Source organism: Balaenoptera ricei, chromosome 8 (genome assembly GCF_028023285.1).
Source record: "Balaenoptera ricei isolate mBalRic1 chromosome 8, mBalRic1.hap2, whole genome shotgun sequence".
Taxonomy (NCBI): Eukaryota; Metazoa; Chordata; class Mammalia; order Artiodactyla; family Balaenopteridae; genus Balaenoptera; species Balaenoptera ricei.
The window spans coordinates 100,740,554-100,850,722 of NC_082646.1; the positions used below are offsets into that span (position 1 = coordinate 100,740,554).

The window sequence follows — 110,169 nt, forward strand, 5'->3', positions numbered from 1 at the left end:
TCCAGATGTGATTGCTATGACAAGTTTCTTCTTTTTTTAAAACAAATTTATTTATTTTATTTATTTATTTTTGGCTGTGTTGGGTCTTCGTTGCTGTGTGCGGGCTTTCTCTAGTTGTGGTGAGCGGGGGCTACTCTTGCTGTGGTGCGCGGGCTTCTCATTGCGGTGGCTTCTCTTGTTGCAGAGCATGGGCTCTAGGCGTGCGGGCTCAGTAGTTGTGGCTCGCGGGCTCTAGAGCACAGGCTCAGTAGTTGTGGTGCACGGGCTTAGTTGCTCCGCGGCATGTGGGATCTTCCCGGACCAGGGCTCGAACCTGTGTCCCCTGCATTGGCAGGCAGATTCTTAACCACTGTGCCACCAGGGAAGCCCTATGACAAGTTTCTTAACATCCCTAAAACTTGTTTCTGCAACTGTAAAATGTTAGTGACAGTATCCATAGAGTTGTTGTGAAGTTTAAATTACATCATAGTTTTCAGCTCTTTGCAATGCAGCCAGGAACAAAATAAGCAATTATTCTATAGTAGCTATTATTACTACTAATGAGCATTTTGTTTACATGAAAGTCCAGATCCTATTATAAAACTGGCTGTAAACAAGTTGAGATTATGAGCTAAACCACAATGCATAGAAATGTGAAAGGCTGTTTTCCTTGGGGGAAATTTACATTTCTGGAGGTAGCTGTTAATGTTTGTAGCCAGGGTTCTCGACCCTGGCTGTTTAGAGAACCATCTGGAGGGAATTAAAGCAATATAAGAATCTGAATCAGGGGTGAGAGTGCAGGGCTCATATCAATTTTATTTTAAAAAGCTCTTTATTTTTAATGCTTAGCCAGGGTTGAGAACCACTGGCTTTAGAGACATGTTTTGCTGTTTTTGGCCTCAGAGAAGGTATTAGGATCTGAACCAAGAATGGACAAATCATGGCTAAATTACGCCTGCTTTTTATTTATTTACTAAAAAAAAATTTTTTTTTGGCTGTGCTGCATGGCATGTGGGATCTTACTTCCCCCACTTCCCCCAACCAGGGATTGAACCCACGCCCCCTGTAGTGGAAGCATGGCGTCTTAACCACTGGACCGCTGGGGAAATCCCAGGCCTACCTTTTAAAAGGTTGAACAAACAAAACAAAACAAAAAAGAATGTGTGACAGAGGACTGCCCTGGTGGCGCAGTGGTTAAGAATCCATCTGCCAATGCAGGGGACACGGGTTCAAGCCCTGGTCCGGGAAGATCCCACATGCCGTGGAGCAACTAAGCCCGTGTGCCACGGCTACTGAGCCCACATGCTGCAACTACTGAAGCCCGTGTGCTCTGGGGACGGCGTGCTGCAACTACTGAGCCCGTGTGCTGCAACTACTGAAGTCCTTGCACCTAGAGCCTGTACTCCGTAACAAGAGAAGCCACTGCCAATGAGAAGGCTGCGCACTGCAACGAAGATCCAACACAGCCAAAGAAAAAAAAAACCCTGTGATAAACCATGATGGTAAAGAATATAAAAAAAGAATGTGTATATGTATATATGTATATATGTATATATATATATATGTATAACTGAATCACTTTGCTGTGTAGCGGTAATTAACACAACACTGTAAATCAACTATACTTCAATAAATAAATTAATCAATTAAGAAAAAAGAATATGTGACAGAGACCTGTGTAGACTACAAAACCTAAACTACTTATTATCTGGCGTTTTACAGGAAAGTTTGACTATGTCTCCACACAGAGTGAGTAAACATGGTCAGTCACTCCCTTTAAAGAAAAATTAGGCCTGCTCTTTGATTGCCAGGGACCTAAACAGCTCTGGAATTACTGAGGATGTTTTGGTTGTGGTGATAATGTTGCTTTAGTAAAATCAAATGATCAGAGCTTACATTTGACAAGTGAAACCTGGGAAGAACAATCATTTAAATAAACATGCATTTTCAAATATATTTAGTTATAATCACAACTGGTGGGCGATGTCTTTACTCTGTATTTGATGTTGATTTCAAAAGCCAACCTTCCTAATCCATATTAAAGCTCTGGCTTTTGGAACTTCAACATGAGGTATGCTGCAGAGGAAGACTGTCCACAGAAGTCCCAGCTTCAGCAGTGTAGAATGAAGTTTTATGGTTGTGTGTGTTAATTCATCTAAATTTTATCATGTAAAAAATTAATAAACAGGAACCTCAGACTTCCCTGGTGGCACAGTGGTTAAGAATCCACCTGCCAGGGCTTCCCTGGTGGCGCAGTGGTTCAGAATCTGCCTGCCAATGCAGGGGACACGGGTTCGAGCCCTGGTCTGGGAAGATCCCACATGCCACGGAGCAACTGGGCCCGTGAGCCACAACTACTGAGCCTGCGCGTCTGGAGCCTGTGCTCCGCAACAAGAGAGGCCTCGATAGAGGCGCGGCGCGCGCACCACGATGAAGAGTGGCCCCCGCTTGCCACAACTAGAGAAAGCCCTCGCACAAAAACGAAGACCCAACACAGCCATAAATAAATAAATAAATAAAAATTAAAAAAAAAAAAAAAAAAAGAATCCACCTGCCAATGCAGGGGACACGGGTTCGAGCCCTGGACCGGGAAGATCCCACATGCCGCGGAGCAACTAAGCCCATGCGCCACAACTACTGAGCCTGCGCTCTAGAGCCCGCGAGCCACAACTACTGAGCCTGCGTGCCACAACTACTGAAGCCCGTGCGCCTAGAGCCCGTGCTCTGCAACGAGAGAAGCCACCGCAATGAGAAGCTGGCGCACCGCAACGAAGAGTAGCCCCCGCTCGCCGCAACTAGAGAAAGCCGGTGTGCAGCAACGAAAACCCAACGCAGCCAAAAATAAATAAATCAAAAAAAAAAGAAACCTCAGTTAAATAGTCTTGGGAGACTAGGACTGGGAGCTCTCATGCCCTGGGATGATAGCAGAGCTCAATAGGAAGAAAACTCTTCTTTCCTGTCAAGGACTCAGCCAATGAAAAGCCATGTGCTTTGTTTACTATAGCTCTCCCAACTTCCCCGGCTCCTTCCCTTGCCCTGGGGGGCCTTGCATATGGCATGCCATGGTTGCAAGACCCTGGATTGCAATTGTCTGATGATTCCGAATAAATCTATCTTTGCTGGAGAAATAACTGGCAGTATATTTTTTTTAGGTCAACAGTCATTTATTGTCTCACTGCCAACTGGGTGTACTTTGATCAATTCAATTCTGAGGATAACCCCCAGGAGTTAACATCAGGTTTAAGGGCTCAGTCCCACACAGGACTGCCCTTACTAGAGAAGCCAGCTCCACATGAGGTCCCCATGCCACTCACACTTTTTTCTGGCTGTAATATCAGGGGTTCCCATGACCTCCTCACATTTTTTAATTCTCTAGAAGCATTCACAGAACTCAGGAAAGCACTATACTTCTGATTCCAGTTTTATTATAAAGGACACAAGGTGAGGGACTTCCCTGGTGGTCCAGTGGTTGGGACTCTGCGTTCCCAATGCAGGGGGCGCAGGTTCAATCCCGGTCAGGGAGCTGGATCCCACATGCTGCAACTAAAAGGTCCTGAACGCAGCAATGAGGATCCCACACGCCACAACTAAGACCTGGTGCAGCCAAATAAATATTTATTAAAAAAAAAAAAAGAGGGCTTCCCTGGTGGCGCAGTGGTTGAGAATCTGCCTGCCAATGCAGGGGACATGGGTTCGAGCCCTGGTCTGGGAAGATCCCACATGCCGCGGAGCAACTAAGCCCATGCGCCACAACTACTGAGCCTGTGCATCTGGAGCCTGTGCCCCGCAACAAGAGAGGCTGCGATAGTGAAAGGCCTGCGCACCGCGATGAAGAATGGCCCCCGCTCGCCGCAACTGGAGAAAGCCCTCGCACAGAAACGAAGACCCAACACAGCCAAAAATAAATAAATAAATAAATTTATTAAAAAAAAAAGATACAAGGTGAGGTGTGGGAGGGAGCACAGAGCTCCCATGCTGTCTCTCTGTGGAGTCATCATGTCACCCTCCCAACACATTAATGTGTTCTCCAACCAGGAAGCTCTATTCAGCCTTGGTGTCCAGTTCTTACTGGGACTTGATTACATAGGCATGGTTGATTGACTCACTGGCCACTGTGACTGTGACTGAACTCAATCTCAAGCCCCCTGCCCTGTCCTTCTGGCCCAAAGTTCTAACCCTATATTCACCATCACAGAGTGGGTCTTCCTAGGGACTAGCCCTATCCTGAAGCTATCTAAGGGCCCCCCTGCCAAGAGTCACCTTATTAGCATAACAAAGACTTCTTTCACTCAGGAAACTACAAGGGTTCTGTAATCTCTATGCCAGGAATAGGGGGAAGAAGACCAGATATATTCTTTATTACACCACATTATTTGACCTTCTGTGTTTCATGGAAGTTCATTTAAACCATGAAGCCTCATTTACTGGAAGAAATACCTACTTTTAGTCTCTAGAAACTGGCATAGGTCATTTGAACAATAAATGTCTTTTGATGTTGGAGTTCTGTGCAGACACAGAAAGGTATATTCTTGTGGCTTAGGGTTAATGATGAGCTGATTATATTAAAAAATAATGCAGGACTATCTTTGTTTTTAGGTACAAAATTGGAAAGAGCTGTGAAGATTCAAAGAAATATTAGAATTTTCTATAATATATACTGTGTTCTAGTAGAAAAAAAAAGTATTATCAGGTTGAGGTAAATTAGGTTAATTCTTTTACCTAGAATGTGTTCACTGATGGGCGGCTCTGTAGAACAAATGAGCTTTCTTAGATCACAAAAATCATAGCAATAAACTTGGTAAGAATGGTCAGTATGAAACTCTGTGTGCCATAAATTCTATTATTAACAGAAATGGTACCTACTTTTACTGTCACAGGCTGGAAAGGTGTAACCTTACTAGTTACATTATGCTAAATTATTTAAGAACTATGAAGTTTCCCTCCAAGAGTCACACCTTTATTTAATGGTAGTTAAGCCCTAAAAAAGAAGGGACCCCTTTTAATAACAATTTGTAATCAGAAAATTGCCAGAGTTGGAAAAACACGAGGAAAGACGATGCTATTAATACATCACATGGTCCAGAAAACAAAACTGCGGACTCAAAGTGATGAGAAAAGTGAAGTGAAAGAATGTGGGCACCTTCTTTCTGTTCTGGTTGGATTTCAAAGTGAGGAAGGTAGAAGAAAATTGACAGAAGAGCTGGGCTGGCTCCAGCATGAGTTCTAGGTCTTGAACCAAAACAGTGAGGACAGGAAAAGCTGGTCAGTGTCTTATGAACTGCCACCATGGAAACCACTGCTTTGAGCAACAATGCAAATGAACAGCTTTCTGCAACAGGGCCAGTCTTGAGCTACTTCTTATCTTTCAGAAATGGCTACAACAGGGTTTGAAATTTTTCAGGTTGTAGGTTATCATCCATTAGTCACTCATGAAAATATATCAAGTGAGGATACATATTTTGTGAAAGCTTTCTCTTGGTTATATATGTGTATACAGGTCAAAATATATTTCTTGCTACAGTTGGAAGCCACAAGTTTATGAAGCTGGAAAGGCAAGACCTCTTGCAGCCCCTAATTGCATCAAACACTTCGCATTAATCATGGCAGAGATAATGTGAAAAAAGAGTCGCATACCGCAATATCTACCAATAACAGTACCACAGGGAAACTCACATTGTTATTTAAAATATATAATGTAAATATGGTATTGACATAAAAATTAAATGCTTATGAAAAACTCAAGAAAGATCAAAGGGCATACAAGCAAGTACTATACAGATGGTTTCCTTAAAAGATAAATTTTAATATACAGAATAAAATTCAAGAGTTTGTTTTTTCACGTCCCCCCCCAAATTTGTAGCCATGAATGCCTCTGAATCTGACCAGGAAAGTTTATATTTTGGTCCAATACATTATTAGACTGCCTGTATGATCAAGTCCGGCTTGATTATCATAAATCATAGAGGTTAATGGAATTTACTTTGAAAATCTATTACTTTTACAGATGATAAATTTTCAATTTTTTCTTAGCTAAGAGTTTATTCCACTTTAGCCTCAGAACCAGATTCAAGATATCTTCCTTTAAAAAAAAAAAAAAAGATATCTTCCTTAACAGCTGGTCATCACGTTAGGCTTAATCTAGGCAAATTACTTAATACTTTATTGAAGATCATAAAAAAACTCCACGATAAATAATGAAAAGGGTATGCAAAATCATTAGCCTCTGTTTGCAATACAGAAAATACATGTCAGTTCTGGACCAAAATAATTCCACTGAAATACAAAAAGTGATAGGGAAGAATGAAAGGATTTGCAGTGACTGCTTTTGGTGGTCAGCTACAACGAACCAACAACCATCAGCTGTTTTGGAAAGTGTAGGTGGGTTTTAATTTGCAGATAAAGAATGTCTTCGGTAGTTTAAGAAAATATAAACTCTAAAAAAGCTTGTGAATCATATACAAAAGCAGCTGTCTGAGACCAAGGTTGAAAACCAGAAACTGTGTTAGCACCACCAGCAAGCACAAGTCCTGTGACTCATCTGCCCTTCTTTCTTGTGCAGAATGCAGACTTGGCTGTTGTACACATCATTTACAGGTATAAAAACCGGCCTGGAGTACAGGTTTCCTGTTGGGTAAAGTCTTAAGCCCTAAGAGGCACCAAGCAGTTACAAAGGCTGGGCAACCATCCAGATCACAAGTTTCGACGATATAATAAATCCCGTGTTGCCTTATCAACTTTTTGCTGGTAGTCCTCCAATTTGTCAAGTATTTTCTGGGACAGCTGTAGGAGAAAAGAAGGGAATCATTGGAGAATAGGTCAAGGACTGAAAAAGCCTAAAGTTATCAATCACTTTGACTTCAGCAACCAGATTTCCCCTAATAAAGATGTTAGCCATTGTGCTTCATTTAACCACCATTCAGTATAGGAGTCTGCTCTGTGACTCCACTGATATAACTGGACTTTACTGCTATATACAATACTCCAACCCTGTTTTCCTAACGAATTTCTAAATATGCAAATCACACCAGTATTTTTAATAAAAGCTTTATTAGCTCTCTTCCCAGAACCAGAGAGGTTATATCTGATTTAACTAATCATCTCATAAAGGGATTGGGCAGCATGTGAAGGGCAATAAATGGCTTCCACCCTCTCCTTAATCCTTGAGAACCAGAAAAGCAAGCTTTAAGGTGTAACTGCTAGTGCAAGGGCTTATATAAAATGCCTCAGGAGAGGATTTACTCACTGCAATGTTGTGACTGTTGGCACTGTTCTCTCCCAGAGCCTGGAGAAGCTGATCAATGGAAGAGTATGGGAGCCACACCATTGGAGCTGTTGCAGACAGTGGAAACTGAAAAGAAAAATATCTATTATTTGAAGAAAATCTGAAAAGTGGACCATTTCTTCTGGGTAGCTACTTCCACAGGATTTGATAACATGAAATGCTTTACTTTTTTTAACAAGAAATTGTGTGTGTATGCATACATGTGTGCACACACACGTGTGCACACAGTACATGACTGGAACCCCCCATCTCTTTTCAACTGGGAAACTGGTCCTTTTCTTAGTTAAATCAAATGTATTTTTAAATTCATATCATCTTTTATCTTAAAGTAGGGCTAAGGCTGATTAAGGATAAACACATTGAACAAAACTCTTCTCTAAATTGTCAATGAACGATACTATTTCCAGTCTGAAATTTAGATGTAAATTATCTGAAAAAACTTTGGAAAAGGAAAGTGTGATAATACAGAATTAAAAGGAAATGTGGGGACTTCCCCGGTGGCGCAGTGGTTGAGAGTCTGCCTGCCAAAGCAGGGGACATGGGTTCGAGCCCTGGTCTGGGAAGATCCCACATGCTGCGGAGCAACTAGGCCCGTGAGCCACAACTACTGAGCCTGCGCGTCTGGAGCTTGTGCTCCGCAAAAAGAGAGGCCGCGATAGTGAGAGGCCCGCGCACCACGATGAAGAGTGGCCCCCCACTTGCCGCAACTAGAGAAAGCCCTCGCACAGAAACAAAGACCCAACACAGCCATAAATTAAATAAATAAATAAATAAATAAATAAAAATAAAGGAATTTCTTAAAAAAAAAAAAAAAAAAAGAGTTTAAAAAGGAAATGTGGATACAAGCCTACCTCAATTCCAAAGTACTGATGTCCTTTTCCCAATACAGCATCCACATATTCTGAAACCAAATCCACAGCTTCTTCTAAAAGGTCATAGTTTAAGTAGAGACGGAGCAACGCAGCAGCATCAACCTTCTGCAAAAAGTTAGTAATTAAGAACATTTACCAACATCCATCTTACCTGGGCATGGACGAAAGGATGTTGAGTGTCTGATTCCCTGGCATTTATACTTTTCATTATAAATAAACGAACACCTTGGTTTACTTATCTTGGGATGAGGGTCGGATTCCCAAGAGCCCAGTTACCTCTGGGCACCTTGTGAGGCCCTTTCTGTTAAGTGGCCTTCCTCACCTTTTCTGTGATCTAAGACACATTTTAATTCTTTCCTACTTCGTTTCCACAGTAGTAAAAGTCAACAAACCTTCTCAGAAATGCTGAGTACCAGAGATAACATAGTCACATTAATTCTCAGAAACATATGAATGACAAATGAGAAAGAAGTTAAAAAGAATCACCAACTTTAAATGCTTGAATTACATTTGTATTTAACTCAGGGTGAGAGAAAAGTGATACAGCCTCAGTTTGGAAGGGCTCTCCTAATTATGTCAGTTACGCTTTCTATATTCTGATTTGATCACAATCTTAACTTTTACCATCTTAGCTGCCTTCTCTACTTTCTTTTTTAATTAATTAATTAATTAATTAATTATTTTTGGCTGCATTGGGTCTTTGTTGCTGCGCACGGGCTTTCTCTAGTTGCGGCAAGCGGGGGCTACTCTTCGTTTTGGTGAGCGGCCTTCTCATTGCGGTGGCTTCTCTTGTTGCGGAGCACGGGCTCTAGGTGAGCAGGCTCAGTAGTTGTGGCGCACGGGCTTAGTTGCTCCGCGGCATGTGGGATCTTCCCGGACTGGGGCTCGAACCCATGTCCCCTGCCTTGGCAGGCAGATTCTTAACCTCTGTGCCACCAGGGAAGTCCCTCTACTTTCTAACTTAAAAATAAACAGGTTAACTTTCTTGATCTTAAGCTTTATATTCTCTTCTCCTATTGTGCCCAATGTATTGCAGGTACAGTAGTTCTCAAACTTAGCATGCATCAAATCAAATCATGACCTTGTTAAAATATAGATCCTGGATCCCAACTCCAAGGTAATTTGATTCTGTAAGTCTGGATGGAGCCCAGGAATCTATATTTTGAAGAAGCCCACCATCAAAATAATTTAATGCAGGTGGCCCAAGGACCCAATTTTGACAGAAACTGAAAGAAACACTGTTGCAGAATTTGAAAAGAATTCCACTCACTCCTGTGAATTTTTTGAGTAATGAATAGTGAATGCTGTGTCCCATATATACTCATTGTTCTAAATACATACTCATTGTTCAGTGAGCACACAAGCATGCATTAACTTAATCACCAACACGGAGAACTTTAAATCTAAACACCCAGTACTTCACAGGACTGAAGTAAACTGTTCTTAATGTTTTTAGCTAAGACTGAGAAACTATAAGTATATAAGTTGGTATATTTCCATAAATTGTCACTCTATCTTTTCCTTTTTAATCATCTCATGAAGGTATTCAGGACGATAAAGACCAGGTTCTTACTCTCTACAAGTTAAGATACCACTTACCTTATAACTGTTTATAAGCCAGTTAGGCAGAGGCACTCCATGAGACAAGAGCTTGTTGATTACACAGTGGTGATATAAGTTATTCTGGACTTTGTACTTTTCCAGGTAAGTTGATAATAGCCTCCATGCTTCATCTGTAGCACTTGATAAAAGGAGAAAGGACTTATGAGTTCCAGATTCTTAATAGATAATTATAGTACCATTCAAAACATGTATTTACAAGGAAAAAATCTTTATACACTCACAACAGAATTGATAATACAGCTAAATGACAACTAACATTATTAGGGCCAATGTGACTTAGGGGTGGTACTAGAAACTAGATGACTTGGATTCTTGTATTTCCCAATAACCGCATATTAACTCAACTAAACAATTCACTTTTACTTGTTTGTTCCAGATTTCTAAAACAAGGAAATTGGCTCAGACCACTATTTCCAAACCTGATCAAGCATTAGAATCATGCAGTAGTTCTGATTTAGAAGATTAGGGTGATATCTTGTAATCTGTATTTTGATAGTAATTCTGGTGTTAATTTAGGGTTAGAAAAATAATGTCAGAGGACTTCAAGACTGTAAAATGCTATAATTCTAAAGTGCTAAGCTGCATAATACAAATTATAAATGCAATTCAGGAAAGGGAAGTTTACTGAGGGTTAGGGTTGTTAGAGAAGGATTCTGAAGACACTGAAGTACATTCAGGTAGACACTGGGGAAGGACATGGAGGGTAAGCCCTTGCAGGGTTGGATGAAGACTAGGGCTGTACCTAGACTCCTTAGTGGTGATGACTGATGAGAGCTGATTGGCTGCTAGCCAGGCCCAGGCTTCTGCTTGGGCTGCCTCTCCTCCAAACTGCAATTTGATGCACCTGCAATGAAAATGGTTCCACAAAGAGTAAATTAATTTGCTGAAAAGCACCACATTATTTTGCTACTGAAATTGGAGACGAGATGACAACTTTAGCTCTAGTCTATTACTAAATTCACCCTGGGGTACTGGCTCTTCCCTCTCCTCACAGCCACACAACTGGATGACCCACAAGGCCATCAATAAGTGTTGAGATTATTTACTTACGAGAGAAAATTGATGATGAAAAATTCTGATGGAGGGCTTCCCTGGTGGCGCAGTGGTTAAGAATCTGCCTGCCAATGCAGGGGACATGGGTTCAAGCCCTGGTCAGGGAAGATCCCACATGTCGTGGAGCAACTAAGCCCGTGCGCCACAACTACTGAGCCTGCGATCTAGAGCCTGGAAGCCACAACTACTGAGCCCACGTGCCACAACTACTGAAGCCCATGCGCCTAGAGCCCATGCTCTGCAACAAGAGAAGCTACCGCAATGAGAAGCCCGCTCACTGCAATGAAGAGTAGCCCCCGCTCGCTGCAACTAGAGAAAGCCCGCGTGCAGCAAAGAAAACCCAACGCAGCCAAAAATAAATTAAAAAAAAAACAAAAAACTGATGGTTTATTTCTAACTCACAAACAACTTGACTAATATTTAGGTATAATGTAACTTCAGTAAGAAGTACTTTTTAACAATGTTTGCAGGGGCCACTAGATGTCCTAAAGGATTGAAGAGAACATATGCCTTATCTAAATGGACACCACTATTTAACCCAGGTTATCTACTGTCATGTGGCCATGTGGGCTCAGGAATGCCAGATCTGATTTCTCAAAAGAAGCTATAAATCAAGATTCAAAAAAAAAAAAAAAAAAAAAAATCATTGTGCGGATTACACAGAAACTGTTCTTTAAAGCAGGCTTGTAGGATACCGGCTCGTGTGACTACTGCTTCACACTAAGCAACAGTGGAGTATTTTTGCATTAGAAAATTAAGATTACAGAAAGACAATTTCATACATACTTGAAAGCAAGTCCCTCAAAGACTGGCATTAAGGAAAGCTTAAAAGTCTGGCAGAGTGATATGGCAGTGTCAAAGAGGCCAGCCTGAACCAACAGAGTGACCATCTCCTCTGCTGACGAACTTCCTGTGGAAATGGAAAAGAGCTATTTAGTGCACCCAGCGGCATATGGAAATGAACTGAACCCAAAGACTGCTTCCTTGATGAATACCTGTGAATAACAATGACACGCTTTAATACCCATCTAGTATACTATGTCCACTGCTCGGCCCTAAAATGTGCTGTTGGTGCTGCATGCCTACCTGCAACTGCGACTGCTGAGGGATCATGCTGGGCTAGAGTGAGGCGAATGCGAGCCAAGGAACACTCTTTCTCCAGATCTTCTAGTTCCAGGATTTCAATTTGTCTATTTGCTATAAGCCAAAGAAAAACATTTTCAATTCCCAAAGTACAAAGAAGTGCCTATTAGACTAACTCAACCTGTCAATTTCCACTAAAAATTAAGTAACATTCAGTTTTAATTTCATGAAGGTGGGGAGAAAACAAGGGGTTCAATAAAAGCTAACTTGAAAAATAAAGCAACATCCCTGTCTCACACTACAGCTGAGTCAAATCAAAGGACTCTAATGACAACAGCTGCAGATGAGGAGGCGCTTGCAAGGCCTTTCACAAATAATTTCAATTAACTCTGACAACTGTGGAACACTGCTCTCTCTATCAGTAAGAAAGGAGCGTGCCCAAAGTGAGAGGCAGAATTAAAACCAACTGTGCCTGACTCTAGAGCCCAGGCTCTTTAAGGAAGGAAATCATGCCTCCACGGTGATACCAAAGGAGCCTGATAAAAAAACGTTTGGTACTAAGCTGATTTAAACACAACAAACAACAAATGCGCACACACACACACACACACACACACACACACACACACTCTTTTTTAAGCATTTTCATTTCCCATACAGGCATACAAAGTTTTCAAAGAGCTACCAGACAACTTTTAGCAGAATACTGAAAATAAACTACCAAGAAGGAACTTTACAATATTTTAATAATATAACTACCATACATATACAATATACTACAATATAATTATACATAGTATTACAACTACTATACAAAAAATAAATATAAATAATACTACTATAATATAACAATATAATTGCTCTTCAGCAAAGAATCAGCATGAGATCCCTGACTCACTTGGGGCAGCTGTGCATTCTCCATCATGATTCCTCTTAGGAGATGCTCCAGGGCGATCATACTGAAAAGACAAAACAAGTGATATAACTGTGAAAAATTAGGGTTTTTAAAAAAATTAATTTTATTTTTTGGCTGCATGGTGTGGCATGTGGGATCTTAATTCCCTGACCAGGGATTGAACTCATGCCCCTGTGGTGGAAGCACGGAGTCTTAACCACTGGATCGCTGGGGAAGTCCCTGAAAAAATCAGTATTTTACTTTCATATCATTTTTGTGTGTGTGTGGGAACTTTTATTTTTTTTTCTATTTTATTTTTTTCATTTTTAATATATACCCTTTTTTTCCCCCATTAACTATGATCCAGAGCTTTCAGGCTCAAATCTCTCAACGTAAATTATGTTTATTTCAACTAGCACAGCTCTTCTCACAAAAGTACTGTAACTACTAGACAAAGAAATGGAGTTGTTTGCCAACTTGGCTCACTTAGCTAAAATATGTTACTGAGTCCAAGGACACAGATGTGATCTTCCATATAAACCACTTGACTTTCCTTGGTTTCAGACTTACATTCTCTACCCATAACCCTGGGAAAAAGCATAGTACATTCAGGAACTATACAATACAAGTAGCTGGGAATATATGACCCCGTCAGCATGCCAAAAAAAAAAAAAAACAACTCATGGTTCGCCTCCCCTAAAATAGTAACAATAGATTAAATTAACAAAAATGAATGAAATAAAAGCAGCTGCCATTTACTGAGCACTTTCTGCAGGCCAGGCACTGTCACTGTTCTAAGCGCTCTACATGAATTATCTCATTTAATACCCAAACAATCCTATAAGGTAGACATTATTATTATCATCATCCCTATTTTATGCAAGAGGCTAACTGGACAGTAAAAGACTAAGTAATTTGCCTGAAGTTAGGTTGTCTAACTCCAAAACCACTCTGTTATACTTATTCCTACAATAATTCCGAACTTGGAAACTAAAGGGGTAGTAACATATAACAAATGAATTGCTACAAAAATATATTAAGTCCACAAATATCCCAGTGGAAATTTTAAATGAAATGAAGCAAAATGAGGTAATAGTTTTCAAAGGACCAAACCAAATAAATTAAATGATCCCCAAATTCCAGGATGGAAAGTTTTCATACCACTGCACCAGATACTGGCTGAACAATCCATGCGTATTCTGGGCGAATAAGGCGTAAACAATTAATAGCAGCCAGATAACAGTTGCCTTGCTTCTCAAGTCCCCGGAGAGTTCGAACCTCTCTGCCAAGACGCATTCCGTACTCAAACATCACTGTGCCAGCTATGAGGCAATAATAGATATTACAATTTCAAAAATGTATCTCTTTAGAGATACACAGAGAGTTTGTTACACTTATCAAACATTAAAATTTAAAACAAAATTGAATTTAACTTAAAACCACAAAAAATCATGTGCTGGTGAGAATGTGGAAAAATTGGAACCCTTGTGTAGTGCTGCAGGGAATGTAAACTGGTATAGCCACTATGGAAAACAGTACGGCAGTTCTTCAAAAAATTAAAAATAGAATTACCTTATAATTCATCAATTCCACTTTTGGGTATATACCACCCCCCCCCAAAAAAAAATGAAAGCAGAGTCTTGAAGAATTATTTGTACATCCTTGTTCCTAGCAGTATTATTCACAACAGGCAAAAGATGGAAACATCCAAGTTTCCAGAAAAATGTGATATATCCATACAGTGGAATATTATAAATTCTGACACTTGCTACAACATGGATGAACCTTAAAGACTTTATGCTAAGTGAAGTAAGTCTGTCACAAAAGTCAAATACTATATGATTCTGGTAGCCAAATTTATAGACAGAGAATAGAATGGTGGCTGCCAGGGGATGGGGGAGGAGGGAATGGGAAGTTGTTGTTTAAGGAGTATAGTTTCCATTTTGCAAGATGAAAAGAGTTCTGGAGATTGGTTATGCAGTAATGTGAAGGTACTTAGCACTACTAAATGCTTAAAAATGGTTAAGATAGTAAAGTTTATGTATATGTACTTCACCACCACCACCACCAAAAAAAAAAAAAATTCCCCAAACATCTAAAATGTTACTTTTGATGTTTAGATACTACATTCCCAGACAGTACAGAGGACTAGTCTCAGCCATATTGTCACCTATTCCCCACCCAGGATTTGGGTGCTCTGTCCAAATCATAAACTCTTTTTTTTTTTTTTGGCTGCGCCATGTGGCATGTGGAATCTTAGTTCTCTGACCGGGGACTGAACCTGCACCCACTGCATTGGAAGTGTGGAGTCTTAACCACTGGACCACCAGGGAAGTCCCCCAAGATCATACACTCTTATTTTTATGATGCTTTAGTTACATAGGTTGAATGAAATATTGAAAAAACATTGTTCTGAGACAGCATGGGACTCCAGAAACTAAACAGATTTTAAAATTCCCTTTCAGTTTCCAAATCAAATCAAACTATTTTTCATCCCAACAAATATTTTTGAGTGCCTGCAATATGTAAGACATTTTGTCAGAAAAACAGCCTTGCTCCAGAAAGACCTGAAGGTTAATCTAGCTAAACTGGTCTTAATCAGGTTGATGTAATGGATGTTGTCATTGTGAAAGCAGTAATAGATCTTGAATCATCTATTTTTCCTTTCTTGTATTATTCAAAGAATACGCAGGACTTCCCTGGTGGTGCAGTGGTTAAGAATCTGCCTGCCAATGCAGGGCACACATGTTTGAGCCCTGTCCAGGAAGATCCACATGCCACAGAGCAACTTATTCCATTAGCCACAACTACTGAAGCCCATGAGCCTAGAGCCCGTACTCCGCAATAAGAGAAGCCACTGCAATGAGAAGCCCACGTACTGCGATGAAGAGTAGCCCCTGCTCACCGAAACTAGAGAAAGCCTGCGCAGCAATGAAGACCCAATGCAGCCAAAAATAAATAAATAAATACATAAATTTATTTTTTAAAAAAAGAAAAAGAATATGCAAATATATTTTACCATTAGGAATATTAAGAACATGCCTATGAATTACTTCCATCCATTCTTTCCAATGAAAATGAGTAAGAAACCTAATAAAAAATTCTGAGTGAAAATGGTATAAAAATGTTAGAGGTTCCAAAGGGTAACCACAGTGGTCATCTTGTAAAATATGATCTTAAAACAGATATGCAATCCCTTTATTTTAGCTGACCTGATAACGACTTCATTGTCATCATACAAATCCAAATTTAGAAACATTCTACAAAAATGACTGGTCTTTCTTCTTCAAATATATCAGTGTCATCAAAGGCAAAGGCTAAAAGAATGCTCCAGATTAAAGGAGACTAAACAGAACAATTAAAGGCCAGATGTGATCCTAGATCAGGGGGTGAGGACAGTATGGGAGAAATGTACTATTAAAAAAAATCATTGGTCTTCCCTGATGGTGCAGTGGTTAAGAATCCGCCTGCCAATGCAGGGGATACGGGGTCGGGCCCTGCCCCGGGAAGGTCCCATATGCCGTGGAGCAACTAAGCCCATGCGCCACAACTACTGAGCCTGCACTCTGAAGCCTGTGGGCCACAACTACTGAGCCCCGCACACCTAGAGTCCATGCTCTGCAGCAAGAGAAGCCACCACAATGAGAGGCCCCTGCTCGTCACAACTAAAAAAAGCCCACACACAGCAACGAGGACCCAACGCAGCCAAAAATAAATAAATTAAAAAAAAAAACCCATTATGTTTGGCAATATTTAAATATGAATAGCACATCAGATAAGAGCACCACATTTACATTTAATTCACAAGATTAGTTACATGTTCTCAATTTGATAATTGTATTGAGGTTATATGAGGAAATGTCCTTGAGATGCAAGTATTTATGTACTGAGACATGATGTCCACAACTTACTCTCAAAAGGATCAGCAAAAATAAGAGAAAAGAAAGGCCAATAGCAAAATGGTACAGGAAATTAAAACCAGCCACAAGAAGTCAAGGGGCCTTTAGTGAAATAACATTTCTTTTAAAATTAGATGGAATGGACTTCCCTGGTGGCCCAGTGGTTAAGAATCCGCCTGCCAATGCAGGGGACACGGGTTCGAGCCCTGGTCCGGGAAGATCCCACATGCCATGGAGCAACTAAGCCAGTGCGCCACAACTACTGAGCCTGCACTCTAGAGCCTTCGAACCACAACTACTGAGCCCGTGCGCCACAACTACTGAAGCCTGCACGCCTAGAGCCCATGCTCTGCAACAAGAGAAGCCACCACAATGAGAAGCCCGCACACCACAATGAAGAGCAGCCCCTGCTCGCCGCAACTAGAGAAAGCCCGTGTGCAGCAATGAAGACCCAATGCAGCCAAAAAAAAAAAAAAAAATTATAAAAAAATAATAATAAAAAATAAAATTAGATGGAAGATACACACAGAATGCCATCTAACTAGAAATGCCTCAAGAATGTTCTAGAATGGGAGAAGTGCCTTTTTCTTTTGGCCATGCTGAGTGGCTTATGGGGATCTTAGTTCCCTGACCAGGGACTGAAACTGCGCCCTCGGCAGTGAAAGCGGGGAGTCCTAACCAGTGGACCACCAGGGAATTCACGAGAAGTGCCTATCTTTAGGGCTAACAGGTAGTCCACAAAAAGGTGAAGCTAACCTTGAAATTAAACATAAGTTCCCCAAATGCCTGTAGAGAACACCTGTCCAATGGTAAAAATAAGGTAAAAATTACATAAGTCAAACAGATAATATTTTTTGTAAAACACGATAACAACTGATAAGGTTGCCTCCACAAAGACCGTATGCTTCGACTGCTTACCCTTCCGGTAATTGTGACGATAGATGTGAAAGGCATACAGAAGCTCATAGTAATTGTGAGTCATAAGGTCCACAGCTCTCGCACGTGATTCAATTATTCCCACAACCTAAAGGAGGCAATCAGATATCAAAGTTAGTAGCCAGCATGACAACCACCACAGCTGTGTCCAGTCATCAGTGGATTAAATAAAATTACCTCATTATGCAGATTCACATAGGGAAACTCCACAAGATCCTGTAGCTGTGAGCGTTCACAAAGAACTACCACCAGCTGCCGTAAACAATCTAACTGTCTAGAAGGAAAGAAAGGGATAGGAGGGTAAATTTTCCTAGTGGATTACACAGGGCTGGTAAATTGCCTCCTCTAAATAAGACTGTGAGATTGATTACCTGCTGGAATCAGGAATTTGGGTTAAGGCTTCATATGCTTGGCTATTGTGACCTAAATCCAAATGATGTTTGAAAATGCATGTCCTTAAAGTAGCCTAAGTATCAAACATAGGGGAAAAAAGAACAATAGAAATTAAAACACCACATCCATGATAAACCTCAAGGGCAGTAACTAGATTACAGTTAGTCCTTACCTGACTTTTCCAGTCATCACCTGCTTCAGTTATTGCTGATGTAGCCAACTGAATAACCAGTTCAGGCAAACCAACGACATCGAGCAGACGCAAAACCTAAGGGGAAATAGAAGAAGAAATTTCCATTAATATTAACATGGTACAGTGCACTTCAAACTGGAATACGATTTAAAATCAATTAGAAAGATAAGTAGGTAAGATAAAGATTAAATCAAAGGTGCTGACAACAAGGTGGACAAGATTATTTGGTTAATATTTAAGATTTCCCTTTAGATTCTACTGTTAAATAAGACACCTGTTGTAAAACCCTTTATTGGTCTTTTCTGTGCACAGCTCTATCCTCAGTGTTTAGTACATAATAGGTTCTCAGTAAATGTTTGTTGAATGAACAAATATAATTTCACTACTAACTTTTCCTACTAACTGTTTAAGTCATAGATGAATTTAAAGCCTAGTAAATTAGCACCATAGCCTTATAAAAACCCTAAAGGGAACACATTAATGTTTGACATAACCCATTTCTAATACAACATAGGATAGTGCTCTTTAAACTTTTTTGATTGTCCACCCTATTAAGAATGTCTGAGTACACTCCCCAGACATTTACTTATACTATATACACACATTTCTAAAAAATATGTATAATAACACTTTCAAAATATAAATTTCTTAAGGATGAAGATAAAGGTAGTTTAAAAATTATTATTTTTATTTATTAGTACTTACTGATTATTTGGTTTTTCGGTCTTATTAGCAGTATAAAAACATCTTTTTCTTCTGGATGCTTACAGTTTTTTTTTTTTTAATTTTTATTTATTATTTATTTATTATGTTTATTTTTGGCTGTGTTGGGTCTTCGTTTCCGTGCGAGGGCCCTCTCCAGCTGCGGCGAGTGGGGGCCACTCCTCATCGCGGTGCGTGGGCCTGTCACCATCGCGGCCTCTCTCGTTGCGGAGCAGAGGCTCCAGACGCTCAGGCTCAGCAGTTGTGGCTCACGGGCCCAGCCGCTCCGCGGCACGTGGGATCCTCCCAGACCAGGGCTCGAACCCGTGTCCCCTGCATCGGCAGGCAGACTCTCAACCACTGTGCCACCAGGGAAGCCCTTTTTTTTTTTTTTAAGGTTATACTTCTTAATGAAGTATAACATAGTTAGAAATGTACACAAATCCTGAGTACATAGCTGGTTGAATGTTCACAAAGTAAACATACCCACGTTCCCAGCAGCCAAGTTAAGAATTATAATATACCAATACTCCAAAGCCCCTGCGTGACTCCTTCCAGCCACCACTGACTTTTATTAGTTTTGTTTTTAATTTCATGGAAATAGGATCTATAGTATTCTTTTGTGTGTGTCTGCCTTTTTATTTTTTTTAAAATAAATTTATTTATTGATTTATTTTTGGCTGCGTTGGGTCTTCGCTGCTGCACGTGGGCTTTCTCTACTTGCGGAGCAGGGGCTACTCTTCATTGTGGTGCACGGGCTTCTCACTGCAGTGGCTTCTCTTGTTGCACAGCAGGGGCACTAGGGCGTGCGGGCTTCAGTAGTTGTGGTGCACGGGCTTAGTTGCTCCACAGCACGTGGGATCTTCCCAGACCAGGGCTTGAACCTGTGTCTCCTGCATTGGCAGATGGATTCTTAACCACTGTGCCACCAGGGAAGCCCTGTCTGCCTGCTTTTCCTTAACATGTTTGTAAGACTGATCTATGTTATTTCGTTCAGCAATTCATTTCATTGCTGTGTTGTAGTCCATTGAAAGAATATACTATAATCCATTGATCCATTCTGTTAATGGACACTTGGATTGTTTCTAGTACCTGACTTTTATGACACGCTGCTTGGAACATACATACATATCTCTTCTGGTAAACATGTATATCTTTCCGTATATATTTAAAATTGTAATTACTGGGTCAGAGGGCATGTCAAAGATTGGAGCCAGTAGGTAAAAAGTTTTCCAAAGTGGCTGTAACCAATTTATACTCCACCATAGGTGATCGGGATGCCTTGATTATTTGCATGGCTTCCTACTATCTTGAATTGACATTTTAATTCAAGGTACACTTAGTTAGATTTTAAAGTGGCATTCTTGAAAAGCTCAATTGTTTCTGGCTGATTCTCAGACCTGATTATAGACCGTCATTGTTTTTACCTTGCAACGTGGTTGATGAAGAGCCTATATCAAACGTAGGAGTGCCAGCCCTATCTTATCCTCATTTGTTCGTATGTACTTTGTTAATATTATATTCAATCTGGCTGCTTCACAGGAATTTTTTTTTTTTTTTTTTTTTGGCCACACCACGCACGGGATGTGGGATCTTAGTTCCCCAACCAGGGATCGAACCCGCGCCCCCTGCATTGGCAGTGTGTAGTCATAACCACTGGACCACCAGGGAAGTCCCTTCACAGGAATTTTTAAAAGCCAAGTCCATACTGTGAAGGTGATTTTCATTATTTTAAAATTTTATTTATTTATTTATTTAATTGAAGGATAGTTGATTTACAATGTGTTAATTACTGCCGTACAGCAAAGTGATTCAGTTATACATATATACACATTCTTTTTTTTTTTCCGGTCATTTTCATTACAATTAAGCAATATAATGTGTAAATCAGCTTAACCATGCCAACATACTGAAATCAAGTGGATGAGCGAGAGTGCCACTCTGCAACCCCGCCCCTCGCTGTGACTCACTCTTCCCTCAGACGCCGACCTCAAGACTAAGTGACAAATGACCACCTGGTGAAAGGACCAAATAAGGGCACCAGAGTCAATCCTGATAGTAAACATTAGCACATCTTAATTTATTTCTTCTGTGAGTGAGTCCACTGGAGCAGTGCTTTTTTTATGTTTTTTTTTTTTCAGTGATGAAAACTATGGAGCGTCTCCACAGAAAAAAATACAAAACGCTTTGCACGTATTTTCAGGGGATGTATTGATAGCTCAAACCTATCTGGCCTCAGATTAAAAATCTTTACTTAAAATTCAAAATAATTTTCTCATTAGTAGAATGGCAGAGGGTTATTAAGTGTTACAAATCTACTTCTGTAAAAATTCATTTATCTCTTTAACAAGCAATGAACAAACTGTGAAGCCTGCTCTTGTTGCATTTACTTTTTGGTAGGAAATCCAGATAAACAAATAACATAGAATCTAGGGGCGGAGTCAAGATGGCGGACTAGGAGGACGCGGAATTCGTGTCTCCGCACAACTAGGGCACCTACAGGAACCGGTGGGGGACCACGGACATCTAAGGGAATGGGAGGAACCCCCAGCGACCGGGTAGGATGTGGGAAGTGGGGGGTATTGAGGGGGGAGGAGAAGTGGAGGCGGGACAGGACTGGCGCCCCTGAGGGGCGCCTGGGGAAGGGGGAGGGATCCCACACCCGAAGGGGGAAATTGGTGAACCATTAGGAGGGCAGAGGATCAAAAGGGAGAGTGGCCAGGTTTCCCTGCCCACCTGGGCCCCCGGGAGCCTGCTGAGATCTGGGCCTGATCTTCTGCCCACCTAGGCCCCCTCCAGCCGCGTGGGTCCTGAGGGAGTGGGAGGGAGGGAAGTGGGAGCAAAAGTAAAGGCTGGATCTATGGGACTGGCACCCCTGGGGGGCGGCTGGGGGAGGGGAGGAGTTCCTACACCCAGTGGGACCTACCCACGGTTAGGGGTCCAGCAGTGATGGGGGAGACCCTGGGGGAGCCCGTGGGGGGAGAGGGGGGCACAGAGGAATGGAAGGGAACACGGCCAGCACTTTCCCTGTCCACTTAGGCACCGGAGAGCCTGTTGGGCTCTGGGGCCCAATCCTCTTCCCGGGGAGCCTCCCTCCTGCAGCACAGAGCCCAAGCCCCACCCCTACACCCCACCCAGAGCCCCACCTCTACACTCGGAGACCCCATCTGAGACCCCCTCCAACACGCCGGGCCTAAACCCCACCCACACACCCTCACCCAAGGCCTTACTCCAAACTCCTGAACCCCACACTCCAGAGGCCCTCCTGGGGAGGTGCTGCCACTCCCCTTCCACGCATGTCCTAAGCAGAGGCCCTGCCCCACAACTGAACGTCACCCTGGCTAGGCCTCACCCCCAAGGCCTTTTCCAGCCGCGTGGGTCCTAAGCCTATGCCCTGCCCCATGCTCAGATGTCACCCCCCCACCTGCCTAGGTCCTGCCCCACCCTAAACCCCGCCGCTGCCTAAGTTCCATCCCCACCTAAACTCTTCCCCCATAGACAAGGCTTTTTTTTTTTCTTTTCTTCTTTTCTCCTCTTTTAGATTGGGGTTCTGTTTTACCTTATTGATTCATTTATATTTTTACTTTTTCTAATAAATCTGCTATTTTTCTAATTTTATTTTATTCTTTATACTTTGTTATTGTTCTGCTCCTTTTGGCTTGTTCCCCCCCCCCCACCTTTTTTTCTTTTTTCTGTTATGGTTTTATTTTACCTTGTTGCAATTGTTTCAATTATATTTCTATTTTTCCTAATATATTTTTATCTTTCTAATTTTATTTTGTTTTTTATTCTTTGTTATTGTATTGCTCCTTTTTATTTTTTTATTTTTTTTGGCCATGCCACACGGCTTGTGGGATCTAGGTTCCCAGGCTGGAGGTCGGGCCCAAGCTCCTGTGGTGGGAGCTCTGAGTCCAAACCACTGGACTAACAGAGAACCTCAGACCCCAGGGAATACGAATCGGAGTGAGGCCTCCCGGAGGTCTCATCTAGGCACCAAGACCTGGCTCCACCCGACTGCCTGCAAACTCCAGTGCTGAATGCCTCAGGCCAAACAACCAGTAAGACAGGAATACAGCCCCACCCATCAAAAAACAAAACAAAAAAAAGAAATGACAAAAAAATATGTTACAGACAAAGGAGCAAGGTAAAAACCTACAAGACCAAATAAATGAAGACGAAATAGGCAACCTACCTGAAAAAGAATTCAGAGTAATGATAGTAAAGATGATCCAAAATCTCAGAAACAGAATGGAGAAAATACAAGAAACATTCAACAAGGATCTAGAAGAACTAAAAAGCAAACAAACCGTGATGAACAACACAATAACTGAAATTAAAAATACTCTAGAAGGAATCAATAGCAGAATAACTGAGGCAGAAGAACAGATAAGTGAGCTGGAAGATAAAATGGTGGAAATAACTGCCAGGGAGCAGAAGAAAAAAGAATGAAAAGAACTAAGGACAGTCTCGGAGACCTCTGGGACAACATTAAACACACCACCATTCGAATTATAGGGGTCCCAGAAGAAGAAGAGGAAAAGAAAGGGTCTGAGAAAATATCTGAAGAGATTATAGTTGAAAACTTCCCTAACATGGGAAGGGAAATAGTCAATCAACACCAGGAAGCGCAGAGAGTCCTATACAGGATAAACCCAAAGAGAAACACTCCGAGACACATATTAATCAAACTATCAAAAATTAATTACAAAGAAAAATGTTAAAAGCAGCAAGGGAAAAGCAACAAATAACATACAAGGGAATCCCCATAAGGTTAACAGCTGATCTTTCAGCAGAAACTCTGCAAGCCAGAAGGGAGTGGCAGGACATATTTAAAGTGATGAAAGGGAAAAACCTACAAGATTACCCTACCCAGCAAGGATCTCATTCAGATTTGATGGAGAAATCAAAAGCTTTACAGACAAGCAAAAGCTAAGAGGATTCAGCACCACCAAACCAGCTTTACAACAAATGCTAAAGGAACTTTTCTAAGCGGGAAACACAAGAGAAGAAAAAGACGCACAAAAACAAACCCAAATCAATTAAGAAAATGGTAATAGGAACATACATATCGATAATCACCTTGAATGTAAATGGATTAAATGCTCCAACCAAAAGACACAGACTGGCTGAATGAATACAAAAACAAGACGCTTATATATGCTGTCTACAAGAGACACACTTCAGACCTAGGGACACGTACAGACTGAAAGTGAGGGGATGGAAAAAGATATTCCATGCAAATGAAATCAAAAGAAAGCTGGAGTAGCAATACTCACATCAGATAAAATAGACTTTAAAATAAAGACTGTTATAAGAGATAAGGAGGGACACTACATAATTATCAAGGGATTGATCCAAGAAGAAAACATAACAATTATAAATATTTATGCACCCAACATAGGAGCACCTCAATACATAAGGCAACTACTAACAGCTATAAAAGGGGAAATCGACAGTAACACAATAAGTGGGGGACTTTAACACCCCACTTACACCAATAGAAAGATCATCCAGACAGAAAATAAATAAGGAAACACAAGCTTTAAGTGACACAACAGACAAGCTAGACTTAACTGATACTTTTAGGACATTCCACCTGAAAGCAGAAGAATACACTTTCTTATCAAGTGCACATGGAACGTTCTCCAGGATAGATCACATTTTGGGTCACAAATCAAACCTTGGAAAATTTAAGAAAACTGATATTGTATCAAGCATCTTTTCTGACCACAATGCTATGAGATTAGAAATCAATTACAGGAAAAAACAGTAAAAAACACAAACACATGGAGGCTAAACAGTGCGCTGCTAAATAACCAAGAGACCACTGAAGAAATAAAAGAGGAAATCAAAAAATACCTAGAAACAAATGACAACGAAAACACAACAATCCAAAACCTATGGGACGCAGCAAAAGCAGTTCTAAGAGGGAAGTTCATAGCAATTCAAGCTCACCTCATGAAACAAGAAAAATCTCAAATAAACATCTAACCTTACACCTAAAGCAACCAGAAAAAGAAGAACAAAGAAAACCCAAAATTAGTAGAAGGAAAGAAATTATAAAGATCAGAGCAGAAATAAATGAAATAGAAACAAAACAATACCAGAGATCAATAAAACTAAAAGCTGGTTCTTTGAGAAGATAAACAAAATTGATAAACCTTTAGCCAGACTCATCAAGAAAAAAAGGGAGAGGACGCAAATCAATAAAATTAGAAATGAAAAAGGAGAGGTTAGGACTGATACCACAGAAATACAAAAGATCATAAGAGACTACTACAAGCAACTATAAGCCAATAAAATGGATAACCTGAAAGAAATGGACAAATTCTTGGAAGAGTACAACCTTCCAAGATAGAACCAGGAAGAACTAGAAAATATAAACAGACCAATCACAGGTAGTGAAATTGAAACTGTAATTAAAAATCTTCCAACAAACAAAAGTCCAGGACAGATGGCTTCACAGGTGAATTCTATCAAACATTTAGAGAAGAATTAACACCTATCCTTCTCAAACTCTTCCAAAAAATTGTGGAGGGAGGAACACTCCCAAACTCGTTCTACGAGGCCACCATCACCCTGATACCAAAACCGGACAAAGATATCACAAAAAAAGAAAATTATAGACCAATATCACTGATGAACACAGATGCAAAAATCCTCAACAGAATACTAGCAAACAGAATCCAGCAACAGATTAAAAGGATCACACACCATGATCAAGTGGGATTTTTCCCAGGGATGCAAGGATTCTTCAATATATGTAAAACAATCAATGTGATACACCATATTAACAAATTGAAGAATACAAACCATATGATCATCTTAATAGACGCAGAAAAAGCTTTTGACAAAATTCAACACCCATTTATGATGAAAACTCTCCAGAAAGTGGGCACAGAGGGAACCTATCTCAACATAATAAAAGCCACATATGAGAAACCCACAGCAAACATCATTCTCAATGGTGAAAAACTGAAAGCATTTCCTCTAAGATCAGGAACAAGACAAGGATGTCCACTCTCGCCACTATTATTCAACATTGTATTGGACGTCATAGCCACAGCAATCAGAGAGGAAAAAGAAATAAAAGGAATACAAATTGGAAAAGAAGAAGTAAAACTGTCACTGTTTGCAGATGACATGATACTATACATAGAGAATCCTAAAAATGCCACCAGAAAACTACTAGAACTAATCAATGAATTTGGTAAGGCTGCAGGATACAAAATTAATGCACAGAAATCTCTTGCATTCCTGTACACTAACAACGAAAGATCAGAAAGAGAAATTAAGGAAACAATCCCATTTACCATCACAACAAAAAGAATAAAATACCTAGGAATAAACCTACCTAAGGAGGCAAAAGACCTGTACTCAGAAAACTATAAAACACTGATGAAAGAAATCAAAGATAACATAAACAGATGGAGAGATACACCATGCTCCTGGATTGGAAGAATCAACATTGTGAAAATGACTATACTACTCAAAGCAATCTACAGGTTCAATGCAATCCCTATCAAATTACCAATGGCATTTTTCACAGAACTAGAACAAGAAATTTTACAATTTGTATGGAAACACAAAAGATCCTAAATAGCCAAAGCAATCTTTGAGAAAGAAAAACAGAGCTGGAGGAATCAGGTTCCCTGACTTCAGACTATACTACAAAGCTACAGTAATCAAGACAGTATGGTACTGGCACAAATACAGAAATATAGATCAATGCAACACGACAGAAAGCCCACACACATATGGTCACCTTATCTTTGATAAAGGAGGCAAGAATAGAAAATGGAGAAAAAGACAGCCTCTTCAATAAGTGGTGCTGGGAAAACTGGACAGCTACATGTAAAAGAATGAAATTAGAACACTCCTGGACTTCCCTGGTGGCGCAGTGGTTAAGAATCCGCCTGCCAGTGCAGGGGACATGGGTTCAATCCCTGGTCTGGGAAGATCCCACATGCCATGGAGCAACTAAGCCCGTATGCCACAACTACTGAGCCTGTGCTCTAGAGCCCACGAGCCACAACTACTGAGCCCGTGTGCCACAACTACTGAAGCCCGCGTGCCTAGAGCCCGTGCTCTGCAAGAGAAGCCACCGTAATGAGAAGCCCTCACACTACAAGGAAGAGTAGCCTCCGCTCACCGCAACTAGAGAAAGCCCGTGTGCAGCAACGAAGACCCAATGCAGCCAAAAAAAAAAAAAAAGAAAAAAAAGAACACTCACTAACACCATACACAAAAATAAATTCAAAATGGATTAAAGACCTAAATGTAAGGTCAGACACTATAAAACTCTTAGAGGAAAACATAGTAAGAACGCTCTATGACGTAAATCACAGCAAGATCCTTTTTGACCCACCTCCTAGAGTGATGGAAATAAAAACAAAAATAAACAAACGGGACCTAATGAAACTTAAAAGCTTTTGCAGAGCAAAGGAAACCATAAACAAGACAAAAAGACAACCCTCAGAATGGGAGAAATTATTTGCAAACGAAGCAACGGACAAAGGATTAATCTCCAAGATATACAAGCAGCTCATGCAGTTCAATATGAAAAAAACAAACAACCCAGTCCAAAAATGGGCGGAAGACCTAAATAGACATTTCTCCAAAGAAGACATACAGATGGCCAACAAACACATGAAGAGATGTTCAACATCACTAATCATTAGAGAAATGCAAATCAAAACTACAATGAGGTATCACCTCACACTGGTCAGAATGGCCATCATCAAAAAATCTACAAACAATAAATGCTGGAGAGGGTGTGGAGAAAAGGGAACCCTCCTCCACTGTTGGTGGGAATGTAAATTGATACAACCACTATGGAGAACAGTATGGAGGTTCTTTAAAAAACTAAAAATAGAACTACCATATGACCCAGCAATCCCACTACTGGGCATATACCCTGAGAAAACCATAATTCAAAAAGAGACACATACCACAATGTTCATTGCAGCACTATTTACAATAGCCAGGATATGGAAACAACCTAAATGTCCATCAACAGATGATTGCATAAAGAAGATGTGGCACATGTATACAATGGAATATTACTCAGCCATAAAAAGGAACGAAATTGAGTTATTTGTAGTGAGGTGGATGGACCAACAATCTGTCATACAGAGTGAAGTAACTCAGAAAGAGAAAAACAAATACCGTATGCTAATGCATATATATAGAATTTTAAAAAGCGGTACTGATGAACCTAGCGGCAGGGCAGGAATACAGACACAGACGTAGAGAACATACTTGAGGGCACCGGTGGCGGGGGGGGAAGCTGGGATGAAGTGAGAGAGTAGCATTGACGTATATACAGTACCAAAAGTGAAATGGATGGCTCTTGGGAAGCTGCATAGCACAGGGAGATCAGCTCAGTGCTTTGTGACGACCTAGAGGACAGGATAGGGAGGGTGGGAGGGAGGCTCAAGAGGGAGGGGATATGGGGATATATGTATACATACAGTTGATTCACTTTGTACAGCAGAAACTAACACAACACTGTAAAGCATTTATATTCCAATAAAGATGTGAAAAAAAAAATAACAGAATCTAAAATATAACATCAAGCATGGCTAAATGTCAGAAAGAAAAATAAAGCGGGGCAAGGAGAGAGACTGCCCACAGCGCCTCACTGTGCACTAAGGGAGAGAAGGAGCAGGTGTGCAGGAGAGCACGTGCATGACAGCTACTCTGCTTCTTCGCAGGCAAGGCAGGGAGGAACTCTCAGGAGGTGACACAGCAGCAGAGACCTGAATGAAATGAGGGCATTAGAAACCTGAGTACCTGGAGGAAGAGCATTCTAGGATGAGGAACAGCAGGGAGAAAGGTCCTGAAGGGAATAGAGTATGTGGTTGGCTTCTATGAGACAGTAAGAAGGCCACTACTGTTATAGCTGAGTGAGTGACCAGAGGAAAGAGTAGAAGGAAAAAAAGGTCAGGAGGGGTACCCAGGGCTAAATCACAAACTAAGGCTAAATACAGCATTACAAGTTAATTCTTTGAGATATCAGCAAGATGAATACTAAGTAATAAAGTTCTAATGATGACAGAGCTAACAAAATGATATCATGATGGGAATTTCATTTAAGTTAAAAACATTTATCAGGGACTTCCTCGGTGGAGCAGTGGTTAAGACTCCGTGCTCCCAATGCAGGAGGCCACGGTTCAATCCCTGGTCAGGGAACTAGATCCCACATGCATGCCGCAAGTAAGGAGCCCTCCTGCTGCAACTAAGACCCAGTGCAACCAAATAAAAAAAAAAAGAAAAACCAAAAAAAAATATATCAAATTTAAAAATATATGTTTCTTCAATTTCTCTAGGCAAATTCATTTTTCTCTTCACTTGGAGATTCAGGGAGTGATTAAATTTTTATGTTATTTTTCTCCCCAAATACCAAACTAATGTATTTCAGATATATTTTTTTAAACTGAAGTATAGTTAATTTACAATGTTGTATTAGTTTCAAGTGTATAGCAAAGTGATTCAGTTATACATATTTATCTATATCTATATATTCATATTCTTTCTCAGATTCTTTTCCATTATAGGTTATTACAAGATATTGAGTATAGTTCTTGTGCTATACAGTAGGTCCTTGTTGTTTATCTATTTTATATATAGTAGTGTGTATATGTTAATACCAAACTCCTAATTTATCTGCCACCCCTGCCCTGTTACATTTGTACACAGGGTGGTGTAAGAAGGACCAAACCATGACAGAATATACCTTATCATAATACTGCAGCCTGGGGGTGGACACAATCTCCCCATCCTCTGAACGGATCAAGCGATCTAAGAATTCCTCTTTGCCCACTTCAGATGCTGCCTGGCAGAAACATTCCAGAGCCTGGAAAAATAGAAGAATACAAAATGACTTATGATAGACTGTTCCACTTCTAGGTGCTATAAGTCAAGGGTTCTTGTACCAAGGAAAACCAAAAAAGAAATAAAATTATTTAAGATCATTGACTGCGTTTGCAGTTTCTGTCATATCTAAATTCTCTCTGATGCATTATTTAATATTTCCTTTATCTAACTTTTTAACTTAAATGCTGTTAGTTAAAAAGTAAACTTTAATAAGAAAATTGACGGATAAATGTGATACACCAACTGTAGCAACATGTTAACAATTGTAGAATTTGAGTGGGGGGTATATGATTGTTTAGTATGAAAGTCTTTGAACTTTTCTTTATGTTTGAAAAGCTCCATAACAGGATGTCAAGAAAAAATTAGAAATGTAAACTACCATAATGGGAAGAAAACCAGCATAAAAAAAAGATATAGGACTTCCCAGGTGGTGCAGTGGTTAAGAATCCGCCTGCCAATGCGGGGGACACAGGTTCGAGCCCTGGTCCGGGAAGATCCCACATGCCGCAGAGCAACTAAGCCCGTGCGCCACAACTACTGAGCCTGCGCTCTAGAGCCTGCGAGCCACAACTACTGAGCTTAGAGCCCTTGCTCTGCAACAGGAGAAGCCACTGCAATGAGAAGCCCTTGCACCGCAACGAAGAGCAGCCCCCGCTCGCCACCACTAGAGAAAGCCCACGCAGCAACGAAGACCAAACGCAGCCAAAAATAAATTAAAAAAAAAAAAAAAAAGATATAATAAAAAGTGTAATTGAGAAATAAATTTTATTTGCAAAAACGCATCCCTAAAAATACCTGCACAGGGGCAGGAGGGTTTTAATGTTTTCTTCTTCATATTTTCCTGTGTCCTAAGTAATCTGCAAAGTACATGAAGCTAAATGGTCCCCACAGGTATATCATGCCCCTTGTTGGCACTATTAGTCTTCTGTATCTTTATCTGGAGGATTCTGTGCCTCCCATTCCCTCACTTAGATAGAAGCTAAGTGCTCTCCTTGCACTAAGGTTTGCTCATCTTTCAAATGCAGTTTACCTTCTGTCCCTCTCCTGTAACCAGGTAGCACCGTCCCAGCATAAATCGACAGGAACCAACATTGACTTGACACCAGGGATGTAGCAGTTGAATATAATCCTTAAAGGCATAAAAGATGTTTTCTGATTAGAGAATAAATATTCCTTAAGGACATACTCATTTCCAAGTTCTTCACAGAGGGAGAGAAGATAGTGGTCAATCAACACAAAAAAGTCGTATTTCCAGAAATCATCTGGAGATTAAAACCGAATCCTGTTAATCCATTCTTATACTAGGTTATTAGACACTCTAAGAAAGCAAACAGGACTGCAGTAACACTAACACATGTAAACAAACATGCACTTTCCATCTTAGCAATTTTCCAACTTCTGGTATTTACTGGTTCAACTGACTACATTCCAGTGAAGGATTTATATGAAGACAATGGTATGTTTTCTTACTATAAAGAGATGCAATAAAGAGAACTAACAAAGAAATACTCTATAAAAAATTGTTAGGAATGATACTGCCAAGAGGGAAGTAAAGAAAATCTCTCTGGGGTATGTTTCAGTGTAAATGAGTGTACATTATTGTGGTTCTTACTATCAGCCCAATTAAAATGCAGGAAACATTTACAAAGAAGAAGTCCCAGAAATCCCATTCTTTACAAGAATGACTGTCCTGAAATGTTCAACAGTACTCACCTGCAATTGTACATACTGACAATTTCCCATCAAACATTCTAGAAAGAGGCAACCAGGATTGCTAGGCCATCTAGTCATTGGTTAAGGAGATTATTTACTGTTTTGGCAAAACTTAAATATATCAATACATGTTAGGCATCAAACTCCATGAAATGGCTTAATTTTTAAAAAGAAGGTAAAGAGGGGCTTCTCTGGTGGCGCAGTGGTTAAGAATCCGCCTGCCAGCGCAGGGGACACGGGTTCGAGCCCTGTTCTGGGAAGATCCCACATACCACGGAGCAACTAAGCCCCTGCACCACAACTACTGAGCCTGCGCTCTAGAGCCCGCGAGCTACAACTACTGAGCCCGCGAGCCACAGCTACTGAAGCCTGCGTGCCTAGAGCCCATGCTCTGCAACAAGAGAAGCCACCGCAATGAGAAGCCCGCGCACCGCAACAAAGAGTAGCCCCCGCTTGCCGCAAGTACAGAAAGCCCGCGCACAGCAATGAAGACCCACTGCAACCAGAAATAAAAATTTTTTAAAAATTAATTAATTTGTTAAAAAAAAGGTAAAGGGAAGGTGGCATGGCACACGTCCTTTCTACGTAATTATGTAACTTTAATGTTAGACAAGCATAGTGGAAAGGTTAGATACTAGGAACCTAGTCACCTAGATTGGAGCTCAATTAACAATGGAGTAAAGCATGTATTTCATCCCGGGGTGGTCACTTCTAATTCTAGCTAGTATATTGCACAAGCATACTATGCCAGTGGATACACAGTACCTAACACAGCGCCTGGCATACAGAGCCATTCAATAAATATTTGATGAATGTATGTTTTAAAAGAGATCTAGGGCTTCCCTGGTGGTGCAGTGGTTAAGAATCTGCCTGCCAATGCAGCGGACACGGGTTCAAGCCCTGGCCCGGAAGATCCCACATGCTGCGGAGCAACTAAGCCCGTGTGCCACAACTACCGAGCCTGCACTCTGGAGCCCGTGAGCCACAACTACTGAAGCCTGCACACCCTAGAGCCCATGCTCCACAACAGGAGAAGCCACTGTGATGAGAAGCCCGCGCACCGCAACGAAAAGTAGCCCCCGCTCACCGCAACGAGAGAAAGCCCGCGTTCAGCAACAAAGACCCAACGAAGAGTAGCAACGAAGAGTAGCCCCCGCTCACCGCAACGAGAGAAAGCCCGCGTTCAGCAACAAAGACCCAACGCAGCCAAAAATTAAAAAATAAAATAATAAATAAATTATAAAAAAAAAAAAAGAGAGATCTAGGTATCAAATGTGTGTGCACCAATAAAATCTGGCTCAACTCCTGAGCAAAAAAACAAATTAAAAGAAAATAAAAATTGAGATATCTGAAAATAAATATCATCTCTTGTTGGGAGGATAAGCACCCAACCTCATTAAAAATCTTCATTACACAGGCAGAATATTACTGAATCTTAGACTATTTGGATAAAAGAAACCATTCAACTGGCTTTTAAATGAAAGGATACAAAAGCTGCAATAAATAATTGGTAATTGCAGTAATCATCTCAGGCCAGTTCAACCCAGTCTGGCTTAGAGGTGCCTTTGGTTGAGAGAACAGATGAGATATAATGTGTTTTCTTGCAATTTCTTGGAAGAATAACTCCACAATTGTCTGAGGGCTAGATACTTAAAAATAAAAAGTTTTAACAGTCACCAACTTGTGATAGTAGTATCAATTTTCAGTTAAGACAGTCTACCGATTCATTTTATGCCTGTAACAAAGAACATTTTTTATTTCAAATATAAAATGCATCACTGGTGTAATCAATGCCAATATAAATAAAAGCAATCTGTAAACTATGAAGTACTATATAAATGCAATAAAAAAACCACTTAACATTGTAGTCATTCCTTTTCTCTAGAAAGTGTTTCCAGTAGGTACAGTCCTAAGATTCTAAGTTTTATACCAAAACAATAGAAAATAAATTCTCCAGAATGGTTCTCAAGCATGAGAGAGGGCTCCTTTTGAATATTTGCTGATGAAGACAAGATTACAAAAGCTATATGAACTTCGCAAATTAAAAAAAAGATTTTGTTGAATTAATCACTGGAGTGTCAATATTCAATGGAAAAGCAGCAGTGCATATAAACACATGCGATACCCTTCATTTATGTCTGATCTAGGGTTACACCTGCACAAACCTCTTGTCACAACCAGAGGTCTCAGGACACAGCTTGCTTGTACCCTCTCAAAGTGAAAGCACAGCCTAACTGACCTTTCCAAAGCAAAGGTGGCAAAAGACCACTTTAATGAATATGCAATAAATGCCAAACTTGAAATCAAATGCTTACCAAACTTATTTGCCATTAAAGCACCAGAGTCAGTTAGTTCCAGTACTGATAAATGTTGAAGATTAGACTCCCTGTGAGGAAAAGGAAAACAAAAAAACAACAGCTCAATAAATTCTCCTATGCTAAACATTACTTCAACAAGTTAGCCTATCAAGAACACTGTCAATTTTATTAACAAATTACACATGAAAGCTCCACTGAAAGCACAAAAAAATCTGGAAAATGACCCATGGTTTAGATTGTTGCCCATCGTATCATTCAGTGATCCTTCAATGAGAAGCCAGAGCAGAAATTTCTTAAGACCTCCATGCCATGAAAATCTTTCCCTTGCCAGAAAAAACAAAATGGCTTATCTAATTGAAATGTGAGTCTTGTAGGTACATATTGAATTTTCTTTCTTCTTTTGGCTATAAAGAATCTCAGCCTACCCTTAATAACTAGCACATTTTTATGTGTGGTCTAACCTTCCCCATGACCTCATCTTATTATTCTGCCTTCAACAGGATTTGTCTTTGCATTATACATACACATATATAATAATAAATATATATTTATTATTTTCATCTTAGAAGTTGCCTTTAACCTTTATAAAATGAAGTATCTGAAAGCTCTGAATTTTAAAGGCATATCACTGCTATAGCATAACTTTAAAATTTTTTTTCTTTCAGACAATGGAAAAAATAATTAAGCTCACAATTTATTTCTAAAATAATTAGAACAATGAAACTTACAGTGTGTCAACTGGAACATCAGTTGCCAAGCACTGACTTCCCCACTTAATGAGGTAATAAGATAAGAGTAGGGGAGCTGTTCGATGTAGTAGGTCTTGCTGAGCTTGAAAGAGCTGACCAGCTCCCAAAATCACCTATACAGGGTGGGTGGGTGAGACAGTAAATAGCAATTAGTAATGATAACTCTTAGGTTCAGGTGGAGGTAAAATAAAATAACAAACACAGTTACAAAGGGCATACATAAAAGCAACACACACACATACATAAAAGCAACACACGTATTACATTTTGGGGTAGCAGGCGGCAAAAATATCTACCCATTTAACAGTACAAAATAATAAAAAATAGCTCACCATGTCATGGGAGCTGATGGTGAAAAAGAAAACAACAACAAACAGCTTAACTTTCATTAAATCTGTAGGTTCAGGACTCAAGAAGAGTAACAGGGAAATCTAAGTCCTTTCTTAAGCTTCTGGTCTTGGGTAAAAATAGGTATGACCATTAGAGGAAAATTTTACAAGAATACCAAAAGTTTTAAAAATGTGCATAACTTTGGGACTTCTCTGGCGGTCCAGTGGTTAAGACTCCGCGCTTCCACTGTGGGGTGCACAGGTTCATCGATCCCTGGTCGGGGAACTAAGATCCGTATGCCACGCGGCGTGGCCGAAAAGAAAAAAAAAATGTGCGTTAACTTATGACCAATCAATTCTAGTTCTTAGAATTCATCCTGGAGATATAGTCAAAGGGGTACAGAAAGTTCTATCTATAAGGAGAAAACTGGCAACAACCTGGATGGCCACAGGATTGGTTGAATAAATTAAAATTATAGTAGGTAACTATTAAAAATAATGTTGTATAAAAATACTTAGTAACATGTGAACATGCTGGTGAGATTTGTAAAGAGGAAGAATAAAAACAACCAGATTCCAAAAAATAATATATAGCATATACTAATTTTCTAATAAAATTTAAAAACTATTTGCAGAGAAAAAAAATGGGTGTATAACAAAATGTAAATAGCGGGACTTCCCTGGTCCAGTGGGTAAGACTCCACGCTTCCAATGTAGGGGGCCTGGCTTTGATCCCTGGTTGGGGAACTAGATCCCGCAGGCATGCTGCAACTAAGAGTCCGCATGCAGCAACTAAAAGATCCCGCATGCCTCAACGAAGGCCCAGAGCAGCAAAATAAATAAATAAATAAATATTTTTAAAAAAAATGTAATAGTGGTTATCATTGGGTAGAAGATTACAGATGAATTCCCTGGTGGTCCAGTGGTTAGAACTCAGGCTTTCACTGCCAGAGTCTGGGTTCAATCCCTGGTTGGGGAACTAAGATCCTGCAAGCCATGCGGCAAACAAACAAAAATACCCCCCAAAACTTGAAGAAATGGAAGAATCTACAAAGATTAAAAAGAACTTTGTTAGTAAGGGCTGCCCGAAGTGACAGACTCTCAGGAAAAGTTCCTGTTTCTCCTTGGTGGTCCTAAACAAATCATCTTCCTAAATGTTTTTTCCTTATTTTTACCTGAAATTCTGCCATTAGCAATGTATTTGAGTTAATAAATTCTGATTTAAAAAGTATAAATATCCCTGGGAGCCCCAAGGGCCTTTCAGTTATTTATACATTAACATGAATTAGTTTAATTAGATTGCTTCCTTGTCAGGTTTAGATGAGTGAGATAAATGGGACTTCTGACAGTGGGCAGAAAGGTAATTTTTGAACATAAAACATTCAGTAGCAGGGGAGAAGAGGGCAGTAGTATGGCAACAAGAGTCTGGTGGCCTAAGGGGAATACAATGGAAAAGGATGCAGAGGATGGAGTTAGGAGGACCCTCAAAACAAACTCTATAATCTTAAAACTGCTTAGGGTAAATCCTGTACTGCAGAAAAAGAGAAGTTCTTTTTCTTCTTCTTCCCCTCTCCTCCACACTAAATGGTACCCTGCTATCACATCCAAAGTTGTACTAATAATACTACATTTTGGGAGAGCCACCCTAGGAAATTATCCCACCATTATATATACAAAGGTTAAGAGTAAAACAACCTGCTTCATATATGTTCTTAATCTGTAATTTTAGGTTATCATGTTTACTCATTCTTAATTCAACATGTATTTATAGAGTACCTACTAAGGGCCAAGCATGGGGGATAGAGCAGTGAACAAAGACAGAAGTCTCTGTGCTCTCAGAGCTGACATTCTGCTATGTGCCTGTAGGTCAAGAAGAGGTTTCACATGTTACAAGCTTTCCCTCAAGTAGTACTTACTGCATCTCCTAGCCTCATTAGTAGCTGCTGTAAGATCAAGAGGTCCCGGCAGATGAGGAAGCGAGTACTGGCAATTTTACACACACTTCTGCACACAATACGCCCTGCTGTGCTACTACCATAGAGCTGGGAAAGATTCATTCGAATATTCAAAGGCTGAGCTGTAATTAAAAAAAAAAACAAAACAGTTAAATGTATCACTGTTTTCTCTAAATCAGAGAGGTACATTTGTTGTTTTGTCATTTACCTGGATTGAATCCCTTTTCCATTTCCACTTCTGTTTCATAATCCATTTCCCGTATAAGAAGTCCAATGGCATGGGTTGGGTTCCTAATCTCTTGTAGTTTACTACAAATATCCTCCATCACATTGTCTCTATAAGGAAATTAGAAAACTCCTATTACTACCGAGAATATATAAGATAGACTCTATATGCCATATAAGCTAAATGCTCTATGAAACAGGAAAACCAGCCATACAATAAAGGAGTAGAGATAATCACTCTGGTGTACAAGATATTTATACTCCATGTAGCAAATTTTCCCGCATTTTTTTTTTGGAAATGACAGACAAAATGAATGTGAGAAAAATACTTTTACATTTTAGAATTTATAGCTCAGTTAATAGCCAGACCATAATTCATGAATCTGTTTCCAAACCTGAATTCATGTATTAGATTTTCTGTTTAAAAGCTGAAATACCTACTTAGAATCATGGCAACTCACTTTAACTTTAAGCCTCTACTTTGTACACACTTCAGTGTACATTAAAAACCTGATTTTGGGGGCTTCCCTGGTGGCGCAGTGGTTAAGAATTCGCCTGCCAATGCAGGGGACACGGGTTCGAGCCCTGGTCCGGGAAGATTCCACATGCCGCGGAGCAACTAAGCCCGTGAGCCACAACTACTGAGCCCACGCGCTGCATCTACTGAAGCCTGCGTGCTCTAGAGCCTGTGCTCCGCAACAAGCCGCCACAATGAGAAGCCCGCGCACCGCAACGAAGACCTAATGCAGCCAATAAATAAATAAATAAATAAATAAATAAAATTGTTAAAAAAAAAAAAACACACAAAAAAACCCTGATTTTGGCACTAAGAACTGCTAAATTTCCATTAGGAAATGGACTTTACCCTAAATTCTCCTTACACATCAATAGTGATCAAATCTTCCAGAATCTGTTCTGCTGCCTTTTCTGGAGACTGTAGGTTGTAACAACTCATTTCCATCATTATTGACATATCCATAGTTACTGACTCTCCAATCAGCCGAAGGCATTTTATGAGACATACGACATCCCGAGCAACATCCACATCTATAAGCAAGAGAAAGTTGACATTCATGTCTCAAGCCAATGAAGAGCTGCTAGCTAATATTATATTAAATTAAAATATTAATAATTAAATGCCAGGTATCTATCTGAGGTCTTAAAGATGTTTAGGCCTCTTCAGTTTCCCCTAAAATATCTACAGTGTGGTAAATTGGCCAGGAAAGATCACAGTGGAAATCAATGTTTTCTGCATTCATTTGAAAGAAAGCATAGGGTTCATGGCGGAAAGGGCTTAAATACGGACATAACAATTACTATTACCATCAGATATGGTTGTCTCATCCTCTGTCAAAAGATTCTCATCAGGTAGGAGATATAAATGATCCACTAAGGAGGAAGGCACAAGGAAAGACAGGTACCCCTGGAAATACAAATCTTCCAGTTACATTTTTTTTTCAGTGAATGTTTAAAGATAAAAAATAGTTGAGACCTGAATCTTATCATGAGCTAACCCCAGACAAATTCAAATTAAGGGACACTCTACCAAACAACAGGCGTAGTCTTCAAAAAAAATGTCAATGTCATGAAAGACAAAGAAAGGCTGACAACAGCTGGAGATTAAGCTAAAGAAACCTGACAACTAAATATATGCAAGATCTTGGATTAGATCCCAGATCAAGAATAAAAATTGTAAGCACAACTGGTAAAATCTGAATATAAACTGTATAATATTATATCAATATCAAACTGCCTGATCTTTAAATTGCGCTGTGGTTATATAAGAATACCCTTGTGCTTAGATACATTTACACTAAAATGTGTAAGGATTAAGGGGAATGATGTTTACAACTAACTCTCAAGTGGCTCAGGAAGAAAAAAACATATCTATAGAAAGAAAAAAAGCAATGGAAGTTAATGAACAGTGAATCTGGTTGAAGAGTATACAGAAGTTCTCTGCATTACTCTTGTAACTTTTAAATTAGAAATCACTTCAATAAAAAACAAGATGCAAAAAAGTATAAATAATGCAGAAGAATATTTAAACAAAAATGAACTATAATTTTAGGACCCCCGCCCAACAAAATACCCACCAAAATCCTAAAAGCTAACTACAATATACAATAGACACTACATTCTGGAAGACCCACTGAACAGTCTAAAGGAGTTCTTCTGTTATGTTTCTGCTCTCTTACTTTTTTCAGCAGGCACACCATGTTTGTGTGTGGATTCAAATGTAGGGCAAGAGGATGAGAAAGGGCTTCTTGATACTGAAGACAACAAGCATAGAACTTGCACCAGAATTCCTGTTGTAAATTTCGGAACTCTTCCTGGGAAAATTCATACTCTGTTACACTTCCTTGGAGCTGCCAACGAAAAAAAAAAAAGAAACTCTTGATACCATTTGGGATCTTTCTCCCCCCAAAACATAATTGTTTAATATCATTTTACTAAGCTATAGGCAAATGAATATCCCTTATGCATTACATGCCATAGACTAATTAAAAGGTTTAGACATTTATATTTCTTACTAACAAGGTCCAATGAACAATTTGAACAGTTTCTCAGTACCAATCTGCTCCATAGGGAGATGAGAGAAATTATCATTCTTTCTTTACCCAAACCTTACCTCACTTTCAACAGCTAAAGTAACTTCTTTCTTTAGTTCATTCCAGGAGAGATCTAAATTCCTGTCAGTTCCTCGACAGAAAATCTAAAAATAAAACAGGCACAAAGAGACACTTTAGAGTATCACATAATACTAAAAACTGAATGAAAAATACTCCAGGTCAGAAGATACTGAGGTAATATACTATACAATAGAGACTGGACATGCCTGAAACACACATTTACTCTTAACATTGTGCAAATAATTTCTTTTTATAAATTGATTGATTGATTGATTGATTGATTGCCTGCATTGGGTCTTCGTTGCTGCCCGTGGGCTTTCTCTGGTTGTGGTGAGTGGGGCTACTCTTTTTTGGGGTGCTCGGGCTTCTCATTGTGGTAGCTTCTCCTGTTGTGGAGCATGGGCTCTAGGCACATGGGCTTCAGTAGTTGTGGCTTGCGGGCTCTAGAGCGCAGGCTCAGTAGTTGTGGCGCACGGGCTTAGTTGCTCCACAGCCATGTGGGATCTTCCCGGACCAGGGCTTGAACCTGTGTCCCCTGCATTGGCAGGCGGATTCTTACCCACTGCGCCACCAGGGAAGTCCTGTACAAATAACTTCTAATTGTGAAATCATAGCAACTTTGAAATAGTTTCTATAGTCCAGAATAAACTGTAGAAGCTCATGAATCTGTAAGAATTATAATTGGGTACATCTGGATCATTACAAAAAGCAAAAGGAAACATAATGGCTATTGCTTAGCTGGAGGAAGATATAAGATGTTGCCAAATATATACATCCTGACTGGCACAAAGGTGAGCTAGAGTAGTGGTGGGGTAGGTCACTCTAATGGGAATGATTCTCCTAAGGCAAAGCTTATGAGCAACGCCTTACTGATTATTCAATATCTCCGTGTGCAAGAGATACCATGAGAAATCATACATGTGATTACTGTTAATAAGGGCTGGGGCTTCCCTGGTGGTGCAGTGGTTAAGAATCCGCCTGCCAATGCAGGGGACACAGGTTCAAGCCCTGGCCCGGGAAGATCCCACATGCCACGGAGCAACTAAGCCCGTGCGCCACAACTACTGAGCCTGCACTCTAGAGCCTGTGAGCCACAACTACTGAGCCGGCGTGCCACAACTACTGAGCCCGCGTGCCTAGAGCCCGTGCTCTGCAACGAGAGAAGCCACTGCAATGAGAAGCCCGCGCACCGCAACGAAGGGTAGCCCCTGCTCACCGCAACTAGAGAAAGCCCACGCACAGCAACGGAGACCCAACACAGCCAAAAATGAAAATAAAAAATAAATAAATTAAAGAAAAAAGAAGGGCTGATGAGATGAAAGAAATAATACCTTAGAAGAAAATGACCATGTCATCCTGGAGTTTTATTAGAGAGAAAACAGAAAACATAGAATAGCCAGATATTTAAGAATGTACCTAGAAGAAAAGTCAAGGATCTGGAAACCATATCACCTGAGAGAAAGTTAAGGAACTGGGTATATTTTTAGCCTGCAGAAAGATAACATGGAAGGATTCTTAAAATATTTGAAGGGTTGCTTTATAGAAGAGATATGTTCTATGAAGCTCCCAAAGAAAGATGCCATCTAAACGATGGGGGGTTAAATTTGATCTAATATTGGGATGAACTTTTTTTTTTTTTGGTCGTACTGCACGGCTTGTGGGATCTTAGTTCCCCAACCAGGGATTGAACTTGGGCCCGGGCAGTGAAAGTGCCACGTCCTAACCACAGGACTGCCAGGGAATTCCCAGGGTTGAATTTTTAAGTGGCACAGTTTTGAACAGTAAGTCACAAAAGAGCTGGTGAGAGACTTGTCACTGGAGGCAGACACAACTAGAAGCTGAACAGTCTGTCAGAGAAGCCTCAGAAGGTATTTCTGCTTTGTGTGGGAGGTCAGATCAGGAGATTCTAAGGAACTTTTCAATTCTACGAGTGATTATTCCATTTTAAATTCATGAAGCTAAGTAGCAATTTACGGAAGCCTAAGTGACTTTAAAGTAAAGAATTCTTTTGGAAAACGTTAAGCATCTCTTAAACCATGTAACTTTGAAGCTCAGATTATTTTCTTGAACCTGAACCAAGTCAGACCTTCACTGTACTAACAAAAGGGTAAAAACAGTACCATCAAACCTACCCAAGAAAACTTCTTTCAAGTATAGAGAGTATATGCAGTGTAGTATGGTATATCTTTTTATAATAGTGTAGGTACAAGTTTCTCTTTTTACTACGGGCATGCTTCACTAGTCATTGGGAAGGTGCCCTTAATCCTATCTCCCCGCCTGGACTCTTGCTATTTTTATGGGAAGAACATTTAAAAAAATTACAATAGCATTTATAAACACATGTATATACAATTGCAAAACTATGTTTGGTGTTAGTATATGCAAAACAACAAAAATTAATAGTAATCATTAATTATATAATAATAGCAATAAAATAAGAGAGTCTTAAATGAACACTAAATATTTTCTCACTGACCTGTAAAGCTTTACATAAAGCTGCATTAATGAATCGCCCTGGTGTAAAAAGACTCTGCAAATACATCTCCTGTTAGAACATTGAAACAAGAATTAGTATCATTCTAAAAAAGATAAAATTTGGAAAAATCTGAATGAACAATTCAACACATTAAAACCAAAGGCTGCATTCCTATTACATGAATGTGGAAATTCTGCCCTTCAGCATTTGAGCAGTAACAAGCGGCAGAGCAGTCATATATTTTCACACTGTGAAGCCTGCAGTGTCTTTGAGTCAACTAGATGTACTACACTGAGAATGCCGTATTCCTCATGGTGCACTTCAATGGGTTCCACTGGAAAACACAGCTTGTCAAATGCCAATCTTAAATGCAAGAGTTGTATCTAGTTTATTAGTGATAAACACTGGTAAGAGAATAATTAAACTAAGCTGGTTTCTACACCATCCACAAAAGAACTCATATTATGGTTTACATATAAAAGAAAAGGAATTGATAGTAATAGGTATTATATGTAACAAACAAACAAAAAAAACTGCAATAAGCTCTCACAAGTGGGGAAATGAAGTAGAGAGAACAAAATGGAAAGTCTCATACTGCCTATGGTCTCATTTTGACCAAATTTTATAAACCAGATTTGCCAATAAGTAGCAAACCTGGATGACCTTCATTCAAATTTCCTTCCTTCTACTGGGAAGATATTTATAAGATGACCAAAATGGAGAAAAACAAGAATTTTAATAATTAGCATGTGATTTTGGCTTTTAGACAGAAGTTAAGTGCCAATAAACTCTTGGGATTAAAAATTTTGCAATATTCAATTTCAGATATTCAAAATGGGTTTTCCAATCCTACAAAGAGTCATTGTTTCAGACCCAGAGCCCATAATCTTTAACTCATTTTAATATTAATGCATCAACTGAAAGTTTTTCTTCCATTTATCTTGAGGATGTCCTTGAAAAACAGGGAAATTGGCCTGTTTTGCTATTGCATTACCTTTTAAAGTTATGTTCATCATAGCTTATACCTCTTACGTCTAGTTTTTATGCATATATTCACATGGTTAGTATAGTGGACGCCTACTGTCTGTGCCTGCCTAGAATTCATTTCCCCTTCTTTTACTAACAAATCCCTTACCTTTCTCTGAAGAACCATTCCTCCCGTACCCATAGCCAACTGACTTCACCCTCCACAACAGCAAGGCCCATGCTGGACATGCTTCTCATGCCAAGCCAGAATATTCTATTCCTTCTGATCAGAGTGACTATGCCAGGAATTAGCACATGACTAAAGCCAGGCCAGTGTCAACTCCAGGACCTGGAACAGAAGTGCTCTCTTTCCCCTGGGGTTGCTAAGTTCACAGAAGGCAAGCTTGCTCAGAAAGCCTGCCGGACAATAAACCCAACAAGGAGGAAAGCAGAATTGAGACAAAGGAGAGATCAAGCCCTGAAGGCATTGTTCCAGCCATGGCTGAAACCAGGTAACTCTGAACTTCCCAGCAGCACAAGCCAATACATGCAGCTTAAGTCAGTTTGAGGTGGGTTTCTTTCATCTGCAGCTGAAAGAGTTCTGCTAATACAACCGGTTCTTCTCAAACTAATGATCAGGGTGAATCATCTCCTTACATAAGATTTTAGCATTGCTTACTCTGGGGTCTTGATCATCTCTGATAATGATTTCTTCCTCTGGCAGAGGCTGCATAAAAACTGGATTCCACTGACCTGCAACATTACTACAGAGAGAAAAAGTACATCAGTCTACATAAAGATGATGAATAAAAATGAAGCTTATGTTGTTGGCAGTATTTGAGCAGGGAGGGTCCCATCACTGAACCTCTGCAACTACTGCTTGATCAATTCTATTAAAAAAGTTTCCAAAAAAAGAAACATATTCATAGCAGAGTCTGGACTATAGAAGTGCTCTTACTTGTTCTAATAGGCACCTTCCCGAAATTAAAACTCTAAACACAAATCTACAAATAATAGGTAACTTTCATTCTGCATTTACCATATGCTACACATTATACTAGGTGCAATTCTAGATACTATTCATGTATACCTTATGATAACTCTTTGAAGGATACATTGCCCTCATTTTTAAGATGTCAAAAGTGAGGTTTAGGGTATCTCACAGCTAGTAAGTTGTACAACCAGGATTCAAACTCTCACCTGACCGCAGATTCTTTGCTTGAATGCCATCTATAAGGAGTACTCTCTATCTTCTGAGGTGTGGTTCAGGGTCAATCTGGGGGCAACCACTCTTAGAATTCTATTCTAGAATATAGGGTCATGAGAGACCCCCTTGAGCTCAATTAGTTTACAGTTGACTCTTGAACGACATGGGGGGGTTACAGGTGTCGACCCTCTGTGCAGTCAAAAATCCATGTATAACTTAATCAAGCAACTGCAGATCAAACAGTACTGCAGTATTTACTACTGAAAACAATCTGTGTATTAAGTGGACCCCCCACAGTTCAAATCCATGTTGTTCGAGGGTCAACTGCAGTTCCAGGGACGTCAAGCTATGTCCCAGGGAATCCTCCACAGGTGTTTCAGGGACTACACAAGTGTTTGATTCAAAATTTGTTTTTAAATGTATTTTGTAACTATTAAAAATGTTAAAATGAATATCAAGTACATTAAAAATATCAGATGTTCCAAATATACCTAATATTAGAGTTATCAACATGTTAAACTGTGTTATAATTTTATATTCATAAAATACTGGTTTTGTTATATATTGGAGTTCATTATCTTTTGAAAAAAAAGGGATTCCTGCTTTAAAAAAAAGTTTGAGAGGCACTGTATTTGTCCAATCTACTTCTCATCTCATGAGGAAACTGAGACCCCAAAGGGGCTGCAGTGTCTTTTGGAAGTTGTGGGTATCAGAAATAGTCTTTGCATAGAAACAAAGAAAATGCACAGATTAGAAGCATTTGGGGCCTTTCTCGCTCCCTGGCCATCTTGGCAGCTGCTCTCGGTTGGGGGTGTCCTGCACCTCAGGCAGGAACATGGTGCCCGCGAGGAAGACAAAAAAGCCGCTGGAGTCGATCAACTCTAGGCTCCAACTTGTTATGAAAAGTGGAAAGTATGTGCTTGGATACAAGAAGACTTTGAAAACGATCAGACAAGGCAAAGTGAAACTGGTCATCCTTGCCAACAACTGCCCAGCCTTGGGGAAATCTGAAATAGAGTATTATGCCATGTATCCATCACTACAGTGGCAATAATATTGAACTGGGCACAGCGTGTGGAAAATACTATAGTGTATGCACACTGGCTATCACTGATGCAGGTGATTCTGATATCATTAGAAGCATGCCAGAACAGACTGGTGAGAAGTAAATCATGCACAACTTTTCTTTAATAAAACCAGCCAGAGCTTGTTTAAAAAAAAAAAAGAAGAAGTATTCTGGTTATGTGCTATCTCTCCCAAAAAAGATGGTATTTTCTTCACCTCTTTCCAACTCTAAGAATCCTTATTTTGTCCTAAAATCATAGGTAAGAAATAACAAAAAATGAAAAAGAAGGTATGTCAGAAAATAGGCAAACCCGGGTCTGAATCCTTTAACTGCGAACATTTGACTTTTGTTCTACATAAAAAGCTCTCCTTCTTTTCTCAGTATGAATTTGCTCGGGTAAAGCAGAATGACAGAGGGGAGGGACCCGTACTGTTCAAAGTTGATATATTTCACAACTGTCTGGTTCTCAGCACCATGCCACAAGGCCCAGATATCCGTAGAGGTTAAGGCAAAGTCAATCAGTGTCTCCTAGAAGGAAATGTAGGGGGAAAACAAATAAACAAAACCTCTTGTTAAAACAAGAAAGAAAAGGTACTAAGTTATGGTGACTTAAACTTGTATTAGTAGGAGAGGTAAAAGCATGAAAACAAAAGACAGTACCACGTGAACTTGGTAAAATCCAAATGAAATTTTTTTGCATGAAGTTTCATTAAATATTCCATTTTAAGGTTTCAATCCCATTACAACATAGTTAAGTTAGCCAATGTTTCTTTCCTGTACTTCCATGATATTCAAAGGACGACTCAACCTACCTGAGATGTGAATAGTGAGGAAATGTGATCTAGGCTATAGCGGTTATTCTCAGTGCTCACCAACTGGAAAATGCAGAACTGTTAAAACACAAGTGGATAATTCAGTACTTGAAATAACCAACATGCTATTTTTCTATGCAAGACTTACTAGCATTCAGAAGCTAATTTTTTAAAAAAAAGTATGGTAAAATACATGTAGCATTTACCATCTTAACTATTTTTAAGTGTACAGATTAGTAGTATTAAGTATATTCACATTGTTGTGCAACTGAACCCCAAAACTTTTTTTCATTTTTTCAGAACAGAAACCCTGTACTCATTAAATAACTCCCTATTTCTCCTCCCCCCAGCCCCTGGCAACCAGCATTGTACTATGACCTTGACTGCTACATAATGGAATCTTAACAGTATTTGTCTTTTTGGGACTATATTTTTACTTAGCATAACATCCTCAAGGCTCATCCATGTTGCAGCACGTGTCAGAATTTCCTTCCTTCCTTTCTTTTTTCGGCTGCATGGCATGTGGGATGTGGGATCTTAGTTCCCCGACCAGGGATTGAACCTGCGCCTCCTGCATTGGAAGTGCAGTGTCTTAACCACTGGACCACCAGGGAAGTCCCAGAATTTCCTTCCTTTTTAAAGTTGAAGAATATTCCATTTTATGTATATACCACATCTTGTTTATCCATTCTTTCATCGATGAAGACTTAGGTTGCTTCCACTTTTTTGGCTACTGGGAATATTGTTGCTATGAACATGGGTGTACAAACATCTCTTAAAGACCCTACTTTAATTCTTTTGGGTATATACCCAAAAGTGGAATTGCTCGACCTTATGGAAATTCTGTGACTAATTTTTTGGGGAACTGCCATGCTGTTTCCCATAGTGGCTGCAGCATTTTATATTCCCACCAGTAATGCACAAGGGTTCCAATGTCTCCACATCCTCTCCAACACTTGGTATTTCTGTTTTTTCCCCCCATAGTAGCTATCCTTTTGGGTATGAGGTGGTATCTCACTATGGTGAGAAACCTATTTTTAAGTTTATATTTTTACCAAAGTACCAAAAATAATTTAAAACATACACACAATACAAATCAACTCTAGTCAATCTTCATTAAAAATAAAACCTTATAAACAGCTGGGCAAGATGGCGGAAGAGTAAGACGTGGAGATCACCTTCCTTCCCACAGATACAGTAGAAATACATCTACACGTGGAACTGCTCCTACAGAACACCCACTGAACGCTGGCAGAAGACGTCAGACCTCCCAAAAGGCAAGAAACTCCCCACGGACTTGGGTAGGGCAAAAGAAAAAAGAAATAACAGAGACAAAAGAATAGGGACGGGACCTGCACCAGGGGGAGGGAGCTGTGAAGGAGGAAAGGTTTCCACACACTAGGAAGCCCCTTCGCGGGCAGAGACTGCGGGTGGCAGAGAGGGGAAGCTTCAGAGCCACGGAGGAGAGCGCAGCCACAGGGGTGCGGAGGGCAAAGCGGAGAGATTCCCGCACGGAGGATCGGTGCCGACCAGCACTCACCAGCGCGAGAGGCTTGTCTGCTCAGCCGCCAGGGCGGGCGGGGGCTGGGAGCTGAGGCTCAGGCTGCGGTCGGATCGCAGGGACAGGACTGGGGTTGGCGGTGTGAACACAGCCTGAAGGGGCTAGTGCGCCACAGCTAGCCGAGAGGGAGTCCGGGAAAAAGTCTGCAGCTGCCAAAGAGGCAAGAGACTTTTTCTTGCCTCTTTGTTTCACGGTGCGCAAGGAGAGGGGATTCAGAGCGCCGCCTAAACGAGCTCCACAGACGGGCGCGAGCCGCGGCTATCAGTGCAGACCCCAGAGATGGGCAGGAGACGCTAAGGCTGCTGCTGCCGCCACCAAGAAGCCTGTGTGCGAGCACAGGTCACTCTCCACACCGCCCCTCCCGGGAGCCGGTGCAGCCCGCCACTGCCAGGCTCCTGTGATCCGGGGACAACTTCCCTTGGAGAACGCACGGCGCACCTCAGGCTGCTGCAACGTCACGGCTCGCCCGGCACTCCGTGCCCCTCCCTCCCACCGTCCTGAGTGAGCCAGAGCCCCCGAAGCAGCTGCTCCTTTAACCCCGTTCTGTCTGGGCATGGAACAGATGCCCTCAGGCGACCTACATGCAGAGGCGGGTCCAAATCCAAAGCTGAACCCTGGGAGCTGTATGAACAAAGAAGAGAAAGGGAAATCTCTCCCAGCAGCCTCAGAAGCAGCGGATTAAAGCTCCACAAACAACTTGATGTGCCTGCATCTGTTGAATACCTGAATAGACAACGAATCATCCCAAATTCAGGAGGTGGACTTTGGGAGCAGGATATATTAATTTTTCCCCTCTTCCTTTTTTTGTGAGTGTATATATGTATGCTTCTGGGTGAGATTTTGTATGCATAGCTTTCCTTTCACCATTAGTCCTAGGGTTAGGTCTGTCGGTTTGTTTTTTTTTTTCTATTTTTACTTAAAAAAATTTTTTTCCTAATAAATGTTTTCTTAATAATTTTTTCCTTATTTTCTATTTTTAGAAATTAAAAAAAATTTTTAAATAAGTTTTTTCATATTTTTTATTTTAAAAAATTAAAATTTTTTTCTTAATATATTTTTTCTTATTTTTTATTATAAAAAATTAATAAATCTATTTTTTAAAATTAAAAATATTTTTTCTTAATAAATTTATTCTTAATAATTTTCTTTCTTATTTTTTATTATAATAGCTTTATTTTATTTTATTTTATTCTCTTTCTTTCTTTCTATTTTTTTCTCCCTTTTATTCTGAGCCGTGTGGATGAAAGGCTCTTGGTGCTCCAGCCAGGCATCAGGGCTGTGCCTCTGAGGTGGGAGAGCCAACTTCAGGACACTGGTCCACAAGAGACCACCCAGCTCCACGTAATACCAAACGGCGAAAATCTCTCAGAGATCTCCATCTCAACATCAAGACCCAGCTTCATTGAACGACCAGCAAGCTACAGTGCTGGACACCCTATGCCAAACAACTAGCAAGACAGGAACACAGCCCCATCCATTAGCAGAGAGGCTGCCTAAAATCATAATAAGGTCACAGACACCCCAAAATACACCACCAGACATGGACGTGCCCACCAGAAAGACAAGATACAGCCTCATCCACCAGAACACAGGCACTAGTCCCCTCCACCAGGAAGCCTACACAACCCACTGAACGAACCTTAGCCTGGGGACAGATACCAAAAACAACGGGAACTACGAACCTGCAGCCTGTGAAAAGGAGACCCCAAACACAGTAAGATAAGCAAAATGAGAAGACAAAAAAACACACAGCAGGTGAAGGAGCAGGGTCAAAACACACCAGACCTAACAAATGAAGAGGAAATAGGCAGTCTACTTGAAAAAGAATTCAGAATAATGATAGTAAAGATGATCCAAAATCTTGGAAATAGAATAGACAAAATGCAAGAAACATTTAACAAGGACGTAGAAGAACTAAAGAGGAACCAAGCAACGATGAAAAACACAATAAATGAAATTAAAAATACTCTAGACGGGATCAATAGCAGAATAACTGAGGCAGAAGAACGGATAAGTGACGTGGAAGATAAAATAGTGGAAATAACTACTGCAGAGCAGAATAAAGAAAAAAGAATGAAAAGAACTGAGGAGAGTCTCAGAGACCTCTGGGACAACATTAAACGCACCAACATTCGAATTATAGGGGTCCCAGAAGAAGAGAAAAAGAAAGGGACTGAGAAAATATTTGAAGAGATTATAGTTGAAAACTTCCCTAATATGGGAAAGGAAATAGTTAATCAAGTCCTGGAAGCACAGAGAGTCCCATACAGGATAAATCCAAGAAGAAACACGCCAAGACACGTATTAATCAAACTATCAAAAATTAAATATAAAGAAAACATATTAAAAGCAGCAAGGGAAAAACAACAAATAACACACAAGGGAATCCCCATAAGGTTAACAGCTGACCTTTCAGCAGAAACTCTGCAAGCCAGAAGGGAGTGGCAGGATATACTTAAAGTGATGAAGGAGAAAAACCTACAACCAAGGTTACTCTACCCAGCAAGGATCTCATTCAGATTTGATGGAGAAATTAAAACCTTTACAGACAAGCAAAAGCTGAGAGAGTTCAGCACCACCAAACCAGCTTTACAACAAATGCTAAAGGAACTTCTCTAGGCAAGAAACACAAGAGAAGGAAAACACCTACAATAACAAACCCAAAATATTTAAGAAAATGGGAATAGGAACATACATATTGATAATTACCTTAAATGTAAACGGATTAAATGCTCCCACCAAAAGACACAGACTGGCTGAATGGATACAAAAACAAGACCCATATATATGCTGTCTACAAGAGACCCACTTCAGACCTAGAGACACATACAGACTGAAAGTGAGGGGATGGAAAAAGATAGTCCATGCAAATGGAAATTAAAAGAAAGCTGGAGTAGCAATTTTCATACCAGACAAAACAGACTTTAAAATAAGGACTATTACAAGAGACAAAGAAGGACACTATATAATGATCAAGGGATCGATCCAAGAGGAAGGTATAACAATTGTAAATATTTATGCACCCAACATAGGAGCACCTCAATACATAAGGCAAATACTAACAGCCATAAAAGGGGAAATCGACAGTAACACAATCATAGTAGGGGACTTTAACACCCCACTTTCACCAATGGACAGATCATCCAAAGTGAAAATAAATAAGGAAACACAAGCTTTAAATGATACATTAAACAAGATGGACTTAATTGATATTTATAGGACATTCCACCCAAAAACAACAGAATACACATTTTTCTCAAGTGCTCATGGAACATTCTCCAGGATAGATCATATCTTGGGTCACAAATCAAGCCTTGGTAAATTTAAGAAAAATGAAATTGTTTCAAGTATCTTTTCCGACCACAACGCTATGAGACCAGATATCAATTACAGGAAAAGATCTGTAAAAAATACAAACACATGGAGGCTACACAATACACTACTTAATAACGAAGTGATCACTGAAGAAATCAAAGGGGAAATCAAAAAATACTTAGAAACAAATGACAATGGAGACATGACGACCCAAAACCTATGGGATGCAGCAAAAGCAGTGCTAAGAGGGAAGTTTATAGCAATACAAGCCTACATCAAGAAACAGGAAACATCTCGAATAAACAACCTAACCTTGCATCTAAAGCAATTAGAGAAAGAAGAGCAAAAAAACCCCAAAGCTAGCAGAAGGAAAGAAATCATAAAGATCAGATCAGAAATAAATGAAGGAAACAATAGCAAAAATCAATGAAACTAAAAGCTGGTTCTTCGAGAAGATAAACAAAATTGATAAACCATTAGCCAGACTCATCAAGAGAAAAAGGGAGAAGACTCAAATCAACAGAATTAGAAATGAAAAACGAGAAGTAACCACTGACACTGCAGAAATACAAACGATCATGAGAGATTACTACAAGCAACTCTATGCCAATAAAATGGACAACCTGGAAGAAATGGACAGATTCTTAGAAATGCACAAACTGCCGAGACTGAACCAGGATGAAATAGAAAATATGAACAGACCAATCACAAGCACTGAAATTGAAACTGTGATTAAAAATCTTCCAACAAACAAAAGCCCAGGACCAGATGGCTTCACAGGCGAATTCTATCAAACATTTAGAGAAGAGCTAACACCTATCCTTCTCAAACTCTTCCAAAATATTGCAGAGGGAGGAACACTCCCCAACTCATTCTACGAGGCCACCATCACCCTGATACCAAAACCAGAAAAAGATGTCACAAAGAAAGAAAACTACAGGCCAATATCACTGATGAACTTAGATGCAAAAATCCTCAACAAAATACTAGCAAACAGAATCCAACAGCACATTAAAAGGATTATACACCATGATCAAGTGGGGTTTATTCCAGGAATGCAAGGATTCTTCAATATACGCAAATCAATCAACGTGATACATCATATTAACAAATTGAAGGAGAAAAACCATATGATCATCTCAATAGATGCAGAGAAAGCTTTTGACAAAATTCAACACCCATTTATGATAAAAGCCCTGCAGAAAGTAGGCATAGAGGGAACTTTCCTCAACATAATAAAGGCCATATATGACAAACCCACAGCCAACATTGTCCTCAATGGTGAAAAACTGAAACCATTTCCACTAAGATCAGGAACAAGACAAGGTTGCCCACTCTCACCACTATTATTCAACATAGTTTTGGAAGTGTTAGCCACAGCAATCAGAGAAGAAAAAGAAATAAAAGGAATCCAAATCGGAAAAGAAGAAGTAAAGCTGTCACTGTTTGCAGATGACATGATACTATACATAGAGAATCCTAAAGATGCTACCAGAAAACTATTAGAACTAATCAGTGAATTTGGTAAAGTAGCAGGATACAAAATTAATGCACAGAAATCTCTTGCATTCCTATATACTAATGATGAAAAATCTGAAAGTGAAATTAAGAAAACACTCCCGTTTACCATTGCAACAAAAAGAATAAAATATCTAGGAATAAACCTACCTAAGGAGACAAAAGACCTGTATGCAGAAAATTATAGGACACTGATGAAAGAAATTAAAGATGATACAAATAGATGGAGAGATATACCATGTTCTTGGATTGGAAGAATCAACACTGTGAAAATGACTCTACTACCCAAAGCAATCTACAGATTCAATGCAATCCCTATCAAACTACCACTGGCATTTTTCACAGAACTAGAACAAAAAATTTCACAATTTGTATGGAGACACAAAAGACCCCGAATAGCCAAAGCAATCTTGAGAACGAAAAATGGAGCTGGAGGAATCAGGCTCCCTGACTTCAGACTATATTACAAAGCTACAGTAATCAAGACAGTTTGGTACTGGCACAAAAACAGAAATATAGATCAATGGAACAAGATAGAAAGCCCAGAGATAAACCCACGCACATATGGTCACCTTATCTTCGATAAAGGAGGCAAGAATATACAGTGGAGAAAAGACAGCCTCTTCAATAAGTGGTGCTGGGAAAATTGGACAGGTACATGTAAAAGTATGAAATTAGAACACTCCCTGACACCATACACAAAAATAAACTCAAAATGGATTAAAGACCTAAGTGTAAGGCCAAACACTATCAAACTCTTAGAGGAAAACATAGGCAGAACACTCTATGACATAAATCACAGCAAGATCCTTTTTGACCCAGCCCCTAGAGAAATGGAAATCAAAACACAAATAAACATATGGGACCTAATGAAACTTAAAAGCTTTTGCACAGCAAAGGAAATCATAAACAAGACCAAAAGACAACCCTCAGAATGGGAGAAAATATTTGCAAATGAAGCAACTGACAAAGGATTAATCTCCAAGATTTACAAGCAGCTCATGCAGCTCAATAACAAAAAAACAAACAACCCAATCCAAAAATGGGCAGAAGACCTAAATAGACATTTCTCCAAAGAAGATATACAGATGGCCAACAGACACATGAAAGAATGCTCAACATCATTAATCGTTAGAGAAATGCAAATCAAAACTACAATGAGGTATCATCTCACACCGGTCAGAATGGCCATCATCAAAAAATCTAGAAACAATAAATGCTGGAGAGGGTGTGGAGAAAAGGGAACACTCTTGCACTGTTGGTGGGAATGTAAATTGATACAGCCACTATGGAGAACAGTATGGAGGTTCCTTAAAAAACTAAAAAGAGAACTACCATACGACCCAGCAATCCCACTACTGGGCATATACCCTGAGAAAACCATAATTCAAAAAGAGTCATGTACCAAAATGTTCATTGCAGCTCTATTTACAATAGCCAGGACATGGCAACAACCAAAGTGTCCATCATCGGATGAATGGATAAAGAAGATGTGGCACATATATACAATGGAATATTACTCAGCCATAAAAAGAAATGAAATGGAGGTATTTGTAATGAGGTGGATGGAGTTAGAGTCTGTCATACAGAGTGAAGTAAGTCAGAAAGAGAAAAACAAATACAGTATGCTAACACATATATATGGAATCAAAGGAAAAAAAAAAAAAAAGGCCATGAAGAATAAAGACACAGGCCTACTAGAGAATGGACTTGAGGATATGGGGAGGGGGAGGGGTGAGATGTGACAGGGTGAGAGAGTGTCATGGACATAGATACACTAACAAATGTAAAATAGATAGCTAGTGGGAAGCAGCCGCATAGCACAGGGAGATCAGCTCGGTGCTTTGTGATCACCTAGAGCGGTGGGAGAGGGAGTGTGGGAGGGAGGGAGATGCAAGAGGGAAGAGATATGGGAACATATGTATATGTATAACTGATTCACTTTGTTATAAAGCAGAAACTAACACACCATTGTAAAGCAATTATACTCCAATAAAGATGTTTAAAAAAATAAAAAATAAAATAAAATAAAACCTTATAAAATAATTCATGTTTAGTATTTAACTCCATGGCCAAAACAAAAAATGTCAAACTCAAAAAATAATATTTGATGGACAATATTTTAAATAATTTTTTGATAAAGAAAATGCATTATAAACTGATAAGAGTGATTAAGATTCTATCCTTATAACACAAGCAACTGTTCACAAGGAAGTACTAAAAGAAAAATATACAGTGAGAGTCCTTTTGAGAGAAAAATAGGAGTGTATGAAATATGAGAAATATATGTAATGCTCATATTCATTCTAGCCTAGAGCTGTATTTACAAGCTGAATATCTCAACCCATTAGTGGGACATTAATCAAATTTAGGCAGTCTCAACCAGCATTAAAAAAAAAAAAAGAGGGCTTCCCTGGTGGCACAGTGGTTGAGAATCTGCCTGCCAATGCAGGGGACACGGGTTCAAGCCCTGGTCTGGGAAGATCCCACATGCCGCGGAGCAACTGGGCCCGTGAGCCACAACTACTGAGCCTGCGCTTCTGGAGCCTGTGCTCCACAACAAGAGAGGCCGCGATAGTGAGAGGCCCGTGCACCGCAATGAGGAGTGGTCCCCGCTCGCTGCAACTAGAGAAAGCCCTCGCACAGAAACGAAGACCCAACACAGCTAAAAATAAATAAATAAATTTATTAAAAAAAAAAAGAAAAAAGAAAAATAAACAAAGTATCAGAGTTTATCAGTTCATCACTCATGGTAAAGGTAAACACGTTTCATGAAAACTATTTTCTGTTATATGCCCATCACCACATATGTATATACTAGGTAGCAATGCAAAATATTGTAGATTCTAGCCAAAAAGTTGGAAAAATGCTGGTCCAGTGCAGTGCTCCTCAAACTACCTGTGGAAAGGAACAGTGGGTTTTTTTTCTTTTAATTTCTAATCTGTTCCAGACTGATACTTTTATGAAATACAGAAACCTTGAATGTCTGTGGCAACATCACTATAAAAGCTTCTAATGCATTCTCTCACTTTCTGTATTTATCTATCTCACTGCAATCCAGTAACAAATAATCTGTGTCCCAGGACCATTCCACAGACCACACCATAGGTCTACAGGACTTCTGTTTGAGATTTTTATTAGTGTCCTAGATGGAAATACAGACGGCATATTTATAACACTGAGGACATGCTGCTGGAAATGATTAAATTAATGCACTTATTAACAGAATTAGAACCCAAAGAACGAAAAGAAAACCAAGAAGAAACAAATGAAATTAACAGGAATGGGTGTAGGGCTTGCCTGGTGGCGCAGTGGTTAAGAATCCACCTGCCAATGCAAGGGACATGGGTTCAAGCCCTGGTCCCGGAAAATCCCACATACCACGGAGCAACTAAGCCCATGCACCACAGCTACTGAGCCTGAGCTCTAGAGCCCGCGAGCCACAACTACTGAAGCCCGCGAACCTAGAGCCCATGCTCCACAACAAGACAAGTCACCACAATGAGAAGCCCACATACCACAACGAAGAGTAGCCCCGCTCACCACAACTAGAGAAAGCCTGCACACAGCAACGAAGACCCAACACAGCCAAAAATAAATAAATAAATAAATATATTAAAAAAAAATTGGAATGGGTGTAAAATATTACAGAGATTAAAAATAAAAACCTTCAAATGTGCAGATTAGGGAGAAAAAAAAATGCTTAAGAGCAGTTTTTGCTCAAAAAAAGAAGGAAAAAAAGAAAGACCTCAACTTCATTATACTCTGAATAGGCACAACAGTATTACATGGCTGCTAAAAGTGTATCTGATTTTAGGCTTCATTAATAGAACCATAATGCTCAAACCAAAGGAGGTAATAGCTCAGCTCAGTTTGATACCACTCCTAGAATAGCATATTCAATCTCAGTCTAATGTTTAGAGCAGTGGTTCTCAAAATATGGGCCATAGATTCCTAGAGGTCCCTAAGACTGTTTCAGGGGATTAGTGAGGTCAAAACACTTTTCATAATAATACTGCATCATTTGCCCTTTTCACTGTGTTAATATTTGCACTGATAATGCAAAAGCAATGGTAGGTAAAATTATTGGTGTCAATGTGAATCAAGGCAGTGGTACCAAACTGAATACTCTTTCATTAATAAAACACTCAACAAGCTAGGAATAGAAAGTAACTTCCTCAACACGATAAAGGGCATTATGAGAAATTCAGATAACATCACACTCAATGGTGAAAGACTAAAAACTTTCTCTCTTAAATCAGGAATAAGACAACTCTTGTCACTTCTATTCAACATTGTACTGGAGGATCTATCCGAGGCAATTTAAGGGGAAAAAAAAAAAAAAGGCACCCAGATCGGAAAGGAAGCAGTAAAACTATCTTTATTTGCAGATGATGTTGTCCTGTAAATAGAAAGTCCCAAGAATTCCACTATAACACTACTAAAACTAGTAAGAGTTCTGTAGGGTTACAGGATACAAGATCGATATAAAAAAATGAATTGTATTTCTATAAACCTGCAATAAGCAATCTGAAATGAAATTAAGAAGATAATTTCATTTACAATAGTATCAAAAGGAATAAAATATATACAAATAAACTGATTAAAGAAACCCTGCAAAACTTATACTATGAAAACTATAAAACATCGCTAAAAAAGTTAAATACAATCTAAATAAATGGAAAAGCATCCCATGTTCATGAACCAAAAGCCTTAATATTGCTAAGATGTCAATTCTTTCCAATATGATCTACAGAGTCAACAAACCTCTATCAGAATCTGTGAAGTAATAATAAATATATATATTGGTCTCTGGTTCTGGCTCCTGACACTGAGCTCCTAAAACTCCTGCAATCTCCTGAGTGATAGAGGTGCTAGGAGCATCTTTTGTTCTAATGTTTGATCTTTGACCCTGGTTCCCGACACAGAGCTCCTAAATTCCTTTGAATATCCTGGGTTATGGGAACACTTTTTGTTCTAATGAGGTGACTCCTGGATAGCTTCAGGATGGGGGCTAGTCACCAGAAAAACCAAGTCTAATTAAAAGCTTGAAACTTTCAGCCCTAACTCCCATCCTCTGGAAAGTGAAGAAAGGCTAGAAATTGAATTAGTAACCCATCATGCCTATGTGATGAAGCCTCCTTAAAAATTCTTAAGGTATGGGATTTGGAGAGCTTCCAGGTTGGTGAACACAGCCGTGTGTTGGGAGGGTGGTGCACCTCAACACCATGAGACCCTTCTGGACCTTGCCCTACATACCTCTTCATCATTTATCACACAATAAACTAGTAAATGTAAGTGAGTGTTTCCCTGAGTTATGTGGGCCATTCTAACAAATTATGAGCCCAAGGAGGGGACTGCAGAATGAATCAAGAACCCAAGAATGTAGAAAAGTCTTCATATTTGGGAGTAGCCTGGCTTAGGGTGAGGTGCATGAGTAGGGTGAGAGGGTGTCCACATATATGGAAGATCTGGGGCAGGGTGAGAACTCAAGCAGGGTGAGGAGAGTGTCCACAGAGAGTGGCAGCCTGCACTGGGGACTAGAGCCCAAGTAGGTGAGAAGGGTGTCCACTGCATGGCGGGGGGGGGACGGACTAGTACAGAGTGTCAGGGCCCAAGTAGGGTGAGAAGGGCATCCATGTGGAAGGGTAACCTGGAGTGGGAAATCAGAGCCCAACAGGAGTGAAGAGGGCACCAAGCAGAGCAGCACCCAGCATGGGGAATCAGGGCTCCGGCAGAGTGAGGGGGACAAACCCTACCTCACTGGAATGTTATTAGGATTAAACGGATGATATGTGTAGTGTGTGAGTAATAAGCACAGCCCAAGCGTTTGCTATTAATGTACATAAAGGGCCTGGCAACATGCCAAACACACAATACCCAACAAGCGGCTGTTTATTTATTTATTTGGCCACGCGGCTTGCGGGATCTTAGTTCCCCCCCCCCCTTGAACCCAGGCCCCTGGCATTGGACGCTCAGAGTCCTAACCACTGGAATGCCAGGGAATTCCCGTGGCTGTTTATTATATGATTATACCATTGTATTGTATCCTAAATACCTCACTGACATACAATAGCTAGTGTTTAGATGATGAGCAAAATTATTTCTAAAAATTAACTTCCCCTGTACCTCTTAATAACATCTACATCCCTTTCACAACTCCATTTTTTCACCCAGACTTTCAAATTGGCTCTTTCTTGCTCAGTTTTGGTTAACTTTTCCTTCCATATTCCTTTAAACTCTCTACTCCCTTTCATCCTGACTTTTCCTTCAAGATCTTTTAATTCACATATTAGCACAAAACCTACCATCTCTGCAGAAACAATGCAAGATACATCTAGGTTGGTGTGAAGAGCTTAAATAGACTCAATGAGTCTATAGCTACTTCCCCATAACAGTATATACAGAATAACTTGATACGTCTCTCATTTGTTTCATACCTGTCCTCGCTTTGGTGCATGCATGTATATCCCTAGGTAGAGTCCCACGGAAGGGGAATAGGCAAGTCGTAATTTGTGTCCAGTTCCAGCAGTGAGCCGAAGATCTTTATTCACAGGGACATACTCTAGCATGTCAGCTACCATCAGGCACATTTGGTCCTGCCCAAGAAAACATTTAGTAAGTAGTATTAAAGAATATTCAGGATAGAAAAACAAACTCCTTCCCTTTTTAAAGAATGCACATCCATTATATCTAGCACTCTATCTAATTTATCTGAAGGGCCCTATGGGTTTTTTTTTAAAGGGCTGAGATGAAAATATCTCTTTAGTCTGATAGATAAAATTATCAGCTGTTTTGTTTACGAATGTTGAAAACTATTTTACCAACTTGCATTTTAAAAATACATTTGTTCCGAAGTGAAGAGTATACTCTGTACCACTTCAATGTTTCTGTAGGACTCATAATTTTCAAAATAAAAATACAAAAGGTTAGGGGAGAAATGTATGAAAAATAAGCTAAATGAAACTGTCTGAATCTGGAAATGCCCCATAATTTCCAAACTAAGAGATCTGATCATATTATGAGAAGCAGGATTTATTTCAATTCCCCTACAATTTGCAATCCTATTTTAACTTGTAGTAACTATAAATGTAGCATTTACCTTATAAGACCACATTCGTAGTTTATGATCTTGACATAGAGCAAAGATGAAGGCATCGTGCTTGACACAATAAACAGCAAGATTCAGGGGACGATCTGAAGGCCCCTGATCACCTCTGAAGACATAAGGCCAAGTTTTAGAATTTTATTGTTGCAAATTACCTGATTATTAGAATTTGCAATTTAAGAGATAAAATAAAATTATAAATGCACACTCTTAACAGAAGGAAAAGAGTTTACAGGCTGGTATAAGATGACTACATTTTCTGGGCTTCCCTGGTGGCGCAGTGGTTAAGAATCCACCTGCCAATGCAGGGGACATGGGTTCGAGCCCTGGTCCGGGAAGATCCCACATGCCGCAGAGCAACTAAGCCCGTGCGCCACAACTACTGAGCCTGCTCTCTAGAGCCTGCGTGCCACAACTACTGAAGCCCACGTGCCTAGAGCTGTGCTCTGCAACAAGAGAAGCCACTGCAATGAGAAGTCCGTGCACTGCAACGAAGAGTAGCCCCCGCTCGCCGCAGCTAGAGAAAGCCCGCATGCGGCAACGAAGACCCAACACAGCCAAAAATAAACAAATTAATTAAAAAAAAAAAAGACAACTACATTTTCTATTTGATTTATATCCAATTATTCTGATAAATTTTAAAAAGCGCTAGATATCAATGGAATACTGTTCTAACCATCAAACTTTCTACTTCTAATATTACACAAAATTGGATTTGGTAAGTCAGGGCAGAGCACTGAACTGGATATTGTGAGAAGTATAGTAAGCCAGTTTCCGTTGTCAAAGTGTCAAGTCACAAATGAAGTGGGCTCTGGAGTGCAGCTCTTCTCAGATGGAATGTAACGTTGTGTAGACCCTTCTCCTTTCCAGTATAATGTTTATTTGCCTTGGAGTCAGACTGGAAGCACTAACAGGTGTTGACCAGGGCAAAAGATTAAGTTCTTGGGCCCCATGATTTACCGACCAGAGACCACTCACCTGATAACTGTCGGCATCCAGCCTATAAGCAATCGTTGCATTACTGAACTCTGTTTCAGCTCCACAACTGACACCATCCCTACAAGATTGAAAATAGACCAATGATATCCAAGGCACCTCTTGATCATACTCAGTGAAGCCCAAAGGCAAGAAGGATGCAAACACGAACAAGGAAGTTATAATAGGTGACAGGCTTCTACATTTCTACACTAAGGAAGTCTTAGGCTGTACCTTTCCACATATACCATACCTAAAATATTTTGAATCATTATGGGATCAATAACAACAGCATTTTTATATTCCTAGGGGAAATTTTTGCCATTTACAAACAAAACCCATATTGCTGCTCGGAAGCAGCACTTCATTCTTTCCAAAAGCAACACTGAGTACCTTTCACGTGCTAGGCACAGTTCTAGGTGCTAGAGATACAGCAGTAAATAAAACAAATTAAAACACTCCTGTCCTCATGGAACTTACATTCCATTGGCAGGAAGGGAGAAGCAGAGACAGTTAACAAATTAAGTAGAATGTAAAGAGTGGAGAAAAATAAAACATAGAAAGGGTATAGTGAATGGGGATGGGGTGCGTGTGTACAATTGTATTATTGTTAAAATTGTGTTACAATTTTAAAAAGGTGGTCAGGTCACCCACTGAGGTGACACTGAGTAAGAACCTAAAGGAGCTGAGGGAATGAGCCACACTGGTAGCTGGGGAGACTAGCCCTGCCAAAGCCCTGAGGTAGGTGTACCTGGTATGTTCAAGGAATTGCAAGAAGGCATGTGGCCAGTTCAGAGGAGGAGGGAAAGAATGAGACGATGAGGTTAGAGAGGCAGTGGGGTGTCACAGTAAGGACTTTGGGTTTATTCAGAGTGAGATGAAGAACAGCCCCGATTCGAGGGCTTTGAGCAGTGGAATGACATGACTCATCTTGGGTTTTAAAATGTACCGGTCTGCCTGAGAAGTTTCTGCAGAGGGGTAAGGACAGATCTGGGGAGCTATTTAGGAAGCAAATGCAATAATCCAGGTAAGAGGAGTGGCGACTTGGAGCAGGGTATGAGCACTGAGCTTCCTTGTTTCAGTTAACCTATTTTAGTTACAATACCACAAAGTGAAGGTAGAAAACCAGTCAACTCATGTCTACTAAAGGCCTTAGAATAGGTCACCTTACAGTTATCTGTTTTCCCATACTCCAGTAAGCTGGACAGTTCCTCATCCACTATATAAAATCCCGCCCTCTTAGGAAAAAAACAGTAAAGCATTAGGGAGTCATAATGCAAGCAATAATGAATGACCATTTTAGGGTAGTAAAGAAGCAATTCCTGCATTAGATGATGGCCTTGCACTTCTAACATCTGTTTTAATGCCAGTATTCCTTTGTTTAAAATTAAATCCATGCTCAGTTCCCGTTCTTACCAGGTACATCATGAGGAGGTAGTTTAAGAACAAAGATTCCCCCAGAGGGAGATGGTAGAGCAAACAGAGCCTCCCCGTCATTGCTAAGCCAGGCTGCCGAGGTGGTAGAATTAGGGGAGAGTCCAGGTACTGTTGGAATTAACTGATAGTTGCAAGGATCCCTGAAGTCAACTTTTCCAATGTCAGTGAATACTGACTGCATCTGACTTTCAATTACCAACTCCTGTGGAGTAATTAAAAAGAAAAATCTGTTAAACCAAAATAAACTGGATTTTGCTCAGTTCCTCCCAATCGCTATTAGTTTTTAAAGTAAAAAATCGTTGAGCTTAAAAAGAAAGCTATTTTTTCTTTTTTTAAATCATGGCTCTCCACTTTATTATTTTTTTTAATTTTTATTTTTGGCTGGGCCGCGGGGCTTGCAGGATCTTAGTTCCCCGAGCAGGGATCGAACCTGCACCCTCGGCAATGAAAGTGTGGAGTCCTAACCACTGGACCACCAGGGAATTCCCAGAAAGCTATTCTGCCAGGGAAGTCCCCAAAGCTATTCTTTTTAATGAAACTATTTTTGCAGCTTAAAATGTGTGTGATCATTTTAAATAGTAACTATGATAGTATGCTTGGTTAGGGCCAGCAAAGAATCCAAATAGTCTTCAATTCCAAAGGACATTGCTCTATTACTAAATTTGTGACAGTCAGAGTAACTTGGGAATTAAAGGATATTATACTTAACCAACTTACACTCCTATACATCCGGGAAGGGTGTGGTAAAAGTAACCTGTGCACTGTTTGATTGGTTAATATCAAGATTATCACATGATTCTGAGTCTCAGAGACATGAACCCCTCCGGGTAAGAGGATGCAATTTTGGAATTTGAGGCGAACTGCATTATTTAACAGATTTATGTCCAGTGACTCTTCCACCAGCTCCAATGTATCTCCAGAGGTCTTCCTATTAAAGTGAAGAGATATTTGTTAAAAAAAAGTTTATGCTTTTCTTTCTGATTGTTGCATTGAAATGTATGGCAATAATTTCCAGATGAACTCTCCCAATTTGAAAATTTTGGATAAACAAATTCAGACCAATTTTGACATTCCAAACCACCACATTATATAGTCTACAAAACACAGCACTATATAAGATGCAAATCTTATTATATGATTCTCTGTTAAATGGAGGTATTTCCAAACTTCATAGTCCATTTTTTAAAAACAATATTCAAAGCAATTAAACTCCACTATAATGAAAATTCACACCACACACCCTCATTACTTATAGTGCAATGTGGCCTCTACATATGTTACTACAGAGTCAAACTACAGTGACCTTATAAATGTGGGTATTTCCCCTTCTATAGCTTCCTCCTCCTAGGATGCAGGGAAGACTCTTCTGGAGGCACAACTCTGCCATGTGGTAGCTTTGGAACCATAGAAAGCACTATTCTGGGAATGCCCTAACTTGCCATCACCTCATCTACCACACTACCCGAATCCATTCTCTAGATGATCTCCTTTGATATAACAGCTTTAAATGCCACTGAATGCCTACAATTCCTAAATCTGTATCTTATTCAGCCCAAACTCTCCACTGACCTCCTGACTACTGCCTCAACACTTCTACTTGTATATCTAACAAGGATCTCAAACTAAACCTGTCCAAAACAGAATTCCAGGACACAGCAAACCTGAAAGACAAAGAAACAAAAACACCTGCTTCACCTGCACTCTTTTCCAACTCATTAATGACATCTCTATAACTTCTAGTTGTTCAAGCCAAATATCTGGGGGTCACCCTTGAATCTCCTCTTTCTATATACCCTACATCTGATCTAATAGTAAATCCTAATAAAATCACTTTTAAAACATATCCACAGGGACCTCCCTGGTGGCACAGTGGTTAAGAATCTGCCTGCCAACGCAGGGGACATGGGTTCGAGCCCTGGTCTGGGAAGATCCCACATGCCGCGGAGCAACTAAGCCCGCATGCCTAGAGCCTGTGCTCTGCAACAAGAGAAACCACCGCAACGAGAAGCCCGCACACTGCAACGAAGAGTAGCCCCTGCTTGCTACAACTAGAGAAAGCCCGCACGCAGCAACGAAGACCCAACACAGCACCCCCCCCCCTCAAAAAACAGATCCACAATCAGAACATTTCTCACTGCCTCTAACAATACCAACCCCAGTCTAAGCCACCACCATTTTTTGTCTGGATTGTGGCGCCAACCTCTAACTGGTCTCCCTGCTCCCACCCTTTCCTACTACACTCTGTTCTCAACACAGCAGCCAAGCAACCTTTTAAAAACACAACTTAGACCATGCCATTTCTTCACTTAAAAACCTCTGATCTCACTCAGAGTAAAGTCAAAGCCTTAAAATAACCGACAAAACCTTAATCTGGCTCTTGGCTACCTTATTCCTCTATCCTTTGTTCACTCAGTTGCAGACTCCTAGCCCTTTGCCATTCTTTGAAAACAACACACAAGCTCCTGACTCAGGGTTTTTGCACTTTTTGTTCCTTTTTCTTGGAAGGCTCTACCTGAAATCTCATCCCTCAGTTATCCTTACTTCCTCTGCTCAAGTGTCAAGTTATCACTGGGTCTTGCCAGACTACCTTGTGTGAAATATTAAAAATAATAATTCCCCTTCCCTCTTCCCTGTTCTCTCTTCCAATTATTACCTGACGAATTATATTTACTCGGTATTTTTGGTTATTGTTGCTGATCTGCTCCCTCCACAAGAGCAGGGACTGCCTGCTTTTCTCCCTGCTATGTCCTCAGTCCCTAAACGTTGATTGGAACACATTAGGCACTCAAAAATATTTCCTTTTTTTTTTGGCCACGCTGAGCAGCTTGTGGGATCTTAGTTCCCTGACCAGGGATTGAACCTGGGCCCATGGCAGTGAAAGTGCCGAGTCCTAGCCACTGGACTGCCAGGGAACTCCCTCATAAAGATTTCTTATATAAATGAGATATGCATCTTTAACACAGGTCTTCCTTCTGAGCCTATAAATTTCAATGCCTACTTGACATTGCCAAAGAGCTACTACACAGATACTTCAATAGTACCTCTAAAAGAATTATTTACATCTCTCCAAAACCCATCTTCTGTATCTCGTTAGATGGCAACCCCTCCACCCAATACTTGGTTAGTCACACTAGAAAACAGGGACTTGTCCTTGCTCCCTCCTTTTCCCTTACCACCCCTCACCCCATATTTAATCTATCTCCAGGTCCAAATGAAGCTAACTTCTAAGTGTATCTTGAATCCATGTATTTCTCTTTTCCTAGCCACTCCCACAACTGAGTCACTAACATCTTACTTGGTCCATCATATAAGCAAGTTGTTCTTTTGTATTGTACCCATCCAACCCAAATCTACTTTCCACAAAGTAGACTGATTATTTTAAAATGTGATTTTGATCATTTTAGTAATCCGTTAAAACCCATCAATGATTGCTCAGTGTACTCAGGATAAAATCCAAAATCCTTAAAAAGGACCTGAGTGAGGGTCCTTCCTGATCTGAGTCCTGCCTACCTCCCTAGTCTTAGCATCTCTCACATCATTTTCTATTTTGCCCATTTGCACCTAAGCCACACAGACCTTTAGTCAGTTCCTCAAACCTGTCAAGTTCTTTCCACCTCATGGATTTTGTGCACGGTGATCCCACTTGCTGAACTGCTCTCTCCCTCAACCCCTTGCCTAACTAACCTTTCATCTTTCAGATCTCAGTTTAAATGTGACTTGCTTTAGGGCTTCCCAGCACCACCAATAATATTTGGTACTCCCATTAGCCCCTCAAAGCCCCTATACTTTTCCTCCGAGGCAAGTATGAAAAATTTGTATTTATAAATGTGTTCATTAGCTATATAATGTCTTCCCCCTTCTCAAAACTGCCCCATGAAAGGTGGGTCCACATCTATTCTTACACTGCTACATCTTGCATGATGAAAATGGTGACTGGTTTTGTTCCTCACTTCACCCCCAGCACACCTAGCAGTGCCTGACATATAAAGGCTCAAACATATTTGTAGAATGAAGGAAGCTGTAAAGCACTATAAAAACATAATGGTTTCATGTTTAAAACTGGTCTTTGGGGCTTTAACCCCTAAGCTGTGTTTCTTCTGCTTTTAGTGCTGCCTGGGAGGGTACCTCTTCTAGAACTCTGGGTCTCCTTAATTTTCCACTGATTCACATATGAACAGAAAACAGTCTTTCTCTTTTCCTGTCGATAACCACTTCGGAGAATGAATGACACCTTGAGAACAGCCGCGAAAATGCAGCCGCCGAACAACCCGACCTTCCAGGGGGTTTGACAAACACAGCACTTACCAATGAATGAACCTGTTTCTGGTGACGGAGAACAACTTGCCACTTTCCACATAATAGAAGCCTCCCGCGCTCTCACCGTATTTCACGGCTCCGGCCACGGCATTTGCACTTCCTGCAAAATGAAAGGGGTCAGAGTGCACAGGTGGTTCTCTGGGAATGACACGCACTGAGGGTGCTGAGAAAGCAGAGGGTGACGGACTGAAAATCCATACAAAAAGAATGGGAAGAAAAGACGAAGAAGTAGGACACTAAAGAAGCTCTGATTCCGGGGCTATAGGCATGTGGGCTCAGAAGGATGAACGGGGGATCAGAGATTTAGGGATCCAGGGGAGAAGCCAGAGGCGAAGGATCGGATCGCGCCCTACTGGGATTCTGCCGTACCAATGCAGCAAACTGTGAACTCCCGAAAGTGCCTCGGCCTTTCGCGCTCAGCTCCGCTGAGCTCCACGAAGCTCCGTTCCATGGCTCCCGCTGCCGCCATCTTCCCGCGCCACCGCGAGGCCCGACGGGACACCAGCAGGACGCGGCGGATGTCGTCACTTCCGGGGGCGGAGCGGGCGGAGATGCGCACAGGTGAAGAAGCCGGCAGAGGTCAAGCGCGGGTCCGACCGTGCGTTGTGAGGCTCCCACCGAGTTAGTTGGAGACAGGGTGGGCAGGGAGGAAGCCAGATGAGAAGCGGGTAGGGGAAGGCTGCAGACTCTACCTGCGGGAACCTTTGCGTGGCCTGCTAGGAAGCCTCAAGGTGCGGCGCCATTTTCCTGGCGGCCTCAGGGCAGGGGGCGGGGCCGGGTTTGTTTCCATTTAAAAAATGCCGGCCCGGGCAGCGGCGCCCAGTCTCCCGCGAGGGTCGAGGTCCGGGGAGGCCCAGCAGATGGGCGCCCTCTGCTGGATTCCTAGCTTGCGGTCACCTCTCCCTGCGTCGCTGTGTCAGTCAGTGAATCTCCACCCTGTCTCCTTTTCTTCACTCTTCAGCGACCGTAGGGATAGTGGGGAGAGGGAGTGAAGGGCAGAGGGACCTTTTGTGTTGGAATTTTTTCAAGAGACTGTATTCGTGTTTTTTTAAATAGATCTTTATTGGAGTATAATTGCTTCACAATACTGTGTTTCTGTTGTACACCAAAGTGAATCAGCCATATGCATACATGTGTCCCCATATCCCCTGCCTCTTGCGTCTCCTTTCCCTCCCACCCTCCCTATCCCACCCCTCTAGGTGGTCACAAAGCACCAAGCTGATCTCCTTATGCTATGCTGCTGCTTCCCACTAGCCATCTGTTTTACATGTGATAGTGTATATATGTTGATGCTACTCTCACTTTGCCCCAGCTTCCCCCTCACACCTGGTGTCTTCAAGTCCATTCTCTATGTCTACATCTTTAGTCCTGCCCTGCAACTAGGTTCACTTTTTTTTTTTAGATTCCATATATGTGCGTTAGCATACAGTATTTGTTTTTCTCTTTCTGACTTACTTCACTCTGTATGACAGACTCTAGGTCCATCCACCTCACTACAAATAACTCAATTTCGTTTCTTTTTATGGCTGAGTAATATTCCATTGTATATATGTGCCACATATTCTTTATCCATTCATCTGTTGATGGACACTTAGGTTGCTTAGGACACTTAGGTTCCATGTACTGGCTATTGTAAATAGTGCTGCAATGAACATTGTGGTACATGACTTTTTTTGAATTATGGTTTTCTCAGGGTATATGCCCAGTAGTGGGATTGCTGGGTCATGTGGTAGTTCTATTTTTAGTTTTTTAAGGAAACTCCATACTGATTTTTTTTTTAATTTATTTTTGGCTGCGTTGGGTCTTTGTTGCTGTGTGCGGGCTTTCTCTAGTTGCGGCGAGCAGGGTCTACTCTTTGTTGTGGTGCGCAGGCTTCTCATTGCGGTGGCTTCTCTTGTTGCAGAGCATGGGCTCTAGGTGCGCGGGCTTCAGTAGTTGCGGCACGCAGGCTCTAGAGCGCAGGCTCAGTAGTTGTGGCACATGGGCTTAGTTGCTCTGCGGCATGTGGGATCTTCCCGGAACAGGGCTCGAACCCGTGTCCCCTGCATTGGCAGGTGGATTCTTAACCACTGCGCCAAGCAGGGAAGTTCCTTCCATACTGTTTTCCATAGTGGTTGTATCAATTTACATTCCCACCAACAGTGCAAGAGGGTTCCCTTTTCACCACACCCTTTCCAGCATTTATTGTTTCTAGATTTTTTGATAATGGCCAGTATGACTGGTGTGAGGTGAAACCTCATTGTAGTTTTGATTTGTATTTCTCTAATAATCAGTGATGTTGAGCATCTTTTCATGTGCCTCTTGGCCATCTGTATGTCTTCCTTGGTGAAATGTCTGTTTAGGTCTTCCGCCCATTTTTTAATTTGACTGTTTGTTTTTTTTGATATTGAGCTCCATGAGCTGTTTGTGTATTTTGGAGATTAATCCTTTGTCAGTTGCTTCATTTGCAAATATTTTCTCCCATTCTGAGGGTTGTCTTTTGGTCTTGTTTATGGTTTCCTTTGCTGTGCAAAAGCTTTTAAGTTTAATTAGGTCCAACTTGTTTATTTTTGTTTTTATTACCATTACTCTAGGAGGTGGGTCAAAAAAGATCTTGCTGTGGTTTATGTCTAAGATGTTTTTCCATGTTTTCCTCTAAGAGTTTTATAGTGTCTGACCTTACATTTAGGTCTTTAATCCATTTGAGTTTATTTTTGTGTATGGTGTTAGGGAGTGTTCTAATTTCATTCTTTTACATGTAGCTGTCCAGTTTTCCCATCACCACTTATTGAAGAGGCTGTCTTTTCTCCATCGTATATCCTTGCCTCCTTTGTCATAGATTAGTTGACCATAGGTGCGTGGGTTTATCTCTGGGCATTGTATCCTGTACCATTGATCTCTATTTCTGTATTTGTGCCAGTACCATACTGTCTTGATTACTGTAGCTTTGTAGTATAGTCTGAAGTCAGGGAGCCTGATTCCTCCAGCTCTGTTTTTCTTTCTCAAGATTGCTTTGACTATTTGGGGTCTTTCATGTTTCCTTATGAATTGTAAAATTTTTTGTTCTAATTCTGTGAAGAATGCCATTGGTAGTTTGATAGGGATTGTACTGAATCTGTAGATTGCTTTGGGTAGTATAGTCATTTTCACAATATTGATTCTTCCAGTCCAAGAACATGGTATATTTTTCCATCTGTTTATGTTATCTTTGATTTCTTTCATCAGTGTTTTATAGTTTTCTGAGTACAAGTCTTTTTTGTCCTTAGGCAGGTTTATTCCCGGGTATTTTATTCTTTCTGTTGCAATGGTAAATGGGAGTGTTTCCTTAATTTCTCTTTCTGATCTTTCGTTATTAGTGTATAGGAATGCAAGAGATTTCTGTGCATTAATTTTGTATCCTGCAACTGTACCAAATTCATTGGTTAGTTCTAGTAGTTTTTTTTTTTTTTTAATTTATTTAATTAATTTATTTTTGGCTGCGTTGGGTCTTCACTGCGGTGCACGGGCTTCTTACTGAGGTGGCTTCTCACTTAGGTGGCTTCTCTTGTTGCGGGGCACAGGCTCTAGGCATGCGGGCTTCAGTAGTTGTGGCGCACAGGCTTAGTTGCTCCGTGGCATGTGGGATCCCCCCAGATGAGGGCTCGAACCCGTGTCCCCTGCCTTGGCAGGTGGATTCCCAACCAGTGAGCCACCAGGGAAGCCCTCTAGTAGTTTTCTGGTGGCATCTTTATGATTTTCTATGTATAGTATCATGTCATCTGCAAACAGTGACAGCTTTACTTCTTCTTTTCTAATTTGTATTCCTTTTATTTCCTTTTCTTCTCTGATTGCCGTGGCTCAGACTTCCAAAACTATGTTGAATAAGAGTGGCAAGAGTGGACATCCTTGTCTTGTTCCTGATCTTAGTGGAAATGCTTTCAGTTTTTCACCATTGAGTATGATGCTTCCTGTGGATTTGTCATATATGGCCTTTATTATGTTGAGGTAGGTTCCTTCTCTGCCCATTTTCTGGGGGAGTTTTTATCATAAATGGGTGTTGAATTTTGTCAAAAGCGTTTTCTGCATCTACTGATTCATGTATTCTTGTATAATGAATCATAATGTATTCAATTAAACATTGATGCTGCTACCTGCTGGCATTACCTAAAACCTGCTCACTTGCATATGTGAAAGGCATTTGCCTTTTCTTCTATTTGTGATCTGGATGTTTGGAAGATATTGCGGCTTTACCCGTGTTTAGGGCAGAGTAGATGATCGATTTGGGGAGAAAGTTGTAATTTTCCGGGGGAAAGGTATTTTTTTCCTTACTAGTCAACATTTGTTAAGCACTTCTGTTATTATTTCTTGTTATTACCGGTGACCACAACCCTTCACTGTCATTCTCTGTTTCACTCCTGTATTCTGACTGCTCTCCACTGTTTTTCCAGCTCACTCCTTCTAGGACACCAACTCTCGCAATGCAATCCCTCCTTTCCACCTACAATCCACGGTTCCTATCACCTTTTCACTGTCTCTCACTTCTTGCTCTTCAAGCCTATTTGCAAGAGGACTGAAAAGAGTCTTGGGAAACAATTTTGCTTTAGGGGAGAAGGAACCTGTTACAGTCTGATGCCATAGGACTTAGCTGTAGTGGAGGGATCATTCTGAGTACAGTATGGTTTATCTTCTTCCCCACTCCCACTGGACTTAACTCTGAGGCCTGTGGAGGCAGAATGAGGGACTATAATGAAAAAGAGACCAAGTTCATTACAAATTCTATGAAACATTGAGGGCCCCCAAGTGCTGCACTGAAACTGCTCTCACGGAGTGTGCACGAAAAGGAGAGAGCCAGCGTTCCCTTCCCTTCCCCGTGCAAATGACCCCAGAGCAGTTTTGCCCATTCAAAGGCTGCAGCACATTGGAGGGGCCCACAAAAAAAGTGGTTGGTAAATTGATGGGGCATCTTCGTTTCCCAGGAATCCAGGAATTACAGTTTTTGACAGTTAGCTGTCTCATTCCTCCTCTTATTTTCAACATCCATCAGAGCTCTCAGAACTTAAAAGTTCCTAATAAGTGTTTGAAAGAGTGACTAAAGATGAATAAATGCGCATATACGTTCTTAGAACACTCAATTACCCTTTGAACTATTAATATACTGGCATGGTATGGTTGTAACATAAGTGGAATTATATTGCCATCTAGTGGTTAGGGGGTGACTTCATTTAGAAACATAATGCAGAATGTTACCAAGATTATTGTTTGTGCAGCAAGTTTTATTTACAGATACTTTCATAGGAAAAATATTTTTATTGCTTGACACTGTTGTCTTGGTTTGCCTTGAGAGTGTCTTGGTTTGCTAGATCACCACTAAGTATAAGTGAAGGGTATTGTAAATTGAACTTTAAAGCAGATTTTCCTAAACTAACTGAATAGCTATTCCTTAAAAGAAGAAATCAGTGGTTGAAATAAGCATGGGAAATGATGATAAATGAAATTCAACATATTTCTTTCCTGCAGAACTTTTCAGAGACATTAATATGATAGTGTGCTTTGCAAAGCTCCAGTTGGGCCTTATGTGTGATGTGTTTCCCAGACTCTATGCTCTTTTCAAGGAACAACTCATTGGACCATTGTTCTATGGGAAAAAATTGGGGAAACACTGCTTTATTGTCATTTTCCCCGTATGTTAAAAATACCCAGATTTTTCGTTTTGTTTTGGCGAGTATGGGGATTTCATGTTTGTACAGAAGCATGTTTGGGTTTACTAAGGTATGGGAAAATTCACTAAGATTAATTTACTACATTTTATTAATAAAAGATTCTACAATTGAAAAAAAACGATTACTGCTTAGTGTTTTCCTGACTACAAAGCCTTCTTTGACCTTCATGTCCATGTTCTAGACATGGTGAATTCAAGGAGTATTGTAAGAAGTCATAGTCATGCCTTATATTTATAAGGATCTTAGTTAATTTTTAGGTAATAATTTCTTTAATTGAAATTAGCATTATTTCACATTGAATATTTTTTACGAAATCTATTTGGGTTCTAGGAATGTGGTTTCCTGCTGTTTGGACAGTTACTTTCAATAATAGCTGTTAGTGATAGCAGAAATGACTTGGGATATAACCACAATGCAAATGACTTGAGATTTTCTATTTCTGTTCTTTTTTTTTTTTTTTTTTTTAATTGCCATTCACCTATGTGTTGCTGTGTTAATCATAGCGATTAAATTCAAATTCCTGGCAGGAGCTTCATTTATTCTTCATTTATTCTTGCAGTCTTGATTGCACGCCTACCACGTGCTAGTCACTGGGGTTAGAAAGAGCCCTCAGGATATAGGCTCTGCACAGTCAGGGGTCTTATCTGCCTCGTTTTCTGTTGTATCACTGGTGCCTAGCATTGTGACCAGCACTTCCTCAGTGCTCATGAAGTAGTATTTGTGGACAGACTAAAACTTTCACACTCTCTGCTTTTGGGACTCTGCCAGTTTAACAGAGAGACAAAGGAGAAATACAGATAACAGTAAAATATGTTAATTAATATAAAAGAGATATGTACCAAAAGGAGAAAGAGCATTCCAGGCAAAAAGTCTTAGAAGCATGGAGAGAACTGGGGTGAGGAGTGGTTTTGAGAAGGCTGGGGACCTTTTGCGAGAGCTTTCCCTTTCTTACTGAAGAGTTTAGATTTACTTAAATGTCTTTCCTTACAACTCAGTGCTTAAAGTACTCTATTAGACATTCTTGTTGTAGATTTGCTATAAGAATTTTATTGGATCTCAAACCAAACTTTGTAAATAGTTAAAAAAATTTTTTTGAAAGGTTGATCCGACCCCAGTATAGAGAACCTTAATATGCGTGGGCCTTGTTGAAACAGAGAAGACATCACTGTAGGGTTGGTAACTCATGGGGAAGCCAGGATGACATTGTAGGTTCTTAATAATTGCCCCAACATTCTGTCTAGAATTTTGAAATTCTCCCCAGGAAACCCCCAGAGCAGAGCCCATCAGGAGAAGTTTCTTTAAAAAGCAAAATTGTGGAATAAGCAAAGTGTGTCGGTGACATTTCACTTCCCTTTTCATGATTCTTTCTACTGGCTTAGAAAACCACCATGACTTCAGAAAGCAGGGTCCTCTGATGGCCCCTGAAAGCCCGGGGTTCCCACCCAGACCTGATTTTCCTGTGCTTTGGACTCATCCGTGGGGACCATATGCCTTGGATTTTTTTCACCTTTCCTATAATATTTCCCATAAATTTCAGTATGTTGTGATTCATTACATGCTTACGTAAATGTTATTTTTATATCTTTGTAAGAGCTTGCATGTACTTAATTCACAAAATCAGAAAAGAAAGCCCTTGCTTGAACGATATATCCTGAATTTTGCTTCTATATGTGCTATACCTATTGAAACCAGCACTGGAAATGATCTGAGATGAATTCACTCTGAGATGCCAGTGATAGAAAAGCTTAATAAATTGCCCTTCCCAGAGGTATGGGTACTGCAACACACATTCCCTTAACCCACAGAGCATTGTCACTCTTTCCTCCCTTGCTCATCTTGCTAATCAGTTGTGGGAGTCCTTTCCTACCTCAATATCCTTTCAACACAGTGATTCAGACAGCTGCTATCAGTTGACTGGAATTAACATGTGATAAGTAATCAATTTACCATCTAATTCAAAGAAGTGGAACTCTAATGGTGGAATTGGAGGTATCAACAAGGAACCAGACATGTAGGCGGGCTTAACAGGGACAGTTAAGTCATCTCAATAAAATATAATTAATATTGAGCTTAAAGACCAAGATCAAAGCTGATCCAGTAAACAGTTTTACTTGCATGTACACAAAACCCAGAGCTGCTTTTTCATGTAAAAGTACACAATACAATTAAGAATCTAGCGATTCTGGCTTTTAAGTATAGATTCTCATTTGAATCTAGATTCTTGCGACGTCGCACCCACTTCAAATGCTCCATTCTCATTCTGTCCTTTCTTAAAACCTCAGGGCTGTCACTTCTTTCGTCATGGGTAATGTCTGTGCGTCTTCCTCAGCAAAACAATGATGGCAATTAATAACAATTGGGGAGATTTTGCCATCTGTTTAATTCTTTTCTCCTTTCATCTCCTCCTGTGAGTTCTCTAACTCTTTCTCCTGTTCTATTCCTTCAAAGAGTAAAAAGCTTCAAAGCATAAAAATAGAGTTTTAAGAAGTATTACCCCTTCCTCATTTTGTCTGCCAAGTTTCAATTTGGTGCAGGTGCCGACAGATGTTTATAGGCAAATAGGTCATTTCCATATCGCAAAGCAAGGCTGCTCACTGACCTGAGCAAGTGTTAGGACTTTGATTAGAGGCTCCAGTTTGAGGTCAGAGGCCAATGCTTTTCTAAATCCCAGACTTCAGTTTTGTTTTAGCTTGCTTTTGTCATCGCCCAAATCCTGCAAAAATGTCTGGAAATTAAATAAGAATGTACGACTACAATCTTGGGCCTGGCAGAGCTTCTATAGGCAACCACAGGTCCGCACCCAGTGATTGTTTATACCCCTCTTGCATCCTCTAGGATCCTGCTTACGCATCAGTTTCTGTTGAGTAACGGTGTGCAGAGCCAAGTCAGGAACAGTAATGTTCCTTGTCTGCCTTCTTGGGCTGGTCCTGACGCTGGCCCCTGACAATGCCAGGCTCGGGAACTATTTGTTTCTGAACTCCAGCCAAGAAGTCTAACAATTCTCTCCCTTCCTTTCCATCGCCCTCTTCTTCCTTACCAATGCCAAGTCTGGGATTTTTCCTTGTCTAGAGACTATACAGGCAAGGAAATGAACTTTCTTGGGATATGACAGACCACTTAACAGAAAATGTGCCCTTTGTTCTCATTCAACTGCCTTTTCCTTAAATGACATCTCTAAGGCTTCTGCAGATATATCCACGTTTAGCTACTTAATTTCTACAAGGTCCCTGTCAGAGGCTAAGAAGTAGGTGTTGGAATTCTAATTTTTCTGATAGGGAAGCAATAGCTCAGAAAGGAAAACTGATATACCCAAGAATTTAGTCAAGCAGTTCTATTAGTTGTGTCTGAATCCATTCTTTAAATTTATTTAAAAATCCTTTTAGCTGCTAGCAACCACGTCCAAGACAAAGGAAGCAAACACTTACATTTACTTACAGAAAATAGACACAGGTCTGAGTGTTGATTGCTAATTCCACCATGAGTCAGAAAATTTTATTTCATTTAGACACACCCAGGGACAGCCTAGCACAGATTAGAGTCCGTAGGGATATGGGTTCTACTTCCCACTGTTGTTTTTTTTTCTCTCATTTTTTGGCTGCACTGTGCAGCATGTGGGATCTTAGTTCTCCAACCAGGGATGGAATCCACACCCCCTGCATTGGAAGGGCGGAGTCTTAACCACTGGACCACCAGGGAAGTCCCTCTACTTCCCACTGTTAACTAGCCACTTGACCTTGGGCAAGTCACTTCAGTCCTCTGGGCTTCAGTTTACTCATCTGTAAAACAGGGCAGTTGGGTTTCATGATCCCTTTGGTTTTCTTCCAGCTTCAGAAGTCTGCACGTAGGAAAAAGCTGAAATAAAGACATAAGGCTAAAACATGTTCAAGAAGTCAGCAAAACATCTACATATAAAAAGAATAATTTTAAAAGAATAATCTCTGGTAAATAAAAATATCTATACATTTTGACTTGGCAATTTCACTTTGAGGGCTTTATCCTAAGGAAACAATCGGAGATGTGCTTCAAGATACAAGAATGACTGTCACAAAGTTCTTTTTTTTTTTTTTTTAAATAAACTTTTAATTTTAGGATAGTTTCAGACTTACAGAGAAGTTCCAAAGATGATAGTGCAAAGAGTTCCCATATACTCCATCTACCCTCCCTCCCCATTTCCTTTACTATTAACAACTTATATTAGTAGGATACGTTTATCATAACTAATGAACTGGTATTGATACATTATTATTAACTAAAATCCATACTTTAATCATATTTCCCTACTTTTACCTAATGTCTTTTTTCTGTTCCAGGATTCTATCCAGAACACCACATTACATTTAGTTGTCATGTCTCCCTAGGTTCTTTAAGCTGGTGAGAGATTCTCAGATTTTCCTTATTTCTGATGACCTTGATAGTTTTGAGGAGCACTGGTCAGGTGTTTTGTAGAATGTCTCTTGATTTGGGTTGGTTTGATTTTTAAAAAAATCATGAATAGACTGATGTTATTGGTTCCTGGGAGGAAGACCACAGAGTTAAGGTGCCATTCTTGTTACATCATATCAGGGATACCAGCTGTCTACATAATGTCCACCAATGATGTCAATCACATAGCGGAGATAGTGTTTGCCAGGTTTCATCATGCTATTTTTTTTTTTTTTTTTTCGGCCACCCCTCGCGGCTTGCGGGGTCTTAGTTCTCCGACCAGGGATTGAACCCGGGCCCTCAGCAGTGAAAGCACGGAATCCTAACCACTGGACTGCCAGGGAATTCCCTCACCATGCTATTTTTTAACAATAAAACTTTTCAAGCTAGATGTCAATAATAGGACTGTAGACTTCATGAGGGCAGGGACTTTGCCTGTTTCACTCACCACAATGCACCTAGTGCCAAGAACAGTTCTGACACATAGTAGGTGTTCAATGAATTGAATTTGTTGAATGAAAAAGAGATCAATTTATATAAATTAATGTATGCAATATGATAGAATACTAGCAGTCGTCCTAAATATTTGGTGATATGGAAAAATGCTAATGATAAATTCAGTGCACAAAACATATTAAAAAACATTTTCTATACATCCTCTTTTCTATAAAGTGTGTGTGTGTGCACGTGTGTGTGCATGTGTAGGAAAAAGACTAGAAGGCTATCGTCAACATTTTAACGGGTCATTGGTTATTGCTGGGTGGAAGGACAGGGGATTTAAATTTTCTTCCCTGTTCAATATTTTCAAAATTTTTAACAATAAAAATGAATTACTTTGGAAATCAGAAAGAAAAATACCATAAATATGGAGAGAAGTTTTAACCTTCAAGAAGATTCTGGAGCAAGGAAAAGAGATGTTCCAATGCAATACCCAGCAACCACATTATTTAGCCATGTTTTAGTATCTCTGAAGGAACTGAAATCACTGGTGCGGTGCACAGAGGGTGTTGTCCTCAAAATTCTGCAGTTTCTAGGAAACAGGGTACACTAGGCACCATCTGTTTCTGATTTAGGGCATTAGAGTTGCAAGATCATGAGCTGTATCTTTGTTACTCTCATAACAAATTGTTTAAAGTTAAAAAAAAAAAAAAAAGAGTAAAGAGCAAAACCAAATGCACAGGATGCCAGAGTGAATGGCATTATTGTATCGTTCGCTTTCTCCCCCCTGGGGCTTTGCATTTTAAAAACACATGTTGTGGTTTTTCTATGATTATCTTCCCACTTCCTGTGTTGTATCTGCCTTACTGTAAATATCCTTTTGTATAGTCATGCTTTTCTTGTATCTTGCATGTGTGTCTTTCTCCATATTCACTAACTTTCTCCAAACTTCCACTGTATATTTTTTCTAATTTGTTTGAGTCCAATGGTATTTTTATTCTCTAACAAGATTTTTAGGACCCTGGTTTCAAATCCTAGTCCCATCTTTTATTAGCTGTGTGATTTGGGGAAAGTCGCTTAACCTCTCTGAGTTTCCCCCCTTGGATACTGGAGGACAATATTATATACCCACTGGGAGTGTTGCAAGGTTTGGATGAGATTTAATGTAAATATGTAGAGGATCTATCCTAGTGCTAGTGGCAAACAGGGCACTTAACCGTTCGTTATCTATTACTTCCTTTTCCCCTTCCATGAACGAACGCTCTGTACTGTGTCTCTCGCCATCTTTCTAAAATGCCAACACATACTAAAGGATCAAGTCCAAACTTAGGCTTTCAGGGTCCTCTTCAAATGAGGCCCAACCCATCTCACTGGTCTCACTGTCTTCCAGGCACATTCTATATACACATTACACTCCAGGCACACCGAATCACTGGCTGTTGCCTAAGTACACGTTACTCTGTCTTTTCTGCATGCCTTTTCGCATGCTGTTTTCTGTGCCTGGAAGTCTTTTGTGCTCCTACCTGACAAATTTCTTTGTGAAGCCTCTCTGACAACTTGAGGCCCCTATGCTCCCTTCCGACCACAGTAATTTGTTCAGACTTTTATTAATGCAATTCCTTATTTAAGTGTCGTATCAGTCACTCATTTACTTAACAAAGGGTTATCCAGCCCCTACTATGTGCCGCGGGCACTGAGAATGCAACCTCTAGTTAAATTATAGATTCCATAATGACAGGAGTCTTGTCTTATTTCTCCCTCCCCAGTGCTTAGCACAGGAGAAAAGCAAACAATGTTTGTTTCTTCAACATTGAATAAAATTAGAACATTTCGTTTTCAATAATCAAATTGAAAATCATAATGCTACCAAGTACTTCCTCGTTTGCCTTTTAAAGGCAAAGATAAAAGACACATATTTTCTTTTACATGTAACATACTGTTATGCTTATTAACAATTCCAGGGGGCTCAGAAATATTCCTTTGCTTTGAATGTTCTCCATCTGGAAGGGTTTAGCTAATTAAACCAAAGACTGCAGATGAGTTGGCTCCATTTATCTTCAAGGGATGAAATCTTGTTCTCTCCAGAGACTCCTCAGACAAATATCAAGGGTCAATGTTATTTTTAGTAACATATAGTTTTGAAAGTCTTAAAATTTTATTTTCAATTTCTAAATTTGGTAACACTTTAAAAAATCTTTTCATCAAAAGAAAAAAAAATTAAATTTACTAGTGAACCTTAGCCTATACAGGAGCATTTGTATCAACTCTAGATTATGTTGAATTACGATACTGGAGGTTAAGTTAGCCATTAATCTACAAAAAAGAAGTTAGAAAAAATACTTTCTCTTTCCTTTTTTTTGGTAAATGCAGGATTCCTGTTGGTGATAATATTCTGTGCAGATTGATGGTGATTCAGAGAAAGCTATTATTATCCTTCATTTTGAGGGATTTTCAATTTTGATGATTATTTGTCACTCTTTCTAAGTTTTCATTCTTGCCCCTACCCTCTCCCCTTCTCCATCCTCTCCTAATGTGCAGAAACATATGGGCGTTGCTTTCTTGGATTAATGTGGATCCCCCTTGTACACTCCACAGGACAATTATGAAAATTCATGTGAAAATTACATGCTGATTTCTTTGAGGTTCAGAGTGAAGACACTTTATAATTTCACACTAACAACAATGAAGAAATGACCACAAAAGCTGAGTTTTATTGACATAAATTCAAAAATTTTTTTCTCCAGTTGGAAATAGTTTGTCCATCTCCTGGGTTATATCATGAGCTTTAAACTGAAGGGCCCTGATAGGAAAGAGCTACCTCATTTTTAGTGAAAAAGATATTATGCAAACTCTGATAGCGCATAAAGCAAATTCCATGGCTAATACTGCCATCTTTGCTAGGCTGTGTCAGCATGCACAGTGGATTCAGCTGAATTTCATATAAACCAAAAGTCAAGAAAGAAAGTCAGTATGGGGCCAAAGAACCCACTGAATTTCTTCCGGGCCTATGTGGGCGAGGCCCTCTTTTGCATCCCTGCCCGGGGCTGCCCCCCAGCCTTTCTCAAGACTCTGACCTCCTCCTTTTCCGTTTTTCTTCTTGGGGGACAAAAGGGCCCAACAAAGCCAAGGACGGGGGTAAGGGTTGGCAGTGGAATTCAGATCACTGGGTTTAATGAAACAAACAGGTTCTGTGGTCATCACAGCCCCAAACAACAGATTTGATCAAATCCTTAGCTCCTGAGTGGTCTTTGGCATTTTACAGTGCCCCAGAAGTCCGAGGGCTGTCACCAGGCACTTTTTTCATTTTTCTTCTCTGAGGCCCTCCTGGAGGTCATTCCATCCAGCCTTCATCTCTGGGTATTGTCAGAGGAGGTTAGCCCAGTTTTGTAGCCTCAGGTAGAAATACTTCTGCTATCTTGGGCTTTGGTATTGTTAAGGAGGGCCCAGGCAATCCTTCACTGTGTTTTGAGAAAGATGTTACTAGGATACTGTTCACTGAACTTCTTTGGAAGGGTCCATGGGAGACAATGTCGATTTAGAACAATTATGCTCTGCCTATGCAACTGGTGTGTTTATCCTTCAGGGACCCTGTGCATTTTGTAATCCATCATTTTTCTCTCTTGCGTTGATTACCGGGAGGCTCTGAGCCAACTTTTGTCCCATCTGTCGCAAGGGCTCCACAACTTGCATCTTACTTCTATACCTTTGCTTTCCCTCATGTTTCTTATTTCCAGTTTATTTGATCTTCCTCTAGTGTTTGCATTTTTATAAGCAGCCTTAAATTCTTCTGGCAAGAAGATAAGTTGTAGATAAGTAAGTAAAATAAACATTTGTGGGTAGGAAAATTCAGAGAAAATGAGTTCTCTCAGGCAACAAACCTTGATAGGACTTAGGACTGCCACAGTATGGCATGGATTGTGTTAGAAAAGCCAATGCCCCTTTGAGTAACGTGGCCACACCTATGGTATGGATAAATATGTCAATGGATGTATGAATTGCAACTAAGCCATGAAGCTCAGGAATCAGTGAATGAATGGTAAAGCAGGAGTCTAGGAACGGAAATTCTTTTTTAACTTAGTTGTTGAAAAAGATTAGACTCTCCTACAGGAGAAAAACTCAAGTGACCCAAAGGAAGTGATTCATAGGGGATGAAACCAGAGAGTGGTGACAGAAGGCTAAAGATGGCGTCCCAGAGGGAAAGCGGGAAGTGCCAAGCAGGAACTGCAAAAAAATAAAATAAAATAAATAAATCCACATTTGTCGAAAGGCGAGTACATAAGCCGTCCAAACCAGGGTCACAAGCTCCCAGCAAAGTGGCTAGAATTTCTGCTGATGAATTGAAGGAAATTTGCAATAAGGAAAAATACACCCATCTGAAAAGAAATCCAGTTCATAAGGTCAGCCCAACCCAAAACAACATCAGTGAACAGGAATTTCATTCTCTGAACAATACCAATCTTAGCACTGCAGTGGCCAACTCATTCCCTTCCAAAGGGCACACAGTTCACACCTATTTTTGTACTGAAAATTGTACAGAGAACTTTTGAAAAAAGTGCTGCGCCGTCAGGAACCCTCAAAAAATGTGATTCTGTTTCCTTGTACAGCTGTGTGGTAGCACATGTCCCCTTTACTATGTTAGCAATTGCCAACTTCACTAAAACTGCACAAATGGGGGTAGTGAAACTGCCAGTTACCTCATACACAGAAAGTCTCTCAGGGAAGGGAGACAATGTCACATTGTAATATTTTACATTTACGTGCCCATAGCCTTTTACAAGGACCAATAAGTAATACCGACCTCTTATAGATATGATGATCATAATAATTATAATAGCTCATACCGACATGGTGCTTACTATGTACTAGACCCTGTGCTAAGCATTTAATACATATTAACTCATTTAATTTAATCCTCATAACACTTCCCTTTAAGATAGTCATGTAAGATAGCCCTATATAAGCTTTCCCATGTTCAGAATGTCTAAGTGTGTATGTACGTCTCATTGCCATACACTAGGTCAAAATTTCCCCTGAGCCTGAATATTTATGAGCTCATTCCTTGGGCAAGTGGGGTAAGGACGTACCAGATGGCCGATTCATTGAATCCCTACTCTGTGCCTGCGCTTTGCTAGGCGTATGTTATATCATGGAATCCCTAAAACAACCCTTTGAGGTGCTTTCTGTTATTAACTCCATTTTACACTTGCAGGAACGAATTCAGAAAGGTAAAGTACGGTCAGTGCCTTGCTGAAGATTACACAGCCAACAAGTGGCAAAGTTGGAATTTGATCCCAGAATTGTTACGCTTTAGAATTCTAGTTCTTAACCAAGATTCTGTATTGTCCCTCTGCTAGACTCCATTTGAGGGGGTGGGTGTCCCAACTGCTTTCAGGTTTAAAAGTTTAAGGTGTGTTGGAGCCTCTAGATTTTCAGCTGACTGGTCCTAAGTCACGGAGTTGGGGGCATCTGCAGCTATTTTTGTGGAACATTCTAACAAGAAAATGCACTGATTCCACCATAAGAAACATACAGATGAGGGCCATGCCCTAGGGGTGGAGAAGCCCCAAGATAGAAGGGTCTGGGCCTCTGATGACTTTGAGGAAGAGAGCTGCTACGCTGTGGTGGGGAAAGAAACTCTTGTTTAAACCATGCTGTTTGGGGGGGTGGGAGGCAGGTCCAAGAGGGAGGGGATATAGGTATACATATAGCTGATTCACTTCATTGTACAGCAGAAACTAACACAACATTGTAAAGCAATTATACTCCAATAAAAACAAAACAAAACAAAACCAACAAAAAAACCCCCACGCTGTTTGGTCTCTGATACCTGCAGATGGACCAAACTAAGATACCCTCTAAAGATTAAACTGCTTATTTTGATCATCTCCTATTCAATGTCAATGTCACATTGTAAGATTTTACATTTAAGTCCCAGCATATTTTACATTTAAGTCCCTCCCTGTGGAGGAAGGAGGGATGCCCTGGGGTTATGGGGATAGCCAAACACATGACACCTGACACTGGACAGATGAGACGGACAGCAGTTTATTAGTCCGTATGCTCACAGTCTGGAGGAAGGGGACACTGCTCCGTGCAGTACCACATGGGGGCTGCATTCGGGAAAAGAGTGAATTCCCTGGGGGCTGCAGGAGGCAAGTTTTGTAGTATCAAGAGAGAGAGGTGCCCCTCGGTTCCTTAGGGAGGATGTGATTGGCGTGTTTGAATAATTCCATGGGCTGTCAGGGAATTGAAATCTGCTACTCAGGAGTAAGCAAGCATTGCAGGTGGCGCAGTGGTTAAGAATGTGACTGCCAGTGCAGGGGACACAGGTCCCAGCCCTGGTCCGGGAAGATCCCACATGCTGCAGAGCAACTAAGCTTGGGCCACAACTACTGAGCCTGCTCTCTAGAGCCCTCGAGCCACAACTATTGAGCCCATGCGCCACAACTACTGAAGCCCACGGGCCTCGAGCCCGTGCTCCGCAACAAGAGAAGCCACCACAATGAGAAGGCGGCACACTGCAATGAAAAGTACCCGCTCGCCGCAAGTAGAGAAAGCCTGTGCATAGCAACGAAGACCCAACGCAGCCAAAAATAAATAAATAAATAAATAAATAAATTTATAAAAAAATGAATTGCACCTGGTTCATTTGAAAAGGAGGGCTGTTTGGCTTGGGGGGCAGAGTGGTGAGGGGACCATGTGGTTAGGCCATTTGAGGACTTCCCCATTTTACCAGCTGTCAGGGCAGCACATAATAATAATACTAATTTACATCACACTAGTGAAACGTAATGGATCAGGGGCAGGCTATGGAGCTGCTCTTAAAACAATAATATGGCTCCTAGGGCTTCAGTGTAAGCTGATTGAAAGTTTTAAATAGAAATAAAAATGTGTTAATTAAATTAAGACTTGATCAGATAAGAAAATGGAGCATTTCCTGCTCACCCAAGCACAGCCCAGGAAGACTCAGGTCAACATCCTTGTAGGATTTCTGGTCCCTTGTTGTGGAGATGCATGAATCTGATTATGAGAGCCTGACGCCATTGAGCTGTAAGTCCTTGCTCTCCACAGCAAGTGCTTTCCTATCCATTCATTCCTGTATTCAACAGATTTACTCAACAATTATTATTTACTGAAGGCTGCCAGGCTCCAGGCACTGTGATTAGGCACTAGGTATACCATGGGGAACAAGAAGGGCGTCTGGTCCTTGACTTCTTGGGGCTTCTAGTCTAGTCAGGTAGACAGAAAGCAATTAAAGACTCAAATAAATAAATACTCTGAAGGAAAACAAAAAACAGGCTTCTTTGAAGAAACTAGCAAGACCTACATGATTTGACTCCTGTCAACCTCTCCTGTATCATCTCGTGCCATTGTCCCCTCCTCCCGTGAGTTCCAGCCCACTGGTCCTGTTTTCTCTCTCTCTCTCTCTCTCTCTCTCTCTCTCTCTCTCTCTCTCTCTCTCTCTCCCCCTTGTTTGTTTCTTATCTCCACTTGTCACAGTTTATAATTACAGTGATTTTTATCTTTTTTTTTTTCTTCTATACTTTTTTAACCATCAACCTCGTTAGAATGTGAGCACCTCCAAGGCAGCAGTGGTGTCTATTTATACTTCTTTGCATCACTGTCACTAGCATACTCTTGGCTCTTAGGAGGTGTTTGAAAATCATTTGTCCAATGAATGAATACACAGGATGACCTGGATGGGGTTGGAGTAGATCAGGGCAAAGGTCTCAGTTTTTTTCCTCCACTTTGAATCTTCTCGGCTTCACTTGTCTCTTTTTTTTTTTTTTTTTAATTTATTTATTTTGGCTGCGTTGGGTCTTCGTTGCTGCGTGCGGGCTTTCTCTAGTTGTGGCGAGTGGGGGCTACTCTTCGTTGCGGTGCGCGGGCTTCTCATTGCGGTGGCTTCTCTTGTTGCAGAGCACGGGCTCTAGGCACGCGGGCTTCAGTAGTTGTGGCTCGCGGGCTCTGGAGCGCAGGCTCAGTAGTTGTGGCGCATGGGCTTAGTTGCTCCGTGGCATGTGGGATCTTCCCGGACCAGGGCTCGAACCCATGTTTCCTGCATTGGCAGGCGGATTCTTAACCACTGCGCCACCAGGGAAGTCCTCACTTGTCTCTTGTTGTAGCTCTGCGTGGTGCTGACGACTTCACATAGGTGTGACCTGACAGTATACTGCTCCCGCTCTGTACCTCACTTCTCTGGCTTCCTGCTCAGGTGTCACCCTGTTGGAACCACCAGGAGGCTTCTCAGCACCCATGCCCACATGCAGCCTAGAAATACAGGGGAGTTAACATCCCAGGGCTGAACCTTTGAGCGCTGGGAGGTAGGAGCCAGAGGATAATATCTCCCCTTTGACTGCCTCTGAAGGATGGTCCCAAGACTTCTTGGGGGTGTGGTCCTGCAGATTAAGAGATCAGCTGCATTTGGAGATGGCCAGCATATCCACACACTGGCTCTTCCTCCTTCCCTGCTTCTCTCCCAATTCTTCCTTCCTGCTCCCTGGGATTGTTTTCCCTATTAAAAGAATAGCCCAGCAGCTTTTTGCCCTGGGTTTCATTTTCTGGGGAACCTAGCCGAACACGGAAGCTTCTTTAAAAATGTGATATCTGAGCTGAGACCTGTCAGATGAGTAAGATGCAAAAACAGGTGCTTCTAGTTCGTAGCTCTCCCCTCTCCTCTCCTCTCCGACACCCATGCCGCGTGGACCTGCCCTGCGGGGTAGGGCCCTGCTCATTGAGGACTTGGCATCGCTCGGAGGCACAGGGGTCCAGGACGACACCCAGGTGAAGGAGCTGAGGCGGCTCCTCGGGCCCCGAGGCCTGGTCGTGCTCAGCTTCACGTGCAACCGGTTTGGGCATCAGGAAAACGCCCAAAACGAGATCCTGAATTGCCTCAAGTACGTCAGACCAGGCAACAGGTTCGAGCCCAACTTCATGCTCTTCGAGAAGTGGAGAAGCGCGAGGTGAATGGCTCGCAGGCGTACCCGCTCTTCGCCTTCCTTCGCGAGGCTCTGCCCACGCCCAGTGTCGCCGCCACTGCCCTCAGGACCGACCCCAAGTTCATCACCTGGTCTCTGGTGTGTGGCAAAGAAGTGGCCTGGGCCGTGTGCCTGGGCGCAGGTACAGCCGCTGCATTCTGACCATCCACGTGGAGCCTGCCATCGAAGCCCAGCTGTGCCAGGGCCCTGCTGTGCCCAGGGCACCCCTCCTACCCCTGCTGCTTGGCAGTCACAGCGCTGCCCTCTGGGGATTTCACCTATGAAGGTGTTACCTCTAAACGTGCATGGAGGAACCCCTGATGTCCAGGAAAATCCCCCGAGATGGGTGCTGGTCCTGTTCATCCCAGGCTCCCCTTTTCCAGACCACAGTTCTGCGCTAATAAAGCGATGAGTATCAGCAGGAAAAAAAAAAAAAAAAAAAAGAGTTCGGCAAAGACAAACAAACACAAGACGAACAATCCCCCCTCCCCCCACCCCACCGCAAAAGCTGGAGGGAGTTGGGGGTCGTTGGTTTCTAGGCAGACAAAACATACATCCTAAGGCAGAGGTGAGGTCAGAGCATTGGGAACTGAAATGCCACTGTGCCATTTTCTGGGGTGAGGGAGGGGTGAATGGGGCAAAGGAGAGATGATGAGGGGGTGAGAGCTCAGTTCACGCAGCAGCTTGTAGGATTTGGGTTTTGTTCTAATGCAACGGGAGCCATTGGAAGGTTGAAGCAGGGGCATGGTGTAATCACACTGTGGTTTATTTTAAAAGACCCCTTAGGCTGCTATGTGAAAAATAAACCATTTTTTCATGTTGGAGAAGGGGCAAAACTTGTGAGGTGGAGACACCAGCCAGGAGTTTCTACAGTAGTCCAGATAAGAAATGATCATTGCTTGGACCAGGCTAGGAGCAGTGGAAGTGGAAAAAAGTGGATTAATTTGAAACATATTTTTGAAGTACAATCCTTATGACTTGGGTTGGATGGGGGAGGGAGAATGGGGAGAGAAAGGAAAGTATGGCTCTCTGGTTTCTGATTGGAATGGTGGGCAAGAACTAATGAGTGCGGATTAGAGAAGGTTAGTTTTGGCTATGTTAGTTTTGAGGTCTCCTTACATTATCCAAGTGGAGATGTCAAGTAGACAGTTGGGCATATGAGACAGAGTGCTCAAAAGAGAAATCCAAAATAAAGTTACACATTTGGGAGCAGGACAGGTTCCTTAATCTGCAGAACCCAGTGCAAAGTGAAAATGCAGGTCCCTTTGTCCAAAAATTATTAAGAATTTCAAGATGGTGACAGCAGAGCATAAAACCAAGCTCAGGGAACTGTAACATGGGGTTCTGTGTGATCGTACAGGTTAAAATCGATGAAGCCTATCGGGGGGTATTGAAAGCCAAGGAAATGGATAAGATTACTTAGAGAGAGACTTAAAAGGAAGAGGAAGGAAAACCCAGGACTTGACCTTGAAATTCTGTGTCTATGCTGAACTCCAGATGCATGTTCCAATTGCTTATTCAACATCTCCACTTGGATATCTAATAGATATCTCAAACCAAATGTTCAAAACCCAACCCTGATTTTCACCCTCAAATTTCCTCATAACAGTCCCTTCCAACTCTATAAATGACAACTCCATTTTTCTTGACACTCAGGCCCTGAACCTTGAATCATCTGGTCACTCCTCTTTTTCTCACCTCCCATACCCAATCTGTCGACAGACCCTCCCATCAGGAGATATTCACAATTTTCCACTTTTTATTATGTCCACAACTGCCTCTCTGGTCTGAGCCGCCTTCCTCTCTCACCTAGATTGTTGCAGTAACCTTCCACTTCCACTCTTCCCTCCTACGATCTGTTCTCAGCACAGCAGCCAGGGTGGTCCTGTTACAGCATTGGTCACATTATGCCACTCCTCTGCCCCACTCTATTCGCTTCCCATCTCACTCGACAAAACTGTCTGCCAGGCTCTTTATGACCTGTATCTCCACCTCACTGCCTCTCAGAGTATATACCCTGCCCCATCTCTTTCTGCTCCAGTGGCCATGGCCTCATTTCTATTCTTCAAACACATTAGACTCTCTTCTGCCTCAGGGCCTTGTGATCTATTTAGAAAACTCTTCCATATAATAGCATTGCTTTCTCTTCCACTACCTTCAGTTCACTGCTCAGATGTAACCTTATCAGACCAGCCCTAAAAAAACAGCAGCCCTCCACCACACCTTGGCTCTTCCAATCTCCCTTAACCTGCTTTATTTTTTCTGTAGCTCTTATGACCATCTAACGCAGTGGTCCCCAACCTTTCTGGCACCAGGAACCGGTTTTGTGGAAGACAATTTTTCTAGGGACGAGGGGTGGGGAGGGTGGGGAATGGTTTTGGGATGATTCAAGTGCATTACATTTATTGTGCACTTTATTTCTATTATTATTACATTGTAATATATAATGAAATAATTATACAGCTCACCATAATGCAGAATCAGTGGGAGCCCTGAGCTTGTTTTCACTTGCCACTCACTGATAAGGTTTTGATATGAGTCTGCAAGCAGTTGATTTATTTTGGTCTCTGTGCAGTCAGACCTCTTTGCTAATGATAATCTGTATTTGCAGCCACTCCCCAGCTCTAGCATCACCGCCTCAGCTCCACCTCAGGTCATCAGGCATTAGATTCTCATAAGGAGCACGCAACCTAGATCCATCGCATGCTCAGTTCACAGTAGGGTTCGCGCTCCTATGAGAATCTAATGCCGCTGCTGATCTGACAGGAGGCGGAGCTCAGGCTGTAATGCGAGTGATGGGGAGCGGCTGTAAATACAGATGAAGCTTCGCTCGCTCACTCACCGCTCACCTCCTGCTGTGTGGCCCGGTTCCTAACAGGCCATGGACCAGTACTGGTCCATGGCCCAGGGGTTGGGGACCCCTGATCTAACGTACTACATATTTACTTGTTTATTTGTTCATTGGATCATCTTCTATCCAGTAAGAATAGATGCTCCATAAGGAGAAACTTTGTGTCTTTTGTCACTGTTGATTCCCAACACAGAGTAGACACTCAAATATTTGCTGAAGGAAGGAAGCAAGAAAAGAAGGCCTCCAACATTTCTCATTTAGGTAGAGAAGGAATTGACTAGGAGACTGAGAAGTGGCCATGGAGGTAGGAAAAGAGAAACTTAGAAGCAGGAAGTATACTAGAAGCTTAGAGAGAAAGCATTTTAAAAAATTGTGGTAAAAATACATAACATAAAATTGACCATTTTAACCATTTTTAAGTGTACAGTTCTGTTAAGTACCTTAACAGAATTAAGTACATTCTTATTGTTCTGCAATCATTACCACCATCCATCTTCAGAACTTTTTTCATCAGAGCTGAAACCCTGTACACATTAAACAGTAACTAACTCCTTATTCCCTCCTTTCCCCGCAGCTCCTGACAACCACCATTCTACTTTCTTTCCCTATGACCTTGACTACCCTAGGTACCTCATATAAGTAAAATTATACAGCATTTTTCCTTTTGTGACTGGCCTATTTCTCTTAACATAATGTCCTCAAGGTTCATCCACGTTATAGCATTTTCCAGAATTTCCTTCCTTTTTAAAACTGAAGAATATTCTATTGTATGTATATACCACATTTTGTTTATCCATTCACCTGTCAACGGACACTTTGGGTCACTTCTACCTTTTGATTATCGTGAATGCTGCTACTATGAACATGGGTGTACAAATCTCTCTTTGAGACCCTGCTTTGAAATTTTGGGGGTATATACCCAGCAGTGGAATTGCTGGACTATATGGTAATTCTATGATTAATTGCTTGAGGAGCCACCATGTTGTTTTCCACAGAAGTTGCATCAATGCACAAGGGTTCCAGTTTTTCCATACCCTCACCAACACATTATTTTCTGTTCAAAAAAAATTTTTTTAAATGTAATAGCCATCCTAATGGGTGTGAAGTGGTATTGCATTGTGATTAGGGGAAAGCATCTGAAGACTAAGGGAGTGGTCAACTATGTCAAGAGGTGCTCCAAGATCTAGTAAATAAAGACTGAGAGTGTCTATTGGATTTGGCAATGTGGAGGTCGCAGCAACCCCAGAAGAATGATTTAGGGTCACCAGATGGGAGCAGGCAAAAGAGTGAATGGGTGGTGAAGGAGAAAGATGACTTGAAAAGCTTGGCTATGCTCAAGAGTGGAGAAATATTATTTATTGAATGCTCACTATGCTCTGACATCATATAAGATGCCAAAGTTGGAACAGAAGAGCCAACAGATGTGGTTTCTATCCTCAAAACCACTGGCTGACAGTCCAGCAGAGAAGAGAGACAGTCAACAAATTTATTCAACTTCAATTTGATAAGTGCTAAAAACATAAGTGGAGGGTGCTGTGTGCATATTACAGTAAATATGGCACCTGAGGAAGGGAAGGGAGGAGGCATTTCTGAGGAAGTGATGCTGAAATGGATTACAATTTGATATCCCCTGTGGGTCCATCTTCAGGGAGAGAATGCCCTGGTCCTGCTGACATGGGCATTTGGGTCCCCATGGAATCCCTTATCATTGTGTGTCACTTCCATCACCTGGCTTCTAGAACCAGCATATGCAAATGGAAGTCATTTATGTGGGCTCAAATTATACTGGCCACATGCTCAAGTAGTAACTTAGCCTCCCCCACTAAAGTAGTCCCAAATAACGCCAGAGAGGTACTTCACCCACACTCTCAAACTAGCCTGTCAGTCTGCCTCTTCTTCATCTTTGACCCTGGCTTCTATTTGTCCAAATCCCCTACCCATGAGACTAGTTGTTGGAGCCTCATTGTGGCCGAGCTTAGAGGGTCTCAGTGTGAGAATACCCACGTATGTGCCAGTGCCTTCTCCCCAGGCTTCTAACACCACCTGTCTTCCAGGTGAGGAGCAGGGCTAGGTCTGGGTGGAGGTACTGAAGTGCAATGTGCTCTACCCATACCCCAGAGCAGCAATACTCGTGCTCATAAAGCCTCTCATTCAAGTTTTCTGTCTACTTTCTGTCCTGTTCAATTCCAGTTCAAGGGCCAGATGGGAAGTAGACATATGACCTTGGGCAAATTACTTAACCTCCTCGTGCCTAAATTTCCTCATCTGCAATATGAAGATAATAAAAGTACCTATTTCAGCGAATTCCCTGGCAGTCTAGTGGTTAGGACTTGGCGCTTTCACTGCAGTGGCCCAGATTCAATCCCTGGTCGGGGAACCAAGATCCCATAAGCCTCACGGTGCAGCCAAAAAAAAAAAAAAAAAAGTACCTATTTCAGATTAAGGGAAAAAATTTAGATAAAGTACTTTGCATAGTGACTAGCATGTAGTAGGTGCTCAGTAAATGTTAGCTTTTATTATTACTTTTACTAGTATGATTATGTACTGGAGAGTTTGGTTACATTAAGTGTCTGAGCCCCAGCTCAGCTATCTGAAGCTCCTGTTTAAAGTCTATTGTTTAATAAATTGGCATTCTAGTTTTATCCATCAGTGTTACAAGCTTAGCTAATGTGTGTCTGATCCTAAGAGCTAAAGCTGAAGCTGACAAGTTCTGGATTCCGAACAACGAGGCTGAGGACAGCCTTGGCCTGGGGTGTGTGCACCAGAGGAATAAGGCTTCTTGGGAACCAGCTTGCTGGCCTCCCTGGATACGCCCAACCTCTCCATTATTTCTCCATTTGAAATTCCTGCGTTCTAGGGCCACCCCTGCTTTTTACATTCCCATCAGAAAAGAATGTGTTTTTAAGCACAGTGGTGCCTACCCACCAAAGGTTTCTGCTTCAAGAGTTTGGGGAGATCTTCCCCTTCCCGCGCCCCCCCATCTCCCTTGCTTGACTCGGTGGGCCTCCTATTCTCTTCCTTAGCAAGGTAATGTGGTGCTGAGCGCCAGAAAACTCCCAGGGAAAACCCACTGCCAAAATGCAAAATCAAGGAAAAAAATAAAAGCAATGATTTTGGACCAGGCTGGCATAAACTGTGAGCCTGGTCTGCCATATTTACTTTTTCTTAATCTAAAATAACAGAGATAACATGCACAATGGACTTTCTAACTTGCCACTTTTCCCTTATCTTTTTTCCCTTTGTGAGCCTAAGACATCATGTTCTTTCATACAATCCCTAAAAAAAAAAAAAAAAAAAAAACCTTTGGCCATTCCATTCCCCGCTGCCCATGGAGAAGAACAGACTCTATCTGATATTTCAGCTGGAAGGCAGGGTGGCAGATTCTTTCCAATGGGGTGGCGACTTCCTCCCTACTTTCAGAACACACCCCTTCCCAAAAATACGCCCTCCTGAGTGAGCAGCACAAAGGCAGCAGACCCAGCTCTCAGCGTCAGCAAATGCCCACATCCCTTCCTTTTCCTTTTACACCCAGTGGCCTGGGAATGGCACAAGAGCTTGGGGAATCCACACCACAAATCTGTGTGTAGCCCCTTTAGGCTTGGAAGTGGCCTTACTCTCATCTCTCGCCCTTCTGGTCCATCTTCCAAACCAACCGTCATAGTGATTGTCCTAAAACCGAAATCTGATCATTCCATCTACTTAAGAACTTGCCATGGCCTTTTGGCCCACAGCAAGCGTTCCCAAACTCCAGCCTATGCATGGGTCTGTGCATGGTTGGCTATAAAAGAATAGCCGTATTTTAAGATGTAGTTTCTAGAGTTTGGGATAGGACCTGGGAATCTGTATATGTTAGTTTGAATTCTTTAGATTGTAAGCGACAGAAAGTCATTTCAAACTAGCTTAGGTCAAAAAAGGAATCCATTATTTCCTAGGAAATTCAGGGGATAAAACTATCTCAGTTATACATGGGGGACTTCGATTGAGTGATGACATGGAGAGGTCAATATCATTGAAAGAAGAATTTATTACATTTCCAGAGAGCAAGGGGTGTGTCATGCCATGCAGAGTCACCTAGGGAAGCACCAGTTTTGGCCAGAAAGCAGAAAAGAGCCAGGGGAAGGTGTAGACTACAGCCTTTATTGGGGTTTCTACAGGAAAAGCAAGGCAGGGTAGGGTAAACAGCTTAGGATTGGCTAGTTTGAATAATTCTGCTGGGCTTTGGGGCATAGCAGCTGTTCTTAGCTGTCTGTTATCTGGCCCTGGGTTGATTTGAGGCACGGGAAATAATGGCTTGATGTGTAAGAGTTAGATAAAGGAAGTAATTTCAGAGCATGAGCTCTGGATCTCAGAGGAGATGTAAACAACTTCAGCTGTTAATTTGTCCCTGTGACTAATGGATGCCAAATAGACAAATACAGAATCTAAACAAACACAGAACAAGAAGTGGCTTCAGCAGGAATAGATGTAGAGCTGTGTTGTATACAAAGCAGACACTAGCCACATGTGACTGTTGAACACTTTAATGTGGTTAGTCAAATTGAAATGTGATGTGAAATACATGCTGGCTTTCAAAGACGTAGCATAAAAAAGAGAAAACTATCTCATTAATGATCTTTTATGTTGATTACATGTTGAAATAATATTTTGGAAATATTGGATTAAATACAGTATAGCATGAAAATTCATTTCATTTGCTTCCTTTTACTTTTCCTAACATGGACACTAGAAACTTAAATTGCATATGGCAGCTTGCATTTATGGCTTACATTATAGTTCTATTGGACAGCACTGATCAAGATCAAATGATGCGGGGCTTCCCTGGTGGCACAGTGGTTAAGAAGCCACTGCCCATGCAGGGGACATGGGTTTGAGCCCTGGTCAGGGAAGATCCCACATGCCATGGAGCAACTAAGCCCATGCGCCACAACTACTGAGCCTGCGCTCTAGAGTCTGCGAGCCACAACTACTGAGCCCACGTGCCACAACTACTGAAGCCCGCCTGCCTAGAGCCCGTGGTCCACAACAAGAGAAGCCACTGCAATGAGAAGCCTGCGCACCACAACGAAGAGTAGACCCTGCTCGACGCAACTAGAGAAAGCCTGTGGGCAGCAATGAAGACCCAACACAGCCAAAAATAAAATAAATAAATTAAAAAAAAAAAGATCAAATGATGTTCTCTCTATCTCCCTCTCTCTTTCCATAATTCAACTCTGCTCCCTTTTGATCTATTTGGAGTTCATTCTCTCTCAAACTCTCTTCCTCTGTGTGTCCATGGGAAGATGGCTGATGGAAGCTCCAGGCTTATAACATTCCAGCTTCCTAATGCCATCCGAAAGAGATTCTCTTTCTTCCATTGTTCATACATCAACCTCTGAGAGAAACACTCACTGACACTGCTGATGTCATATTCAAATCCCCTTAGAATACTTCTGTCCAGAGAAAATTTCCTATGTCAACCACTTGGGTTTCCTGAGGTACAGTTTGTACCCCCTCGTCCCCATGCTTTTGCATGTTGCCAGTGCATCAGCCTGGAATACCTTTCCTTCTCCTCTGTCTGGCTAATGTCTAATTTAGCCAGATTCTTCATGATCTAGCTGAAATGTGAAGCTCTACTATCTCGATCATAGCACTTATTGCCTTTTTTATTTATTTATTTATTTATTTATTTATTTATTTATGGCTGTGTTGGGTCTTCGTTTCTGTGCGAGGGCTTCCTCTAGTTGCGGCAAGTGAGGGCCACTCTTCATCGCGGTGCGCTGGCCTTTCACTATCGCGGCCTCTCTTGTTGCGGAGCACAGGCTCCAGACGCGCAGGCTCAGTAGTTGTGGCTCACGGGCCTAGTTGTTCCGTGGCATGTGGGATCTTCCCAGACCAGGGCTCGAACCCATGTCCCCTGCATTGGCAGGCAGATTCTCAACCACTGCACCACCAGGGAAGCCCACACTTACTGCTTTTTATTGTAATTTTTTGTTTTCCTCTCTGTCTCCTCCACTGACCTTTAGCTCCTCAAAGGCAGGCTCTGTCTCCTATTCTTTGATTTGGCCCCTACAGAATAGTGGGTGCTCAATAAACATTGGTGAAATGACGGTGAGCTTGTTCATTGCAAGCAATGGGCAAAAGATAAGGGTTAGTTATCTACTTTATATTATGTATTGGCTTTGTATTGCTGTGTAATGAATTGCCACAGATGTAGAGGTTGAAAACAATACATTTATTATCTCACAGTCCTATGTGTCGGGAGTCTGGCGTGGCTTAGCTGGGTCATCTACTCAGGATCTCATCAAGCAGTAATCAAGGTGGAAGGGGCTCCACAGTCTAACCTCTAGGCTCCACCAGGGAAGAATTAATTTCCAAGATCGTTCAAGTGGTTGGTAGAATTCATTTTCTTATGATTGTGTGACTGAGATTTCTGTTTTCTTGTTGGCTGTAAGCTGGGGCTACTGTTTACTAGAGGCTGCCCTCAATTTCTTGCCATGTGGCCTTCTGCATAAGCTCTCTCACAGGGAATTCCTGGTGGTCCAGTGGTTAGGACATGGCGTTTTCACTGCCGGGGCCCGGGTTCGATCTCTGGTCTGGGAACTAAGGTCCCACAAGCCACCCTCTCACAACATGGCAGCTTCCTTTTTCCAAGCCAGTAACGGAGAGTGAATCTCTCTAGTGTGTGCTAGCAGGGCGGAACCTTATGTATATCATTGTAACTCTAATCACATTTGTCACATTCTCTTGGTTACAAGCAAGTCAAAGTTCCCACCTACACCCAGGGCATGTCCTCCACAATTAGCTATGTGACTAATTGAGAGTCTGCTGTGTACCAGGAACTATACCAGGCACTTTTCATTAATTATTTCATTTAATCCTCAAATTATCTTACGAGATGAATACTATGAAAGCTGTTTTACATATTTGGAAATTGAAGTTAAGCGAAATTGGTTTTGACTTGTTCAAGGTCCCCCACCAATACATGACAAATCTGGGATTCAAACTCAAGTTTGATCTTAAAATAACCTTCTATCTTTTAAACCTCACCTTTAAAATAGTTTGCCCCAGAAACATTTTAAAAAATTGTCCTCTTCTTCCTCATTCTGAAGAGTAACAACAGAAACAGGAAATACACATTCTTTGCTTCTTGGGTTCATATTTTCAATCACAGTCAGAATGAATTCTTCCTGTTAAGAGGGAATGTTCAGATAGAAGCTGGCCCTTCTAGGAAACATTATGTTGCAGAATTAGGGCAGGCTGCCAAAGCAGGGAATGAGCCCTGACCTGGATTTTCTCAATGCCATTAGAAAATAATTATAATAATACCTCATAGCTATATACTGAGTTATCAATTGCTGTCTCATTTTATTCTCAGTGTCCCTGTGAGTCATACAGGGCAGAGATTTTATATAGTGTAGAGTTTAGTCAATTTTGTATTTTGTATTAAAAACTTTACATTATTACATGAACTTTTCCCCCCATATTCTTATATTTTCTCCCTAAACATTATTTTAGATGGCTGCTTAATATTCAATTCAGTGGATCTCTCCTAGCTTAGTTTAAAATGTTTCCCTAATTTTGGCTATTTAGGTTTCTTCTTGTTTTTCACTATTATAAAAAGTATTGTGAGAAACATCTCTGATGGTCAAAAATATTCTCCCACACATATGCACACATGCTTAGGATAGAGTCCCAGAAAAGGGATGGCAGACAAGAGTCAGTCTCAAGGCTCTTGGTGCATACAGAGATGTGATTTTTTTTTTTAAGATTTATTTATTTAACTTATTTATTTTTGGCTGCGTCGAGTCTTTGTTGCGGCATGCAGGCTCTAGCTGAGGTACACGAGCTTAGTAGTTGTGGGGCACAGGCTCAGTTGTCCTGAGGCACGTGGGATCTTAGTTCCCTGATCAGGGATCGAACCGGCGTCCACTGCATTGTAAGGCAGATTCTTTACCACTGGACTACCAGGGAAGTCCCTAAAGATGTGATTATAACCACTACTTTTCAGGTGAGGAAACAGAGTGAGACCTGCCCAAGTTCACGTGGTTCAAAAACGTACAGCTGAGACTTGGATCCCATTCTTCTGGTTCCTAGACTGATGTTCTTCCTCACAACTAGCTACTCACAGTGTGCTCCTGGGACCAGCAGCATTGGTAAACCCGGGAAGAACGTTAGAAATGCATTATCTCAGGCCCCACCCAAGATTCTGTGAATCAGAATCTGTGTTTGCCACCATCCTGAGATGCCTCTATATACATTAACGTTTGAGAGCACTGCTAACAACACGTCCTCCCCTGTAATCCTGTGAAATGCTTTAAAATGAGGCAAAACACTCCTGGGTTTGGGGTCATCAGTTTCTCCTCAGCTTTGAGATGTCTCTTTCACATTTCCTCAAGGGCTGCATGCGGTGTGCCCACCTCATGAAGGGATTTGTTAATTTCACTATAAAACCTCAGAATCTTTAACTGCATACTATCCCTGGATATGGCCAAACCCTCCTGCTCAGAACCATACAAATAGCACTTTGGAATAATTTTCAGTAAGTACCACGGTGAAGGAGAATGGGTATTTACACCAGGACTCCTGGTCCAGTTTCCACCATTAACAAGCTGGGTGACCCTGGAGAGCCTCTGAATCATTCTTTATTGAATTAGATACTGTGATGAGAACATGCTTTGTATATCGTAAGGCACTGGGCACATCTGTCGGGAGCCTATATTTAGACATCATCTTCCTTGTGAGAGAAATGAAGGTGTTTAGACCAGATGATCCTTGGGGCAAATATTCAGAGGACCAAATCCTTCTGAGAAAACCTGTTTTAGGTTGGATTCCACCTGTGCTCCCCAGGAATATAATGACAGGGAGATATGAGTCAAATCAGGATGGGTGAGAGTGAGAGCTTGTAGTAACTGATCTTCAAAGTTCCTCTTAAATCTAAAAGCGTATGACCTACCATTTCAACATGAAAAAAGAATGAGAATTCTAAAGGGTAAGCTGGGACGAAGTGAAAGAGTAGCATTGACATATATATACACCACCAAATGTAAAATAGATAGCTAGTGGGAAGCAGCTGCATAGCACAGGGAGATCAGCTCGGTGCTTTGTGACCACCTAGAGGGGTGGGATAGGGAGGGTGGGAGGGAGATGCAAGAGGGAGGGGATATGGGGATATATGTATACGTATAGCTGATTCACTTTGTTATACAGCAGAAACTAACACAACATTGTAAAGCAATTATACTCCAATAAATATGTTAAAAAAAAAAGAATGAGAATTCTAGCATCAGCTCAGTCATTTTATGCAGCTACCCGCTTTCATGAAAGAGAGAAGCTCTTCTATTCTTTAAGAATGTGGATTTATCTTGGGCATCCCTGGTGGTGCAGTGGTTAAGAATCCACCTGCCAATGCAGGGGACACGGGTTCGAGCCCTGGTCTGGGAAGATCCCACATGCCGCAGAGCAACTGAGCCCGTGCGCCACAACTGCTGAGCCTGCAAGTCACAACTACTGAGCCCACGAGCCTAGAGCTGGTGCTCCGCAACAAGAGAAGCCACCGCAATGAGAAGCCCGCGCACCACAACGAAGAGTAGCTCCCGCTCGCTGCAACTAGAGAAAGCCTGCACGCAGCAACGAAGACCCAACACAGCCAAAAATAAATAAATTAAAAAAAAAAGAATTTGGATTTATTTCAAGTCCCATTTCTGGGATTAAAGTATCAGTATTTCTTCTTGTATGTGATTCAATTAATTTCATTTGCCTTAAGTACATTAAGCAATCAGAGACCAGGCTCAGATCTTCCCAATCAGATGTAATTACTGAAGTCACTGATCTTTGCTCTGTCTTCCTTTTTCCTCTCCACATATTACCTTTCTTAGAGGAAGGAAGTTAAAAGCTTTACATAGTCTCTCTGTTTTATAACAGCCTTTCTCAAACTTAGAGTTGAGTATCATTATGACTAAGTAAACAGCTCTGATTCAGCCCCTTGGAAAAACAGATAGTTAAAGGAATTTATATGTCACATGCGGCAGATTTCAAAAAATGGTCAATGATGGCCATTTACCCTGAACATCATGGTAATGTCTGCAGGAAAATGAACCCTATTTTTGAGACTAAAATCTAAAACTTTTCTTTTGTTTTAATGTATTTCATAATCTGTATAATAAATCAGATTATCTTTTTTTCTTAGAGCTCCTTTGATATGCATGGGGGTGTTAAATTGAGCTTTTTGATGTTGAGAGGTTAGTATTTCTAAAATCCCCAGGTTCCAAGAGGGGGAAAAAAGGGAACAGAGAATATTTTGATTACTTTCAACCGCAGAATATTTGCACAAGGGTCTATTACTTAATGCCCCTTATTAGGTACGGATGGGAAATTAACCACTCATTCATTTTACACATATTTGGTAAAAGCTTGTTATGTGTCAGACACACTTAGAGATCCCAGGTGAAAGACATGGCTCCTGCCCTCAAGGAGCTTAGAGTGGAATGGTGCACTGGGTGATGGGATAAGGGTCCACACAGGATCCTACGAGATATCAAGGACAGAAAATTCCTCCTAAGGGCTTGAGGAAAGCTCCCTAGAAGAGATGTCCTGAGGGCTGAGGAGGAGATAGTGAGGGGGATGAGGGAGTGAAGGGTGTTTCAAGCAGAGGGAACAGCAAATGCAGAGGGAAAGGCAAATACAAAGTGCACAGGCAACTGAGAGGATGTCAAAGAATTAAGCATGACTGTATCGTGACAAGTATCTGGAAGGTTGGGAAAGATGCAGGAGTTGGAGCCAAGACACAATGAAGCACTTGCTGAAATAAATCTAGGCAGACTGAGCCAAAGTCTCCATTGTATAAAGATTTCAGAGAATTCCCTGGTGGTCCAGTGGTTAGGACTCCGTGCTCTCACTGACAGGGCTGGGTTCAATCCCTGGTCAGGGAACTAAGATCCCACAAGCTGCTGCATCGTGGTCAAAAAAAAAAAAAAAAAAAAAATTTCAGAGACTAGAGTTACTTTACAGATACTATAGAAATAATACCTGTTAGGTGTGAACTTTAGTTTGGAGAAGGTACCATATCAAGAAATCCATTGGCATTACTCCAAAGTAGAGATTATAATTCTTATTTTGCCTAGGCTTACTCTTTCTTCTCCTTTTTTTTTTTTTTCTTTTTCTTTCCCCTGTTTGAGTGCAACTGCTTCATCTTTCTTTGCAAGAAAATAAAGTCTCAGCACAGGCAGCGTTTGATTCAGTGCTCATTTGATCTGGTTGATTCAGGAAACAGATGCATCCTCTTGGTCTCCACACAAATCATTGGGGTTTCTTTTTTTTTTTTTTTTCTGGTTTCACCAAAGCCAGATCTATGTCTCCATCAGCACAGAGGAAAAAAGTAATTACTGAAGTATTAGTGTGATTATTATTTCCTGATATGAACTGCTGCATTCTTTACTAGTATCTGGTTCTCTCCCTAGGCGGGAGTTAGAAAATTTAAAAACAAACTCTTGTTGGACAAAGCCTATATTAATTATTTTTTAACCTTGTTTGCATTGGAGAACTCTTTGAAAATTTGATGAAAAAGATAAACCCTCTCCTCAGAAAAATTCATTTTCTCACACCTACACAATGCAACACAGTTTCAAGAGGTTCACAAACCTCTTGATGTCCCTGAGGACCCTTGAGGAAACTTAGACCCTGGTTATGAACTTCTGGTCTATACAGTCAAGAAAAAAAATGGAAGAACTGCTTTTTGAAATTGAACTGTGACAGTTGCCTGCTAATTCTGGCAGTACATTTTGGGAAGTCAGAATAAACCGGAATTATATTGGCCATATAGTTGCTCAAGCCTCTGCTACAACATTGATTCAGTGGGTGGACCTCAGCTTCCCCAATGTCCCCACCTCTCTGCTAACCCAAACACGAGTGAAGGTCCCAGAGGAGGAAGGGAAGAGGAAATCACTCAAGATTTTTAATTTTCTAAAATTATCACTCAAGACTTTTAATTTCCTAAAGTTAAGTCTCCTCGGCCTTGGAGTTAAAAGAAGACCTGGTTTTAATCTTAGCTCTACCACTTTCTGTTTATGTGATCTTGCCAAGCCATTTACATTTTTCGAGTATCAGCTTCCTCATCTGTAAAATGGGGATAATTTTAATAACTACCTCTCAGGGCTGTTCTGAGGACTTAGTGAGATAACAAGTGTGAAAGTATTTACCGGACATCTGGCTCATAGATGGTGCTTGACAAATGTTAACTGAAATTCAGTTCTCCTAGGGCAGAGTAAGACCTTTTAGAGACCCCTCAGTATTGAAAAAATTATGGTGGAGGACTTCGAGTTTCCTGTCTGGCATGTAAGGAGCTCAGAAATTGCTGCTTGGTCCTAACAACAAGTAAAAAGCTGAACAAACTGAAAACAAATCAACTTTTCTTAGATCTGTCAAAGAAATGAGGTCACAGGGCAAACCACTAGACAGATCAGTAGGTACCCAGATTCACAACTTAAGGGAGCAGAAACTACCAGGGGAACCAACATTGGGAAAACCTGTAATTGACAAATTGCTGGAGGCACAGTGCGGACAAATCTGAGAGTTAAAAACTCCAGGGGGATCTAGTCATAAGGGTCCTCCCCCACACTTTTGTGCCAGTGTTCCTCACAGTGAATATCGGAAGCAAAATACTCATACGTTCAGCAGGTGGAGGGGAAAAAGGAACCACTTTGAATATGCTAGAGCATTCTGTTCTTAACAAGGCCTGCCCTCAGGAGAAACTATTTCACCAGAGCTTAACCTACTGGGGTTTTATCAGAGCCTAATTTACCTTGGGGAAGGGAAATACCTAACTCTAGCCCCCTCTAGCCTTCTGTGTGGGAAAAGGGAAATACGTAACTCCAGCTCCTCCAGCCATCCTGGCCCGACTAAGACGGCAGGTGGGTGGCTTTTTAAAGCACTGGTGAAGTTCATAGTCCATGACCAAGTGGGATTTATTCCAGGCATGCAAGGCTGGTTCAACGCTTGAAAATCAACTAATGTAATCCATTACATCAACAGAATAAAGAAGAAAAAATCACATTATTATATGAATAGATGCAGAAAAAGCATTTGACAAAATCCAACATTCATTCATGATAAAAACTCTTGGCAACTAGGAACAGAAAGGAATGTCCTCAACTTGATAAAGAAAATCTACAAAAACCTACATCTAGTATACTTAATGGTTAGAGACTAGAAGCATTTCCACTAAGATCAGGAATAAGACGGGGATGTCCCCTCTCACCACTGTTTTTCAACATCATACTGGAAGTCCGAGTTAATGCAGTAAGACCAAAAAAAAAAAAAAAAAAGTGAAATAAAAGGTATACAGATAAGGAAGGAAGAAATAAAACTGTCTTTTTTAGCAGATGACGTGATTGTCTATGTAGAAAATCTAAAAGAATTGACCAAAAAAACTCACGGAACTAGTTAGTGATTATAGTAAGTGAATATCTTGATTATTGCAAGACATTAGGTAAATATAAAGAAGTCAATTGCTTTCCTCTATACCAGCAATAAACAAGTAGGATTTGAAATTAAAAAGATAATATCACTTGTAGAGCACCCCCAAACTGAAATACTTAGGCATAAACCTAGCAAAATATGTACAAAATTTATATGAGGAAAACAATGAAACTCTGATGAAAGAGATCACAGAAGAACTAAATAAATGGAGAGATATTCCATGGAAGGATAGGAAGACTCAATATTGTCAAGATGTCAGTTCTTCCCAGCTCAATTCAATGTAAGCCCAATCAAAATTCCAGCGAGTTATTTGTGGATAAAGACAAACTGATCCCAAAGTTTATATGGAAAGGCAAAAGACCCAGAACAGCTAACTTGATATTGAAGAACAAAATTGGAGAACTGACACTGCCCAATTTCAAGACTTACTATAAAGCTACAGTAATGAATACAGTGTGGTATTGGTGAAAGAATAGACAAATAGATCAGTGGAACCGAAGAGAGAGCCCAGCTATAGACCCACATAAATATGGTCAATTGATCTTTGACAAATGAGCAAATTCAGTACAATGGAGCAAAGATAGTCTTTTCAAAAACTGGTTCTGGAACAACTGGACACCCACAGGCAATAAAATTAATCTAGACACAGACCTCACAGACCTTACACCCTTCACAAATAGTTAACTCAAAATGGGTCATAAAGAAAAGAAATATAAAAACGTCACCATAGCCAGACATGTAACACTTAAGAGCATTATTTTTTTGTATATGTTAGGAGTCAGTCTGTCTGGGATGTGGAGTTTTCCCTCAGTTCAGTATTTTAATTTAAAAAACTAGAAATTCATCAGAAGGAAAATAAGCAGACAAAAAAATGGATTATAGAACTAAATGTAAAATGCAACACTATAAAACTCCTAGAAGATAACACAGGAGAAAACCTAGATGACCTCGGGTATGGCAATGACTTTTTAGATATAACACTGAAGACATGCTTTATTAAAGAAATAATTTATCAGCTGAACTTCACTTAAATTAAAAACTTCTGCTCTGAGAAAGACACTGTCAAGAGAATGAGAAAACAAGCCACAACCTGGGAGAAAATATTTGCAAAAGACACATATTATAAAGGGTTTTATTCCAAAACATACAAGGAACTCTTAAAACTCAACAACCCAATTAAAAAATGGTCAAAAGACCAGAATAGACACTTCACCAAAGAAGATATACAGATGGTAAGTAAGTAAACATATGAAAAGATGTTCAGTAACATATGCTACAAGGAAATTGCAAATTAAGACAACAATGAGATACAACTACACACCTAGTAGAATGGCCAAAATTCAAAACACTGACAACAAAAATGCTGGTGAGGATGTGGAGCAACAGGAACTCTCATTCGTTCCTAGTGGGAATGAAACATGGTACAGTCATTTTGAAAGACAGTTTGGCATTTTCTTACAAAGCTAAACATTCTCTTAATATATGATCCATCAGTCATACTCCTTAGTATTTACCCAAATGAATTGAAAACTTATGTCCACACAAAAACTGCACATGAATGTTTATAGCAGCTTTTTTTTTTAAAACATCTTTATTGGAGCATAATTGCTTTACAATGGTGTGTTAGATTCTGCTTTATAACAAAGTGAATCAGCTATACATATACATGTATCCCCATATCTCCTCCCTCTTGCATCTCCCTCCCACCCTCCCTATCCCACCCCTCTAGGTGGTCACAAAGCACCGAGCTGATATCCCTGTACTATGCGGTTGCTTCCCACTAGCTATCTATTTTACATTTTGTAGTATATATAAGTCCATGCCACTCTCTCACTTCATCCCAGCTTACCCTTCCCCCTCCCCGTGTCCTCAAGTCCATTCTCTACGTCTGCGTCTTTATTCCTGTCCTGCCCCTAGATTCTTCAGAACCATTTTTTTTTTTTTTTTTTTTAGATTCCATATATATGTGTTAGCATACGGTATTTGTTTTTCTCTTTCTTACTTACTTCACTCTGTATGACAGACTAGGTCCATCCACCTCACTACAAATAACTCAATTTCGTTTCTTTTTTTGGCTGAGTAATATTCCATTGTATATATGTGCCACATCTTCTTTATCCATTCATCTGTCAATGGACACAAGTTGCTTCCATGTCCTGGCTATTGTAAATAGAGCTTTGGAGCTTTTCAAATAATTGTCAGAACATGAAAGCAACCAAGATACCCTTCAGAATGTGAATGGATATATTGTGGTACATCTAGACAATGGAATATTATTCAGCTCTAGAAAGAAATGAGCTATCAAACCATGAAAAGACATGGAGGAACCTTAAATTCATATTACTAAGTGAAAGAAGCCAATCTGAAAAGGCTACATACTATGATTCCAACTATATGACATTCTGAAAAAGGCAAAACTATGGAGACAGTAAAAGGATTAATGGTTGCCAGGAGTTGGGGGAAGGAAAAGGGGTGAATAGGCAGAGCACAGAGGATTTTTAAGGGAGTGAAACTATTCTGTACAATACTGCAGTGGTGGATACATGTCATTATGTGTGTGTCCAAACCCATAGAATATACAACACCAAGAGTGAACCCTAATGTAAACTATGGACTTTGATAATGGTGTGTCAATATAAGTTCATTGATTCAATGTAAGTTCATCGATTGTAACAAATGTACCACTCTGGTGGGGATATTTTTTTTTAACGTTTTAAAAATGTTTATTATTTATTTATGGCTGCATTGGGTCTCCGTTGCCGTACGCAGGCTTCTCTCTAGTTGCGGCGAGCGGGGGCTACTCTTCGTTGCGGTGCGTGGGCTTCTCACTGCGGTGGCTTCTCTTGTTGCGGAGCACGGGCTCTAGGCACATGGGCTTCAGTAGTCGCAGCTCACGGGCTCTAGAGCACAGCCTCAGTAGTTGTGGTGCACGGACTTAGTTGCTCCGCGGCATGTGGGATCTTCCCAGACCAGGGATCGTGTCCGCTGCATTGGCAGGCGGATTCTTAACCACTGTGCCACCAGGGAAGTCCCTCTGGTGGGGATATTGATTGTGGGGAGGTTGTGTTTGTATGAGGACAAGGGGGCATATGGGAACTCTGTACTTTCCACTGAATTGTGAACCTAAAACTGCTCTGAAAAGTAAAGTTTATTAATTAAAAAAAAAGCAAAAAAGAATCGTGTTCCACCTCCACTCCTACAAGTAATTTGAGCTAAGAACAACATATAATAAACAAACCTGGGCTTCCCTGATGGTGCAGTGATTAAGAATCCACCTGCCGGGCTTCCCTGGTGGCGCAGTGGTTGAGAATCTGCCTGCCAATGCAGGGGACACGGGTTCGAGCCCTGGCCTGGGAAGATCCCACATGCCGCGGAGCAACTAAGTCCATGCACCACAACTACTGAGCCTGCGCTTTAGAGCCCGTGAGCCACAACTACTGAAACCCACGCGCCTAGAGCCCGTGCTCTACAACAAGAGAAGCCACTGCAATGAGAAGCCCGGGCACTGCAAGGAAGAGTAGCCCCCGCTCACCGAAACTAGAGAAAGCCTGCTCACAGCAACAAAGACCCAACACAGCCAAAAAAAACCCCACAAAAAAACATAATAAACCTAAGGGGAAATATTATTTTTTCTTATGATGGCATCAGAGCTTTTTAAAAAAATATGTCAAATTCTTTTTTTTTTTTTCATGTGTGTGTATGTGTGTTTGTGTGTGAGCCTGCCTTGCTGGTATCCCAGGAGCATGCTTCATCTTCCAGCTTGGTAACCCAAGCACTGAATTCCCCAAGTACACAGCTCAAGGTCATAATCAAGGACGTCAGGAAGGAAGACTTGACAGTGGGGGAGTGGGCATCATAGTCAGGTTCAGAGACACCAGAACAGTTTCTTCCGAGGGTTCATCGTCAGGACTCCTGCCCATGGGTCACTCCTGGGGTCAGGCTGCCCCTTCCCTCTCCCTGCATCCTCGTAGCAGCTGTATTAGTGGATCGAAAGTGCTCATACAACCCTGTATAGCCCACCCCTTGGATGTGTCAGTTATCTTACTTCTCAGGTGGCCTTTCTCTTTCTAAAGCAGAACTGAAATTTCACCTGGGCAGTCAGCTTGAGCAACCACAGAACTTTCATTTCCTTTTTATCGTAGGGAGAAAGTTCTGAACACTATTATTTCACCAAGAGAAATTGGGTGCTAGGAGAGTAGAGGCTGAGTGGGGGCTTGGTTCACACCTGTGGTTCCTAACCCAGCACTCACCTGGGGGAACTTGTGACGATGAAGGTTCCTGGCTCCACCCGAGGCCTACCCTGGGCAGGAGTTTGTCATTTCTTAAGTGTTCCTCAAGTGATTCTGGTGATCTTCTAGGCTAGAGAACCATTGGGGTAGAGAAGTAAATCTACCTGCCCAAGAGCATTCAGCCTTGGTCCCATGTTTCCTGTTTTAAAGTCTTTGATCACATCTCCCTTTCGCTGCTCCTTCCCATATTTGCACATACCTTTATTATGTCACTTATATGATATCATATGTGTTTTTTTTTTCCTTTACCAGATGAGCTCCTCAAGGCAGAGATCATGCCTTATTCATCTTTGTGTTTCCTGTTCCCAGGTTTGCCACTTATAGTTGAGAAGGTTGTTCACTCTGCACAAGAGCTTAGTGTGAGGGGTAAGCGGAGCTGTAAGTGATTCTGAAATCTAGCCTGACTCACCAAGTCATGAGCCCTGATTTTGACCTCTGAATGTCTAGAGGAGGGATGCCTTTTCTAATTGAATAAAGGTGCTCTATTGGCTATTACTGGCCCTGTCTGCACCTAGCAACACAAAAGCTAGTGTTTACTGAGCATCTATTCCAAGAAAGGCACAGAGTTTAGTATTTTGGGTAGAGAGTAGGTGATTAAGTCGTGTTTGTTAAATTGGATTAAAATCTTCTTCCTCATGTCTGGCTCTCATAATCTCCTCATTCTGCAAGGCCCTGCTGAATATCACTTCTAGGTGAAGTCTTCCTCCAGCCTCAGTTCATTGCCCCAATTCATTCCTCCTTGGAGACACAGCAGCACCTGGTTTATATCTCTAGAACAGCACTTTCTGTGGTCATACATTGGAGTTGGTGTATCCCACCGCCCAGTGAACCCCTCATAGGCATGGGCTACCTTATTCAGCTCCTAGATCCTGGGTGTCTGGACATCATAATGAAGGTTTATTAAATGAATAATAACCCCACCCCCAAGTGGCCCTTTAGACTCTGGGTTTCACTGCATCATGTAAAGATACAGTAGCTTTCATCCCTATCACCTGAAATTGGGAGCAAAATTTCAGAAATTAGTGTTAATTCATCTCATTATATATATGTGTGACTATGTATATATATTATATATATGAATGTATATGTGTGTACATACACATGTATATTAACATCAGCTTTGTGGGCAACACTGGGCCAAGTTAAAGAGGTGATTGGCAGACAATTCTGCTGGTTGCTCATGCTCGAATGATATTTGAGTGTATGTATCAGGTTATAGCTGTGTGTCAGGAAGTCTGCATTTTGGTTTCATTGATGCAGTAGACAGTTCTGGAGTTGCCCCATGTCCGAGATTTAAAAATAAGCCCTGCCCTGGGCTAATCTTTCTCCCTTTTTCCAGGAGGGAGGTGCAGAAGAGGGGGGTGACTTCCATAATTGCATGAGTTCCTCCTCATTGATCTACATGGATCCTGAGATGTACAAATAATGTGGAACATGATAATAGGAAGTGAATCATACCCAATTATGGCCAAACTCGGGGATGTTGTTAGGAAAGCTCAGTGTCTACTTTCGTCACACCTTTATTTATTAGATTAACCTGACTGAGGCATATGGGCCTCTGGAAGTCAAAGGAAGCTCAGGATTCTTCTGTTTTTTGTAGCTCCTGATAAATGAAAATATGAAGAAGGTCTAAAGCAGTGTGATACAGGACTTCCCTGGTGGCGCCGTGGTTAAGAATCCACCTGCCAATGCAGGGGGCACGGGTTCGAGCCCTGGTCCGGGAAGATCCCACATGCCGCAGAGCATCTAAGCCCGTGCGCCACAACTATTGAGCCTGCGCTCTAGAGCTCATGAGCCACAACTACTGAGCCCACATGCCACAACTACTGAAGCCCACGTGCCACAACTACTGAAGCCCACATGCCTAGAGCCTGTGCTCCGCAATGAGAAGCCCACGCACTGCAACGAAGAGTAGCCCCCGCTCGCCACAACTAGAGAAAGCCTGCGCGCAGCAATGAAGACCCAACATAGCCAAAAATAAAAAAAATTTTTTAAACAAATAAATTCATTTAAAAAAAAGCAGTGTGATACATATTGTGGTATATTTAAAATGTTTACATTTAACAAATTAATATTTTTACCACAAAAATGTAATTTTATAATGTTATTCACAAGTTATTGCAGAAATATAAAGCAATATTAATTCAAAGTAGACTCTAAGTGCCATAGTCCAGAATCAAGTGTAATTCCACTGGTGTAGCACAGTGACTCTAAGTGTAAGTTCTTTTGCAGATGATGCCAAAAGTGAATCTGAGGTTTTTGTCAGTGTAGGGATCTGGATTAATTGGCTCTCATCTCTTTCCCCAACTTGCCTAGTGTCAAAGAGAGAGCTTAAGGCATACTATAGGACCTGTTTATTGAATTAATGGACACTGAAGGTGCCAGGCATAGAGACTCTCACTGATGGATTCAAATTGCTGTGAGGGCATCAAAAAGGGTGCATTGGGCGGAGAAGCATGGGCAGTGTGAATGGAAACCCTGACCAGTAATTACGCACATTTGCTTGGTCTTCCACTGGAACTGCAAAATAAGGAGAACTTGTTTCAAATTCAGGCACAGTTGGGAAAGCACAGGATTGGTCTTAGAGAGTCATTGTGACTTTTGGACCAAGTCCAGTGCACCCAACTGCATTCTTGGGTAGCCTCTTCTCAAGTTAGACGTTACATACAGAGAAAGGATGTGCCGTGGCTATAGGATAGAGTTAATGAGGGCAGTTTTTCAGCAAATCAAATCCTTGTTTATGCACAATATTTCCTCCTTTGGATATGAAGTCATATGCTCTTCTGGGGCCCTAAGTCTACCAGAAGAGGTAGGGACACGAGGCAAAATTTGAGGACAAGTAGATGGAGAAAACCCTTATGAATGGTAGAATTTGTGGAACTGTCATCTTGGATAGCCCTAGGCTGAACCCTGATCCTGGTGTCAGAATGACCCATGACCCTGGCCAAAGATAAACATGAAGGGGGACTTCCCTGGCGGTCCAGTGGTTAGGATTCCGCACTTCCACTGCAGGGGGCAAGGGTTCAGTCCTTGGTCAGGGAATTAAGATCCCGCATGCCTGCGTGGAGCGGTCAAGAACAATTAATTAATTAATTAATTTTAAAAAATCAAGGGAAGAGAAGTTAATATTGCAGACAGGGATCAGCAAACTTCTTCTATAAAAGGTCAGAAATAGTATGTTAGTCTTTGTGTGCTATACCAGTGGTCCCCGAACTTTTTGGCACCGGGGACTGGTTTCATGGAAGACAGTTTTTCCACGGACGGGGGGTGGTGGTGGTGAGGATGGTTCAGGCGGTAATGCGAGCAGTGGGGAGTGCTGGGGAGCGGCAGGTGAAGCTTCACTTGCTCGCCCGCCGCTCACCTCCTTCTGTACTGGTCAGTGGCCCGGGTGTTGGGGACCCCTGTGCTATACAACCTCTGTTGCAACTACTGAGCTCTGCTGTTGTAGCATGAAAGCAAGTGAATGTGCGTGGCTGTGTTCCAATGAAATTTTATTTCCGCAAACAGGTGGCCGTAGGTTTGGCCCACGGACCATAGTTTGCTAACCCTTACTCTGGACTACCGCAAGCAGAAAATTGTGTGTCTTCAAGAAATAT

The 110,169-nt window shown here is 41.0% G+C and overlaps 1 protein-coding gene, 1 long non-coding RNA gene and 2 pseudogenes across 2 annotated transcripts; 3 read left to right on the forward strand and 1 right to left on the reverse strand.

Moving 5' to 3' along the window:
- Positions 1–5,761: 5,761 nt before the first annotated feature.
- On the reverse strand, positions 5,762–66,968 carry NUP160 (nucleoporin 160). Its single transcript, XM_059931614.1, has 36 exons — positions 66,835–66,968; positions 66,454–66,565; positions 62,866–63,076; positions 62,128–62,350; positions 60,715–60,793; positions 59,731–59,845; positions 59,069–59,227; positions 46,235–46,312; positions 45,853–45,950; positions 43,829–43,913; positions 42,184–42,252; positions 39,707–39,790; positions 39,273–39,443; positions 38,401–38,500; positions 37,959–38,124; positions 37,061–37,188; positions 36,814–36,974; positions 34,548–34,681; positions 33,817–33,887; positions 32,991–33,150; positions 31,502–31,571; positions 30,819–30,917; positions 29,649–29,768; positions 18,188–18,283; positions 17,994–18,088; positions 17,800–17,896; positions 17,605–17,710; positions 13,949–14,109; positions 12,791–12,851; positions 11,896–12,006; positions 11,596–11,719; positions 10,499–10,600; positions 9,733–9,874; positions 8,113–8,238; positions 7,223–7,327; positions 5,762–6,759 (listed from the first exon to the last, which is right to left on the reverse strand). The coding sequence occupies exons 1-36, from the start codon at positions 66,932–66,934 to the stop codon at positions 6,670–6,672; spliced, it is 4,209 nt and encodes a 1,402-aa protein (XP_059787597.1). The 5' UTR covers positions 66,935–66,968; the 3' UTR covers positions 5,762–6,669.
- LOC132369960 (large ribosomal subunit protein eL30-like) lies at positions 45,192–45,547 on the forward strand (annotated as a pseudogene).
- On the forward strand, positions 66,957–108,542 carry LOC132370812 (uncharacterized). The gene is made up of 3 exons (XR_009504703.1): positions 66,957–67,196; positions 70,286–70,428; positions 108,174–108,542. It is a non-coding gene; the product is annotated as an uncharacterized LOC132370812 (long non-coding RNA).
- On the forward strand, positions 85,698–86,265 carry LOC132369523 (glutathione peroxidase 1-like; annotated as a pseudogene).
- Positions 108,543–110,169: the final 1,627 nt, after the last annotated feature.

Excerpts from the sequence above, each read along its gene's own strand:
- NUP160 (XM_059931614.1), bottom strand. The coding sequence starts at position 66,934 with ATGGCGGCAGCGGGAGCCATGGAACGGAGCTTCGTGGAGCTCAGCGGA. Across the intron at positions 43,914-45,852 it reads AAATATATCAACTTTGAACA|TAATGTTGCAGGTCAGTGGA; the intron begins GTACGGGTCCCT and ends TTCTCTCTGTAG. Across the intron at positions 37,189-37,958 it reads GATTTGATCACTATTGATGT|AGACAATGTGATGGAGGATA; the intron begins GTAAGGAGAATT and ends ATTTCCTTATAG.